Genomic DNA, 139,242 nt, shown 5'->3' on the forward strand with positions numbered 1-139,242 from the left:
CTTAGCATAGAATACAAAGTAGTAGAGTTAAGAGTATAAGAGATTCCTAGAGGTGTGATGATGATAGAAAAAAATAGCAAAAACAAAAAGGATTAACCAATTTTTTTTTTTTTTTATTAAGAGATGTATGAAAATGGTAGAAAGAAAATGACAAAAGCAAAAAGGTTAATAAAATAAAATAAATAAAAATTTAAAAACCCTAATGATCGCGAGTAGTAAGTCAGAAAATATTAAAGAATTCAGTACAAGAAAATCACTTACTTGATACTATGTTAAAAATGAAAAAAAATTATTATAATACTATTTTATTGTAAGACTGAATATTTGGATATGTCTTATAATTAATCGGTTAGATACACGTGATATTATTATATTTATTTAAATATATATTTATTACTAATAAAAACTTAATTTATCTTTAATATTTATACTAGATTAATGAATCTAAAAGTTCATTTAGATTTCAGTATGCAACTAACCATCATTTTGTAAGTTGGTGATTTATTAGTTCAATACATTCTATTATTATTATTATTATTATTATTATTAATTGTGATAAAATTCACTTTCTATGATTTGGAAAACTTATCATATAAGTGTATACAAAGAGATATTTTGTAAAATATTTAAGTACTCGTCACTACTCTAATGGATTGATCCAATTTTGGGAGTAAAATTCCGGAAATAGAAAAAATAAAAGTTGAGATCCTGAAACATAAGAAAACTACACTTTTAGAAGCCCTAAATTAACAGCGTTCTCAATTTCAAAATTCAAATCGTGAAGCAAGTAACGGCGTGTAATGCGATGACAGAGGGAACACCGACGAGACGCCCTTAAAAACAAGAGTATAAAATAAACCAGTAACAGAAACAAACACAGCTCCACAAGACAAACAGAAAGCGAAGAACAAATAGCAGAAAAAACAACAACAAACACACATAGAAGAAACCTTGGTGTTGTTTCCATATTCTTACTTAACAGATCGGGCTCAAAACCGTGAGTTATTTACGAAACTTGCCACTTTCTGATTCAATCTCTCTCTCTCTCTTAATTGCATGCATGTAATGCAGGTTCTAATTCATTATTGGATTTTTGCTTCTTCGATCTTTTCGGTGTCGTTTTGCTTGCTCCTTTAGTTCTTATCATCTCTTCGATCTATCTTTGATTTTAGTTTTGGTTTTTTGGATTTTTACCGGAGAATCTACTTTTTTTTTTCTTTTTAGTTTGCAAAACAAATCTGATTCTATGTTTGTTTGGTTATTGAGAAAATGCAGCAAAGGAAACTGACAGAAAATTAAAGCTTCATTGTTCTAAATACAGTGGAGTTATTCTTAGAGAGTGAAAGAGATAATGTCCAGTTATTTCCTTATAGTGGTAATTTTTGTGTTTCCTTGAGATTTACGTGATGCTTATCGTCTATTAAGCCTCCTTGTTTTCCCATCTCTCCAAAATGAGTGCTATTGCTGTTATATTTACCAATTTCCATTTTTAATGGAATAATTTGCTCAGCTAAAAAGAAAATCGCTTAATTGGAAAATGGGTTTAATTCTTTGTTGAGTCTGCGTACCTGGGTTTATTGTCATAATTACGGATTGGGCATACCCATTTTGTTAACTTCTTATTCTCTGATTGGAGGGGACTGAAGCGGATGTAGCAAAGTTTTTCCATGGACACGGAAATGGATGAAAATATGAGTATTAATGTGATTTTGATTCTTGTATTTCTTGATCCAGTGAAATGGGCATAGAAGTTACTGACGTCTGCATGGACAAGGAGCCAAATTGTGTCATCGTTTATTCAAATGGTGTCTCCCATGATCCAACTCATGAAACTGTTCCTGACGACCATGGTGTTCTGGAATCCTATGAACCTATCAATGGTGTTCCAGAGCTCCATAGCTCAGAGGAGAGTACTGAAGCGAAGGAATATGTGGTGAAGGAATGTACCACTGAAGTCTCAGTTGAGGTTACTGAACTTTCCCATGCTGAAAAAAGCAAGGAAGATCAGACTGTAGTATGCTCAAATTTTGAGGATGGCTTGAAAGTGGAAAAGGTCAAAGCACTAAACCGGAAATCTAAGGATATCGGTCAGAAAAAATCGTCTACAAAGCATGCATCAAAACCTGCTCCTGCTGGACTTGCTCGAACAAAACACACTGTTCCGCAGCCATTTGCCTTAGCAACTGAAAAGCGTGCTTCATTGGGAATGCGTCCTTCTGGCGAACCTGATATCACCAATGGTCTAAACAAATCATTCAAGGCAAACAATGCGCTACGTCCAAACCCTATAAAGCAGAATCAGGTATCTGCTGCAACCAGGCATAAGTATTTAATAATTGTTAATTTAGCCATGTGTCTGTTCTATAATAATAATAATAATAATAATAATAATAATAATATTGTTTCAGCATGTGAAGTTGAGCTTTGATATATTGGGAAATCATGTTTTAATTTAATCAAGTGATTGGAAAACTGTACTCCTAGTTAATCCTGGAACTCTTGTTTGCTTAACTGCAGCCACTTTCTGTGTCAAGGAAGCCATTGCAACCAAATAATAAGAAGCATCCAGATGAGGAAGATAATTGTTCTGTCACTTCCTCGTATCCTGTTTCTAGCATATTAAGTTTGAACCAGTTTTCTTTTGTGCATTTCTTAAACTTCTGTCACCTCTGTAGCTCGATTTCTTTTTTATATTTCATACCTTGACTCTGCATAGTACCACAGCATCTGCACGGCCTGCTAAGTCCAAGCCAGCTGCTGTGGCAGCCCCTGTATTTAGATGCAATGAACGTGCTGAAAAGCGGAAGGAGGTACTGCCTTTATCTCTTTGTTTCATTCAGAGTTGAAGTTCTGTTTTCTTTCTTTCTTTTTTTAATGCAAGTTCTTCGGTTGAAACATACCTGAAGGTGAAGACTCAACGGTTTTATTATGTTTAAATCTTGTAGTTCTATTCAAAGTTAGAGGAAAAACATCTAGCATTGGAGGCTGAGAAAACCCAAAGTGAAGCAAGGACCAAGGTAAAGTATTTCAAGAAGCTTGATAGCAAAGTGTAGTTAAAGTCTCTCTCACACATCGACTTTAGCTGTTGACATTTCGTCGTCAAAGCAAATGATCCTGATGTATTTCTTGATTTGTTGTCATTCGATATCAAATTTCAAGGAAGAGAAGGAGGCAGCCATCAAGCAACTGAGGAAGAGTTTGATGTTTAAGGCTAGCCCAATGCCAAGTTTCTACCATGAAGGACCACCGCCTAAGGTTGAACTAAAAAAGGTACTGCAGGCAGACTCATACCCCTTTCCTGCCATTGTTGTAAAGATTTACAGTACAGGTTTCCTGGGATGTTATTTTTTAACTACTTAAATCATCGAAGTACTTGGCAGAGGTTGATGACAGAAGATTATGCACGGAAGCCAGTTTCCTAGGATAACAAATTTATTATGATTAGAAACTTGACTAATCTGCTTTCATCTGACTGTCAGCTGCCACCAACACGTGCAAAATCACCAAAATTGGGCCGAAGGAAGAGCTGCAGTAATGGAGTGAATTCATCTCAGCCAGACAGAGTGAAAGGAGCTTGTGGTGATGGAAATAACCAAAGTCAGGGTATTTTCAGAGAAGATACCAGCAACCCTGTTTCTCAGCACAGTATCCCGAAAGGCCATGTCATTTGCAAATTTGAAGATGAAACTAGGCAAATGGAAGGGATAGATGAGTTGATTCCACTTGAGGTAAGTGGACAGAGTTTTGCAGGCATTGGCCTTCAGTCTTAATATGGTGTTGAGTTCTTAATTCTTAATTTATGAGAAACAAAATGTCCCAATTTTTCTCCTTCTGCGACTGCTTGAAGAATATGAATGTTGTTCCCTTTTAAGTTGCAAGGACTTGTTGCAGTGTTTATGTAATGTATCAAGTGTAAATTTCCTGTAACTTATGCTATCTATGTAAAGCATTCCCTTTTTTCTGTAAACGGCTTGCATTTTGCACTTTTGTTGAGTAGTCTTCTTACTGCTGGGGGTCTATTTTGCTTTCTTTCTGTTTGAAGCACATGATTAGGAAAATGTGAAACAAGCTGCTGGTGTTCCAGTTTTTCTATCCCTGTTTTAATCGAATCTTTTTATATTAATCTGACAATAGGGTTGTTAAAAGAAGAAGAAGAAGAACAGTGGACGTTGTAGAAAAACAGGAAATCTGAAGAACTGTACGTGGTGGGTACTGATTTTCATATAAAAATAAAAGTGAATTGATTGCATTTAGTGAAGATTGTGTACTTGGGTGAATTTGTATGATGATGTGAATGATGTTTTCTAAAATAATCCCGATTTATTTCTTGGGTTGGGCGTCTTCGGTAATCAAGCAAGAGATATATTCGAAACACAAGCATTAGTAGCGGTGGCATGTGAGTTATAAGATAAAAATGACTATCATCACAATTCAGAAGCAAGGTATATACTTTTATAATTTGATTCTTAATTATTGACTCAAATAATTGTTATAAATAGCATTTGATTTAAATAAAAAAAAACTTATTATAAAATTGAGTCAAAATATTCAACCAAAAGTTATTAATGAAATTGAGACAAAATAATATTTGAAAAGTTTTAAAATATTATTTTAAAATATTTTAAAAAATAACTTATATCACGTCAACAAACATCTCTTAAAAACAATTCAATGGGGCCGAACTGTCCAGCCTCTCAGTAAAGAAGAAGCCATTAGGTTATTAATCTCAATTCAGTCCGAAATGAAATTCTCGAATAGGGATCCCATTTATCCCCAGTTTCCATTTTGGGTTGTTAAAATTATTTATCTATTTTTTATTTTTTATGGGTTTTTTAAAATATAAAATAACATATCCTAAAGTTGCCAGAAAATTGAAAAAGGGAACGCATCTGCTCTTCCTTATCTTCCCATCATTACTATTGGATAGAGAGCAGAGACAGAGATTTCGATGGAGAGAATGCGAACATAAACAAATTTAACAATCTTATAAAGGAAGTTTGAGGGATCAGGCCTCACCTAATAATACTTATTAAGGTGAGTTAAAAAATCTTACATTTTCTCTTAATCTCCGCTTTTAGTTTCATAAACAATCTTGATTCGAACCTGTTTATGACCTGTCTTAGCTTAAGCCTGAACTGGGGCTGTCGCTAAGTCCATCTTTTTTTAAGAATTTATTTGTTTGTCTGTATAAGGGAATGGGTTTTTCTCTTGAATTTAGAGAATAGATTTGATGAATAAATGAACCAAACTCTCTATAGTAAAGGAATGGCTCAAAATGTTTTTTTTTTTTTTGTACTTTTAGTCATCTCTTCCTGTAGTGTTTGTTACTGTGCAATTTCATTTTCTTTGCAATATAGCTTTGTTCAGATGTTTTAGCTGACAACGCAGGTGAAAGGGTGAAGACATGAATGCATTCAATGCTTTCAAAGCCCAAGTTTTATATAACCTTGGTAAGGGGCATTCCAGGAACTAGGAGACTTCACAGGCGTGCCGTAGAGGCATCGCGTCTTGGCAAGTGCAACCAGACTTTCATGCGGTGGAATACTCCCACAGTCAGGGATGATCCAGCAGGTATAGTATCAACTCGCAATGATTCATAGAATTTAGTTTATTATAAGGAAAAGATTTGTTCAAATATTTGCAGTTTCTTCTACTTTTAGGGCATTGTGTTCTAATACATTATTTAATTTTCCATCGGGTGAAGAGGTTAGTTGTGGTTGAAATGGAAGAGATGTACAAGGCCCATAAACAAAAATGAGGTAAACCACCAAGCTGTTCTCTCCCCATTGGTCGTGGACCACTTGCCTGCCTCTGCAAGCGCTTCCTCTTAGAGCTGGCGTTCTTCTAATGCAAATCTTTTGAGGTCAGCTCTGTTTCTTAAAATGTGCATTTGTTGCTCAAGCTATCTGTTTTCAAGCAGTGAATTTACTAGAAGTATAGTTGATTTAGTAAACTGGAATTGCAGCTTTCCTTGGCCTATCTAGTGGGGCAGCGGATTATAGATCTCTTTTATGTGGTGTTTACCAAGGAACAAGAATTTCCAACGCAGCAATGTCATTCACGTTTTTTGAAACTTTGTAACTTGACAGTTGGTTTTGAATGGTTTAATCAGACATTGATGCCCAGTCTTAATTTGGCGGTGAAATCTTAATTTATAAGAGGCAAATCGTCTCAATATCTCTTGTTTTTGGTGACTGCTCTGAAGAATGTGAATGCCACCCCCTTTATAAGTTGCAAGGGCTTGTTGCAATGTTTATTTAATGCATGAAGGGTAAATTTTCTGCAACTTGTGATTTCTATATAAACCATTCCCAATTTTCTTCAAACAACTTGGTCTTGAACTTTCTGTTTGGAACACAGGGAAAGTGTGGCACAAGCTGCTGGTCTTCCAGTATTCGATTCTTATTTTACATGCTTCAATTATCTGACTTCACTATTCTATTAATCTGAGAATTGAAAACAAAAGTAGAAATTGTGCATCTGATAGAAAAATTGGAAAGCTATGTAGTGTGGGACTGAGACTTGCAATGTTAATATACAGTGGTATGAATATAATGAATTTGTGTGTACCTAATAGTCGTTTGTTGGATTGTGTTCTTAAATGGTTTGTCACACACGCACAAAGAGGATGTAAAGTTAAGGAGGCAAGTATGGGGGTCCCCTAATGCTGGTATGTGCTTTGTTAGAGTGGAAATTTGTGCTTTTGCTAAATCTTTGTTTTGCATTATTATAATAAGCGTCATCATGAAAAGCTCTTAAAGCAAAAGGAAAAAAGATGCCCATGGAGCGTAAAGCACCTTGTGTTTAAGTGTTTTTGGTAACCAAACAGCAAAAGGAGACCTTTTTGTGGTGAAAAAAAAGTTGCTGGTCAAAAGGACTTGCATTAAAATTGGGTCTACTTTCAGCTCTTGAATTCCAGTGCATCTGTCAATTTTCTGTCCCAGATATTGTTGCATCAAGAGAGTTTCTGATTTTTGTGCATCCGCAAACTAGGCTACTCAATAAATGAGAATTCACAAATCTGAGAGCTCAAATAATGTTGTTTTGATTCATCAGATTATTCAATTCTTGTTCAATACTTGGCTGCTGTGAATGATTCCAGATTTTTGTGGTAGATGCTGGAATTAGGTCATTCTTTTAGTTGACGTTCTTGTTCACTTGTGTTCGTAATACATGTTCTTTGCTGTTTGTAATGCTCTTGTTGTAGGGTTATCTCTTCTACCTGGTAGCTTTGATAATGAAAACTTCATATACATATAAACCATCTCGATAAGGTTAGGTAAGACCCATACTTTATACCGGAATCGTTTTACTTCCAATTTCAGTTCTTTTTGGCAAGTCAAACCGAAATATAGTTTAATGTATAAAATATTGCTAGAGAAAAAAAGAGTCGGATTATGCAGAAAATATAGTTAATTCAAGGTTAAAAAAAAATTGACATGGTTTTTAATTAATAATATAATTCTTTTGTCTTGGTAATGAATGCTAGTAATGTTTGAGAGTGAGTTTCAACATGTTTTTTGTTAAAATATTTTTTTTTTGTTTCAAATTAATATTTTTTAGTGTTTTTAGATTGTTTTTACGTGGTAATGTTAAAAATGAATTTTAAAAAATAAAAAAAATATTATTTTCATGCTTTTCCGAGTAAAAAAACATTTTAAAAAACAACCGCTATCATTTTAAAAGCCTTGGGACTTGTGGCAGTTGGAACATAATGGTTTGAGAAGTAAATTGCTAGTATTTTCCCAATTTGTTCTTGTGAGAACTAAGAAGTGGGTATTATTATGCAGCAGTATTGCAATCTGATACTACTTTTTTTGTTTTTTCAGATTTCTCCGATGGAGTATTGTTAGATGAGAAGGCAATTACTACTTCAATAGCATACTATCTTTCATGCACCTGATATGGTATTTGATCCCAACTATGCATTCTACAGTCCAGCTTCAGTGCCCGTGCCCTCCAAGGCCTAAGCAGAGGACTCCAGAGCTGTTTTTCAGAGCAATGGCATGTTTCTTTAATGTCATTTTCCCATTATTTTTTCCATCTGTACCAGCTACCAAGCCAGTTGATTGATTATTGAGCTTTTAGTAAGAGATGGATTATTAGGATTTTGAAAAATTGCAAGTAGTTGATTAACTTTCACAAACATGGTAGTAGTCAAGCTATACAGTGTGCATCACTTCATGAGCTCCTTTTCCCCCTACTTTTTTTTGGTTCCCATGCCCACTCCTCCGCTCTTCTTTATGGCTCTGTTCAAAGCTTTAACAGGCCAACCTGTATTTCTTTCCATTTAAGCTTGGAATCGAACTGTGTATGGCAAACATTGATGAAGCTTCTCTCACCTCCTATCTTCCCCTTTTCCTCCAGTGGGAAACCAAAAGAAATATCCTTTAAACACCCTTGTCAAGATCATCGTGCATCAACAAGTCCCGAATTTATTTATTTTTTATTCATTTCATTTTTAAGTGCTCCAAGACGAGTATCAAGTAGTTCCTTCCTTGAGCAATGATTAATAACGGCAATTTTTAATAGATTTCTTTTATTAACAAACGAGCATTCGACGCCATATATCTCCCATTGTATAATTTGCATATCATTAGAAGTCTTACTATTAAGAGATGAGAAAGTTTCAGAATAATATAAATTAGATTTTATCTAATAATTTATATTATTTCTAGAAACATGAAGGTATTTTAAGCTTGAAATTTATATAAATCTTTGAATAATGATTATACAATGATACTATGTCACAAGCCAATTCAACCCAATAGACAGGCGGGTGGGAGATAGCTTTTGGTATGCTTTCTGTTATTAGATGGATACCGACGCTAGAAACTGACAAAAAGCTCTTGTTTTGACCTCAATTTTGTACTAAACGCTGTAACGGGAGCCCGGTTATTATTATCAATCATTGACGAGTAGCCTCCATTTTCTCTACCAAACTACTTGTTTTTATTATTAATTCTCAATCCTTGACATATACACTCGAAATCCCTGTACTAATTTACAAAGGCGTTTCGAAATCCCTGCACTAATTTTGGGCTTGTTTGGTTGTGATGCAAGAACACGGCTGAAATGTTAAAAGCTGTACAGTTCAATCCCTGGACCTATAGGCAGTGAGGATTACAATTTGCGTGCAAGAAGCAAAGTGAATATTTGGGCACTCAAAGCAAACAAAGCCAAAGTTTCTTCTCCAACACTGTGTGAAAAGCATGATTAGAAGGGTGGGGGGGCAGCTGTAGAAATTGGGATTCCATGTCAATATATGACCCACAAAAAGATATAGTCTAGCTAACTCGTCCTCTGTTCTCACGTATATAAGGGCCCATGAATGCATGGCCAAATGTCAAACAGTCTCCTCTCTTTGATTGCTACACAGTTGAGGGGAATGCTGTCTGATTCGAGACCATTCACTTTAAGCACACATTCATCTTTCGAATGATCTCGGACCAGGCTTCATTCCCCCCAACTCAAAATCACGCGCTAATTAACCCTCAATCTCCCAACTTTAATCAATGGTTTGGTGTCCGAGCCGGCTCCACTGCAGTTCTCTCTCTCACAAGATTTGGCAATCTTGCATTATGTTTAGCATTTCAGTTTATGTCTCTTTTTCATTGTATTTGCAGCTCGCAAGAAAACCCTGGTGAAGATCAAGAAAGCACGTACATACATGAACAAAAAGATGCTTATTAAGGGATCGGATGTGATCAGCTAGAATCAAGATATCCAAACAGGTATGCCTGCCATGTTACTTATTTTATACTGCAACTTTTCCGGTGATGACTATATGTAGCTTCCATTGTGATTTTATCATTATTGATTGTAAAACTTGCTTGGAAATTGCAACCAAAAGGACATGATCTGATGCAGAGGCCAATCCTAGTTTAAAGCATGATAGATTAATCAAGGAAGTTGATCTACTGGTACTGCAATGGTGTGTCAGTACTTTGTGTTGAACCATGCAACTTGCCAAAATTATGTAGGGGTGCTGTGAATATGCAGTAACTAGCTAGTTAATTAAGAAAATCATGTCGACAAAGATAAATAATGTATCTCTCAGAAGAAATTTGAGGTGTGGAAAAATACCGTTGAAAATTTATGTTTTCTTGGAGTTCGGTTCCAGATGCCACCTCCTCTAGCCTGCACTACCTTTCTTTGTTTTTTTACAAATTCGTTGAAAAACAGAATCGGGTGTTTAGTGTGAAAATCTGACTGAAAAAGAGGGTTAAAAAAAATACTACAAACAAAGTCGTGTTTCATCTTTTCGAGGTTGAAATTTTGGCAATTTGGCTTTGCTTGTAGAGAGCTGCAAAGAATATTGAAGCTTGATGTAGCTTTTCACTTTATTTGTTGCATGAGAGGAGTGAGTGTCTAGTATCAATATGCTTTGAACTTGCTCCTTTTCCACATTAAGACTGTCATCATAACCCAGCTCCTTACTCATTAGCCCATCCCTTCCTTTTTGATGCCAAGTGGGTCAGTCAAGTGCTATCCCACCATGTGGATCTGTTTCTCCTCATCCTGTTCTTAGCCCATAATCTGATACACGTACGCCATTAAACTACTTCGTGGCTCATATTCCATGCGGGTTTGCTCTGCATGAGAATTGAGCAAAGTAGCAAAGCCACCATGTGAATGAATTTAGGTCCTTGGCAAGTAGTCCTTGTTCATTACCATATGCTCTGTTGAACACTTGAACCAGTAATAATCTGTGAACTGCTAACCCTTTTGTCTCATATATAGTGAGATCTGACCATGAGAATCAACTATCTACTTCACATGTTTGATTTTCTGACTCGAAGAGGTAATGGAGAATCCATATAAAATAGAGGCCAGCTGATGAAATTGATTGCATAAATGGGTGAAGGGACAAAACAAAGAATTGCATTGGATAGGGGATACGCTGTAAGAGTCACTATCAAGATGATTCATTCATCAAGAACATAGACTGGAGGGAATGGAAATATAATCTCTGCTAGTCCTTAATTTACTACATGAGATCACGATATCTTCTTTGCAAGTATTTTGAAGCCATGGCAGAGAAGAGTATCATTTTCGTACTCATATTTTCATTACATATATATGGTCGTCCGGTATCAGAATCTGGCAAAATTAACAGGCCATCTTCGGTGGAGGAAAATGTATACAAATCCATTCCAGAAATGATCCATGGCTGTTATGAAGTTATGCTTGACAGTCTGGCTACACTTGTTGCTGGCAGCATTAGATTTTGGGAAAATTCTTCAATACAAGATTATTATACAAATCAACACCCAGACAAATTAATCTGGGTTTCCCTTTCATGGGATCTTGAAACAACCCAGGATTCATCCGTTACAGTATCGTAAATGACATCATTTTGTTGGCAAGAGAATCGTAGGAAATGACATCATTTTTGTACGATCCAATGGATATGGGTGGCCCTTTGTCCTTTACAAGCCAAAGATAGAGGAGTCAAAAGAGAACGAGAGACATCTTGAGTGGGTATGGCAAGGAAAAAAAAAAAAAAAGGGTATTCCCTATGCTCGATAAAGTCCATATTCGATACTTTTTACTGCTTTTATTTTTCTGTGACTTGACGACATGAAATTTGTTAAAAAAGCATTCAACAGCTAATTTGAAAAACACTTGAAAAAAGGCTGTTTGAAAAGAGAGAAAGTGAGATTTTGTTGGGCATAGGACTCACCAGATATTGTGCCCAAATATATTTTTCTTTTCCTTTTGAGATTAAAAATATATTATTTTAACATTTTAATATTAAAAATATATCAATAAAAATCATGACCTCACAATCTTTTTTACTTGCAAGATTATCGATGTGATGATGTATTCTATGAGTGAGAAAAAACTTGAAAAACCGATTAAACCAAGAAAATCAGAAAAAAAATAATCGAAAAAATCAAATCGTAAAAAAACCCGATTAATCCGATTAAAATTTTAAAAAAACCGACCGGTTCGTTTCGGTTTTATAAGCCTGAAACCAAACCGAACCGAAAAAACAAAAAAAAAACCGAGCCAAACCAGTTTGAATCGGTTTTTTTCCAAAAAACTGAACCGAAACCAGTCGGTTTGAACCGGTTTCGGTTTTTTTTTTTAAATTCGGTTTGGTTGCTTTTTTTTGATAAAAACCGAACCAAACCGAAAATGATCATCCCTCCTGTATTCTATAAGTATATGTAGAGTATGATATATATTATTTTAAAAAAATATTATTTTATTTAAAAATATATTAAAATAATTTTTATTTTATTTTTTTAATTTTATTTTTAAAATCATCACACCTAAATAATTTAAAATCAAATTAAAAACTAAAATAAATTCTAAAAAAATTAAAAATATGATTAAAAACACCACCTTGAACTGGGTGCCTGGGGCCTTTCCTTTTCTAATTCTATATTACACCCTTTTGAAGAGTGAATTAAATGAGTGAAGTACCCTAGATAATAGATATGATGTATAAAATCAAAAGAAAATAATCTCAACAAATAATAAATTTCTAATTCTTATTTTTATAACGAGTGAAGAGAGTGTAAGAGAAAATTTCATTGAATAAACAAATTACAAGTAAATAATTTAATTGTGTAGATCGTCTTGTGATCGAGAGTATGTGAGAAAACTTTATTCGGTGAATTATAAGTTACTTCCTATAATTTAAAAAATAATAAATTAATTCTTATGATTTTAGAAATTATATATTTAATTTCTATGTTTTTATATCTTTCGTGTCGTATTTTATTTTTCTTTTAAAAAACAAGAAACGGGACAAGGAAAAGAGAAGTAGGTAATAGGCAGAATTTTGACCGGAATTTCCAAAAACTTTGGGCGGGCAATGCTTTCAAAATAAATTAAGGGCCAGTCGCCCGGGCCTGCCACGACAGACCAACACACAAGCCCTGAAAAAATAGGGTAAGCGGATTGGCATGGCTTACTGAGCTTAATAGCACTTGATTTGTTTTTATTTTTTTTAATTTATGACTTTTTATATTTTTTCAATGTTTTACTTTATTTATATTTATATTAATATCACTTATTTTTTTTTTAAAGAGTCTCTTAAATGATGATTTTATTTAATTTTTTAAAAGAGTCTCTTAAATGATGATTTAAGGTTTTTCTTATTCATCTATATTTTTTATCTCTTGTATAGATAAAATTTATTCTGGATTTGCAGATAATATTTCTAATATGTAGATGCTTGCATAATTTTTTTTTTATTTCAATTAATTAATGTGTTTTTATTTATATTATCGTTTGATTGAATAAAAAAATTATTTTAATAAATAAATGTAGCAAACACAGCTGAATAAATATCTCATTTTGCGAAATTAAATATCTTAATTTACATTTATCTCTTGATTTTTTTATTGTTATTTTTAATTATTATTTATTGTTTTTTTTTTCATTTATTAACACACATAATGCTCGATTTATTTGATTATATATATATGAATAAATTTTTTAATTTGCACTTAGAACTTTTTTAACTATTAAAACATGATGAAAAATCTATGTATATAATTTTTTTTTTGAAAAAAGGATATCTAACTCGTGGGGATGCGTGGGTCAAATATCTAGTATAAATCAAAATGGTCAACATCCATCAAGAGACTATTTAATTGTTTTTTATCTTATAAGGACTACTTAATTAATCGTGGTAGATTAGGGGGACTGAGTTATAATTAACTCAACTAGTTTACTGGAGAGAAAATTTGAACTCTAACAGTCTTAGCGACCCAACATGGTGGCAATTACATTAAAAAAAAAAAAAAAAGAAGAAGCAAGGAAGCGCGGTCAATTAAATTAGAGAGGGCAGATCCAAGATCGCAGCTTGTATATTATTTTTATTTTTAAAATAATTTATTTTATTTTAAATTTTAATATATTAAAATAATTTAAAAATATTAAAAAAATTAATTTTAAACTATTTTTTTTTAAATTTTAAACAAACAATATTTCAATTACAGTGTGAAACATCATATCTAATCAAAGCCGTTTTGTTGTTATGTCCACAGAGGAGGATTCCGAGTTTTGTACATTATGGATAGAAGGAACAGCTAAGTTGATGTTTGTTTTTATATTTTAAAAATATTTTTAAAATTTTGAAATTTTTTTATATTTTTTAAATTAATTTTTTTTTATATTTTTAGATCATTTTGATATGCTGATGTTAAAAATAATTTTTAAAAATAAAAAAAATTATTTTAATGCATTTTTAAATGAAAAATACTTTGAAAAGTAACTACAATCACACTCCCAAACAAGCTCACCGAGCATCCAATAAAATATTCAACTAATAAATTTAAATTTTTTATTTATAATAAATTTTAAAATTTTAAAATTTATTTAATCTGAGTTAGTCGGAATAGGTGGCTTCCTCAACTTGTTTAATTTTTTTTAGAAAATATTTTAAGCATGCGTGTGAAGGGTGGTATAAAAATATTAATTGATTATAAATCTATTTATATTGATTTAAAGATTTTCAAACATTAAATTTGGATAAATAATGATTTAACTTCTACTCCGATTTTAAATTTTCAAACAAACCGAAAAAAGAAGTATTTTTTTCCATAATTGAGTTGAAAACTTTTAAATAGAAATCGAAATATAATTTTTCGAAGAATATTAGAAAACAAGCAGTAAAAGTAATGGTTACAAATATGGAGTTAATTTAATAAAATGTTAGGATGTCCTTTTCTTTAATACGTCGGCCTAAAAACAAAATGTTAGGATGTCCTCCCGCCCCAAAACCAAACCCCCCATCGACGGTTCAACCAATGCCACGTCATGTGACCGCAACAACGAAATCAACTGCCCCCTCCCTCATTCCTACCCTTCTCTCTCCCCTTAGAAGTTAGAACTACCAAAATCCAGAGACAGATGAAAGCAGAGAAAATATCAAGAATCGACAGACAATTAATTCATCCATGTAGATCGTCAACCCTCTCAATCTCATAAAAAAAACTCTACTTTTGTCGCAATGGACGAGACATTCTTCGATCTAATGGAGTTTTTAAAGAAACCTTCAATAACTGAAACATTCGTCGACATTTTGCTTTGTGCAGTACCGATATGGCTAGCCGTTATGATCGGCCTCGTTATTGGCTGGTCTTGGCGGCCTAGGTGGACCGGATTGGTCTTTCTTGGCTTGAGGGGCAAGTTTAGGTTCCTTTGGGCGCCTCCTGGATTCGGAGCTCGGCGTCTCTGGCTCGCTTTTACGGCTCTATCTGCTCTCTCTGTTTGCCGCACCATTTGGTCCAATTTTAAGGGTAAAGATGGAAAATCAGTACCCGCCGCTGCGGCTTCATCTTCGGGAGCGAATTCGGGGGAGAGACGTGACGGTTCTGTTAGGTTAGTGGCTTTTTTTTTCTTGCTATATTTTTCTTGTTGATTTTAAATAATATTTTTGCAGTGGCCTTTTTCTGATTAATTGCAAGTTTGAGTTTTGAAATGAAATTAATTGGTGTTTATTTGGAAACCCTATATGCGCCGCTCTAAAATCCTGAAAAGTTGAGGTACATTAGCAATAATGCATATTTATTAGCAGGTCGCATACAACGATGGGATGTGCTAGTTTGAGATCATTGAGGCCTATCGATTACAGTTGTGTAGTTGCGTAACAAGTTTTAAGGAATATGAGTGCTTTTAGCTACTTTTTTAAATTTGATAGGGAAATGTCATGTGATGGGGTAGAACAAGGTTGACTCAATAAACGGGTGTTAAACATGTATTTTGTGTATCCATTTCTTAAAGAGGTAATATCATAAATGATGAGTGTCTAAGTTCAGTTTCTAGTCCAGAAATTCAGTAGCGTCCAATATCCAGGGGCTTGAGACTTTGTACATTTCTTAGTTGTAATTACACCTACGTGCTAGATATATTCATGCCTTGTTTGGGAAACCAGTTATAGGGGTATGAAATGCCAGGTCCTGGTTATATTAACTGATTTCAAGTCACTGTTTTGAAGACTTAGAGCATCCGTCACTACCATTTTTTGATTGTTGAAGTTTTTAGTAGTAACTGGCGGTGTCTTGTGTTATAAGCATGGTGAATAATTAAACAGCATTTGTAATGCCAATGCTGTTTGGTTGCTTAAATGTTTTTATTGGGCACTGTCCTTTATTCCTTGCATGGTCAAAAAGTAGATTTTATAGGTTCTAGTGAAATGCCATGTATATCAGAAGAAAAACACAGGGATTTTGTGCTTCAAGAAAGATTCTGTATTCCTGCCATAGGTAATACATAGTGTATCATCCATCCACTGTGAATTATTTCATGAGAATGACTGTGTGCTTTAATTGAAAAGCAATAACATGCAGGTTCCAATGTACAAGAAGTTGATCCAAACATTCTCCGTGAATGAAAATATCCATTTTATTAGTGGAGTTTGTCGCTCTTTCAGATAATGGATGTTTGGAGTTCTTTCCGACCTCTCTGGATATTATGATATATGATAATTGCAGCTTTATCGCAAAAACAAAAATAGTCTTTCTGTTTGCCATTTTAAACTCTCAGGATCTTGTGATACATGTGACTTGTGCCTTCATCTCCAAAAAAGAAGGGGAAAAAAAACAAAGCCTCTCTTATGATATATGATAATTGTAGCTATTTTCTAGAGATGATCTCAGACTCTTTATTGAAACAGTAACTTCTGAGGTGTTGACAGACTCTCTCTCTCTCGCTCTCTCTCTCACACACACACACACACACACACACAAGATATGAATGGTTTGATTGGATTATTGTAGGGTGATAATAATTGATTTTTAGCTCGTCCCTGTTTGAGTTGTTTCCATATTAGATACCTTTGCTATCATTAATATGTTGTTTTGGAAATGGTGTACTGCTGGTTCACGTAGATGACTTGCTTTGTGGTATGCTACTTTCATGCAGCTCCACTGGTGAGCTGGAGGACAGGGAGGACATTGTGACAGAGAAAGACTTAGAACACCTATTGCATCTGCTGGAGGGGAAGGATGGACGGAAGGAGTGGCAATGTATGATGGAAAGGTCAACCTCGAACATGAGATACCAAGCCTGGCGCCATGAGCCTCAGGTAGATTCAAACTGTGTTTCACTGCTGAAACTGTCTGAGAGAAATAATTTTGTGGTTTTTATTCAACAACCATACTGTAACTACATATTTTTTGAGTATCATTGCTGTATGCTGGAATTGCTCATTATGGAGCTTATGGATATTGCAACTTAGTTCCCTTGGCATTTTCTGGATTTGGTTAGTTCCTGGCATTTTCTGGATTTGGTCTTGAGGTGTGTGTATGTTATTACATTTGTCACGTATTCAAATGGCTGGTTGTTTGGCCAAAATGCCTTGTGCTGCATGCCTAGCATGCATTTTCTAATATGTTTGTGTAACCCTTTAGTCTATGTTTGATAATGTTCCTTTTTGGCCTTAAATCTCTTCAAATTATGTGGCAAATAGCAATGCTAGATAATGATTTTGAGAGTAACACATTTGTACCTGGTGGTGAGTTTTTCTATCAGGAAGGCCCCACTGTTTACCGAAGTAGAACTGTCTTTGAGGATGCAACTCCAGAGTTGGTTAGAGATTTCTTCTGGGATGATGAGTTTCGACCTAAATGGGATCCGATGCTTGCTTACTTTAAAATACTTGAAGAGTGCCCTCATACTGGTAGAATGATTGTGCACTGGATAAAAAAGGTTTGTTGTATAAATTATGCACAAAGTTTTATTTATTGATATCCTGTTTCCACTTTCTTGTTCGAACATGTTTCATTGATTGAGAAGAGGTTTGCTTCTCCAATCTGCAGTTCCCATTTTTCTGTAGTGATCGAGAATATATCATTGGTCGAAGAATATGGGATGCTAGGAAGGCATCTTATTGTGTGACCAAGGTACTGATGGAGATATATCGTAATTGTTGTTTGCTGTTGCCTTTGTCCTCGTTTGTTTCTTTTTTATGCATTTCAAGAATAGGCCCCTGTCTGTTTATTAGGGAGGAAGAGTTTGATTGGAATTTTATGGTTAATTGAAGGATGAAATAAAGGCGTTTGGTAGCATAGTGGACTTCCTGATGATATATGAAAACTTAACGTGTTCTTTGTTGCCCCTGTCAATTCAATCATTACTGTACATGGTGGTTTATTGGCAATTAGATTGATATATCCCTTTTTAACCTGGATCTGAAACTTTTCTTCTTTGTTAATGACTTAATGTAGTTATCACGACTTGAATTCCGGGTCTGTGACCGGCAACGCTAGAGCGGTGCTGTGAGGACACTCCACCTACGCTAAACCACAAAACATACATATCATAAAACAAATTATACAAAATTCACAGTGTTTCGTAAACTTTCAAAATGCTCTTCAAAAACAATAAAAACCAATAGGAAAATCCAAACTTCAAATAAAACAGTGTAATAGTGGAGTGTCTAAAATATCAAATAAAAAATATAAGAAGAAAAGCCTTGCGAAAGCAAGCAAGGCATACCAATCAAAAGCAAAAAAGCAGTAACTCTTGATAGAGTCAACATGCTAATAGAAACTAAGAACCTAAAAAAATATATAATGAGGGGTGAGTTCAAACAATTCAGTAAAGGAATAACATTTAATATACATTTTAGATATTATAAATTTTAAGTCGTATATATATTGATATAAACATATATACATACTAAGCATATTAGCATATGGTAGTAGAATACATGTTAGATGAGATAACATATGAAACTCTAAGGTTTCCAGAACATAGCACTGTGGGATGATCAATTGTCTCTCTGACTAGCTAGGTATATAGATATGATGTGCGCAATGGTTAACTACTTTCTGATAGTATGGTATGGAGTTTTTGACAAATCCGATATCAAGATATAATAGATATTCGTTTAATTATCAAAGCGATTGGATGTGATATCGAATAGAATTTAATTCAATAGAATGTGAATACATATTTAAAAAATTGATGAGTGCTAAAAAATAAACATATATAAATATTCAAGAAATAACCAGTTGTGCTCATCTTCTAATCAATATATTCATATTTATATTACATGCATATTAAAGGTTATTTCACTCAACTGGAAAACAAAAGCAAAAGATAAACAAACATAGAACTGGAGATTACTGAAGTTTGTTAGGAGAAACGTCAACAGAACCTGTAATGAATACATAAAATACTTAAAAACGATTCAAAACTTGTAACATAAAAGATTCCAACTCTAATAGTAGAGACTGAAGCGTAATTATAAAACCAAAACAAATCCACCCGATCGATCTCGAACATGTCCTAAATTGACCGCACTTAAAAGAACCGATTGAACCCCATCGCTCGGTCGACCGCCACCACATGCCAACTGGTCGGCCAGTTCAGACCAACCGGTCGATCGGCACCATCAAGCCAACCGGTCAGCCGGTTCAACCAACTGGTTGATCGGGATTCTAGAATCTCGATTTGTCAGTCTTCCCCTCAAAACTCAAAATTTTAGTCCACAATCAGTTCAATTTAAGCCAAACTAATACCCTAAATATCTATTAAACATCTTAAATAATTCAAATTTTAAAATCAAACTTAACCAGCATATTCAAGCATAAAAAGAACATCAATATCTCACCTTAGAAGCCCTTAACTCTAAAATCAAACTTTCACTTCTTCTTCCCTTTCTTCATCCTTTTTCCATCTTCCCCTCTTCATCTTTCAGTTCTCTCTCTCTACAAATCTGATTCTCTCTCTCTCTCTCTCTCTCTCTCTTTTCTCTTGACCATATATATATATTTATCACATCATATGAATTGTCTAATTTGCCCATCAATCATTAATACCCATAACAATGTACACAAGGGCACTCGTTAACTTTTCAATCCATTTTATTTTATTTTATTTTTATTTGGGGCATTACAGTAGAATTACTATATCTAGCATTGGTTGTTACTATCGCAATCTTAGTTGACATTCAAATCTACAACATCGCAGGGGGTGCCTTATCCAGGCCTGCACAAGCGTGACAAGCCAAGGCGTGTTGACCTTTATTTCTCAAGTTGGGTGATTAGGGCTGGTAAGCATTGTTGTTGGTTGCACAATCTCTTTTTTCACAGTTTCACAGACTTTTTCTTGAAAAAGCAATGGCGCATTTTTTCTTGTGTCTTTGTTGCATGCATACAGTGGAATCTCGTAGAGGAGATGGACAGATGTCTGCATGTGAGGTTACCCTTTTACATTATGAGGACATGGGGATCCCCAAAGACGTCGCAAAGTTGGGGGTTCGACATGGGATGTGGGGAGCTGTCAAGAAGCTGCATTCTGGTATGAGAGCATACCAGAATGCAAGGAAATCAGAGGCTTCACTGTCCAGAAGCGCGCTAATGGCTAGAATTACAACAAAAATTTCTTTTGATGAAGGCATGGATTCTTCAGAACCAGTTACTGGTGGTGAAGAGGATAAAAGTCAAGCTGTAGATATCCAAAGACACAATGATCACGGAATTGATTGGAAATGGATAGCTATAGGTGGAACGGTAACACTGGTTTGCTGTCTTCACTCCGGTGCAATTGGGAAGGCATTGTTACTTGGAGCAGGCCAAAGAATTGCACGGAGGTGAGAATTTTCAGATCAACGATATCATGTACCTACCCAACCGTTTCAAGGATCTGTGAAATTTTAAACACTTGTTGAGTTTTTCAAGGATTTGTGAAATTTTATCCACTTGTTGAGTTATGGGCCAATATTTATCAAAGATCAATGATCAATATTTTTTTTCATGTTGTCTCTCTTTGTTAAGAATCGGGCGCCATTCCCCTCTAAACTTTCATATTGGATCATCACTAAGGTCATGTTTGTTTCCCGGAATTCACTTTCCAGAAAACCACTTTCCAAACTTTCCTGTGTTTGTTTGTCATTAAGAAAGTTGGTCAACGGAAAACACTTTCCGGTCAACGGAAATACTTTCCGGTCAGAAAAATTTGGTTAGGTTTCCAGGAAAATTTTTTCCCTTTTGGCTGTGTTTGTTTTCCGGAAAGTGGTTTCCGGGAAACCACTTTCCAAACTTTCCTGTGTTTGTTTGCCATTAGAAAAGTTGGTCAATGGAAAACACTTTCCAGTCAAAGGAAAATTTGGCTTGGTTTTCAAGAAAGTGTTTTCCTGGAAAATTTGGGCGGAAAATACTTTCCGGAAGTTGTGAAAAATTTAGAAATGTCATTATTTGCTGATTATATCAAATTTAATCCTCAAACTTTTGATTGCTATATATAATTTGTTTTGAATATTTATTTTTCAATTCCATCTCTTAAAATTTAATTTTTATATTAATTTTGGTCCTTATTTTTATAATTGTTATTTGTTTTTTTCTTATCATTTTTTTATTGAAATTTTTTATCTATCAAATTTGGTCCTCATTTTTTTTATTGTTACTTATTTTATTTAAAATAATTTATGAAATGTTAATTATTATTATTATTTTAATTTATTCACCTTTTATTTTTTTTTTAATTTTTTAGATTTGATCTCTATTATTTTGATTATTATTTATTTTATTTGAGATAATTTATGAAATTATATTTTTTTTCAATTTCATTCTCATTCAACTTTTTAATTTGTAAGATTTGTTCCTCATTATTTTAATAAACTTGAGAAAAATAAAACATTAATAAGTTATTTTCCAGCTCATTTTACATTACATAACCAAATACTGGAAAGTGTTTTCCAACTTATTTTCCATTACACTACCAAACATTGGAAAATACTTTCTCAGAATTCATTTTTTCCGGAATTCATTTTCCAAAAACAAACTATTTTCCAGTAAAAATACAAAGATACTTGTGAATTATGCAATTTCTTTTCTCCTGATAAGAGAGCGAGTATGGCCCTAGCGGGGGGTCGAATTTTCACAAAAGCTACCAAACTCTAACAGTGAGGACTGAGGACCTAAGCGAGGATTTTGATTAGGAGGCCAATGCAAGTCGATAGGCTTCTTGACCCAGACATGTTTTCAAGCATTTGGAGCTTAAGATAGCTTGAGGGAGGGTTGGGATGAATTATCGGCTCCAATCCATAATTTTTTTGGGTTTTCTAATTATTTAATTCAGTTTTTTTTTTTAATTTGGTTTTTTCAATTAATTTTTTATGGTTTTTTTGTTTAATTATTTTTCTTGATATTTTTCTCACCGCTGAACTCAACCTCCATTACATTGATTAAAATTATATATCCTTGTAACTTAGCTGACTAAAAGTTAATTGTAGTTTTTAAAATGGACGGTACTTTATTTACATCCGTATTTGTCTTCAATGAGTCATTTCTTAATAAAAAAATTTAGATCTTCAATATAGTAATAGTAGCACATTATGAAGGAGGAGCAGCGCATTAAAGAAGCAATAAAATATTCAATTCAAATACTGTAGCATGCATATCATTTATAGCAATGGAGAACACACACACACACGTGTGTGTGTATGTGTGTATGTGTGTGTGTGTGTATCATTACCCATAAAAAAAAAAAAAAAGTCTTACTTTATATATAATTTTGCTATATAAGATATTTTAATTTGTCACTGGCGTTTAAAACTATATTTTACTTTTGCTATATCGTACCAAACCCGAGCCAGCTGCAACCATGGATGACAATGGGAAGCTGCAATTGGATTTTTTAATATTTATATTTTATTTATTATTTATAAAATAAAAAAATTAAATATTTATAAACTATTTATTAAGTTTTGGTTATTTAATGAATATCTATTATTTATTAATTAATAATAATTAGTATATATTTAAAGTATATATTAAATTATAAAATATAAAATATTATTTATATATAAATGTTTTATGTTAATATATATATATATATATATATATATATATTATTGTATTAAAAAAATTAAATATTTTATAAATATATTTATATAAAAAAAAACACTATACCTGCAGCAAATAGTGACAGCAGTCAGTATCGCAACGGGCAACAGCAACGGCAGCGTTAACAGACGCCGGCAAGCTAGCCACGTTCCCTATCTCCGATCTCCCTCATCGGCTGGAGGAGAGCATCTCCGACGAGTATAAGAGATTTAGAAGGCCTCGACCCGGCTGTCCAAGTCCCATTTTCACCGACGTGTGAATCCACGCGACACTGCTCGAGCTACCCCACTCCAATTGGTTTGTTGTTTCTTGAACTGGGTTTTTATTATTTTTCAATTTCTACTGGACTAAAGTCTCTTGAATGATGGTTTTATCCTATACTGGGTGAGGATTGGAACTGTTGCAGTTAGGTTTCTTTTTGTGTTTATCGTAGAAAACAAGGATGATTACCATCAGATGCTGCTTTGAAGTTTGAACTTTCTCTCTGTAAATATGCTCAAAACAACATATGTATAGTATAATTCTCTATAATCTGAAGAAGAAGAAAAATAACCAATGCGGTCAAGAAATTTATCTAGTGGACACTGATCTTAACTTTTCTTTCAGATAGTAGGTTATATCAACTTGTAGATTACTAAGAAGAATTTTAAAGGTCTTGCTTCCATTTCGTGTTGAAGGTGAAAGTTCTTGTTCCCAGCAGCTAGTTGTGTATAGGGACTTAGAGGGTGACTGGGACTTGCTTAAGGTAAAATACATTCTTGCATAGAAGATTATTTGATTTGATTTTGGATAAAATAGTTTTAATCTCTTCGTTGTATCCAAATGTGGTTCTGCCATTCCTTAAGAGCTTAATGGTTTTGAGTTTATAATGCCAATACCATGTGAAACTTTCCAAAAGATTTTTAGAAAATGCATATTTCTATGGTATGCATCTTTCTTGAAAGGATATAGATTGCAATGTACAAATTGAGAGTCACTCACGTTTATTATGAGCAAGTATGTGATCTTTGATAAGTTTGTAATGCTCCATCATAAAAAGATGCTGTCAGAGACTAGTACAAAGTCAATATATATGCTTTCTTTCAGAAATTGTTTTTCATTGGAAAAATAAAATAAAAAGTAGGGGAATTAGATATGGTAAATAAGAGAAATTGTAAAAAAATTAACAATTTTTTACAAAATAAAAAAAAGTAAATAACCATTTGCTGTAAGTGAAAGCTATGAGCTTTATTGATATCAAATATATTGAGATTTCATTACAAAATTGTAGCTACACATTTGATGTAATTTTGTTCCTTTCCGGTTATGATGTGTTTTGTGGGTTTTGTTTAATGGGTTTTTGTTGGTCCTTGTACATAAATAAATGGATTCTCTAAAATGTCTATTATGTTTGTGCAGGAAGGAAATTTGAGGTCCAATTAATTATTGTTAAGGATGTCCAGGTTTAGATCACTCTGGCAAGCTTCTTTGGATGCTACCAAGAAAGGCACTTCCTTTGAATTTTTTTTTTCTATTGCTTGATAATGGTTTCTTTATGCTATACTGCAAAGTTATAGTTATGTTCACAACTCACAGAATTTTTCATGTTTATAGCTCTCACATGGAATGTGGAAGACTTGATGCCTCCAACTGAGAGGCTCATTTTTAATTTCAATTCTAGGGAAGAGCTAAAGAAGTGGCATCTTTATTCTGATTCTGAGTACGGAGGTAAAAAACAATTATTTTTATTTTCATTTTCTGAGGGTTTTTTTTATAGTATGCTTTCATCATCCATTTATTGGTTAAGTGAGCTCAATTGCTAGAAATTACTGTTGTTTCCATGTCTTTAAAAGACAATTCCACTAGGAAAATATGGTACTGTCTAGTATATATGAAAGTTTAAGGAAGTATATGGGTGAATATCATTTCTTGAATCCCTCTATTAGTACCATACTTTTGAATGATTGTGGCTGGGAAAGTCTTGGGCATGCAGTAAATCACTATAGACTGATCAAGCCCAACAATTTTACTGATCAAAGTTTTAGTTGTTTGTTTATTAAGGTTCGTCCTCAGCGTCGTTGGAGTTCATGGATGAGGGAAATGGACTAAAAGGTATTAGCCTGTTCCTGTTATTTCTTCACATGTTACATTACGATTTTCGCAGAAGTGATGGATTCCATGGCCCTCCAACCCGTGTGTTTATTACTTTGCTATTTCAACTTCAGTATTCATTTAATATTGTGCTTAAAAGTCTGATGCAACGGTGGGTGAAAATCTCAAACGGGAAGTAGTATGTGGTTCTTGAAATCAATTACTAACAAAGAAATTTAGATTTGGAATTCCCAACCTTTGGCAACATGACATAGAAGGTCCATCCTCTTCTACAACAGGGATCTCAAGCCCTTCATGTGTCGAATGTAACTTGACAAGTGTACTCCTTCATAGTGTTCATTTTTTATGGACCCAAAACTTATATTGGGTTTCTGTTAATTTTCATGTCTAGGGACGGTTCTTATTCATACAGCTTTGAAGGAATAACTTCATTTTCCAAATTAGCTTTGGTTAATGTAGGAAATGTTTTAGGGCAACTGTTGGTGTGATTTTTATTTCGATGTGACGTGCATGTCATAAATCAAGCCAACTATGTTTTGTGCTGAAGTATGCAGTTTTTCTCTCCAATTTTATGGATAATCAAGTAAGTGGGGAGTTATTTTTTATTGGTTGATGTTCCAGTTTGCCTGTAGCGAAGAATTAATAGGATTTTATCTGTGCAGTTCACAAATAACTAATAGACTAAAGCTCTTCAACCTGGGATTGCCTTTACTTCATTCTGAATGTTGTTTCTTGCTGTTTTCTTTACTCTGCGTGAATTTTAAATCTCTTATTAATTGTACTTCAAATGCAATTGCTGCTTTCAGATTTCTTCTGCTTGTGATTATTTCATTGCCTTACATGTTACATATTTGACTTGTAACAACAGATCAGTCCGGAGTTAATCTATTAGATCATGAAGCTTCTAGCTATTTGATAACTTGGTTTTAATTGTAATTGGCTATCTTATGCAGTTGGATTTTTTTGTTTTTTTTTTTTGGCCATGCATCATGTACATTCATGCCACTTGATGAAAACTGATGCTTTCTGTTAGAAAAATGCTGCATGCCTGCCAGTGGCAACTCTGCAAATTAGAGCTTGTGAATCCGACGCTGTTTTAACTTCACCTCTTCCATTATAGCACCACTTCTTGTCAATTTTCATGCCTTTCACTTGTGATTCCTGATAACTTAAATTTATCTGATAGGAGTCTTCTCTGGTAACCTGTCATTGGATGTAGCTGAGGGTTCAAAGTGGAATATTAGTCGGAGTGGTTTCTGTGGAATGCGGTCCAAGAAGGTGAATAGTGAATAATATTTTCAATTATGTTTTCACCTCAAGTGCTGCATATATAGTGTGTAATGCATTTCTTTCACATTAAATAATGGGTTCTCAGATGTCAAATGTATGACTCTCAAAACTAATTGAAAACATTATCTGACTTCAGGACCATGTGGTCTCTCTCTCTCTCTCTCTCTCTCTCACTATCTATTTATGTTTCCTAGTTACTAAACTAAGCATGACTGAATGCCTAATGCATTAAAGACCTTTATTTCAATTCACAGATCCTAGATTAAGGTTATTCTTTATCCATGTTACCTAAGTCATGGGGGGTTGGTAATAGTTTCATCTTGTTGTCATGAGCACATTTTTTGAGTAAGAGAATGTTTTTTCTTAATGAACACTCGTTTGTAGTTTTCTCACTTCTGGACAGTTGTAATGCTTCAAATTAAATATAGAACAAAATTGTGTGGTGTTTTCATTTGCATTCTTCCCATCCTTCCATTCTCTTAATATCACATTAGACACTGCTGTACAACATTTATCTGTTTTAATCATTTGCAGTTTGATGGTTTCATTGATCTAGACGCATATGATACAATAGCTCTAAAGCTTAAAGGTGATGGAAGAAGCTACATATCCACAGTGAGTTTGTTCTTTCTTTGCTGATGTAATAGTATAGAGTAAGAAAACTGCTGTAGCCTTTTTCGTTAGCTGCTTAATGGTCACTGCATGTTTTATACCATCTCTTTATTTGATTCTAATGCAGATTTATACTGAGAATTGGGTGAATTCACCCGGACAAATGGAAGATAATTCATGGCAAGCTTTTGTTTTTGTACCCAAAGACAACTGGTATATTGCAAGGGTAGGTCCCTCTTTCTCTTGCTTATTTGCCAAGGCATGATATCAAATTTGGCTGTTGTAGGTAGCATGCTGTTTACAGGAATCAATTATAATGAATAAGAACCATCATAATCAAAAAAATTGGCTGTTGTAGGTAGCATGCTGTTGTGGATCTAAATTAATCTGTCCATGATGAATTAGAGATTCTCTGTTATGAAGCCCCTGTTTGGGGAACATGGCATCCCTGTTTACAATCTATAGATGCACAAGAAACAATGAAATTATCACATCATAACCTTTTTCATTTGTCTTGCCGTTAACCCCTGATATAGAAAATTTATTCCCAAAAAAACATTCAAGGGTCACTTTATTATTATTCGTTACCATTGCCAGGGGCAGAATTTTTGCAATTGGAACATGGTACGTTGAAGTTTTGAAGTTGGCATGCTGTCCCTATACTAATGGAATAACCTAACATACAAGATTAATCAATTTTGGTCATTCTTAAGTGTGTAGGGCAAATTTATAGTTGCTGTGCTCAAAAGAAATCACTGATCAGTGGCCTAGCCTCTTATGGTATCTGATTTTGTCAAATAGATTATTTTGCGGGCATGACGGAATCCCATCGGAAGGAGTATTTTATGTTTTCTTGATCTTGGTTTTTCTCTACTAATAAATTAAGAATTGAGTGTTGTTAATGTGACATATGCACAAGAGTATGTTGCTTGTGCACATGTAAAGGTTTATGTAGAGTAAATACATTAAGCCTTTTGGTTTGCACTTTTTTTTCAGATACCTCTCGCTCGATATTTGCCAACATGGAGAGGAAACGTTATAGATGCAAGCATGGAAATGAATCAATCGCGCATTCTCGGCATGTCTCTATCCGTCAATGCAGGTGGTGGGATCCCCGGTGCTAGATCCGGACCAGGTGATTTCAAAGTTGAACTTGATTGGATAAAAGCCTTTAGGACACAGTGACTTGCTGTCAACTGTTGCTCAGAATTGTGGAAATGGCTGTTTCAAAGCCTATGTTTTGTTTTGGTGCAAAAATAGCAAAACACTCATTCCAGGCCCCAATAATGTAGTCTCGTCCTGTTTGGTTCACATGCATGCCAAATTAACAATGGCATCCAGCCTCGTCAATTATCTTGTTCGGATGGTCATTCATCAGCTACCTTATAAAAAAAATCTAGGATACCGGCCGAAAGAGCTGGGATAATGTCTTGTTTTGTAAGCGACAGTTTTCTGTGGGGTGTTTTATCGTTTTAGGTGCCTACTATTCTTCCCTCTCAATCAAACCCAAAGAACTTAAACGAGTGAAGGGCATATTATCATATTTGAAAATCCAATCCGTCCACTACATCTATATGCTTGATAATCATGATGTGAGAGATTTGAGATGTAACATCACCAAGGTTTTTGCATTTTTGAAATTTTTTTATTTTTTTATTTGTTTTAAATTAATATTTTTTTATGTTTTTATATCTTTTTGATGTGCTGATATAAAAAATAATTTAAAAAAAATAAATTATTTTGATGTATTTTCGAGTAAAAAATATTTTAAAAAATAATCGCTACCAAACTCTCAAATACCAGTATTTACAGTTTGTTATGATCAAGAAGGCATGGTCACAGTTCCTTCTTATAAAAAAAAAAAGAAGAAGAAGAGTGCATCAAAGGCTCCGATCACTGGTGTTAATTGAGGTATAAGCTCATTGTTGTTAAGAGTGTGTTTGGTATTGCGGTAGCTGTTGTGGTTGTGATTTGAGAAAAGTTATTTTAAAAAAAGTACTTTTAGTTGTGGTTGGTTTGAAAAAATAGGTGTTTGGTTAAAACTGTGGTTGAAATTGAGGTTGAATAAAAAGTAATTTAATGTGTTTGGTTAAGAATGATTTTGAAATTAAGGTTATAAAATAATTTTAAAAAATATATATTAATATTGATGGTTTTAAATTTAAATATTGTAGAATTAATTACTCCTATTACATCATGAAATAAATAATACTTTATATAAAATATTTTTTATTATTCCATTAAACTATTTATAATTCCATTACGTACAAAATTTATCCGATAAGAACTACAGTTTTCATAATATTTTGAGCGTGTAATAAAATTAGATAAAATATTACCAGGTATAAAATTGATATTATAGTGCGAGTGAATTTAATTCACTATATACTAGTTTTTCAGGAAAAAAAATATTGTTCACATCATTGTGCGAATGAATTTAATTTACTCTAAAACTAATTTTTTTTTAAATGTAAAAAAAAAAAAAAGTGTGTGAACAGTGCAATTCACTCTTGAACAGTGTGTGCTACACTGTTCATGCTAATTAAATTTAGCGTGAACAGTGTCCACAAAGCAGCAAAATGCTGCTTCTTCCTTTCCTGCGTCTCGGACGCGAAAAAACGTGGGGCTCATACACAGTAAAATGTGTTTTTTTGTTACCAAACGGGTTGCATTTGTGTTTTAAACAAAACGCAGACGTAACCTCGTTACCAAACGGGTTCTAAGTCCAAGATCATGTTCAGTTTGCAAGGATTGCTTGTATGGTGTATCAACCACGTGTAATGAATACAGACACCCCCTATACCAGTCCAGTGCGAGAGTTGAAATTTCACCAAAGAGACCAAGCAAGACTGGCTGCCTCCCAATCCTTTCAATTTGAAAATTATCAAGAACACTGAATCTCTGTCAGAAATAATGGCTGGGCAATCCATGGAGTTTAAACACATTTTCCATAAAAGATTTATAGCCACGGTACTAGCAGAATAAGGGTGTGCCAAATTAATTAATAAAATGTGTATATTCAGTTCATCGATGATCTGCTACACCAGAAATCACTGATTTAACCTGAGATAAAGGCAAAACACCAGTGAAATCCATCCACAGTAATATCAGAAAAGATAGCTCGAGGAACAGGCAAAGGATTCGATGAACCTGGTCCTGAAGCCACATTTCCATAGCTGGATTGCTGACAAGTTGAGCATATTCTCTCACATCCCTAGCTAACCCTTGCCATTACAGTAAAGCTGATGTCCTCTTCGTAGTAGTCCCACTGTCAGAATGACCCCCACAGCTGAATCATGCAACGGTTAAATTAACTGCTGTCTTAAAGACAATAATTTAGTTATTTTACTATGCTAAATTTTTTTTAAAATCAAGCTGTTCCTATTAAATATGATAATAACTAATAAACAGAGGAAAGTTATAGTTTTACTGTTTCAATCCAAGATGTAAATGAGTGTACAGCTATAATATTTATTGCTATACTGTTTTCTATCTCTTTTAATTTCTTTTAATTTAATTAATTAACAAGCAACGCAGATAATTCTACTCCAGATAAAACTCTTGTCAAGTCAAACCATAATTATCACTAAAATTAAAAAAAAAAAATACTGTTAAAACATAGAAATGTCATATATATATTTTTTTCGGTATAAACCACGCGGTGTCCTGAACGTTGGTCCAGACTAATCCACGCTCGTACCAGGTCGGCCCACAGAGGAGTAAAGTGCTTCCCAAAAAAGGTTCTCCATACACAAGAAAGGATCGAAACCCAGATCCTGTTTAAGAAATGAGAGTGCCGAACCACTCACACCGTGTCCTCTTATGTAAATGTCATATATATATTTATTTTAATAAGTTTTGAAAACAAATGTTACTAAAAAGCTAATTTTGTTGCAGTGAATCGTCAACGACAGTCGGTTGAATCCGCTTTCAAAAAGATTATTAATATTATAAACGTCAAGAAAGAAGGATACTTTTTCCTTCGTTGAACGGTTATAATTGGCTATTGATAATCTTTCAACTTTTTACCCGGTTGTCCTTCCAGAGGTTTTTATTTTTTAAATTACTTTATATAAAAAAAATTAATTTTTTTAAATATATTTATACAAAATATAAAAATAAAACATAAAAGATTAATTTAATATATTTTCTATTAAAAAATATCTTGTTTCACTTTACTCGACATAAAGTTAAATTCCCGTCCATAGGTCCAGGATTGGGACTTGAGTTTGAATTTTTTTAATTAAAGTTTCCTCACTTTAACTGTGAGGAATGGATGCTGTAAGCAATACCAATCATGGATTTGGATGCCAAAAGGAGCACATGAACCTGCATAGAATAACAAAGCATATAATACTAAAATATTTTATTTTTGGTTTGATATCTCTGTGGATGAGGTTAAAACCTCCGAACCTACTAAAAATATATTATTATGAGATATGCTGCATCCGCTTCAGTGCTGCTGGTTAAATATTTTTTTTATATAAAAAAAGTGATAGAGCAAAAGAAATCCAAGTTCCAAATTATTGATTAAAGTAGCAATTTAAATAATACAAAAAAATCAACAAATAAACTGAAAAAAAAACAACAAATAAAAAGAATCTCATCCGAGTATATTCAGATTATCAAACAACTCAATATTAACCTAGTTAAAGGAAAAACATGAAGAAAGATTCAAACCTAAAAAAAAAAAAAAAAAAACATTAGCATAAAAAAAGGGAAAAAACAAGTAAACTCGGGCGAACCACCTAAACTTAATATAATGTAAAAACTTGTAACTTATTAAATCATGGACTTGAGTTCAATCAAGAAACTTAAATGTTATCCAATTTAGTTTTGAAGGATAAAATCGATGAAAAAATTATTAATAAAAAACCTTACAAAAAAAAATGAACAGCAAAAAAAAATGAGACTAAAATATGATAGGAAAAAATCCATAGAGTATGAAATTTGAAAAAAAAAGTATCCCAAACAAAAAAAAATTGCAATTAAAACAATTAGGACCAAACTTGAAAGATTAAAAAATCATAGGGGGTGAAATTAAAAATTATTTGTAATATGATAGACTATTTATAAATTAAGAAATGGTAGGGAATGAAATATATAAAAAAAAATTAAGGGATAATCTAATAGAATCTAACTGAAAAAGTTAAAAAATAAAAGGATAAAAAATAAAAATAAAACATCAATTTAGAAAAAAGAGAACAAAAAAAGGGCAAACCCGAAATTTTTTTGACCCAGATTCAATCAACAAACATAATTCTCAATCAATTTAATTTTAAAAGATGAAATTGATAGAAAAAAAAAACATGCAAAAGCAACAAATAAAATGAAGATAAAATATGATATAAAAAATTCAAAGATGATGCAATTTAATGAAAAAATAAAATAAATAATCTCAAATAAAGTAAATAGCAATTAAAAAAATGATGAACAAATTAAAAAAAAATCATAGGGGAAGAAATTGAAAACATCTGTAAAAACCAAGAAAATTTGAACAAACACCCTAAACATGGTCAAATATTAAAAAGCTCACAACATATGAAATCCTAGATCCGGGTCCTATTAATAAGTCTATTATAAGCCAATTTGAAAAATATAAATTTTAAAAACTTGTCAAAGCAAAAAAAAAATAACAAGAAAAGCTTCGAAGCAAACCTGGCATCCAACTCGAGTCAACAAATTAAACATATGATCTAAGACGTGAAATTGAGATGACCCTATAAATAGAAAAGCAAAAAAAATATTTGGCGAAAAAATGCTTTAAAAAATACGGAAGTCAACTTGAACTAATTTTTCATATCTATGACCCGGATCATGAAACCGGGATGATCTCATTAAATGCAAACTTGAAAAAACAAAAAAGTAAGATTTTTAATCAAACAAATATCGATGGATGAAATTGAAAAAAATCAATAAAAACAATGCAAAACAAAAAAATAATAATTAAAAAAAATATAACTAAATTTAACATAAAAATTAAATATTTAAAGAAAAATAAAATGATTCAAAACAAAACATATAATAATTATATATAAAAAAAATAATCTAAGGATAAAACTAAAAAAAAAGAGAAAAAAAAAGAAAAAAAGAAATTTTCTTGGTCCCGATCATTTTATTTTTTTGCATTAGCTTAACTGGATATTATTGGCGTACAATGTCACCACGTGGCATTCCCTGAACCTCATGCTTTAGAATCCAGAAAAAGGCAGTGTCTGTGCTTCATGTTACTTCTGTAGCAGGACGACCACTTTGTAATTTTTTGTACAGCATTGTCATTTGGATACCAAATCCTGTACTCCCTCTCTCCCTCTCTAAAAGTGAAGTCCATACGTACTCAAACCGTCTAGCCTTGTTTAGAAAGTGCATATATAGCACTACTTGTGCTTCATAGGATCATCAGTACTCGAAAGATTACTTGTTTTAGCGATTTAAGGGACTGTCAGGTATGAGGGTCTCCAAGATTCAATCCAAAGTTTCTTCTTCTTTTTTTCCATTTTCGGTTCTCTTAACTGTCATTAATTATTTTAGCTGTAAGTAGAGTTTGTTTGAATTTTGATGGTCTTTTCATGCAAGCCTCTCCCAATTATATATGTTCATTCATGCATTAAATACTAGAGACTTCTTGTTTTGAGATGATGATTGTGTGATTTTAAATTCCTCTTTTGTTGATGCATTTATCTAATCTTGCAGATGAAATATATATCATTCGGTTCTTTATTATAATATTCCTTCGTTTTTTTTTATTATTATTATTTTGGAACAAATGTTAAAGTCCTTTTGTTTTCCGAGATTCAATCATATGGTGTATGTTCTTTGTATGCCAAGCAATGCTGGATTCATCCTATTAGGGATCTCTTAAGAGTAAGTGCAGAAGTATTAGTCTGTATTGATCATAACGACCATATTACACTTGCCACTCTTTGGGGTGAGAGGGATTACGGGAGGAAGAATGAGTTATCTCTGCCGGTAGAGTAAGCTACTCCACTGAACACCTTGTGAAATTACCCTGCCTAGTGCCTACAATGCTGGTTACCCTCTGTTGAGTAAGCTCGCCATTGCACAAAAAAAAGATATGCTTTGGTTTTGATTCGAATCCTACTTAATCCATTTAATTTTATTTGACTTGGGAGTTGAATAATTTTATTAATATACAAAGTGAACTGATAATTTCTGATCCTGTACGTGATAGGACAAATGCTTCGAAGCACCAAGGCAGTCTTCTTGGGATCTGGTTGTATCCATAGTGATTTTGATACAAACATATCTCTATGCCATCTATTAGGTAGCATGCACTCCAGATTAGCACCAATTTGAAATTGCCGATATCAGTAAGGATGTTTCTCATTTTATAGGAGCAGTACTGCGGTTTATGTGACAGTTGATGAGTATAACTGGATTTCATTTGGTTGTATACAGTTTTGTTTCCCTAGAGAGGGGGGAGAACATATATTGAAGCATCTTTTTCATAAATGGCGTGAATTTTATTGACTCCGTAAAAAAACCGCCTACTCTTCATATTCTTTTTGACTTATCATTAATGAGTACTTAGCCCTTCAAGAATCTTCTAAATTCATATTTCATTTTGAAACAATATTATTTCACTAACTTTTCCAGAAAATTTTATCTTATGCTTCATCTTGTGATTGTTGCCTCTCCAAGGCCCGCAGTAACATATATTTGCTTCGTTGTTTTGTGTGGACAGTTTTGCACCATGGAGAAGTCTGACCTGGACCTGATTGGCATTTCAGGATTGCCCACTGAAGAGTTCATCCAACAAAGATGAATGCAGATGATAAAAACATAGAACCTGTGACTGATCAGTGCTTTCAGAGAAGAGTGAAGAATGATTCAGGTGCAGGTGCAAATGCAGGCTCAAGTGTAGACAAGACATTTGCGGCCACCAATGCCCTGTCTGAACTAGTTTGGTCTCCACAGAAAGGTTTGTGTCTTAAATGCGCTGATGGAAGCTTCTCCTACAAAAATCCCTCTCTGTTATGGGGTGCAGGCCCAAGTAATATGGTAAGTGGATCAAGTACTGACAAACCTATCAGTAAAGAATATTTCTGGACAGCTCTAGGTGCATCTGATGTGAACAGTGAAGTTGCTGGAAGAGACAATTCCACTAAATTTGTTACCAGTGATACAAGCATGTTTCCGTCAAGTGAATCTAGACATGAAATCAAAATAGGTAACTATGAATTCCTTGCTGATATAATGTATTATGTATTGGTGAATGTCGACCTATAAAAATTCCTGTCTAGTACATGATGAAACCTGTCTAGAATTACTGAAACTTTTATTTTATCATCTTTTTTTGTTTCTTTTTGGTGTGTGAAGAACTGCTTTCTCGTGCTTCCATTTTCTCATTCCTGACAGGACAATGATTTTCTTTATTTTTCAATTTAAACAGCTGGACCGAACCTGGATGTGGCAAAGAATGATCCGACTTCCGAGGAACCTATTGTCAGAATTAGAGATGTTGGTGACGGGATTCACACATTACAGACAGAAAATGTTTCGGCCTCACAACTTTGCTCAGTGAAAGAATGTGAATCTTATGACATTAAAATGCAAGCACCATCCTCAGGAAGAGAAAATTTTGAATCACCTTCATGCATGGAAAAGGAGAGAGAAAATAAGGTGGAGACTGGTCCCTACATCTGTCCTCTGGAAAAACTGGAGTCAACTGCAGAGAATGATATAAGAACTCCACATGGTGAAAATGTCTATGATGCGGCAACTAAGATTGTAGGATCAGCATCTGCCCAAGAAGTCCAAAATAGCTCTCAGCAGGGTGATGTGCTTTCTAGAGACAATAATCGTGGGATTAAACAGTCTCCCACAAACAGCAGAACCCAGAGGTATCAGATGAAAGGCAAGGCCAAGTTTCCCACAAACAGCAGAACCCAAGGGTATCAGATGACAGGCAGGGATAAGGCTTTATCTTATGGAGATCTAGATGAAAGAGTGCATATGGAGGATGACAGTCATGAAAGTGTTGAAAGTTGCAACAGTGCTGGGTTATTTTCATCTGGCAAAAAGCGATGGAACCTTGATCCACAGTTGTGTGCTGGGAGCAAAAGTGTCAAAACAAAAATTCATAAAAGTCCCGGCTCCTCTTCATTTGTTAAACAAGATAGTTCATTCATGAATTGGATCTCAAACATGATGAAGAGGTCCGGAAAATCAAAAGAAGATAAGGCACCTTCACTTGCACTTACCCTTGCTAATCATAATCATGGACATGAGAATCCTGACAAGAATCTCGTTTCATGTAATAGAAACCAGGATAAAGGGTGCAAAACTACGGGGTTTCATTCTATTTTTCAGTCATTGTATTGTCCAAAGACAAAGACTCAAGAAATTGTCTCTTCGCACGCCAATAATCAAGCCGAAGAATCTAAAGAACTTGAGCTGGACAACAAGATCTGTGACACTAATGCTACTCCATTATCCTGTCGTATGGTAACTGGCAATGTGTACAAACGGTTTCTTCAATCAAATGACAAGTTAAATGAGTCGACATCTGGCAATGGTGCAGCTCCAGCGGCCCTGACCCAACTTTTTTCCACCGGTACTGCTTCTGCTCAGGTGATCAACAGGAACAACTATGCAGAGAACAGAAATTTATACAACTTAGCAACTGATAAGGAGAAAAACGGGACAAGCTCCAATTCCTCTCTGTGTAAACGTGAGAGAAACAGTGCCAAGAACATAGATACTGAACTGCCATCTGAAGGCAAGCCTGCTAACAATTCTAGGTACAAAAGTGACCCACTCACAAGCTTGTGGATCACTCGGTTTACTCCAAAAAATTCTGGTCCCTTGTCAAACACGGATTCTTGCAACAGAAGTGCTGGAGAAGCTCTTGACAGCTCCACTGATAGCAGGAGGCTGAATGCTCAATGGCAGAACAATCATACTTCTTTCCATCATAAAATTGTGATGGCTAGGGAGGAGGAGCACTCCAATGAGGACCCGGTATACATGCAAAATTGTGCTACGAGTACTGAAGTTTCATTTGGCATAAATAAGGTAAATGGACAAGATGATGAGAAGTCCATATGTAAACTGAATCCTATCTTGCCTTTTTCAAGATTCAGAAATTCAGAGGCCATGGCTTCTGTCTTTGCAAGGAGATTGGATGCCCTCAAGCACATCATGCCGTCGTATGATACGGATGATTCTGTTCATGGAAACCTGGCATGTTTCTTTTGTGGCATAAAAGGTCACCATGTGCGAGATTGTCCAGAGATACCAGATAGTGAGCTTGAAGGTCTTCTAAGAAATGTTAATTTGTATAACGGAGCAAAAGAATTGCCTTGTGTGTGCATAAGATGTTTCCAGTCAAATCATTGGGCTTTTGCATGTCCCAATGCCTCTTCAAGCACAAGATATCAAGCAGAATATGGCGCTTCTTTTGTCCATGAATGCAGCCCCGGTAAAATTCTGCTTAATCCAAGAAATGAAGACGATGCAAAGCAGTCAGATGGCAAGTATGGTCAATTGCCAACTGCTGATGCGCCTACAGTTTGCAATGAGAAATTGAATGAAGCTGTTTCCTCTGGGAAAATGAATTTGAATATGAAACTGTTTGGAAAAGACACTGTTTTCCAAACAGTTTCGAGCTCTGGGAAAAAGAAGTTGAAAGAAAACCAGGCCATGCCTTTGAGTAATTTTGTTGATAGCCAGATATCAGACGGACCCAAGGGAATTTTTGATGCAGTGAAAATGCTTCGTTTATCTCGAGCAGTTATTCTCAAGTAAGTAGATCATACCAACTAACCTGTCATTTTCGCTGTTATTTTTGCAAGATCTTTCCTACATGCAATAACTAGAGACATTTTAGCACTTGGTATCTGAATCCCTCCTTCGATTGTTTGAGACAACTTGAAGGTTGTTTTAACCATTGATTGAGCTTTTTTTTAGTTCACTTTGAAAGTATGCCTTGTTTAGACCTGTAAGCAGTGTTTGTTCATCACAGCATCTTGTTTACTGTTGGAGCTGGGAAGACATGCCTCTCTGGTTTCCAGCATCCGACTTATTTTATCAATAAGAAAAACTAAGTCTGAGGCGGAAGTTTGCATGCCTGTCAATTTATGCAGAAAATCTAGTAACTGCTGGTAAGGACAATAAAGCCTCATTTGCCTAAAGATGAACTGATTTTGACAGATTTAAACAACAAAATTCGTGAGTTGCTAATTTTGAAATGCATTGGCTTGGCATCTCTCTTATTGGTCTGTCCATGTTAATTCTATCTACTCTTCTTCTACTTTCTCGTCATGTTACTTTGGCGGATGATTTTAGCATTTGCACTCCCACCTCCAAATCTGTTTTTCTCAATTTTTCCCTTGCATATCTTTAAAGCTTGTTTCTGCAACATTGTTTTATGGTAGAGAGTCTGACCCTGTAGCAAGATGATGGCATTTAGATAACTGTTTTACCTTCTGCTGCTAATCAAACTGTTTAACCCCGTGTGTTTGGTATTGCGGTAGTTGTTGTGGTTGTGATTTGAAAAAAATTATTTTATAAAAAGTACTTTTAGTTGAGGTTGGTTTGGAAAAATATATATTTGGTTAAAACTTTGGTTGAAATTGAGGTTGAACATAAAGTAGTTTAATATGTTTGGTTAAAAATGTTTTTGAAATTGAGGTTATAAAATAATTTTAAAAAATATATATTAATATTTATGGTTTTTAATTTAAATATTGTAGATTTAACTATTAATATTACATCATGAAATAAATCATACTTTTATAAAATATTTTTTATTGTTCCATTAAACTATCTACAATTCCATCACATGTGAAATACATCTGATAAGGACTACAGTTTTTACAAATTTCTTAAGAGCGCAACAACATCATGTAAAATATAATCATGAATAAAATTAGGATTGCGATCAAATTCTGCAAATGCTACGTTATCAAGCGATCTCCGTCTAATTTATGTAGTGTCATTGAATAATGTTTAACACTAGTTTTTCGAATAAAACACAATTAAAAATAAAAAATAATTTTTTATTTTTATTTTGCCGGGTCGGACCCGGTTCAATGCATTTTTAGCTTTGAACCGAACCCAGTCCGGCCAGAACAGTGGAGAATGTCTCCACTGTTCAGTGATTCCACCCCCACGAGAATTAGTAAAATTATGCTTTTACAAAACCTGCGGCACAACCATATTTTTGATGGTTTCTACCATGAATGCACCTGTATTTTTTCCTTAATCAAACGGTAATATCTATGGCTGCGGGAAAACCTCACCCACATCCACACTACCAAACGACCTCGTGTAATCTGTTTGTAGTGTTGGTCAGGACCATTGAAGAATGACCTCTTTCTTCTTCTCGTTAACTTCCGCAATTTTTGAACTTAAACAAAATTTGAGTGACCTTCTTGGAAAATTAATTCCAAGGAACAGTTAGCGAGGAGCTCAGGATAGTGACTATAAGAATCCTATTGGTAGAAGTTTTATGAGGTAACATACTTTAGAACTTATGCAATAAAGTTAAAACCAAGAAGTTGATGTATTAGATATTGCATTGGTGAAGCACAGGGAAGAAAAAAGGAGAAATGATTATGGCTGAGGAAGAGAGTGTCAGGAGCAAAAGAAGAGTTCCTAGACATAGAATGAGAGTACCAGCCTGCTTAAGTTATGATAGTTCTACTACAGGACTGTCCTTCATAGTTCTACTACAGTACTGTCCTTCATATCTTGAATTGCTCAGATAGCCTTCTGCCTATGCTACAGCTCCCTGCATGGTCAATATCACCGGGGAGTAAATTTAGTAGCCTTTTATTCCTCTTCTGTCGGTATCCCTCCATGTAAAATGTTGGTTGAATAAAGTGGATTGATTGTGTGATCCCAAATATGTTTGTGCCTCGTTATGATAACAAATTATGTAGACTTTTTGTTCTTGAACCAAACCTTAGTTATCTTTCTGCACGTTTTAAGGTAATTGATAATCATTCTGGAAAACTCAGTTGCGAGATGATTATAAATGTAGTCCCGCTTCTCATTTATGCCTGTTTCCCTTAAGAGAACGACTTATCAGTGCTAATATGACAGAAAACTCAATGCTGACTTTCAAGAAATAAACTGGGCTTAGCAAGATGTTTTTATCTTCAATATTCATCAGAGGCTTGAACTTTTATTTTAGTGTGAATTGTTTGCTTTAAATCTGTTTATTGATGTTTTCTGTGTTGCTTGCACGGGCACCAGATTGATGGATTCTCACGCGGCACCCTCACGACTTGATGGCTTTTTTCTGCGCTTGCGACTTGGGAAGTGGGAACAGGGACTAGGGGGAACTGGATATTATGTAGCCTGCATAACTGGTAAGCCAAAATTGTTTGCCCTTTCACCAGTCTATGGTAGGTAGATGAGTTGCATATTTGTCATTGATTAGCTTCCTTTTTCTGGTGTCAACTCACCCTCTTTTCCTTCTTTATTTCTTCTGATCATACAGGGGTTGAGAGTGAGAGTTCAACACAGAAGTCCAAAAATTCTATTGCTGTCAATGTAGGTGGGATCAAATATTTGGTTGAGAGTCAATGCATCTCCAACCACGATTTCACTGAGGTAACAGTGTGACCCGGGAAACGAGTTTGCGCGTAATGTAATCTAGCGATTTCAATTCCACCTTTGATGTATAAATGAAGATCATGTAGCATTGAAGTGGTCTCCTTCATTGATGATTTATATGATTGAATCTGCAATTGCTTGATGGAATCTCCTCATGAAGACAGTTTGAGTCTTTGATGTTAAGTCACTGCATTCTCACCCAACATGGTTCAGATCATTTACGAGCCCTTCAAATACAGAAAACCTGTTGTTTGTTAGTAGAAGAAGTAATACTATCATAGTATCATTAATATAATGGCTATTTAAGTATGGACCTTCAGATTCCGCTTTCATGTTTTCGATTGAGCTCACATTCCTACCCCTATCAGTTGTGCAAATCATACCAAAGACTCCTACGTTGCTTTGCATCTTTCTACTTTTGTAAGCGGTGGCTCAACCTGTCTGGTGCATTTTGCAGGATGAGCTAATGGCATGGTGGCGGGCAACATTGAAGGGTGGTGGCAACATACCTTCTGAAGAAGATTTGAGAATGAAAGCTAAAGAGATGAAAATGTTAGGAGTTTAGACAGATACAAGTTCAGGTATTGCTTGCTAAAAATGCAAAAAGTGAGAACTGGGGCTGAAGTGAGCTGTGTTCCCTTTGCAGACAATCACAGGTTGGTGGCAGCATCCCTTCCATATATGTCTTCTTTTTCCTCATCATTGCTGTCTTTCACGGTGGGGGTTAAGAGATTCGAAATATATACTCTGTTTGCGAGCTAGGGTTTGTTTTAGATGAATTACATTGTAAATACCACTCTCCCTATAGAATGTTTCAGCTGTAACTTAAATTTTTGAACAATAGTTTTATGGAAGATGTAGTGATCTTCTTAGGATGTAAAGCTTCTAAAAAATCTTAATTTTTTTTAATGAATTAATTTTGTGTTTTTTTTTTTTGGATGGTTTTGAATTTTATATGTTTTAATATAAAAGATAAATCTTAAAAAATAAAAAATAGTATTTTAATATATTTCTAAGAAAAAATCATAGAATGTGTGATCAAAGCAAATTTCATTCAAACCGAGATACCTTTAATTAATCAACTGATTTCGTAAAACAACTGGAAGATTAAAGCAAATTTCATTCAAACAGGAATTGAATTGCACCGAAATTGTTTCTCCTGAAAACCTGACTATTCTATACCCAAAGCGACCCTTACTAAACCCTAAATTTACAATCCTGCCATTCCATCCAAACAAACTAACTACTTTCACTTCGCCGCTTTCTTAACGGCCTTCTTCGCCGGTGACTTAATACTCTTTGGCTTCTTAACAACCTTCTTCACCGGAGTCTTCTTCTTAACCGCAACAACAGCCTTCTTCGCTGGCGACTTAACAGCCTCGGTCTTCGCCGCCTTCTTCGGGCTCGGCTTAGCCACAACCTTGCGTTTCACTGGTGCACTCTTCGGCTTAGATTCAGCCTTGGGCTTGGGCTTGGTAGGAGCCGCTTTCTTAATAGCAGCTGCACCAGTAGCGGGAGATTTAGGAGGGAGCTTGAAGGAGTTCTTGACCTTAACAAGCTTGCCATTAGCAACAAGTTTCTTCAATTGAACAAGCAGCAGTTTCTTGAAATTTGCCGGGAGGCTAGACTTCTGCTTCTCCTCGATGAACTTAGCAATCGCGATCTGGCTCGATCCAGTTCTCTCCTTCAAAGCCACAAGTGCCTCCTTGACCATCTGCAAACACCAAGAACACAAATACATCATCAGCACTTCACAATTGTACTGTGATTAGCGAATAAGTTGTTGTTTATGATTGATCAATCGATTACCTCGTGATAAGTAGGATAGGCTCTAGGCTTCTTGGCACCAGCAGCAGATGCTGCTGGTGGTGGAGGTTTCTTCGATTTTGAAGGATTGGCTTTGGCCTTCGACGGAGCTTTAACGGCGGCAGAGGGCATGATTGATTACAGAGAATTAATAAATCAAGAGACTGAGATCTAGTTGTGTCGAAATGATGCTTTTTGTTGGAAAAAAAAGAGGTGGGGATATATAGGAGAGGGGAAATGAGAAAGGGGAGCTGTGATTGGTGGGAATCGGTTCGACGCGGATCGCTCTGCGCGGGTGTTGGGTGATTTAATTAAGACCGCTGGATTGGATGTTATCTACGGTGAGTGACGCAATTTTAAAGTGGAAAGAGAATTCGATGAGGTGGGCTGTGATTGCTGGAAAGAGGTTTGACGAGGATTGTGCTATTTGAAGGGGTTTGTATGGAAGGTGAGCCGTTGGATCGGGAGTCATCGGCGCACGGTAAATAATGATATGTGGGTGTAATTTTTCAAAATATCACTTCCCAGTAAAGAGAAATGGAAAACCAAGTATATCACTAAACAGTTTTATACGCTATTGTAGATAATCGTAATTTTGAAATTGCGTTTTTCAAGGAAAAATGAAAAATAATAAACTAGTTGTGATATAGATAACAACAAAACACGTGTAATTTTTTAAAAAAAAAAAACTCCACGTGACAAAATATGAACTAGAGATTTAAAACTTGTTGAGGATACATCTATAAACAAGATAAATGAGGCAAAACCTAAACATGTAATTTCACATAATCAATCGTAATTTTATATTTAATAATTGAATTGAGTTAAAATTTTGTCAAATAATCTTGCATGCTGGATTCTGTAAAATGGTCAGCTTGTTATAATGAATTAATATCTGAAAATACTCTTAAATTAAACCTAGAAAATATTAATTTAGTTATTTAAATTATTTTTCTAGTCAATTTCAAATTTTCATTGCCTTTACTGTCCTCGAAGAAGAAAAAAAAAGTAGAGCGGCCACATTCAAGAGATAAAAAAAAATCCAATTAAAAAAAGTAATTACACTAAAAATACATGAAAAAGAAAGAGACAAGTTGATTGGAAACTCCTTCTTGTGTTATTCTCAACACCACAGTCTATATATTTAAACTTTAAAGAAAGAAATTCTTAGTAGTGTTGTTGGAGACACTGTAGACTATTCGGTCAAATTATTCCCAGTAACGGAATATGAATAATGCACATTATCATAATAAGTTAATTCGATTCCATAATTTATTTTTATTTTTTTGTTGGATCTTAAATGGGTCTTAATTAATTATTGAATCGAAAAAAATAAAAAAAATTAAAGATAAATTTTAAAAATATATCATATTACATTGACTATTGTCAACTTAAATTAAAAGATAAAATTTACAATCTAGATCATGAACATGATCTCAATTAGACATATTTTTTAAACTAAATGTATTTTTTTAAGTTAAATAAAAAAATTAAAGTCAACAAAGAGTTAAAATGAATTTTTTAAAAAAAATAAGGGGAAAACGTACTAAACAAATGAAAAAAAAATGATCTAGATATTTTGTCTTGACCTGTCAAACTTTAAATTGGAGCAGAAACCAAATTGGATCTAATAATTTTTTAAAAAATTTATTATGCATCATAACAAAGAATATCAAAAATTGCAAAAAAAACCCGAGCATGTTTATTTGGGCCTTTTATATTTTCTTTTTCTTTTTCTTTTTAAAGGATGGATGATTTTACATCCACTCCTATTTTTTAAAATAAAATGATTAGATGACATATCATCTATTTGTCCAGATCTTGGTCACTATAGTGGTGGCTAGAAAATCAAGGCATTCTCATTTTCCCCTTAAAAACCCATTAAACAAAAAAAAAATATCTAGAAGTTGTGTCTTAACTCCTCCAAGCTTTGATTTGCGTCAAGGATTAAGTTGGGTCTAATATTTGTTTTCTTAAATTTATCATGCACAAAAAAAAAATTTAAAAAAAGTCCTAGAAAAAAGCCAAGGCAGACGGACCTAGTGGCCCAGCGCATTCAGACCACTAAAAAAAAGAGGTCAGGCGTGCACACCTGGGCCTTATATTTTTTTTGTTTTGTTTTTTTAAAGAGCAAATAACAAGTTGTCTGCCATTATTATTTTAGAAAAAAAATAATTAGACGACACGTTGTTTGCTGAAGCTACGACAAGTCGTTTGTCTGCCTAGATCCTGATCATCAAAGTGGTGGCTAGAAAATCGAAGCAAATCCATTTCCCCCTTAAAAACCCAATACACAAAAAAAACAAAAAACAAAAAAGGGTTTGGATGTTGTGTCTTAACTCATCCAAACTTTGATCTACGCTAAGGATTGAATCGGGTCTAATATTTTTCTTCTTAAATTTATTATGCACCTGGTAGCTTAGCGCGTCTAGGCCACTAGAAAAAAGAGCTCAGGCGTGCACACATGGGCCTTGTGTTTTTTTGTTAAGAGTAAATGACAAGTCGTCCGTTATTATTGTTTTGAAAAAAAATAATTAAACAACACGTCGCTTACTAAAGCAGACATCTCGTTTGTTTGTCCATATTCTGGACACCACATTGGTTGCTGGGAAATCAGGGCAAACCTGTCCCCCCCAGTTTCGTAACCCATTTTAACCCAAAAACAATATCTCATTGACACCCTTAAAGCACCTATAAATCAATTTATCAATATAAGAAACCCTAAAAATAGTCCTAAAACACAAAATAAAACTAAGTTAGGTTTTCTTTTTCGACTTCAATCTATTTTTTTATATACTGTTGAGATTTTAAAAATCACCATCGAGCTACCCCTTCAAATGAAACATATGGACACCAAGATAAACCATTTTGGTGGCTGTAATATATGAAAACGATGTCTTTATCTCTATAAAAAAAGGTGACAACATAAAATATTTGTTTAAATTACCACCTTGAACTCGACCAATTTCTTGTTGAAAAAGGCACCAAAGTTGTTAACACAATGAATTCGACTTTATTATTTTTATAGATTTGAACGTATGAAAATAAAGTAATTTTATGTTCAAAAATTGTATCTTGAACATATTAAACAACACGTAATATAACGTGTGTAGTTAAATTATGAGTACAAGAGCACTTTGCAAAGCTTGAGATAAAAAGTTAAAAGTTGAAGTTGTTGTAATGAAAAAAATTATATTCAACAAATTCCTAGATTTTAGTATGGTATAGTCAAGGATTGTATCGAGTCAAGGTCACCTTACTTGATACTTATGCTGATTAAAAGTGAACCTTTATTGGTCGATGTAATTATTGAAAAACCATCCCCATCTTAAAAAGAATTCAAAAATTATCTTAAATATAAAAATAAGAAAATTATAGTTGAATAGCTAAGATAAGACTAGAAAATAATAATAAGTTACAAGAAAAAATAGTTATTTCTTCTGATGTAGTTCATAAAAAAAACTTGTTATGAAAAGAAAATGTATTATTAATATTTTTTTATTAAAAAATATATTAAAATAATATATATCTTTTAAATTATTTTAATCTTAGCACAACACAATAATATAAAAACATAAAAAAATAATTCTAAACAAAAAATAAAAAAATAAAATTTGACCAACCTACACAACAATGCACAAGAAAGTAATGAAGTAACTGAGAGGCGTGGTGACAACAGAATAAACATAACATTAGCACATTTATCCTGCAGTACACACACATTCTCTTGTTTCTGAACCTGGACAAGGAAGAATAAACATAACGTTCATAACTTGAAGAATGACCAAAGCTTCCCTTTCATACCATCACCTGGCAGGCATATGCTGTTGTAGTCAACATTACCACTTATTTCAGTAAAAAGAATGTCAAAATACATCAGCTTAATTTTGATGTATTTTTTTTTTACGTTTTAAAAATATTTTAAAAAAATTTAAATTTAAATTTTATTTTTTTTACTTCAAATTAATATTTTTTTATTGTTTCCAGATCATTTTGATGGGCTGATATCAAAAATAATTTTTAAAAAATTAAAAAAATATTATTTTGTTAGATTTATGAGTGAAAAACACTTTGAAAAGCAACTACAACCACACTCCCAAATACTCGAGCTTGTTTGGAAATGCAGTTCAAATCGCGTTCCCTCAAAATTTAATTTTTTTTTGATTAAAATTATTTTTTTTTATATTTTTAGATTATTTTGATGTGCTGATGTCAAAAATAATTTTTTTAAAATAAAAAATTTTAATTTTAAAATATTTTAAATAAAAAAAACTTTAAATTACAATCCCTACCGTATTTTTAAATAAACCCTAACAATGAAGGTTCGTGGTACACAAAATTGCGAAGCACAAAGGTCATTTTAGCAAATCAAAATAATCCAGAAATCAGAGGACTAACAAGGTCAATCAACCCTCCAAGAAGTAGAGCATTACAGGCTGTAGAATTAACAGGCCTCTATTACAAACCTTCTTGACGTTTGGGTCAAACACTAAACAGATAAAGCCCAAATCGTGGCCTAATAAGACATTAAAATACCAACTAGGGCTTCACAACACAACACGCGGTCCTCCTTTTATCTTGAAAACACCAGCGGCCACGGATCCACCACCTCCCTCCCTCGGTTAGTGTCTTCTCTTCCAAACACCAAGGAGCAACCATGGTAAGGCCTAAAATCTATCTTCCATGCTTTCTAGCTTCTCGTTTTGTTTGGTGTATGAATGCCGCGGTTTCTCTGTTTTAACATGGTTGTTTCGTGTGGATATAGGCAGATGTGGATACAGAGGTGGCTGCAGCAGGACAGCCAAAGAAGAGAACGTTTAAGAAGTTTAGCTTCAGGGGTGTTGACTTGGATGCTCTCCTTGACATGTCCACTGATGAGCTTGTCAAGCTCTTCAATGCCCGTGCTCGCAGAAGGTATTTCTTTTGTCAACACTTGCATTTGTCTTTCCATGTTTATATATTAAGCACGTATTTACTATGTTTGTGAACGTGCGTTTTAGGTTCCAGAGGGGTCTGAAGAGGAAGCCCATGGCTCTCATTAAGAAGCTCCGCACGGCGGTAATTATTCATATACCTTTGACCTGGCTTAATTATCAGAGTCTGATTTTTTTAGATCCTGGTGTATAGGATTGTTTGGTCAGCTAAGCTCTTAACTGGATTGATGGGTTTGTTTGATAATATTCGATTATTTCTGATATAAATTATAATGTAGTTTCTTTGTTGATGTCTGGAGCAGAAAAGGGAGGCTCCTGCTGGTGAGAAGCCTGAACCAGTCCGAACACACTTGCGTAACATGATCATTGTGCCTGAAATGATTGGAAGCATCATTGGAGTGTACAATGGCAAGACATTCAATCAGGTTGAGATCAAGCCTGAAATGATTGGGCATTATCTTGCTGAGTTCTCAATCTCATACAAGCCTGTTAAGCATGGTAGGCCCGGTATTGGTGCTACTCATTCATCTAGGTTCATTCCTCTTAAATGAGATGTTTTGCAGAGGCTTGGATACCCTAGTTCGTACCTATCTTTTGAAGACATCTGTGTTGATCAAATTTTTGCCCATTTAGTTCATTGATGTTGTCATTTTGTGCTCGATTTATATAATTTTCGAGAATCTCTCTTTCCCATGGGTTTGAAAGATGACTCAGGATGGCTAATTTTTATATTTTATGGTAGCTTAAACCTTTTTTTTTGGATTCTCTGGTTGCACTTACTATATTGTTTTACTGATGTCTGGTATGCGGTATGATTTCATTTTAGTTTTTCATGACCTCTCAATTTCATGGATGGATAAACCGAAAGTACAGATACGGGCCTTCTAGTTTCTGTAAGCTTCTGAGATTGGAATGTGCTTTTGCGGGCTGTTTGACTTCATCGTAACATGGCATTTCCATCCTTGAAATGGGGCTTGTTTATCAGACGGAGTCCAAGCTTATTTTATTTTCTTACGGCCCCACTGGTGTGGCTGCTGCTACCACCATTGTTTGTTTGAGCCCTGAGCCCTGGTTGTCAGCCAGATGTTTGTTTTTCAAAGTTTTTTCCGCCTACACTACACCAAAGGGCCCTGGTTCATGGTATCAGGAATTCTAAGTGCCTGCATCGCTCTCGGTGGATAGTCTGTTCCCCCCCGTCTGGCGCAAACGATTATTGTATCAATTTAGTGGTTGAATGTTGTGCTATAATACCATTTTTAAATAGAAATGTCTTGATAATAAACAACATAGCTATAGGATGGACAAATCTTTGAACTTCAATGTAATGTTGAACCTCATGCCAGTCCGTTGATTGAGAGGTTGTTCATAATGTAAATTTTACGGCTGACTACTACTTCCGACTTCATGGCCTTTCCTGTTGCTTGTTGGTTTGTTCTTAACTCACAAGTCGCAATCCATCAGGCAAAGGATTCGAGGGTGGTGACAGAATGATTACAAGACTTTTATTAAAGAGTCGAAACAAGAAAGAGTTGTGTAAATCTTGCCTAAGCTTAAGTTTGCGGCTTGCGGGGTGGTCTGAGCTTCTGGCACCGAGCCGTCAATGAAAGATACTCTTATCTCCAGGCCAAATTATTTATTTTTCCAATCATGTCACTCATTGTTTCGATAATCGTATAATTACAAGCTTTTAGTCAATCAAAATTCAAACATAGACAATTGAACCATCGAGAAGCTGACCAGGCAGTGATCTTCCACGTTGTTAACCTTAATTACTAAACAATTTGCTGAAACTGTACAGTCAAGCTGACTTGTATTACTATCACTTTTTTTTGGCTTCTAGCTTCAAAATATTGGATCAACCTCCCCAATTTTCTCCTGTCTAACCTTCCAGGAAACGGCGTGGAAGTTACTTGTCAATATCTTGCCAGTGTTCGTTTCACGGCGTTTTCTATCTCAGCAGCTTCAATCTAGCAACATTCGAAACACACAATCAGCATCAATAAAATGTGATTAAAATACTAGACCAGTGCACGTTTTATCAAGCACTTGTTTTTAAATTCACAAGGCCAGCATCAGCAAGTGGAGAAAGTCAAGATTGACCCTTCCATTCCATGGATGAGAAAATTGAGCAGTTTGTGGCCAAAGACGACCCACTCGTGTGTTTTTTGGCTAGCCAGAAACAGATACAACGAAGTAAATTATTGATGGACCATGAAAAATGGTGTCTTTGTTTCCTACTCTCTCTACCAAGAGGTTAACCATAACTGCCGGAATTGACAATAACAAGCACAGTGATACCATGCATGATATGCTGCATCAAATCTTGCCTGAAGAAAAAGACCGTTGTTGGAAAGCAAGGGAGAGGAGGGGATTACCTCAGTTTCAATGTCCATTACCGCTACAAGTTGCTGATCAGAAATCTGAGATTGAATGCTTCTGGTTTTTGCTCCCAAGCTCTTCAAGCACTTGAGAACGTCTACCATAGGATCCACCCCAGATGTTGGATTGGCCACTTCAATTCTAATCTTTGTACTCTCCACATTTACAATTCCACTTCCTGCCAGTTTCTCTTCAATTTCACCATTTCTCCTCTCCAAAATCCTCTTGTATGTCTCCAGCTCTTGAATTCTCTTTGCTGCCATCTGCATAATCGAGTTCTTATCCTTCTGCAAATCAAGATCACACAAGAAAAAACATGGGTAAACTAACCATTTTAAATAATAACTAAAACTAATTACCATCTATATTTGCAACGCACAAGAAAAGAAACACTAGTGATTAGTTAGTACTGTACTTCATTATTGAACACTAACCTTGGTGCCAAGTGGCAACAAAGAATGCAGAGCCAAGTAACCATGCCTCTCCCTCTCTCTCCTCAATCTCTCACTCATCATATGACGATTACAGCGTTCGCTACCAGGCTCTTGAGCTCCAATATTTACTGGAAAACTTCTCCTCATGAATTCTACCATTCTTTTGTTCATGTTAGTAGGATGTGCCCCCATAGAAGAGCTCTCACTTCCAGCCCCAGCTCTGCGTATATACGGCACAAAAGCACCTTGATTCACTGGACCAATCTCATTCCAGAAGCCATCACCTTGCCACTCGTCTTGAAAGAAACCATCCATCTTCTGTCCTGTCCCTTGTCTTCCAGCCGGGAAGCTCAAATCTCAGGTTCCAACGGTTATAACTAACGGTTGTCTTAAACTGGATTTCGGGTTTTATATACAGGGGGAATTGCAATAGAGACACATTTAGCATGTGGTCAAATTTGTTGTTCATGTCCAGGCGACTTCTCTCGAGTCAATTAGAAACAGACTGTCGAAGGGGTGGTTGGCTCAGTCTCTTTTAGGAGTCATCTTTGTATCGCATGAAAAGTCAAATCAAGAAAATATGGATGGAGGCGATATCCAGACCGTTGATTATCAAAGCCAGTTTTTTTTTCTTGTGCAAAATTTTAACAAGACACGCGGCTTCATCCAAGCCCCACGAATTGGAAAGTGAGAAGCGCACATAAGATTTTTGAATTTCTTGATTAAATTTAATCCCGATTTAATGATTGTGTCTAAAATTATTAATGTTTTCGTCAAACTGTGCATTTGAAACATCTGAGCTTTGCTTTTGTCCATCTTATCTATGAACAGTTTGAATTCAAGGTTAGGGCTCGGATTTAAGATTGAATTAGGGTTGATCCAATTAAATTAAATTCAAGATTACAGCCTAATTTTTCATTTAATCGTTGTTTCTAATAGAGCAATCTATTATGTGGCATTGTTCTCAACCGCGCAACGCATAAATATTTTTCGGGCAGTGCTAGCTTATGAAATAGTTTTTTGACACGTGTTAGTTTAAAATAAAGAGAAAACTCAGTCCAGGAGTAAAATAAGCCAAAAAAGAGAGAAATGTTGCCGACTTGCTGGGAATAATTTTTGTAATCAACCATTACAGTTCACTCACTTTGACCAGTTATGCACGGATGGGCGACCATTCAAATTTCAAAACAGCGTTGACTTTTCCCATCCACGCGGCAGCTAGTTTCCCTACCATGATAAGCACGAAAGATTTTATGGTTTTTAGAAAGTAATTAATTTTTAGATTTATTTTTTAAAAAATAGATATAATTTAGAAAAAATAAATTATAGGTGGAGATATTCTTATTATTTTTTTATGATTCATGAGTTTTATTTATTTTTATTTGTTTTTTTTAAATGAACCTAAAAAAATATCTAATTTGATGTTTCAAGTTTCTTTTCGAGCACCATAATTATTTTTTTTGAAGATTTACAGACAAATCATATTATTATTAAAAAAAACTAAAAGTCATGTAGCTTTATTATTATACATAGATTCATTAGTATTATGGATTGAAATAATTAAATGATGATTTTGACCAATTAAATAGCACAAATAGTCTTTGCTTAGTCTTGGAAGCATGGTATAATAGTTTTTTTTTTGGTTGTTTTTTGCATAGTAAAATAATTGATATACAGACAAAAATTAAAGCACTCGTGTGCAAGGTTATTTTTTATTTAAAATATATAGTAAAATAATAAAAATACGTTGAATTAAAATTTTATTTGCATTGGGTCAAGGGTTTTGTTTTTTGTCTTTTTTTTTTATAATTGTCAAGTAGTAATTTAATATTTAGGTATATATAAAATATTAATTAATTTAAAAAATCAGTTGCACGTGGGAGAACCCCCACTCTTTAAACTGCATGTACAACATCGTATGGCTGCCAAACTCTAACTTCAACAATGACATTTTAATTCAACAATCTAGGTGATGATCCAGTGGTAAGAGCTTGGGATCAAGAGGTTTGTTCCTTTTGTGGTCTCATGTTCGAGCCATGTGATTGCTCATATGATGGCTGCTGGAGGCTTACATGGTCATTAACTTCAGGACCCGTGGGATTAGTTGAGATGCGCGCAAGCTGGCCTGGACACCCACGTTAAACTAAAAAAATACAATAACATTTTAATCCTCGTGATGTTGTTTCTATTTCTGGATGTCGTTTCTATTTCTGGGTGGCGCTTCTGGCGAGAAAAAATATCAGATTTTACACCAGTGGCCATGTCTTTTCTTCCTTCTTTCCTCTTCGGATTCAAAACCTTCCGCTGCAAATTTGCAAAACAGCCCTTTGAAATTTTGTTACCTGGTTCCCAATTTTAATCATTCTTGTCAAGAAACAACTCTTCAATTTCATCTCCTAGGACATAATTGGCTAATGACTAGCAAGTCTCGAGCTTCCATCTGTGACTTGTTCCATATACTGATGAAATTTAATCTGCCACGTGAAAAATGGTAATTCAGCGGTAACAAAGTATAGTTCTTTTTTATTTTTTGCTGTTGACAAAATACAACAAAAGCTGAAGACACCAATTTACAGGCCAACAGACCGCAAATCCATCCATGGATGAGCGTGTAGAAATGTTTTGTACACAGTGAGGTGCAGGTGGTCTGAGATCTTATAGCTATAAGGTAGCATTTTTCGAGCTAAGATGATGTTTATTTTCATTGGTAAATAAATATAAATCATCATCTTCTTCTCCTCCTCTCGCTGTTTAGCCGCTGACACACAAAATTTGCCATGCTCATGCATGTCCATCACAAACCTCGAGTCCTTTCCTAGACAGTTGGTTTTGGACATCACATGGAAAATTTGTACGGAGATTCTGAATCAAGGTTATTAACTGTTTCAGAATCATCACCACCATCGTCGCTTTCACTGTCATACGTCCCAAGATATACCTCATCTCCGTAGTAGTCCTATTAAAGGGATAAAAAGACAAAAGGAAAGGTGTTAGAACAAATTGGATTTAGCAGCCCAAACAACAGAAGAAATGGATGACACAAAAGTAAAGCTGTAAAAATAGACCTCAGGTTCTGTTTCAGACTCTTGTATCTGAACATTGTTAAGAAGATTCGTATCCAGATGGGCATTGTGAACTGTGCTGTCAGTTTCATCATCATAATCAACATCATTTTCACTGTTGTATGTCTCAAGATACGCTTCATCTCCTTCATCCTATAAAAGGCGATGAGAAAGAAGAGTGTTAAACAGCAAATTTAACAGACAAAAGATGCAGACATAGAAGATCAAATAAGCATATACCTCTGTATCATCCGCATCATCATCTGTCAGATAAGCAGAATCTAATCTGTCATACAACTCCTCATCTCCTTTGTCTTTGACAAAGCCCATTTGCTCCTATAAATGTCAGATACGCAACAAATACAAATAAGATTCGACTGAAGAGGTGGAAGTAAAAGAGCAAGAGCTAAAACATAAAAGAAGCCTTACGATTTCAGATCTTATTTTCTCCACTTTAATTTCCAGAGCTGAAACATGATTTTGGAGAGCCTGTTCAACAGTATAATCAGAACTGTCAGCCAAGGTGATTGATGTTTGCAAATACCTCAGCTACTGAAATTTAAGATTTTGTATCCAAGAAGGGGATTGTTCATCATGGGAAGAATCAAGAAGGTAACCCGAATTTACTCCCCCCATGTCCAACCCATTTTTTCATTTGAAGCATAGATGTGCAGGGTAAAGTTCCCCAAAATAACCACCCATATGCAGCAAGTATGGTGGCCTCATGGTACCAGGTTCAAGTCCTTATAAATGCATGTAGCCGCTGTTTGAAACCCATTGGTTGCTTATATACAAGCTCCTATTATCAATTGAAGGGGGGAGGCCACGCTGGGCATAGTCTTGGAAACCACGCTAACTGTAGACCAGTCTTTTAATGAGCCTGATAACATGTATAGCTCAAAATGACTCGTTAAAGGTTAAAGGTTTCAGGTTTGGGTTTCCAAAACATTGATGCATTCACAATTGTATGTAGGTGAGTGGTCTGCTCACTGCTGGGAGGCCAGCGGAGCCATTAGGTAAGGTCCTCACATTACAACGAGAGAGAATTTCAACCTAAGGTGCTCAAAACTCAAAAGCAAGTTGCCCCTAGACAGGAGGTAAATGCGAGATACCACCTGCCATAGCATGGAGCACCTGAACCACTGCCAGGCAAATGGCTTTTGCAGGTTTAACTTCAAAGTTTTCATGGAATGGAACCTCACTAAAAAATGCAAAGCAAATGCAAGGGTTTTTGACAAAAAATATAATAATAATAATAATAAAATACATAAATGATACCTCACTCCTTTGAATTTCTATTGAGCGGGCCAGAGCTTTCCTCTTTGTCAAGAGATTCTTTGGCCTCAACATGGAAGGGCGTTGATAATCCTTTCCTCGGTATACAATTATAGCATATCCTTTGGAGATTTTATCCACTGAAACCAAGACCCCCCCACTCTCAGCTTCAAGAGCCAGAGCAATTTTTTTAACCTGTTCAAAACTTTTAGCTTTCAGAATGATCTTAACCAATTCACGGTACTTCCAGTGCAAGTGCATGTTTTCCACTGTACCATCAAAAACTCCACGCCTACCTGAAGCAAGAGTTTTACTAACTTGTGAGTTGCACTCAATCAAAATCCATGATGGATTTATTACAAAGATAGTTTTGTTTTTACCCAAAAGTAAGAAAGCTTTCATCCTCAAACCAAGCTTGCGAAACATAAATCTCTCCTCATCAGTTATGCTTTCTGGGTCTGCCTGCCTTTCTGATGGCTTTAAAAACCCTTCCACCTTATTCAAGGTTCGTTCGGCTCTTCTTAACTTTCTTTGAGCCTGACAAACAAAACACCATTGAGTTCAAGCTGTGGAGATTTAGAACAAAACATGTGACACCATGTGCTTGTAAGGCAATTATACTATGTAGTGCATCATCTACATTTAACTAAATTACATACATAATATTTAAGGGAAAGCAATTTATATTTAGTTCATCAACGTGTTCAGATTTTAGTCACTGTATTTGTAAAACCAACATGGTAGTCCTCAAGATGCAAATTTTAGTGGGAGAGCAAGTGTCGTTGGTTTTAGAAAAACAAGGACTGGAGTTTAATCACACTAGAACTTTAGGAGACTTAATACGTTACTGTTTCATAAATTAGCAAGGGAACCTAGCAAATCTCAAGCAAGAATTGCATGCAATACAAATTCATATAAAGAATATACTAAGGTAACAGAAAAATATTTCATGGGACATAGCAAGAAAATACCAAGTTTCAAGGAACTCACGAAAGCAAGCTTCTTCTCAAGCCTTCTGACAATGCTAGCATGCCTTACTATTTCAGCTTCTCTTATAATTTTTTCCTTATGACAATCATCTAACCTCTTTCCCCACTTTGCATCTGCATCCAAAGTTTCCTCAAGGCTGCCAGCAATTCCAGATTCCTCCATTATTTCATCACTCGGTATAACCAAGGCAGATGCTCTTAACCGTGCCTGTTCCTCTTCATCTTGTAGGGACTTCGCCAATCTCTCCCTTTCCAGCAATGCTTCACTGACCTCTGGTGACAAAAAATCCTTTCCCCTATAGAACACCAAGAAATCCTTATTTCTAGATAGCAGCAGGCCCCCTGTCAATTTCTGTGCCAGCAACAACAATTACAAAGTCAACTATTCAATATGGCTAATCAAAAACTTAAGTGCAAATGAGCAATCATTTTTCATCAATGTTTACAGTACCGTGCAATTGATGTTTTACTTGCAATATTTGATATGCTAGTTCAGGAACTAAAACAACAGTTTTCATTTTCATAATACTCAGATTATTGCACTAAGAATACTATGCATAGATTCCAATACAAAACAATAACAATGCAAATGAGGCAAGAATGACAATTATTCTATAGTCTATACAAATTGAGTTCTATTACACAATTGCTAGCTAATGGATGAAATTTGTGAGAAAAGTTCATGAGATCTGTTGCACTACCTTAATATCTTCAGCCATTCTTTCACTAGTAGTCAGCTGTACACCACGTTTAAGTGCAACCTTCACAATTGAACTCTTTTCCCATAATTTAATCATGGCCACAGCCAAGCCTTGGAGCTGCCTGCTTCTGCCTGGTTCAGGAAAATTGACACACAATCACTACAGGTTTTGAAGCTATAAACAGTATTTCTAATGAAAAATAACCTACCTACTGCAAAATGAGGAGGAAGGACCCTGGCAAGCCTTCGTAAGGATGTTGAATCTTGTCGTCCAAGAGTAGGTCTTACTCCATAAGGAAGTATCCTGAATGGAGGTTGGTAACCTGGAATAACCCCAGGAAGCATATCTGCATCTACAGGTAGTGGATCAAGTCCTGGCCAATCTGTGTACCTGGGGCCCAGACCATCCAACAACTTGTCTACTTCATCTTCATATTTTACATCCGTCTGTGTTTTTGTCTCCTTTTGATTTGCAGCCTCCACATTAATTTCTGTTTTTGGTCGAGGAGCATGTATTTCATTATCAGGAGAATTTTTGGATTGACTTCCAATAGTTATGCTAGTAGCTGCTGGTAAAGAATTAGAAGATGTTTCTTTCTTCTTGAATATCCTTTTTTTCCATTTCAATGCAGGATCCTCATAGCTCACACCTCTATATAAAGATACAGTAGCTCCTGACCTCCAAATCACCAAGCCCCCAGTTTTGTTCTGCACATATTATGATTTAAAGGAAATGAAAAGGAGAAAGAATAACAAAGAGTAGCATTCTTAAACCATGGATGAAATAATTATTCATCAAGATACACCAGTAACAAATATCCATACATGTCATTATTGTCTAATGAATATTGCATTCTGTTTCTTGAACTATGTAAGGTAAGGTTGACAGCACATCATTGCATGACAAGTAAAGCAAAAGAGCGAATACATTGAAAAAACAAGATGCAGAGAATAGTTATGAAAAAGATGAAAACAGTTCTAAATACTACGCAACACCCTTTCCAAGGGACAATTGACTACTTCACTTGTGGTTGATTTCAAATCTAAGAAAATCTCAAGGGACAATCTGATTAAACAGTAATCATTCTCCGGCTAATGGGTGCCAGGGAATAATATATCCTCTCATAATCACCAGCCTGTCTCCTAAGTATTGTGGCTAGATACAGCAAGTACCTGGCTTCTTATTTGCTAAATGAGAACCTCGGGTCAAAGATTCCCTTCAAAACGATCAGCTATCATCTAAAATCAATGATTCACAAGTCCCGACTATGTTATATACAGACTTCATATATCTTGTTAATAATTCCCACTCTATTTGCTTCTAGCAAACCAGTGAACTGGGTGACCATTGCTGTCTCTTTTCTTGCCCATATGCGAGATTTAGAGCCAATGCACAAGAAAGGATGGCCTTATGCTCGTCGGTAGCCAGGCTCTAGCTAGTATCTTGTTTTGTTTTTCACATTTATCAAATACAATTGCATTCCAATAATCTTTTCTTTTTATGAGCAATAATTTAATTCCAATTTAGCAACCAAGAACACTTATAATCCCAATTTAACAACCAAGAATACTTAAAATTTCTATAAGCATGGTTTCTTTTGCTTGTGGTGTGTTGATTTACTTTACTTTTTTTTCCTTCAATTAACATCCCATCACCAATGCAATAAGCATACAAAATAAAGGAGTTCGCTAACCACCTAGAATAGCAAACATAGCAAAGAATTCACATTCACACAGGTAAAAATAGACAACCAAATTCAGAGGCAACATACCTCCAATATCTCGTGCATCCTCTTCATATTAAGTGCCGGTGCACCCTCAACTTTCACTCTCGCAATCTCTGAAGTCTTCCACTTGTCATGAATAGCATCAACTACTTCCTGAGTAACCCCCCTGCCCCCAACCCTAGTCTTGCTCTTCGTTCCATATGTCAAGTTCCTCAACCTCCTCAATTCAGATTCTGGCAATGTCAGCTCTGCTAATGATGTCCTACTCTTACTCCTCGCCGTCCACTTCCCCTCATCCTCCTCCTTCTTTGGCTTCTCCCATGGAAACCTCACCTCCCCGTCACTCCTAAACACATCCTCTACTCCTAAAGGTGATTCCTTGGAAAACCCACCTCGTGCATTCGGCAGCATTCCTTCTTCCACATAAAATATATCCTCAACACTCCCTTTCTCTATCACTCTTTCTTGCATTCTCTCTTTATTCTCATTAACATCACCATCCATGTAACCATGTTTCTTCAATTTTTCCACTATTTTCTCCATTGTACTACCACTACCACTACTGTTACTGTTATTGCTTCGATAATCAAACACAGCTTGAGGGGTTCTTGGTAGGTTTTGCTTGTTGGGTTTATTCCAATTAAAAAACCAACTGCTGCCAGTAGATAAATTTAAGGTCTTGGATTTATCAGTGGGAAATGAGGTGGATTTCGTAGATGGGTTTTTGTCAGTGATTGAACATGCATAACCAGAGTGTGATCTGAGAGGAAAAGATGAACTGTACCTGAAGAATTGGAGAGGAGTGCCATGGAATTTCGAGAAGGAGCTTTGAAAAGAATCAATGTATAATTGACGACTAGGCACTAAAGCCATTGTTATTATTATTACAGTGCATACGTGAATAAAGTGTGGAGGCAACAGGCAAGTGAGCTAATTTATAAGCCCAAATGAAGAAATTGTATGATTTTTTGTGGGGTTTAACGGCCACAGACTGCAAATGGATGCTGCCTGTCTTGGATTGTTTTGTTATCCATCCATGGCGGGTTAATAATATCTGCGGTCAGTTTGGTTACATAAAGAATTGATGCTCCAATTCCGGCTAGGAGTTTCGCTATACCAGCTATGGATTTCCTCATCCATATTAACCTTCTTTTCTTTTCTTTTTTTAGTTTAAAGGTTTGTTTTTTAGTTTCCTTTGAAAGTAGAACTTTAACTCATAACATTTTGTTCTTTAATGATTACAACAAGATTTTTCTTGATGAGACGAAAATTCATTGGGTTTTATTTTTCCTTCTGTTAAAGATTAAAGGTTATTGCTCTTAATTGAAAAAAAACTTTTTTAGATTATTAAAAGAAATCATTGCTAAAAAAATATTAATGATATTTAATTTATTTTTAATGGGTAATTTGATTTTGATAATTCTCTAATAAGTTGTTTGAAACTAATTCTTTACTGTAATTAAATTTAATTATAGTATTTAATTTAAATTCAATTGATAAATAAGTTAAATTTATTGAATTTTATTTAAATTTTAAATTTTAACACTTAATTAAAATACCACCAGCCATTGAATAAAAAACATAAAACCAAAATATAGGTTACATTGCTAAGTTTAAAAAGTTGATCTTGCTTTATTTTTTTAATTTTACGAGTTTAAAATTCCAGGTCAGCAATCAATGGGAAAGGGTGTCTTGTTTGGATTTATTTCTTAAAAGTTTTTTTTGATTAATACATAAATCTCCTCTTTTATCCATTTTAATTGTGTAAATATTTTTAAAAAATATTGTTTTGTTTAAAAATATATTAAAATATATTTTTATTTTTTATTTTTAATATTATCATATTAAAATCATCAAAAAATACTAAAAAAATAAATTAATACTTTTTAAAAACAAATATATTTTTAAAAAATATTCAAAAATAAAAGTTACCCAAATCCAAACAGGGTAGTCATGAGGAGAATAACCTTACTGTCAAATAAAAAAGAAAAGAAAAAAAAGTCGAGTGTTAACTCTGAGCAGGAGATCCCTTGCCCCAAACAGCCCCGTGTTGGATTGCATAGACAGTATGACACTTGCCAAACGGACCCCCTCACAAAGCTTGCATTTTTATCTACTGCACAATTCACACGCAGTTTTATTAACAATAAGCAGAGAGACAGGGATACAAGAGAAGCAGAAGCTAAATACTACTCCATAGCGTAGCGTTTTCGAAATTCAAAAGGCCAAAGCTCAGGTTCCTTCGCTTACTTCACTTCAATTTGTTTTTTTCTGCATTAAATTCCTGTTTTTCGTGACTCTCTTTTCTTAGCCTGATCTGATCTGATCTGGGTTAAATTTGGAATCGGGTTTTCTTTCTGTACTAATAACGGCGAGTTATTAACAACTGATAAATGGTGGGATTTTTACTTATGAGTTGGTGGGATTTTATTTTGCAAGAAAACCAAGTAGGCTGTTTTCATGTCGGTTTAGTTAAAGGCCTGCGAAAATTTACATTACTCATTGTGGTAAGAATCTGTATAGCATCACCTTATTTGGTGAATATATTTACTGCCCTTGTAATTATCCTTGGTGATAAAGGATTTTTTTCCCTCTAAATTTGCGTGATAGATGAACAAGTTTTGGTTTGAACTCTGTTTCAAATTCAAATCACTGCAACATTTTCAGTTAATTTCTTACTGTTGTTAGGCTGTTGATTAAGATAGGCGTGTGCGGATTCGTAGGCATATTTGAATCTTGTTGGGTCACAAGTCAAGGTGTAACTGGAGATGGAGGGTTAGGTCATTTGGAAGAAGGGTTTTATTTGATTTTACTTGCATGTAGACAAACTAAGATCATGTGCTTCAATGATGTATAAACAACTGTGGAAACTCAAAGTGTGCTATGATGACTAATAATAAGATCTGCTTTTCTTGGTGAATATGTTGATAATTATTTGAGAACAGTTAGAATTAGCAGACCCTATTAATGCAGGGGAAGACTAGAATTCGATGCTCAAAGCATCAGCATATTGCCAATGGCCATTAGGGTCAATGGATTTGAATAAAACAGCAAAATGGGACTCACTTGATTCAAATCCAGTGGGCTCATGTCCACCTGCATTATATTGATGCTCAAAGCATCAGCATTGTAGCAACCCCCATCACTGTAAGCTGAAACCTGACCCAGTTTATTCTTCCATGTTTTCCAAGTTCCAACCAGTGATGACCTAATAGTTGGCTGTAGCTATGTTGTCCTATGGTTACTCTCTTTTTTGTCGAATAAAAGTAGCTATGTACTTATAGTTTAGCAATCACTTCTTGAATCATATTATAGTTTTAAACTTCCTAATCTCACTCATTAGATTATTTGGATCAGGTTTTGTTTTGAAAACTTGGCTCACTGTTATTCTCTGTTTAACTACTTGATGCATTTCCAGAGTAAGCTGGTTGTTCGATTGTTCAAGGACTTCCTTGTTATTCTGTTTATTGGAGTTATTTTGGAGTAGATCACTGGTATGTTTGGTGAAGTGGAAGTCTGCAGTACTGTCAGAATCATTGCTGAAAACTTGGACAGAAATGGATTGGTTCCACAGAGGTCTATAGTAACACACCTGTTGAAGGACTTATTGAGCATGAAGGCCAGCAAGGATCACGGTTACTTTCTTGCAGTAACTAATTTGAAGAGCATAGGCAAAGGGGAAGTGGTGAACAAGTCTGGCGATGTGTTGTTCCATGTAGAGTTTAAATGTCGAACCTTCATGCCTATGAAAGGAGAAATTTTGCAGGGGGTTGTTCATCGCACATTTAGACATGGAGTCCTATTGAGATGCGGACCTGTCAAGTATATCTTCCTCTCAGCTAGGAAAATGCCAAATTACCAATATACTTCCGAGGAAAATCCAGTCTTCTTGAACGATGAGCTTGCGAGGATAGAGAATAATGTGCTAGTCCGTTTCTCTGTGCTTGACGTGAGATGGATAGAGAAAATGTGGGATATGAGAAGGGATTTCATGATGCTTGCAAGTTTAGTAGGTGATTCCCTCGGACCAATTTCATTATGTGGATCTGATGAGTTAGACTTATAGATGTTTAGATCAGCATTACTGTTCTGCTTGTGCAAAAAATTTGGACTGCTTGTCTGCGCTGTGAGCATGAATTTTAAAGTGTAAACTGTCTTTTAACATCGTGGAAAATTTATGAAGCATTTTACTTGAGTAGATGGCATGCAGGCGCTACAAGGATCAATCTTGGATGACATGGATGTCAAAGTCTTGGAATCAGTTGTGGTATTAAGGTGCAAACATGGACATGTTATTTCAAAAGAATACTCGAAGATCAACCCATTCCCCTTATCAAAATTCAATGTTGTTTGGCGGTAGAAATCTCGCACGTTCATGTGAAATAAAAAGATTGTAAGATAATTTTAATATTTTAAGCATATAAACACAGTGGAAAATTAATAGCATATATATCTTCTGTAGTATTGAAATAATTATCTAGAGATTTATGTGCTCTTAAGAATAAAAAAATCTTATAATTTATGCTAAAACTTTTGAGTTATTTTATAAAATACAGACTTTTCATTAACTTCTCTTTAGCTAGACTAGGAACTGGGGTGAGTAAAAAAACCAAAAAACTGAGAAAATCAGAAAAAAAAAATAACCGAAAAAACCAAATTGTGAAAAAAAACCAATTAAACCGATAAAATTTTGAAAAGACCGACCGGTTCGGTTTCAGTTTTGGTTTTATAAGCCTAAAACTGAAAAAACTAAATCGAATCCAAACCGAAAAAAACAGAAAAAAACCGAGCCAAACTGGTTTGAACTGGTTTTTGTCCTAAAAAACCGAACCGAACCGAAACCGGTCGGTTTGAACCGGTTTCGGTTTTTTTTTTTAAATAATAAATATAAAATTATTTTTGATATCTTTTGAATCCCAAGGTAATAAAAGCTGGTCATTATTTTTTGTTCTAAATATAAAATTAAATGACTTTGGGGCATATGATAAATTTGGGAGAATATACTGATAAAAATAAACTAATAAATTAAAGTTTCAAACCATTATGCCTTCTTTTACACTTAATTAACTCAACATCTTCTGAATTAACTTTTAGAAAAAATATTCAAGTTATCCAAATTTAAAATAAAATAAAATAAAAAAACACCTCAGATCACAGGCTGCTGATGGTGTAAAAGGTTTATTCTCATCCTTAGATTTTTCAAACTTTATATGTAAGGGATTTTATTTATTTAAATCATTAAGCCAAAGTGAAAATGAAAAAAAAAAAAAAAAACTCAAAACAAGAATGCAAACTTAAGTTTCATTTTCAAGGCGCACTGCCCTCTCCCTTGTATAGTCCTGACCTTACCCTCGGAGGCATCCATCTCAGCTATGGCCTGACTCGTAAGCGTTCTGAAATTATATGCTAAAGACACGACCCTGGCCCAACCTTAGTCCTGGTCCTTGCTCGATCCCTAGATGTCTCAGGCTAGACAATCCACAGACTTGACCATCGAAAGTCCGGACTCAATCCTTAGGTGTCCTATCCTCCACCCCTACACCTAGACTCGATCCCGACCCGAGCCCCTGCATCTCAAACTCGACCTTAGGTGCTCCGAACCCAGCCTAGGCCCGATGTTGGGCATCTTCGGTTAGGTGATGCATGTCCATTCCCTAACATCACCAACCCGACCTAACTCACGGGTTGTAAAAATTAATTCTAAAATTTTTAAAAATCATTTTTTAAAAAAACAACTTGATGCCAGTTTATATTTTTATATAAAAAAATAATTTTTCACATGTTTTTTCTTCTTCTAATTTTAAAAAATAAAAACACAGAACATAGAAAGAAAATATGATCTCAAACAGCACCTAATCATATTTACTGTGATTTTTGTTTTGATAAATGTGTCGTTTTAATAATTACTCTACCTCAAAAACTTACTTTATTATTTGCTAATAGTAAAATCATCGTCACCAAAATGCGATAAAGAGCTTCGCAGGTTGACGTGGCCTGAAGCAACTGGTTGCAAATTCTCCGTCACCATAACTACATAAGAGACGTTTTTGTATAGGACCCAGACAGTCGCTGCGCAAAACAAAAAAACATGGTCAGTCACACATCTACCAGGGCACGCACCAGTGCCAACTGAGGCCTTGTGAACTGGGAAGAGAAAGAACCGAGGAGGAGAACGCGTCACAACTCGGTGAGTCCACAACAACAAGGGCTCTCTTTTATCATCTAGGACGAGTTCAGGTTCTTCATTATTGAAACCCTTTTGATGTTCGTCTATTTTGATGCACTCATTACGCGAAAGTTAGTGTTTTTTCTATTTTCCCGCTTCTAACTAATTTAGTAAAGGTTTTGTCTTTGTTTCATATGGGAGCATGCTATTTTTCAATTCTGTAAAGTTTTTCTTTGTTGTCAGTAGTTACTTTTTTTCATAAGGATTTTTGGTTAAAGCCAGGTTTATGGGTATGTTTTGTTTTTGTCATATCTGTTTTTCTTCAACACGAGAGAAGTCAAGAAGGCAAGAAATGTTAAGAGCTTATTATTTTGGACTTTTTTAACTATGAAAATGTTGTATTGAAGTGAATAAAGTGAATGAAGATGAGTTAAGAGGCTATTAATCAAATTTCTGTGCTTTCTTATGTAAAATGCTATGTTATTGTCTGGTTGAAAGGGACTGATGAGTGCATTGAATTAGTTAATTATGCTTTACCTGGAAGAGGAGAGGACTCTAAATACCTGTTGTTATGTAAATGCGTAAATGAATGGAGTTATTTGGTTTCAGGAATACGTATAATTTTCTTTTGATATGATACAATTCTGGGCCCTTGTAAATCAGAAAATAGGAATGTGTGTCTATAAAACTTAATTAACATGTGGTTCATCATTGTGCATTTTGTTTGGACACTGCAAAAACACAAGTTACAGACCTAATTTGGGTTTAGATTGAAAGTATAGATTTAAAATGGAGTCACACATAAGGCTATGCCAGGGTTACCATGTGTAAATGATTTTGAAACCCTTCACCAGTTTTTGGGGGTCCTAGCAAAGACTCTTGCACATAAACAATAACCATAATACCTGTATGAAACAATTGAAACATATGATGATTCAACCATTACTTTGAAGTACTTTTAGTTGAGTGATAGAAAGTTTAGCTCTTATGGGAGCTAAGACATGGTTGAGTTGAGTTGTATAGAAGAACTGCAAATACCTTTGCTGACTAGGTAGAGGCAATTGACGCTCTAGTCTGATGTAGGAGAACTTGCTGTAGTTAAGACTTATAATTTTCTGCAAGACTACTAGACAACCATCTATATTTTCTGGTCCTTTGATTGGTGCAGTGGTTTCTTCTTGTTGTTGTTTCATACTCCAGGCATATGCATACTTGAAAAACAAAAACTTAAAATAAGCTTAGGGTTATTGCAATATGTTGATCCCTCTCTACTCTTTCGAACTTTATCCTTACTTTCAGTGCTTTCTCTCCTTTGTTTTACTTTTACCGTAAAATAAAGGAGTTGAAATTTATTCTCCTCTTCACTCCAAGGCAATATAGTTGACATGGATGGAAAACTTCCCCTCTGAAACCTTGGGGATGTTTGATCATGTGAGCAAAGGATGAGATAGCTAATGGCTGCATGGTTTAAAATCTGCCTATGGGCTCTGTGGGCTAAAATGTTGTTTAATTCAACCTCATTCACTGCATGCCTTTCTGGATGTTGAGCGCAAGAGGGCCCCAAGTTCCAACTGCATTTTTAAGTTTTGGGCTTAACAATTCTGCTGCTGTCTTTTGCGGTTTCTGTTCTGGTTCATATTTTCTTCCAAGTCGGCTGACTAGTAACATGTGTATAGAATTCTTTAAAAATTTCTTTTAGTTAATAATAGTATCTGTGCAAACCCTGGGGGACCAAAATAATGCATGGGGCTACCTAGTTAATTCAAGAGGTAGTGTGTTTGGCTTTGTGGTTTGGTTTGCAATAGTCTGTCTGCTAGGAGTCTCTTCATAAAGCTATGCTCTCGGTTTCTTCTTTCCATTATTGTTTATTAGCATATCTAAAGCATTTTAGGTGGTGCCACTTAAGTTTGGTAAGACATGACAAATTATCCTCAAATAGTGGTAGTTGACTAACTGGTCCTTAATGTATTCTCGGTAATTTGCACCTCAGGAGTCTTTTCTGTATAGCTGATTATTCTCGGTAAAGCTCCGAAACCGGAACTGAGATTGATTTATTTCTTACCTTTTGGTTTATGACAGGTGAAAAAAGTGGAAAAAGGAAAAAAAATGTTTCTCAAAGTGCAGTTGCCCTGGAATGTCATAATACCAGCTGAGAACCTGGATGCCAAAGGACTAATGCTCCAAAGGTCAATTGTTGTCTGCCTTTTAGCTGACTTTGCTAAAAAACGGGCCACCAAAGATCTCGGATACTATCTTGCTGTCTCAACTTTGGAGAGCATAGGGGAGGGAAAAGTCAGGCAGCACACAGGGGATGTTCTATTTCCTGTTGTTTTCAGTGGTATCACCTTCAAGATTTTCAAGGGGGAGATCTTAGAGGGGGTTGTTCACAAGGTGCTCAAGCATGGGGTTCTCTTGAGATGTGGGCCAATTGAGAATATCTATCTCTCTAGTATGAAAATGCTAGATTACCGCTATGTGCCCGGAGAAAATCCAGTTTTCTTGAATGACAAGACGTCAAAGATTGAAAAAGATGTGGTGGTTCGTTTTGTTGTGCTTGGAACAAAATGGTTAGAGGCAGAAAGGGAATTCCAGGCTCTGGTCAGTTTAGAGGGTGATTATCTTGGACCGGTGTCTTAAAGTTCTACCTTGCACTCAGCTGGAGTATCATATCTTCTGAAGTTTTCTAATCAAATTAGTTTAACTGCCAGCTTGTTGGTTGTTTCTGTAGTATTGTATATCCTTGTGCCACTCTACTCCTTTTTGTGATTGTTGTCTTGGAGTTCTTGCAACTTCAGTGATTGCTAGACTATATGTTTAGCAACTTGATGTTTCCTTTTGTATGCAGATGTTGACAAATAGTATAATTGATTCGAGGACATCTCATCTTTTGTTGATGTGTTTGTGTACCAATTCTCTTAGCTTTTATATTGTTTTGAACTCATGTTTTGCGAGGGAAAGTTGAGAACCGAAACTCAGTAGTTGGTGATGCGCAGGTGGTCAATGATATTCTATACTTTTGTGAAGTTTAAAACCTAGCCTCAGCTATATTGGCTTAGTTTCCCTTCAATCTACTTCTCTCAAATATTTTCTGAGCTTACTCCAGTCACAACCAGAGAAAGCAAATATTTGTCCGGGAGTCTTCCTGCCCAATGAACACAATTGGGTAGCGCGTGCACATTCAAATGCAACCGCGTTGCCGCAGAGCTCTCATGTTACAATGCGGAGTAGAATTTCTAACATGACCCACAAATGTGGAATCATGCCGCAGCTGATTGCCCTCTTGCTGCAAGGTGCAACTTCTTTGATTGACTATACTTTAAAGTTGTTTGGTTGAGTATTTCATTATAGTGTTGGAGCCTGGTTTATGGTTCCACAACTTGGAAACTTTGCCAGTAAAATTTGGCAATGAATCTTCAAGGGTAATCTAGTTTCAACAAGAACAATTCATTCAAAAGACGGGAAAAGAGTATTCAGGACATGATCAAAATAAAAAACCTCAAAGTTGATGTATATTGTATGTATTTATGAATCTTTCTTCTGACCTGCAGATTTACACGCTTCATAGCCTCATTATTGCAAGCAAAGCAGAAACCGATAACTTTTCCCATCACTGCACACGCCACAAGCATCCCCCATTTGATACCTTGAAAAACAATTAATCAGGTTACTTCAGAATCTATATCAAATTTGTCTGGGGCTAACCCCAGATCCTGCTTCAGAAAGAAGTGCCGTCCTACTCATCATGAGAACTCCACATTGTTTTTCCACACCGGTGTCAAAATTTTGGTGTACCCTGTTCCTGTTAACCAAACAACAATGCAGCAGCCGCTAAATCTAAAACAAGGGAAATTCATAGGGAGGCGAATTTGTGGAAAAGAGCTGGGTAAAGGGTGGCTACATATAAATTAACTAAAAATTATCATCATTATAAATCAGCAAATAGAGTATAACATCATTAAGGTAAATTTGGAGCATACATTAAATGTAGACCATTAAGTGAAAAAAAGGAATTCATTACGAGAATTCATGAAGAGGATAAGGATCTTCCTACAGACGAGTCAAATAATGATCCCTCCAGATTATTCCAAAAACCCTCTCAAAAGCTCCAATCTCATAAATACAGCTCATGGTCTTGTATTTGTAAAACCATCGTAGAAATAACTGATATCTAAACAAGGAATAGATCAAGCGTACCTTTACATTCATAACCATTCTACACAATACATATCCTTTATAAAGTACCACTTCAAACATATTATTCCTTTCTTTAGTTCTATAATCCAAACATAATCATACAGCTTAATTATCCAAAGGGGAAAAAAACAACAATGCAAAATAAAAAAGTTCACAATATATCATTGCTCTATTATTTTGCAACTGAATAAAGCACCCTCTCGAACAGGTAAATGGAAGATAAAAGCAAAACTTTATTTCTAAGTGTCAAGTGTTTGTGTAACGCAGAAGTTGCAACTAAGAGCCATTGTTCCAAGTGCTCACAATAACCATTAAGATGACACTTTTTGCTTGAAAGAAAACAGTATAACAAGAACATGACATGCTTTGATGAAAATCCAACACATAAACACATAAGCAGCTCCACTGCTAGACTATCTACCTCTCCTCCTCGCCTACAATAGTTCAAAGAATGAAACGTGATCCATGTAAGAGGGAATGAGGTATAACAACCCTTGGTTCAAAATAAACAAACGGACAGGTTACATTGCTCTACTAAAAACCTTATTCTACTCAAAATGAAGTACTAATCATTTTCAAAAAACGTTCAAGAAAGTTCTGACCACTAAATGAAGAAAAGAAAAGAAAAAAAGTAATGGAATTAAGCAGCAACAGAAGCTTTCTTCTTCCCTTTCTTGTTTTCATGTGACTTATCATCTCCCTTTATCATTCTTGAGAGTATATCAGCCTGCTTTGTGTTTCCCTCCTGGTTAAGACTCTTAATCAAATCCTCATAGCTCCTCCAACTAGTGACTCCTCCTTTCTCCATAATTTTACACAAAATTGAATATGCATTGAGAGTCTTCCCTGCTGCTAAGAGAGCATCCAACACTTTATCATAGCTTTTAAAGTCTATGTCACAGTCCCTCTGCAATCCAAAATCTAACAACTTAAGAGCAGCAATGGTCTTGCCCTTTTCAGAAAGAATGGACAGAAGACTATCAAAATTGACATTACACTGACTACTCATGAGGAGATCAATGCGTCCAAGGGCTTCCTCTTCATGACCTCTCATGAGAAGAGCTTCCAAAATCTTAGCAACCAAGTCCATGTTCTCTTTCACCCCCTTCTCCACCATACTTTTCATCACACGACTAGCAGTTTGAACCCTACCATCTTCATACAAACTCTCCATCACTGACCTGAATACTGATGAATCTGGAAGGTGTCCATCTTCAATCATACTATCCAAAGCTGTTTTAGCATCAGCTGGCTCACCTTTCCTCAAGTAGCTCTCGATAAGCAACCTGTAAGCATCAGCATCTCGGGGGATTCCTTTCCTACCCATGATCTTTAGAATTTCAAAAGCAGAATCAGGAGTTCCTTCTTTTGCATGCCCACAGATCAAATTATTAAAGGCAAGAGGATCCTCAACACCCTTTTTCAACAGCTGCCGGAATAAGATTTCTGCTTTTCCAGTCTGTCCATGGCTGCACAAATACTGAATAACTGGGTTATAAGCACCAGACTCCATTTCCAAAGTACTCTGTGGCCTTAAAATAATATCATTCTCAATGAGCTTATCCACAAACTTCACTGCCTGATCGTACTCCTCAGCCTTGCAGAAATTCTCTATCAAGACACCATAATGTCCAGCTTCTGATGGAATGCTCAACTTAATCATTCCATCAAGCACATCCACAGCCGCTTTCAAATCCCCAGCCTTGCACTGACTGTTCAACAACTTCAGGAAGATCGAATTATCCTTGGGTGCAATGCGTCTCCTCACCATTTCCTTCAAAATATCCTTAGCCTCAGTCATTTTCCCAGCATCACAAAGATCTGGCAACAAAGTCGTATACGTCACATTATTAGGCTTAATACCAACCGACTTCATCTCTTCAAGCAACCTCAACCCATCATTAATTCTATCCACTGCAAAATACCCTTTAATCATGGTCGTATAACTTATCACAGTAGGTGCAATATCCTTTGCCTTCATCTCAGCAAACAACTTCTCAGCCTCCTCCATCCTCTTATGCCTATAATATCCATTAATCATCGTATTATAAGTAACCACATCCGGAGATATCCCTCTAACCTTCATATCTTCATAAAACCTGACTGCAGTTCGCAACCTCATTGACAAAAAGAAGCCCCATATCAACACATTATAAGTATGCCTAGTCGGCCCAATCCCTTCATCTAGCATCTTATTAAAAAACCTTTTGGCCATCATATACCTCCCTTTCCTCACAATAACCTTAAACAAAGCATTATAACTCTTAACACTCCTCTCCACACCCAATTCTTTCATTTTAGAAAACATCTTAACAGATTCTTGAACTATCCCAGCCTTACCATAACTATCGATTAACAAAACAAACATATCCTCATCTAATTCAAAACCCTTCTTAGGCATATCTTCTAAAACAATACAACGGGCGTGATTAAGCATAGAATATCTACCCAAAATCTGGATAATCTTCATGTGGGTTTCGCGGTCGTGTTGAATTAAACCCGCCCGTTCAACCCACCTGAAGAATTGGAGCGCGTGATCGGGCTTTCGAGCTCCGTGCAAAACATTATAAACTAAAGAATGATCGAATTCGGGCACTAGAGCTCGAATCGAATTCTGCAACCGGGTCGTCCAGTCCCGATTAGCCATCATTCTACAAATTATATCCTCTAGTTTTTCAGGGCTTCGATGCTGCTGCTTAGCTCTCGGGATTCGCTGGTATTGTTTCTCTTGAGCCACATTTGGGGTTTCGGTTTTTGGGTCAGGTTTCGGGCCTGGAGATGCGGTTGTTTCTGGGTTAGGGGAGATAGGATCTTCACCTGGAGCTGGAATTGAAGTGCAGAAATGGAGGTAGGGTGTGAGTGAGATTTGACAAACCCTAGGTTTTAACTGAAATGGTTTAGAAAAAGCGATATGGTACCCCATTTTTCTTGTGAGAAATGGTGAAATACAGAAAGAGGTCTAAACAACTACTTTATGTTCTTTCCTGGGAGCTGTTAGAGTAAGAGAAGCGGGAGGGTTACAGGGATGCTACGCTGACACTAGGGTTTAAGGGAGGTGAAGCAATAGTTTGTGGGTTTATTCAAATTAATCCCTCAAGTTTAAGTTCTTTCACAACCAACTCCTTAATCTTTTGCTCCCTCAAGTTTAAATGATTTCACAACCAACTCCTTAATCTTTTGTTTTCCCATTAATCTCCTCATAGCAGTGCCCCCTTCCAAGTTCCACCAAAATCTATTAATTTTTCTTGGGGTGAACAATAGAGGCAAGGCTCTAAAATAAGCTTTGACTTGAATGATAAATGGATTGTTTTCGGGAATACTCCGAAGATAATTTTTTTTTTTATAAAGGCATTACTTTGGGTGAAAATATCTTTTTCTATGAGAGCCTAGAAAAAAGATATAGTCTAATTATGTTATAAAGCAATTTTTAAAATCTTAATTAAATGATGACGAGAGCTCTATCGGGAATATTATTCAGTAATTTCATGGTGAATGATTTTTATAATATGATTTTTATAAATTTAATTTTTATAAATTATATTAGGGGTGATTATTTTCGATTCGGTTCAGTTTTTATCAAAAAAAAGTAACAAAAAACCAAAATCGGTTCAAACCGACTAGTTTCGGTTAGGTTATTTTGGGAAAAAACCGGTTTAAACCGGTTTGACTCGGTTTTTTCCTGTTTAGCTTGGTTTTTTTCCAGTTTGGGTTCGGTTCAGTGTTTTTGGTTTCAGACTTATAAAATTGAACCGAACCGGTCGTTTTTAAAAAATTCTAATCTGTCATCATTTCACCATTTACTTTCTTGTCACCATCCTTCTTGCTGTAATGTCCTTCATCTATTTCTTTTCCATGGCTATAATTGAGGTTGGTGTTGATGGTTTCCTCTTCCTTCTCAGCATGTCCATCCAGGTTGATAACCTTTTGCAAACTTGACCCAAGACCGGCCCTGTTGAATAATCCCTATCTGCAGGACAGCATATGAACTTTAAGCGCAGCAAAAGAAATTGAAAAACAATTGTAGTTCAGTATTCTTGTTGAAATGTCTAGTAATCTGCGCCCGGTAAGTTACGCAGGCTTCCCTTGGCATTTAGTAAATTACTATCATTTGCTCCAACAATATCCTGGACGTTCAGATTTTCCTTCTTGATTGCCATTTTATCCACCCTACTGTTCTCTAACAAAGTTGTATCTTCACACAGGGATGCAGCAAGGCAATGGAGAGGTGTGTTCCCCTAGTATCCTTCTGATTTAAAAGGGTGCTGAGCCATAGATTTTTATGGAGATACTCCTCTGCTTCCGGCTCTCCACGGCAAAGTGAAGGACATTCCAACTTTTCTGGTCAACCAGTTCACAACAATCTGGGCAGCGTGATATGAGCTCTCTCATCACGAGTACATGGACTCGGCCTGCTGTAGTGTGGAGAGCTGTCCTTTTCCCTTCTTGTCACCGATGTAAGCAGCAAATTTATCGCATTCCACTAACAATTTCAAGTACTCTTTTGAGTTCTTCAAAAAACATATGATATTAATGTGCTTTTATCTTAAACAAGTGTCACAATATAATCTTGATTGAACAACAGCTTCTTCTGGATTCACTATACAAAATAATGCCCCTATTAATTAGCCAAAGACAACGGAAAAATACACCACCTTAATCATTGTAATACACTGCTGCACGCAAAGCTGTTCTGCCATCGGGGCCCTGATAAATGGCTGCTGTGCAAGTTCCTAATATTTGAGCCACCATGTTTTTGAATCCCCTCTCTAAAGCCATGTAGAGTGGAGTCTCACCAGCATCATTTTCAGCATACACAAAATCAGGGTCATCTTTGGTCGATTTGCTCACCACTGCAATATGATCATGCCGCTCTGCCCCGTACAAGGCTGTGTCGTTCTGGTAGTCATTCTTAGCATCTGTCTTGCTTCTCCGTACTCCTTTCAAAGTCTTCGATTAGCTTTTGCACTTGCAACAAGGAATTGTACTATTGTATGGTGCCCATATCTAGCTGTAATGTGCTAAGGAGTTTCGCCGTTGGAATTTGTCTGCAATAACAGGGACGGACACTTCTCAAGAATAACCATGAGAAATTGGGATGACTTTGTTTTGGCAGATGGGGGAGGGACATTGCTAACTCCTCGCTGCAGCTTTTGTGGTACTGATGAAAACCATGCTTTACTGATCTCGGGGACTCTATTGATTGGTTCATATATCTTCTCAGATAAGGCTGTGATGTAAATATGGAGAACTGTGTTTCTGTTTGGGGTCACTAGGCATTGGAGTTGATTTGTATATTCCAGAAAGGTTTCAGTTTCACCCTCTGCAGCCGCCTTATATAGTTCAGAGTCGATGCATGTAAAAACATGAGTTTGGTCTGCTTTGCTTGTTTCACCACGAATGGAGCATACATTTTCCTCCATCTGGATCAGTTTAGGATCCACCTGCACTTCCTATCTTTGGTTAGGTTGTTGTTACTACTTTCCCCAGATGCTGCAATCTGAATTTAAGTAGACATGTATAATTGCTCTCTCAGCTCTTTCATATATCATATACGAAGCACTCTTTCCACATACGAAGTCATTGGCATGGTACTGTGATAGAAATTAATACTGAAATCACGCGCTTGGAATAGCCTTAGCAAAACATATCAGTGGTGTTCTTTTCAATTGAATTATTGATGATGTCGTCATAGAGGAAGACAGCCATTATGATTTACCTCATGGATAATCCTCTCGAGTATTTTACTTATTACCATGCTAGTGATGCCATCCATATCGTATTGCAGTTAAACTAATTAAATCTTTCCATAATCACTATCAATTAATTGCAGATTTCTTTGCATGTTGGACTTTATCAATGCAAAAAATTAGCACGTCATTTGAAGCATTTTAGCTTTTGAACCCTCATGGCTGAGAGAAAGCATAAAATGACACATTAATTAGTTTGAGATGTTTTCAGGGTCTGGATTGAAGGCAGCTATACTAGCGCTTTAGAGTTAAAAAATTCTTAAATGCAATAATTTCCCCCCCTCATGTTTGCAGCTCAATTGCTCTGTTTGTTCTCAGGTGTGTGAAGCTATCGTTTCCAAGTTCAGAATATACTAGTTTATCTATTACCTGCAAATTGAATCTAGCATTTTGCCTGAACAGCTTCTGCTAATGTGCTGCATCGTATATGTGCAGGTTTTGGCAGGGTGACTGTGTTTTTTTGAGATTGTCATATGAAGGCCCTTAACTTGTATTTACTGCGTGCCGTGTTCTTGTCATTTTTTTTATATTTTTCTTTTCCTGCTAGAAGAAACGCTTAAAACATCAAAACCGTTAGGGCAAAAACAAAGAGGGAGTCAACTTCATGCTCTACTACCAAAGTGGAGGGCCCAAGAATAAAGGAGAGGTGCTTGAAGATGAGAATCGTATGATCTTGCTTCGACTTCCAAAGAAAGTGGGGTGCTAAATAACAAGAAATTAAAAGAAACAATGCTACGAAATTAGAAAGGTGGTCTGTTGGTGATTGATAAAAGCGATGGTTGTTCTGAAGAAGAGAATCGAATTTCTTGAAATTCACATGATGACAGAAGATGGTGGGAGAAGAGCGAGATTGATCGAAGTGTTGGTTTTCGATCTAATGATAGGATCGATATCACGTCATGGATTTAATGAGTTCATTATGCTGTTTAGCTCCACTGGTTCTACTTAATGAATACATTATGCAGAATGTTGGAACTCAGGGTCTTCTTCATCCAGCAACATTACCACATCAAGTTGATTGTATCGTGCAGCTTCATGCAAGCAGTGTTGTGCTTATTATTTGCCATCCTCATCGATGATCTGGCAGCTCCCCTTCCCATTTCCACATCATGGTAAGTGGTTTTCATTTTCTCTATCAGAACCCGAACAACATTAGAATGTCCTCTCTTGCTGCTATGTGAAGAGCTGATGCAAAAGCAACGAACTCGAGTCAAGGATTATCTCCACTCATTCTAACATACCAAACTGCATGCAATGTGGAGGAATGTATTCTTGGTTTCGTAGCTTGAATGTAGAATTGGTCTGGCTTTTTCCGGAGTGGATCAGCTTTTCCATCCATGGCAGCTCGGTACAGGTGAGGTTCCATGTATCTGTCACACCTATCTGGCTACCATACCTGGCAATGCCACCAGCAGAATGGTTGAAACTTACAACTTCACTTAGTTTTGGGAATCCAACTTCATTCCCAGGTGTTGGAACTGCCTGTGTGTTTGTGAAGATTGATTCATAGGAAGGCAGCTTTCCATGTACTTAATTTCCTTAAGCAAACAAGCTAGCTCACACACACTAGCTAGGTTGATGAAACAAAACAGTGTGAGAAAATAATGAAGCGATATTGAATCTCTTGTTCTCTCTCACACACTTAAAAGGGATTCTGTTCCGAGAGAAAGATGCTCTCTTCAAGCTTAAGCTGTTAATTTTGGGTTAGGAAACGAGACACTGAAGACGATGAAGCCTGGAAGACCTGCCTTACTCGTGCAGTTAACTAGTCTCCTTTCCTCGAAAATGGGCTGGGATGGGTTGGGCCTCGCATCAATTTTAGTCTGTACACCAAGCCCATAATATTACAAAAGGAGAGTCAGTCAAAGTCATCGTCTACCTAGTTAAAGAAGGTGTTGCTGGTGCCTGCCTGCCTTGAAAGGCTAAAAAAAAATTAACAAGAAGCCTCCTTCCGCACCCTGATTTTTCCTCCTCTCAATCAAACGAAACTCCTCTGATTTCAGAATAAAATTCAAAAAACTTCATCAGCAGCAGAGCAACAATGTCCCAATTCGTGTCTAGCTTCTTCAAAGAAACCACAAAACCCTTAACATCAGGTCGACGTCCATGGTCCGTTTTCCTAGACCTCACCTTACTGAACCTCCCCTCTTCAATCCACGACACTACCACAAGGATAACCCAAAACGTCCTTCATTTCTTGGTTAATTACTCCATAATCCTCTTGATTATCCTCTCCTTATCCCTCTTAAACCATCCCCTGGTGCTAATCGCCTTGTTCATTACTCTAATTGCCTGGCTCTCTCTTTATTTCTCTCGCGAGGAGCCGCTTTGGTTTTTGGGCTATCAAGTGAGTGACTGGGTGGTGTTGGTTGTGCTCTTTGTGGTTGACTTTTTGGTTGTGATTTGGGGTGGGGTTTTTCAGAATGTTGTCGTTGGTGGTGGGATCGCTGTCGTTTTGATGCTTCTGCATGCTGCGTTGAGGAGTACGGATGATCTTGTTGCTGATGATATTGAAACCTCGCCGTATGCCAACTTGCTCTCTGATGATGATGGTGACTATAATGCTCCTCCAACTGGTGGCTTGTAGTTTTGCCTAATTGGATTGAAAAGAAAAGAAAAGGGAATTGTTTGGTTTTAGCTTAATTAATGTCATCTTGACTGTAATTATGGCATTGCATGCTTCTCTGTTATGGTGATTTGATGATTTAATTGTTGCTTAGAATGAGTTACATACCCAGTTATCAACTTATTATGCTTGTTTTGGTCTGTGTCTAAATTACAGTGCTTGGGAATACTGGGACTAACACCTTTAACCAAAAGTTGTACTTCACATTTACATTTAGGTAATCACTCACAATTTTTTACCTATGTCAAATGGATTTTGATGCAGATTTTTTGTTTTCACTACTTGTGTTGGTGATGCTGTTGTGTTGAGTTGCCATGGCTTAGTCTTTGCATTATGTGGAGATTAGCAGGAACCTTCTCTCTATCCCATCCCGTGGGAATGATCTTTGTTGATTGATGTTTCTCTGTTGCTTCATACCTGTATCAAAGCACAGGAGCAAACCTGAAAACTTAGGACGTCAAGGTCAAGTTAATGATGATGTTATCTGTTATTGTAGGACATGGAACCGAGATCATGCTCCGACTTGAAATCTGGGAACAAGTTGATCCCTGCTATAGATTACTTTTATGTATTCATTTCCTCGCTTTATGGCTAAAAGTAAATCTCAAATATATCTGCTTTGCATCTTGTTTACCGGCTTCCTTTTAAGCAGCTGCTGCGGATACAGAGAGGTTGCAATTGTTCTCTTGAGATTTGCTTTTAGCCAGACCCTGAATATTTACAATTTTTTCCAGATATCAGAGGACGTAAAATCAACATCCTGCATAGTAAACAGTAACAGCTTCTTCTTCTTTTAACAGCCCCTTTCTTGATGATTTACGTGCCTTGATTCCTTGGCTTTGGATAAGCTAGAATCTACAATTGATTATCATTGTTTTTTATTGTGGTGAAGAGGCAGAATGTTGCTGGCTTTGAATTTTGAAATTATCACACAAAGCTTCTTTATCATTTTGAGGTCTGAAATCTTGCTGTCAAGAATAACAATGTGTGTATGCTTCTTTGTCATGAACCGAACAAGAGGGATTAAAAGGGGGAAAGGCAAAAGGAGTCTATGCCAGTTGCACATCCTGACTGGGAGGGTTTCAAAGTTGCTCTTATCTTGGACTGGGATTTCATAGGGTTTTTTTTTTTAATCTTCACTCCTCAGCATTAACCTAATTTATTCCATGTAAAATGGTGGCCAATTGGCCATTCTAGCCCAACACAACCAGATGATTCTAAGGTCATACCCAACCTGGAAAGGCTTCGGCTAGTAGCACGAGTCCTCATTGAGCTGTTCTAAATTTAATCCATGGATTCAGGCATTAGTCCAGAATCCCCAAATCTGCTATTAATAAAATAAACAATCCATATTCGTCTACAACTTGTGTATGGTTTCTACTATGTCTGCTCTCCTTGCAAGAAAAGTTGAAAAAGAGAGAAAGCAGAGTGGTTTTAGCAAATTCATCCGCTGTGCATTCACGATGATGCAAAACACACTGTTGTCTCCGACCACCTTGACCAAGATCACTGTTGCAAGAGATGACATTTCGCCGCTGAAGCAAAGATGTTTACGGAGGATGAGCTTTACGACCATACGAGAGAACCATCACAAAATCTTTAGCTGAACTGCCCACAGTTGTCCGTATTCTTTCAGATGCTGAAGCTGTCTGCAACCACCAGTCTACCAAGTTATGCAGCTGCAACGTTGAAACCACTGGCTGACCACGCATTGAGATCTCCACCTGTGGAAACTTGAGCATTACTCGTGGTGTTTTAAAATTTCCTTAATTCCTTAGGCAGTAGTCTTCAGATAATTTAGGAGTACACTTCACCGGCATTTATTTTTTACATGGATGGTAGGTAGTAAACAGTTCCATCATCACAAAAACTGTTGCAGGTCTTGTTAAAGGACAATATCAAAAACAAAGAGAGTAGCAAGACTTTTTCCTGTCATACATCATGGAAGATGAAATATAGGAACCACAGAAAGTAATTTGGACATTCAAGTTCAAAGGAAAGAAATCTACGAATGAAGAAAAAGAAATGCTGTCCACTTCCATTTACAATAGGAAAAGAAGAGGGATTGAAAGAAATAAGATTTTTTAGTTTTGTATGCACAAATTGATTAACATGATAAACGAACAAAGATGAAGTTACCTCAGCTTCCCTAACAAGACCCAGCTTCTGGGCAAGATACTTCTTTATGTATGAAACAGGCAAACTACCATCCCTACAATAAAATTGCAACAACTGATCAACAAAATAGTTGTTGGTATATTTGTTAAAAAAAATAGAAAAAGAAAAGGGTTCTTGGTATAAAGCAAACTTCAGGTGAGAACACAATATAAACAAAAACAACCACAGGAAGGGAAAAGATAGAGACTAAAATATGCTCTATATATTAACATTCGCAGATGACCTGAAATCAGACAGTTGAGTTCTATTTTTGCAATGGAGCAGAACAGAAGCAGAATTTTGGAGCAAATCTACAACTTTAAAGTCACAGATACTTCAGAATAATCATTATTAAGATTCTAAATGAAATTCCGGCCTAGAAAAAGAAATTCAACATCAGGCATGATGTGCAGAGTTCATGTAATCAATTAAAATACTTCATGATAATATGATGATTGGCTTCATTTTCACAGGACAACACCAATATGTTTTTTATGCTATGTGCCCCTATTTTGATTGTGACCGCCAGTGTGCAATCACAGACTTAAACATAACTAAGCATGCAAAACCTCACAGACAAAATTGTAGTTGCAACTGCCCATTGAAGCAATGAAGTGAAACTCCCTATTTTCTGAGGCTTCTAACATTCAAAATTTTAAAAACATGGTTTCAGGTGTTGCTGATATTTGAAAAGAGTGTTTGCTCCTGGACTTTCAACAACATCATTCTCTCAATCTATTTTCTTCACAGAATTTCATAGTTATGTAGAGTGAAAGAAATTGGGGGAATAGCTACGAAAGAGCACAGGAGTCATAAATATAGTTTACTTCTAGGCTGTGATTAGTTTTGTTTTGCTGGAGTGTACCTGGAAGTACATGTTCATCGAAACCATAAATTGTAAATGGAAATGGACATCATGCTATTATGATGAAACAAAAGGGTATAAAAGCTTACAACATAAGCAACGGGAAATTCTATGTAACCAAAACAAATAGAAGGGAAATCAAAGTGCGCATAGAAAACATCAGATAAGATACAGTGTCATTGTCGCTAAGAAAATATATCTACAAAACTTAGCATAGATGCAATTACAATTTCACATAAATGAAAACCACGGAATTTGTTTTACAAAACTGAAGAAAGGTGGCGATAAAACACATCGTTTAACCAGAGCCTATGTCAAAACTCAAGAGCAAAATGGACACTGACAAGCAAACCAACATTATGAATAAAAACCAGGTAGTGGGGTTAATGAAACTCACTTAACCCTCAAGTAGCACGAAGATATCTGTGGCAAGGGCGCACTTCCACCCCTGAAATTATGCCAAAAAGAAACAATATTTAACAACATGACATGGCGTGCTTGACCAATCATCAATGAATCTTTAGTAATGGTAAAGAAACAAAATCTCACTGCTCATGATCAGAAGCAACTAATGAGAACCATATTGGACTCAATCTTGTATCACATTTACTGTTTGCATCGACAATAGTCTGTGCTGGAATATTCAACCCCTCAGAGGGAGCTGCTCTTTTTTGTTGCATGCCTTGCAGCCGTCTAGATTTCACGGAAACTGAAGGCCATGAAGTCGAGTTGGATTCTTCACCATTAACTTTCGATTTATCACCGTGCTCCTTAACACTGGTTTTGAGTGATTGAGCTTTCTCCTGGGCATCAAGCTTCTTTATTTGGACAAGAATTTCCTGTAGTTCTGACTTATTAGACTTTGTTTTGCTTGAACCTTCAACCGAGCAATTTAAGGGTTTCCAAAAATCAGCTTTCCCTTTACATGGTTTAACACCATCCTCTGAAACTTTATTAGGTTTGTGTTGTTTGGGTGACTCGGCAGTAGAAGAATTCTACACCATGAAAATAATTACACAGGAAATTACTACGCATCAAAGGAAAGGCACGTCATTTTCAAAGGACCCAAAACAAAAAGGTGAGAAAAGTTTTAGCAAGAAAACTTGAAGTTTAACGACTTCTACCTGCCTTTTAGTTTGTGCAATTTTGCTTAAAGTCTCGGGTGAGCTTAAACTCTCATAGTAATCGTCCACTTTCTTAACCAGCTCCTTAATGAGAACAGGAGATTCTCGTTTTCTGGCAATAGGTTTTGATCTTTTTCCTGTCAGAAAAGACTTGACGGATATCTTAGGTGTGCTGACTACCAATGAAGAGAGAGATCTCTCCTTTCTTCTACCTATCAATGGAACTGAGTGATCAGCTTCTTGGACTGGCATGGCTTCTGGGACTGCTGGCGCAGTTTCTGGGACCGAGGGCACGTCTTCTGGGACCAAGGACACTGTTTCAGGTTCCTTGGCCTTCTTTCTATTGGAAAGGAAGATTTTGGCCCTTAAATCTTGCCAGCTGTGGTCTGCCCTGTTGATTAACATAAAGAAAGAAAGTTAAAACAGACCAAGACCATGCTGCTGTAGTGAAATCCATGACCAGTTTCTCAATTTTGGTTGTCTTCCAAGTTGAAAATGGACTTCTAATTGTTCTGTGCCATATAAACACGTTGAGGCACAGGTTCAATCATAATATTTCAAGATTCTATATCAGAGAATCCTAATAAATAAATTATGCATCCCACATGAGTGGCAGGGCAGGGATGCTGCCCAGGAACATGCAGCATGATAATTGATTTCCTAGTGTCACATTGCATGTCTACAGTTTGCAGCATATACTTACTGTTTGGTGTAAATGTCTAAAAAATTGACTCGGAAATTTGATATCTTCCTTCCAAGTGCATTAATTAGTAGTGTCAAGGATTGGTTCTGCAGTTGGAAAAGACAGAGAATGTCTAGAAAATCGTTTCAGTGATTATATAGCGTCCTCCTTGGTCAATCATTCTGACACCCTAAGATAATTTCACTTGCACTGCATGGAGACTACTCAAACAGCATTCGAATACGTCCTACATATGTGTAATACGATAGTCCAACTATATCAGAAACAGCTATGTATTGTTTTGCCACGGCATGCACTTAAGATGCTTTATTAAAAATTGCTGTGGCATAAACTTGGAAATCATAAGAGAATGAGATGATCAAATACCTGAGCTTTTCAAGCGGAGAACAACCTAATTCAGTATCACAAACTGGACAACTGTCCAACTCCTCATCAGTTATCTTCTTGTATATGCATTTTCTGCAAACTGTTTCAAAAATTAAAATGAAGAAGCAGGCATCAGATATATGCCCGATGAGAGAATATGTATATAACAAGACACACTTAAAACATACTGATTAAATGATAGAACACTAAGAAACTGTTTCTAAAGGAAAATAAAAATGCAAAACCTTTATTCATCATCCCCCAAACACAGTACTGTTCTCACTTGACACGGCATGAACTTATCAAGGACCTGACAATTTTGATGGACTTGAAGAGCACAGCGACCATGCAAAAGCTTCGAACAACCCCAAGTTAAAATTTTACTATTTCAGCAAACAAATTTACTGTAAGCTCACATCATACGTTGCTCAAACACAAAAGAAAAGGCTATATTTACCAATCAAATTTCAATCTTTTCCTTAATTTCAAAATCAAACTCCCAATCCATTGAGCAAAGAAAGACCAGGAAAACAAAATGAAGAAAAAACAAGATCATAAAACCGCATTTCACTCCTCTCCATATCACAAAAATAACCAATTAAAACAATAAACCAAGCTCAACTCCGAAAAATAAAAGATGATACACAGATTACGTGAACTAACAATTAAGCGCCCACAACAAGAAACAAAACAAAACAAAGAAACCACATCGAATATCACAAAATAGAAGAAGATGAGCACACACAGAAGTGAGTGAGAGAGAGAGAGAGAGACTCACAAGTATGGAGGCACTCAGAGATAGTAGTGGCGTCTCTGAAGAGCTTGTTGCAAAGAGGACAAGTCATGCATGCCGCTATTTCCTCTCTTTGAACCTTCACCACCTGGCCTAACATCATCTTCGCTAACACCCCCACCTGCCTTTGGGTTCTCACTAAGCCACTAACACTCTCCCTTGTTTCACGTACCCGACACGGTGCATGTAATCAAGACCCCACAAATCACGAGAGTTATTTATTCTTTTCCAAGAAAAAACCACGACAATCACAAGCAAGAATCGGCGAGAAGAAAGGGTGGTAGTTGGGCTGGGTTGGTGATTAACGATTCTAGACAAATTCTTTTGGCAGTGGCTTTGTGCTTGGTGGGCGAGAAAACGGAATTTAAGAGAGCGATATTATCAATAAAAACAAAAAAATGGAGAGAGTGAAATCTTGGAGTATTAGAAGAGAGGGCTGGCCTTGTTCGATTTGGACAATGGTAATGGCCTTGATATGATTTGTTCGAGGCTCTCAATGTTTTCGAATATAATCGCACAGCCTCCTCCTACATGACAAAACTAATACAATCTCTAAGCCTTGCTGTTGATTTATACTTGCGAAAAATTTAATTTTTTTTAGTTTTAAATTAATTTTTATTTTATATTTTTAGACGTGTTAATATCAAATTGGATTTTAAAAAATAAATAAATAAAAATATTTTAATATATTAAAAAAAAAACACTTTAATTTACTACGTTAACCACGCCTGTTTTTATTTTTATTTTTTCCCCAGAGGAAGCGACTAAACTTTTTTGGAGAAACCTCGAACAAGTCCTTCATTATATAGGAAATTTAGATTGAGTTTCCAAACATTCTTTATCCTAATTAATTAAATCTTTAAAAATCCCTAATTGAGTTACTTACCTTTTCCAGGCTTGGAGCAGTTAATTATGTCTCGATTTGTTAATGGATTCTGTTTAAATACTAAACTTTTTCCAAAAAAAAAAAACTTGATGTTTTATGCTAAAATAGACGGTCATTAATGGGCAAGTAATGCTGAAACCTTTCATTTATTTTTGAATATTTAAATAATTTATTAATTAATGATGGATACTGGAATTATTTAAGTTCCTCCTCTACTATTAATCTCTGGTTAATTAAGTGAGTATTTGAAAACACGGTTATACCCGTGCTTTTTAAAAAATTAATTTTATTTTGTTAAAAATTAATATTTTTTTATATATTTTAAATTGTTTTGATGCGCTGATTTCAAAAATTATTTTTAAAAAATAAAAAAAATAATCATTTTGATGCATTTTAGCATGAAAAACACTTTAAAAAATAACCACAACCACGCTCCCAAACAAACTTTAATTTCACGTTCTATATATCAATATCAATGTCTCTACAAATATAGAATTGTACATGATTTTATGTTTTCTCCGAACTTCATAACCTCATTTCAATGGCGTTATTTAGTAATGTCCTTTCGATTTGTGTGGAGTTTTCTAACTTTATATATATATATATATATATATATATATAGAGGTTGGTTATTTGTGAACAAACAAGTTTATTTCTTACAATATTAATATTTGTACAATGATTTTGTCAAAACACTTTGATGACAGCAAAAGATAATAACTAGTTAGAGAGAATTGCTTAGAGTCTATAGTTTAGATTAAGGAACTATTATCGAGAATTAGTGTAATTATTTTTTTTCTTCTTTAAAAAAACCAAAGGTCTTGATTTTCGAGGGTATTTTAATCTTTTTATATAATCCAGTGATCATTGCTAGATTGATTGGATGTGGGATTATTTTTTTTTATTTTTTTAAGTATATTACAATGATTTAATTACTTTTTAAATTAAAATATTTAAAATTAGCATTTAGAGGCATTTTTTTCTTTTTATTTTTTTAAGCATACTCAATCACTCACTTAAGCTTAAAAGCAATTTTTAAAAATTGTATCCAAACCTTTTTTTATCTGGAGAATGTGTCACGTAGACTCTGGATTTGTGTTAGATAAATTAACAAACAAGGATGATGATCATCGAAAATGATCACCAGAAAGATGCTCCAATTATGGTGGCGGCCGGTGGGCTCATTGTCATTGGCGGCCGGTCGACCGTGAAAGAAACAAAAAGAAAAGGAGTTAATTGTTCTTAGTGATTTAACAAAACTAATTGATTGATCTTTATGATTTCAAAGATTATATATTTAATTCTTATATTCTTAAACCCAATAACTTATTTTTTTTATCCGTTTTATATTTTTTTCAATTTATTTTATTTCTTTGTTTTGAGAATTAGAACAAAATAAGCAAATAACAAGTAGATAAGATGTCAAAGATTGAAGAGAAAAGTTTTTGGAATAACAAGCTGATTCATCAATATATAGTCATTAAAATAGAGATAATATTATAACTGATATTAATTATGTATTATAGCTGATATTAATTATTGTGCCTTTATTGATATTAAAAACACGTTGACAATTATTGATATTTTTATTGTTAATAATTCTAAAAATCAAAGCTCATTAGCCTCTCACTAATTAGGATAATTAATTCTTATTAGTATGTTAGAGAAAATGTAACAAAATACGCTTTAAACATACATTAATTTATTAAATATATATAAAAAAAAGCAAAAAATAAAATGCTGATTTGTATTTCAAGAAATTAAGATTCACTATCGTGGGAAAAAAAATTAAAAAAGTATATCTAAAAATCTGCATGCTGTTTTACAATTTCCTCGTCGGATGCCTGAGCCCGGTTTGAACAAGGATTTGACAAATTATAAGAATCTACCATGATGACCTGCAGACTGAACTGCATGCTTTACCAAGAGGGAGGGAGCATATATATGCCATTAGAACTAGGAATCTCGAATTATACCTACAGAGAACATGGGACCTTTCAAGATCCAACCAGGCCCTTGTAGCGAGCATATGTCATTAGAACTAGGAACAGAGATGCACAGAATGCTCCTGTGACAATTACCACCTGGCAATGTAAAAAAAAAACACATGATTCCCCGTATAAAAGCAATTTATAATCAGGAGCTAAATTCCCCAGTAAAAGTATTTTGCTTACCCATTTAAACATGTAACCATGATTGTCAGTCCATGTGTATGGGATGTTCACGCCAAATATTCCAGCCACCAAGGAATATATGGTTAAACAAACAGTCCCAGAACTCAGATAGAGCTCTAACTGCGGCAAACAGTGGAAAGACATAGCATGAATAACAGATCAAAACATACACGCAATTTGTGCGCGTGCTTGCTTGCTTGTGAGTGAATTGGCCCCAACACAATTCATGAAGAGAAAATCATAAAGCACCTGAATCAGCTGATTTCGATGATTGTCAAGCTGAAGAAAAAGGATGCATAAATTTAATGTAAGAAAAAACGCATAAACAAGGAAACAAACTTCAGCGTTCGATTCAACATTGCCTACCTGAATATTAATGTAATCCTCTGTGTCATCAATGTACTCTCGCAACTGCATGTTTCAAATTTATGCAATTTAAAAAGGATGAAATTGCTTTGCAATTCTTACCATAATGTGTGTGCCTTGTGTAGAATAAAAGGAAAAGTAAATAAAAAGTACACACCGTGGTCAATTTGTTCAAAGTGCTATCAATCTGCATGAAGTAAGCCTGCAAGAACATCATCACCCAATTTCAAGAATAATTTCTTCTTAGTCCCATTTCAAATAAGAATTGAAAATGAGGAAGGTAAAACACAGTTAGAAACTCTACCTCCAGTAACATTTCAAGCTCCTCAACATCATTCTCAACATCATTCTCGTCTCCGCGAACTGTTGCCAAACTTACTCTACTTGCTCTAGAAATTTTTGAACCAATTGTAGGGGAAGCAGGAAACCAATTCGCACCACCGGAGCCACTGACTGGTGAAGACGCACCAGCCAGCTTTCGTGATAGGTAAAGGTCAGCCATATCATCATCATCATCAAGTAACTGTTCAAGTTCATCTCTCACCTAAAATAAATTGATGAGAATATCATTGCCTGTCTAATTCACAGAAAATTGAAGGGGACAGTTAAGCACATTATTTTTCATTAGTGTTAGATCAGCTAGGTATTTTTCAAGTCTCTTCTGCAATTATCCCCCAAGCAGACCTGACTTATTTTCTGTATAGCAGATTTCTTCCATGCTGGATGTTGATTAATCCCTGAATGTGTAACATCCTTAGCTACATATTCTTCTTGGAAAGAACCATGAACTGTATATGAATCGATTGAAAATGCTTTTATCAGAAAATGCAAGTAACTGTTGGAGATGCTAAACTGTCAGTCAACATTTTCTGAGACAGAAGACTGAATCCAGTAGAATTCGCCAAAAGCGAGTGCAACATCAGAGGACACTGAATCTTTCCCAACTATTATAATATAAAGCAACTAAAGATCCTATTCTTTATTGGTTACATTCAAATACATCATTACCCAGAACATATAATCCAAGACCAAAGATGCAATCATAAATGTTGAAAGCAATTTATAATGCAATTTTTCACAAACACCACCAACATTATACACCTACCTTTTGTACCCGAGCAGTCAACCTCGTCATTGCACTCTTCAATTTACGAACTCTATCCAAATTTCTGCTACTAACCTGCCCATTCAAGAAGGGAAAATGAGAGAGTCAAAATAGTGACAAACAATACATGCAGGATTCTGCATACAAGGTAAAATTAACTTTATCCAGCATAAATTTTGTCTTGCAGGAGGAGAGAAAAACCTCAAGAGTAATGGATCCAAAACATGCAGGGTTCTGCTTATGCAGTAATTTATTGAGTTCAAATTGTTGAATGCACAGGATATTTACACAACTGCAAAATAAATTTGAAACTGGAAGGTGGCCGCATAAAGAATAGCACCACTGACTGAAATAAGCAAAATTCCAACCACTGGAAGCTCCAAATCAACTCAAAGAAAGTAATGCTGAGTATAAGAAAAGGAAGAATTGAAAGATAAGATACCACCATAAAGAGAACAGAGCAAATGTCCACAATCTCAATGCCACCATACATCAGGATCCTCCAAAACCTTGTCAACCTTTAATTTGTTTTTGGGTAAAAATTTCATCCGACCCAGCATTATAAAAGAGTAGAAGGAGCAACACCATTCATAGTAACACTTGGAAAAATAAACGAGACTCAACCGAACATTAAAACAAAATAAATAGTACAGCCCACTCAACTTAACCAAATAAAACACCTACAATTGAATTCAGGAAGAAGATCGATCTTCCAATAATCCTCCTAAGGGCTTCACAAAGAACACAAATACAAATAACGCTTATTTGAAACGCTTGGCACAATCTCAAAGATGTTCTTCCGACCAGATAAAATATTCATTACACAAAGCTATTGGATTCCTACAAAATGTCAAGACACGGTAAACAGCTAATATGCCACACTCCCATGATTAAAAAAGGAGGGAAAACCACCACAGCATTCCAAAAAGAGATATGGCACCATGGAAAACAAATAATGTTAACTGGTAAACACACAATCATGCAACACTCACCACAGATATCCATCTCCCAACAAAGTATTTTTCGTGAATTTACATTATCTGTCGCAAACTTTTATCCAGTTCCTTAACCAAGGTGTGATGGACATTTTTCCCTCTATGAAAAAATAATCAACAGAAACACCAGGAGAAGATTATTATTTGATAAAAGAAATATCAACTACATGGAGAACAACAAATATTTACTTTGGAGGTAAGCTCATCTAAAGCAGGATATGCAGCAGTCTCCAGCTCTGTTGTACGTGCAGCTAGAAAACTACAAATGGCTTCCAGCGCTACCTCCAAGGCACGGAATTCAAATGGTGACTCTGTATCATACAACCCGGATTACTCAACAGACAAGAATTTTCTAGATGAACCAACCATAATGTAAAGAAAACATGTTTGCAGTACCAGAACAAAAAGCCTCTACTCTTAAATGTCAATGCAAGAATGAAAAAATCAATGAGGCATACCATCCTCTTCACCAGCTTCAACATCAAGTTGTCCACCAGTGTGGTCTTTCCCATCTCCTTGACTTTGACGAAAGACATTTGCAGGAGGCAATCGCCTTTTAAGTTCCTCAACAACAGGAATAACATCTTCATCCAAAGGGTCTCGAAGCAAAACCTGTTCCATATTTAAAAGAAACAACCAAAAGCTACAAGCACGATTTTTATTATTATTTTTTGCCCCAAAGGAAGGGGGAAGTATGAATTCAAACATGAGCAAATAGTATCAAACACAACTGATCACTAATTTATACCTACCATAAAATAATATCTCCTAAACCCAAAACCCAAAAATCCATTCATTCAGCAATCAAAAGATTTAATTTCCAAAATCACAAAATTTAAAAAGCAAAGAAAAAGAAAGAAAACAGAAGCCGCGAACCTCCTCGGAAGTAATTATTGCCTTGATGTGCTGCAACCATTAAAAAACCACAAATAAGCGCCAAAACAGAGAGAAAAATATAAAGGAAATACTACTTAATAGTAACAATAAAAATCGAAACCTCCAAGTTCAGAACGATGGCCCCCTCACGACCGAGAATGGTGGAGGGATAAGACAAGAGAGGGTCTAAAATCCTGAGATCGCGCGCGTGAATCTGAACGCGGTTCATGATAGCATGTTTGTCTGCATCGAGAATGGTGCCTTGTCCCGTAGCGTCGACGAGAATCCAACTCCTGGCAGGCTGCGTCTTCTTCTTGACGGAAGTCACCGCCGGAGGGTCCGCCGGCACCACGTAACCATCCCTTTCCATCTCTCATTACCGTATCACATCACATCTCCTCTCCTTCAATTAATATTAATATTTTTATTTTTATTATTGCTATTTGTCTGTCTGTTTGCTTATTTGGGGATTGGGGAAAGGGGGCAATTGGATTCCTTAAGCAACCAAAGTCTTCTTTCATTGAGTTAGGTTTCAATTCGAAAGATATATGAGATGGAGCCTTGAGGGACGAAGATCAAACCTTAAAATCTCAGAGGGTGTGGGGGCGGTTATATCCATCTATTATAAACTACTACTATGCTTATGCTATACGCACGGGTGTTCGGGTGTGATTAAGGTGATCATCGATGCTGGTTTGGCACGTTATCGACGTTGTTTTACTCATTCACCTAACCCACAAAATGGGCTTTCCGGGGGTGGGATTTCAAGAATCCAAAAAAAAAAAAAAAAAAGTTATCGACGTTGTCTCTCTCATCCTACTAAGTAAAAGAATAATAACTGTACTAGGAGGAGTTTCTCCTTTTTCTTATGCAGATGTTTTAATTTTTTAATCGATGGATGGAGGTGTTTTCGTAGTTTTTCTGATACGAGACGGTGGAATTATTGAAGCTGCTTTATGCTCTACATGACAATTGCCAAACACATCAGCCATCCACGCTGCATTATAATATCCGATCGTCCATTCAAGATGCTTCCTTTTTTGCATTTCAACGGGAGGGCAACATCCATGGCCCCAATTTATGGAATCTCACTGTTCATACAAGTAGAGTTTGTTGGCTCAGGATTTGCCAACCCTTGTCTTTTCCATGGAGTAAATTTACCAACTTTCATATATAAATCAAACAAACCTGCTTCAAATATTATTTCCACTTGGACTCTTCAACGCAAGTACCAAACAGGTCCCATTCCTCCTGTCCCCTCTCCTCGCCTCCCCTCCAAGTTTCACAACCAAACAAGTACGAAGGGGTTGCCCTTGTGCAGCTCAATCTATGGCGAGACGAGCCGATGCGAGTGCTTCTGTATTAGAAATTGACCCTCCTTGCTTGTTATGTGTTTTGTAATTTGGAGATGATGCCGCCGGTTTTTCTTACTCAAACTCGTGTACTGCAATTTTAGAACAATGAATGCACCTTGCTGGATTACTTACGGGTAGGGGTGTTTAAAAAAACCGATTAACCGAAAGAACCGAGAGAACCGATAAAAAATTAACTGAGAAAACCGAACCGAGATAGAAAACCGATTAAACCGATTTTTAAAACCATAAAATCTTTCTGGTTCGATTTCGGTTTGACCACTTAAACCGGTGAACCGAACCGGTAGTATAAATAACACAGCAAACCACTAAGCTTAACCCTAATTGACATTATCTGAAGCCGCCGCCCACACCAAAGAGCAAAGATGATTTATCGCCTTCTCCCTTCTGCATCTGTCTTGCCCCATTGCCCCTGCATCTGTCTTGACTCTTACCCTTCAATTTTCATTCTCTTTGCGTCTTACCCCCTGCATCTGTCTCTTCTCTAACCGAACAATAAGTCAACAACCCACATCTCCACATCCATTTAGTCTACTTGCAGCCGAACAAAAACCCGAACAAAACCCCTTGGCTTCTCTCTTCACTTGCAGCAGAAAGAGAGGGCTCCTCTATTAGAGAAAAGGCGGCAAGGTAAAGTTTATCTTCATGTGCTTGTAAGTTCAACTTTTTGTTTCAAACTTTGATGCTTCTCTGACCTCTGCTTGTCATTTTTCTATCCTCTCGCAGCTAGGGTTTCTGCATCTTTCTTCAGGTTCGCCCCTCTTTCCCCGCCCTCTCTCCTTTCTGTTGATTTATGTTGCCTATTACAACATTTCTTTGATCTGTATTATCAATTATGCTTATCGGGTGTTATGTTAGCTTCAATAATAAGTTCAATCTGTTTTTTCATGGTTGTCGAGTGAATCTATTTTTTCATGGTCGTCGGGTGAATCTATTTTTTCATGCCTATACTACTTAAACCTGCACACTACTGTTCTTAATCCTGTGGAGAAGAAACACTGTTAGTTTTGTTGACTTTTTCTGGTCATCAAGATATTTACAAGTGTTTGAGTTCATTCTGGTAATATATTTGCTTCATATTTCTAGTAACCCAAAAGGGGTAACTGTTCATTCTGTTTTTTCATGGTTGTCGGGTGAATCTGTTTTATCAAAATGGATTTGAACAGTGTTCATAGCTTTATTCAATCTAGTTACAGTATTTCTGCAATGAATTGATATTCAATATGTTTTTTGCCTAGTCCATTACAATGTATATGGTATTGGTTAATATGGTTATTGGTTAACATGGAAAATCAGTATATGGTTACAATATTTCTGCAATGAATTGATTCTCAATCTGTTTTTTGCCTAGTCCATTACAGTGTATATTGCATTGGTTAATATGGTTATTGGTTAACATGGAAAATCAGTATATGGTTACAGTATTTCTGCAATGAATTGATTCTCAATCTGTTTTTTGCCTAGTCCATTACAATATTTCTGCTTGATTCTCAATTAGTCAATTGTAGTCAGATGTTGATTCATGTTGTTGTTTTTTTAATTTCTGATGGATAATCGGGAAGATCCTACACCAATTGAATCAAATCCTTCAAGTTCGAAACCCAATTCTTTGCCTATTCCGGTTCCAGTTCCAGTTGCTACTTCTAGTATAAATAGCAACACTGAAAGTGAAGGTAATCCAGCTTTTAGATCTAATAAAAGAAAAACATCTCAAATTTGGGATCACTTTAAAAAACTAAATGGTAATGTTAAGGCTCCTAGGGCTGCATGTATGTATTGTGGAAAAGACTATGCATGTCATATTATACTTAATGGGACTAGTAACATGTGGAGCCATCTAGGTGCACGTAAAAAAATTCCTTTTGTAATTGACCGAATACAAAAAAATTTAGTCTTAGAACCTAGGCCTATAATAAAAGGGGGTAATAATGAAGAGAAAAATCTAGTGACTATTAAGGCAGTGGGTTATAGTTATGAAGAGTGTAGGAAAACCCTAGGAAAAATGATTATACTTGATGATCTACCTTTTAACTTTGTTGAAAACCAAGGATTTAAATCATTTTGTCAAGCAATGCAACCTAGATTTGATGTTCCTTCTCGTTTGATGATTTGGAGAGATTGTTTGAAAATTTATGTTGTTGAGAAGGAAAAATTAAAAAAAGCTCTTAAGGATCAACGTGTATGTTTAACAACCGATACTTGGACATCAATCCAAAATATTAATTATATGTGTTTGATTGCCCATTGGATTGATGAAGGTTGGAACTTGAATAAAAGAATTCTAAACTTTTGTCAAGTTTCTAATCATAAAAATGAAACAATTGGCCAAGCAATTGAGGGTTGTTTGTTGGAATAGGGAATTGATAACATTTTAATAGTTACGGTAGACAATGCAAGTTCAAATAATTTGACAATAAAATATTTGAAGAGAGTAACAAGTAATTGGGCAAGTAATATAATGTCAAATGACTTCATGCATGTTAGATGTTGTGCACATATTGTTAATCTTATTGTATGTGCGGGATTGAAAGATATTGATGATTCAGTTGTTAAGATTAGGAATGCAGTGAGGTTTGTTAGATCTTCTCCTTCTAGACAACTTGTTTTTAACCAATGTACGAAGAGGTTGAAAATTGGGATTAAAAAATCTGTTTGCTTGGATGTTGTAACTAGATGGAACTCTACATATATGATGCTAGATGCGACTGATAAATTTGATGTGGTTTTTATGAGGTTAGAAGAAACCGATCCTAGGTATTTGAGTTACTTTGAGGTAGATTAAAAAGGAAAACAAAAAAACTTAGGTCCTCCTGCTTTAGAAGATTGAGAAAAGGCTAGATCTTTTGTCAAGGTCTTGAAACTATTTTACACGGTTACATTGAAATTTTCTGGCTCGTTGTATGTGACATCTAATTCTTTCTTCCATGAATTGATTTCCATGCACACAAGCATATCTCAACTTTGTAGAAGTGAAGATGTTTATGTAAGTAAAATCGCCAAGAATATGATGGCAAAGTATAAAAAACATTGGGGGGGATCAAGATACACAAAACTTTTTGTTGTATGTGGCTGTTGTGTTAGATCCACGTTTCAAATTGAAGTATGTGAGATTTTGTTTTGGAAGATTGTATAATATTGAAGAGGCTGAAAATTTTACAATTAAGGTTAAAGATACTTTGCTAAGGTTGTTTGAGCATTATATGAATGTTGATGAGAATGTGAGGTTGTTAATAGTGTTGGAACTAGTATAAATGAAAATGTTAATGTTGATTTAATGGTGGTAAATGATGATATGTTGGATGACTTAGCTTCTCAATTCAAAAAACATTTAGAGGAAGAAGGTGGTGTCCAAAAAAAATTAAGGTTGAGAGGTATTTGGGTGATGATTGTGAGGATCCTAATGATTTTAAATTAGATATTTTGGGTTGGTGGAGGTGTAATGCTACAAAATACAAGATTCTTTCTAAGGTGGCACAACACGTGTTAGCTATTCCGATATCTACAGTTGTTTCTGAAGCAGCTTTCAGTACTGGTCGTCGTATTTTAGATCCATTTCGAAGCTCTTTATCTCCATCGACAGTGCAAGCACCGGTTTGTTGTCAGAATTGGTTGAGTTTAGCATCAATTCCAATCAACATTAGAAACTTCATGGATTATATTGAAAATTCTGAGATGATTAAGTCAAGTAATTTCTTTTACAAATTTAAATGTAGTTATTTTATAATATCATTTATTTACATATGTTCAATCTAACATTTTAATTTATGTTTTGGTAGAATTTGGTGAAAGTTTAAAAATCTCAACTGATTGTTTGTAAGTTGTAATGATGATGTTGGTGCAATCCTGAAATATAATTGTTTTGGGTAATTAATTTACTTAACCTTATTAATTCCTTTTAAAATTTTGCATTGCTAAATTTTTTAATAGTCGAACTGTAATATGTTGCTAATTTGTTAGTGTTTCTTTACAGCATTATCCTTGCTGGATCTTTTGGCTTTTGCTGTTGCTGGAAGTTTTGGATGCTACTGTAGTGCTGGTGTCAGATTTTTTTTTCTTTAAATTATGACGGATGTTTATGATAATTTATTACTGGTTGTTATTTGCTAATGTAAACTTTTTTAGTGTGAACATCTCTTTTAATTTGAAGTGCTCAAATTTGATCATGCATCTTGCATATTGCATTGATCTGAACTTTCATAGCTTATTTTTTTGCATATTAAAGATAGTAAGATAGAACATTTCAAATTTATTGTGACTATAAGCATTTCAAAAAAAAAATCAATATTTTAATTTCATTGAAAAAGCTTATAACAAAATTAATCAAATTAGAATATTTTAAAGAATTTTAAAAAGCTTATAAACTTAGTATAACAAAAAAATTTAGCAGCCCAATTTAATCTAAGCCCATTAAAAAAAAGTCAAAAAAACCCATTAATTTAAAGATTAGGTTTCCCGGTTTTTTAGCTACAAAACCGGATTCAACCGAACCGAACCGGTTCGATTTGAACCGGAATTTGGTTCGGTTTGAATTTTTAAAAATATGAGTTACTTGGTTCAGTTAGTTTTTATGGTTCAAATCAAACCAAACCGAACCATGAACAGGCCTACTTAGTGGTCTTGTCACCCCACGTTGAAGAAGCTTTCACATCCTAACAGAGTGTAACAAAGGAGGAAAACAGGATAAAAATATGTAAAAGCATCCTCATTTGGCAAAATCATCAAAACCTATTGACCATCCGCTCAAACTGAATTAACATTGAACAAAGCCGGCAAGAGAAAATAATAGCTCTACTTGCAAAGCACAAACAAAAAATATATACCACACCCAACACAAGGGTGCTCCTATTCTAAAAAGAAGACAACCCTTGTCTCACAGAATTTACATATTCACAGATCGTAAATGAAGTTTAATGGATGAAACAGAAACATGGGTAAAAACTATGTACACGATACTAATCTTTGTTAACCCCTCACAGCCAGGGCTTGCAAATGATCTATAAAATCTTGCAAGCTCAAATCATCAGTAAGTATAATTTCTGACCCATCTGCATATGCTGAATTCTGCGTCACAGATGGGTTCAACTTCGCAAGAAGAAACCTAGCCTGACTACCATGTTGATCACACTTAATTAGCTTGGGTGCCGGAACTCGTTCCACCACCAATTGCTCTGCATCAAGTTCAGGAGCTTCCAAAAGCTTTCTCAGATTCTCATGGTTTGGATCTTTGTGGTAACCAAGCTTCCTCCATTGAGCAATCTTGGACCCGTAATGAATCACCACATGGAAATAAGAATCAAAGAGCAAAATAACATCAGCAGAAATTGAGCGAACATCTAGGAGCACAGGAACAGGAGGCCCATCAAAAGAATATTGAAAAAGTGTCGGTTGTATCATGATAAGGGAACCCACTACCCCTTCACGGTTCAGCATCAGGCGGAAGAATGCAGTTTCATCAGGGGTACAGTTGAAAACATCGATGAACTGAGACCTCCTCAAGTAATACATGAACTGGGGGTAAAGAGAAAAGTTTGATGACAAGCGGAAGGAAGATGGATCTTCCTGGATGTAGTCTCCAAACTTGGAAGCAAAGCTGATAAGGTTATCATCCAGCCAACTTATAACATCTCGAGCAAGACATCTCTCTGCTCGGTGGATGGCTAGCCTGGCCATGACCGAAGCTGCTGCTTCCTGATCAAAACCGGCATTGATTTCTGGTGACTTGCTTTCAACCCATCTTCTTGCAGCAGTCGTAACCCTTTTCCGGACTCCCATGTTCCCATTTCTGTAGCGTGTTATAAACTGTACAAAAAATGCAGACCCAGGTTCGGCCTTGTGTTCATCACATACTTCAAAGAAGAAAGCTACGCATGTTTTATTATTTAGTGTACCAAGCTTCCACATATAAGTGCCGCCCTCCCCAATCTCACGGTCACTAACTACATTGTTCTTTTTCCGAAGAGAAACGCATGGTCCAAGGGCTCCACAGATTTTTACATCTTTAGTAGTCACCACTTCAATTGTTGCATCAAAATACATCTTCAAGTGTCCCTCTTCGTCACGACTAAAAATGTACCGTAAGCACTTTCTGAATTGATCAGACTCAAACAACTCCCCAAACATCATGAACCCACCAGAACTCTCAACAGGGCATTTTAATTCTGCTGCACCTACTTGATCAAGAGAACAAGCAAAAAGATCCAGAACGACAGATGCATCAGATAATCTCTGTGATAGTTGATTGTAAAAGCTGCAGGATTTCATATAGTGCGGTGCATGACCATTAATGAGGTCTCTATGAGTTCTGATGGAATTACTAAGATCTGAGTTCACAACAATCCCTGGCCCCAAAGTTGCAGGTCCAGATGTGAAAATCATGATCCGGGATCCTGTATTCCCTGAGCATCCTTCAAGAAGTCCAAGTGCAACCGATATTGCTGCTCCTGTGCACCTTTGAGGGCGATGCCCTGGCATCACTACAGCTAGAGAACAGATTTCTTCAATTGCAGTGGTGATATTGAACTCACATTCAGATACAGGTAGCAAAAATCCCTGCTTTTGGATAACTGGTGTCTTTCCAAGTTGCTGTCGCTGCCACTTGGTGCTGTATATGCCCAGAAATTGTTGGGTCTGCATGTTCAAAGGGATAAGCAAAACATTGATTTTAAGTAAACACAGACATTTGTTTTCCAACATATAATATATATATCAAAAACCTTTAGACACATTAGAGTATAACATCTATTTGCAAATATCACCCTATAACATTATGACGCACATGGCAAAACATTGATGATTTATGGTATAGATGCAAAGTAATAATACTCCCTAATTTATCTGATATCTAGGAAAAATGGCAAGTACGGATCAAGCTAGAGGCGAAGTGAGCAAATAATGCAAATGCAAGCAATATGATCAAATCCCATTCAGCTTTCAAGCAACGCAAGTATGCCCATAAAAAGCATCAAGCTTGAGCCATCTAATCACAAGATAAAATCTCCAGCAAAAGTGACAACACAAATCACAACAGCGAACTGCGACATAGTTTGGCTTTTCTAATCAGAAAATTATATTAGTCATTTCGGAAAGCAATAAACCTTAATCCCCTCCCGGTTAAAGCACACTTAATGAAAATTAACACAGTTGAAGTATCCAATAAATATGCACATAACCATCTAAAACATACAATTGCACATGGAAACTAATTTGACTTCATAGTTTAAGCTTCAAACGATTAGAAACACCAATTTAATAAACGCTCAAATAATTCTACAATTGAATGTTTAATCCAAGTACCTGCTCTGACGAAACCTCACGTCCGCCATGAAACACAACAACCCTTGAGCACTCTGAAAACCCCAAATCATAAACCCTAACCATTGCATCAAAAGTAAGTAACCCAACCAGGGCATTTTCCGGCAACTGCTCAACAACCAACAACAACTCATTCTTCACGGCCCTCAACTCCTCCTCAACCATACAAGCATCCACTACAAACACAAACGCCGGAACAGGCCCCACCAATCCCCTGACTTCCCCACCAGCACAACCACCAATGCTCCTCGGAGTGCCCGCATAAAGCATAGACGACAACGACACATTGGACGACGAAAACCCATTAGACCAACCATAACCCAAATGCGAATTAGACCGAAATTTAGGATCAACCTTGTCAATTTTGTATTCTACAGTACTGTAAGTAGGAAAAAGTTCAGCAGGAAGATTGGTTTCACCGATACCTAAATAAGAAATAGGGAAATGATTTCTGTTGTAGCAGAAAGGACAGACCCAAATGCGAGACTGATAATCTACACGAGCATAAGGGTTCAAAACAGCAGCACAGCGAGTGCAGATTAGGGGATCGTAGGGTAGAATTGGAAGCTCAGTTGATTGCATCAGTGGAGTGCACATGATGCTAAGTGGGATTATAAGAGTAGAAACTTGGTTTTTGGTTGTTGGCCATGCGTTCCATGACCAACGTAAGCCTTCGATCGCCTCTAATTCGATGAAGTCCATTCTGGGGTGGTCAGATTTTAGATGTTTTCAGTTTTCCAAGGGTGATTTCATGGCATGTTGTGTTTTTACATGGGAGTTTTGTGTTTTCAAAAGTTTATAAATTTAGGATGGAAGAGAATCTCGGATGTTGTGTCGTGGAAGTAGTGTTTGGTTGCTGAGAAACCCCATGGTTTGAATTTTGGAAATGTTTGGTTTTGACCTGGGATTTCAAAAGTGACCGGCTGATCATACCATTCGGTTACTGTAACGGGGATAAAAGAGATAGAATCAATGGAAATAAAAAGAGACAAGACAGAAAAGAATAAAGATATAGAATTATGTTTGATAAAGGATGAAATGAATGTTTTTGTATTGTATTTGGTTAAATTATTAAGATAAAATAAAATATAAAAAAATTATTTTATAGTTTACTTGGGGAAAAAAATTAAAGTTCGAAAAGCAAAAGAGGTTTCTCATGTACCTAAGCTATCTACGTTCATAATCCATTAATTATTATCTGAAGTGTTAGTGTTAATGTCATAGAAAATACTTATTTGAATAAAATTAAAAATCAAATACTACTTCTAAAAATTAAATAAGTTTAGACGCTCAAAATCACGTTATCCCTTCTTTAATAATTACAGTTATTAAATTATAAATTACAATATATATATATATATGCCCTCACACTCACTCGTCATTGGTCAAGAGGGGCAGTGAATTCCTCTTGAAGGAAGACTTGTTGGACTTAGAAATAGCCCAAATAAAGCCCATAAACTCTTAAATGAAAAACACTTAAAACTTGGAATAAAATTGAAATGCATGGGCTGAAATTAAGAGAAGAAAACGATTGGGCTTCGATCTCTTAAACTTTCCTTACAAGATTTTTAAATTTGGGCCAAAACCCTCCCAAGCTATATACACTGCCTTGCTCTCTATCAAATAGTGAGGAAAGATTTGGAGGCCAGAAGCAGCCCAAACAAATTCGGGCCGGGAGACTATGGGTGGCCTTTCCAAAACTTCTAGCGGCGTTTTTTTTTTTAATCGCATGGCCCTGTTTGGTGGAGAAATTGTGGAAGCAACATTTTGTCCACAATTTAAAATTGTGATAATGATTATTTTTTAAGTATTTTATTTTAAATATATTAAAATAATATTTTTTATTTTTAAAAAATTATTTTTAACATTGACATATTAAAATGATCTAAAAACATAAAAAAATATATTAATTTAAAATAAAAAAAAATTCAAAATTTTTTAAAAAGCATTTTCCAACTGCATTGCCACACATTGCCGCCAATGATCCCATCAAATTCAATTCCAATCATAAAATAACAATGCGGAAACATGAATAACCTGATTGTTTTTATGCTTTAAAAAGATTTTTAAAGAAAATTAAAAAAAATTATTTTAAATTATTTTTTTATATTTTTAGATCGATTTGATGTATTGATATTAAAAATAAATTTTTAAAAAATAAAAAATATATTATTTTAATATATTTCAAAAAAAAAAAAAACCTCCTTATAAATACATATAAATGCACGACAGCTTCAAAATGAAGATGCCGCTAACCACCATCCCGCATTATAGAATTCCAGCCACAATCAGCAGCTCAGCAGCCTACAAGATTCATCAATGAAACACATATTTGCCTATCCGAAACTCATAAAAAATAAATGGAGCATAAACTAATTAATGGTCATAATTGAATGCCTCCATCAACATGCACATGGCCTTGCTCCCTACCCTCACCTGGGTCATGAATTTAATAGCTCTCCTGCTCCAAAATAATTATTAATGAATAAAGAAAAAGCATATATATGAGATAAGGAATCTGTTTTCTAGGAGAAAAGGAATTGTAGCATTAAACTGAAGGAATAAAACACTCAACAGCTATGACAGCCAAGACAACAACTAACAATAGGTGATTATTACACGAGCCAGCCAATCGGGGGTTAAGTTTTTTGCTTCTTGTCCATTACAAATGTCTAGATCTTTGATATCTATATACGATCAAATGAAAATACAGACACATTTCTTAAGAAATAACAGCAGCAATATTAATAAAAAAAAAAAAAAGAGTAAAGACATGCACATCCAAAGAAACACCACTACTGATCCATCCATGTTGCGCAAGTGCCTTGTCTGCTAGTCTTCATATATGGAAGCAAGGCTAAAAAGAGGGAATCCAGCAGGGAACCTGAATACATTGAGTACATAAGATTCAGGTTCTGCTCTTGCATTTCTCCATTGCTCTTGGTGCTGAAACTTGGACATAAATTTAAGTTAATTACTCGTTGCAGACTATCGCAAAATCAACATATAATTACAGAAGCAAGCTGTTGTTAATTATATTCAGAAACTTTAACAATAAATTATTATAAATGGTTATATATGATGAGATAACTAGATGCATACCAAGTCCAATGGCTTCAGATCCTTTCATTATGCGCAGGCGCTTGCATGAATCAACAAACATCCTGCACAAGACCAGTATATGCATCTATGTAACTTGTAAGTGATAAAATTTCATTTCTTACGTTTTTCGCTGATATTTGGACTTTCATCACTTTGCTAAATTTTTTCTTCATTATTTGATTAACTATTTACATGCTTTTAGAGCCTTTAGGATATGAAGAGCTTACTCCCATGGAACATCACCCACAAGCATCCAATCACCATCCTTGTCTTCATAGGATGGCACATACTCGGAACTGTTAAGTAGATCCATCAGCTTGCTTTCATTCATAAAGTCTATCATTCCTTGGGCTCCATAATTACCTTCAAAATGTTTATATCATATAATAATTTAGCAAAATCATTAACATTAATCCTAGAATAATCTAGATCTATTAAAAATATAGAAACACGAGGAAGTTTCTTAAAGTAATTCCATGACTTGATCTCGTGTGAGCTTGTTAATGGGTTTTTTTTTATCCTTTTCTTTTTCTCATTTTTGTCCACAACAGATCAAAGTACATCCACTATAAAAAATAAAAGAAAATGGAAAAAACAATGATAAAAGTACATCTAGTTAAATATTTAACCTAGCTTAAATCCTTAATTAATGCATCATGTTTTACTATGGTAGAACATTTTCTTAAAAGCATGGCCAACATTTGGTCCTGATACGAACCAAACTATGTATAACTAGTACTTTTACAATGTTTATTGGTCTGTAATATTAATGTACTTTAATTTTTTTCTCTTAACTTATCATGAGATATATAACCAAAAAATATATACTCACCCATGGTGAAGGAACTGAACATTTTGGCCAAGGCATCAGATAATTCTTGGTAGCTCTTGTACATCTTCAAGTCCACCTTGCGAAGATAGGGTGCACCATCCATGCAAACCTTCACAAATGCTGCACTGCTTCCGCCAGTGCTTGCCTTATCACCTTCCTCACTGGCGTTCTTCTGAGTCAAAACGTTCTTCCTGTAAGATCTAAGTGGTGGCCAACCTACAACTTGTGCCCTGAAACCTTCCTCACTGGCGTTCTTCTGAGCCAAAACGTTCTTCCTGTAAGATCTAACTGGTGGCCAACCTACAACTTGTGCCCTGAAATACAACATCACACGTGTTAATGTTACACCTCTAATTTCCAAATAGAAAGCAGAAAAAAAAAAAGAAGAAAAAGAAGTTAGTACTGCACACAAGGAGGGGCACCAGTAAAGAAAAATCCCTATAATTAAGGATAAAAAAGAACCAAAAGATTTTGCGTGGAGATAATTTTGCCAAAAGTTTTCAAAAGCATGGAAGAGGATTATTTTGTTGTTTGTGATAAAACAACAACAACAATACAATTCCTATCCTGTAATTGTTGATCTCCAACGAACTTATATCACGAGATAGAAGCAAGAAAAGAAAAAAGAAGAAGAAGGGAAGAATCACGGGAAAGAAAAACTTACTTGGCTGGTGGCTTAGCAGGGTCCTTGATGGTATCAGCAGGAAGGTGGTTCTTGTCCTTTGAAGCAATATTCTTGATATTCTCATTCAGATCCATGACACCTTCTTTAGCCTGAAGATTAAGCTTCAAATCAACAGTCTCAGCAAACCCTCTTTTCCCAGTAGCCTTATTAGGTGTCTCAACTTCATTTTTGACACCAACAGCACCAGGCAATCCTAGACACAGCTCAGTCTCTTTGTAGTTCAAATCTGCCATCTCGGTACCTAACACGGTAGCTGTTGCCATTTCTCTCTGCCACGCGCGCGCCAATGAATGGTTTTAGTGGAAGATCTGATATGTTTTGTATTATTGCTTGTTGCTTTTGGTGTTGCTGATAGCTAGCTTTTGCTCGTTTCTTTGTTTCTTATTTCTTGTGTCCTCTTCTATGTTTTGCAAGCTAGCTAGAGAGAGAGAGAGAGAGAGAGAGACCTCAATAATATAAGTTGGGCTTCGAAGGGTGAGGAAGAGAGTGTGTCTGTATGTATACTTGCATGTAAATGTCATATCAACTTGTTCATCCATGATTGTGGACACGTGGACTGTGGGTTTGTGACGTTGATCTACAACATCTAACCAATTTGATCATCAGCTATGCTTTCCTTCGATTTCACTTGTTTATACATTTTCTTTTCCTACAGGGTCAACCATATGCAAAAGTAGTAAAAGTGGAGGGTTTTTTATTTTTTTTAATCTAAATCAAATTGTTACCCTCAAATTAATTAATAATCCTTTTCTGATCTTGTAATGAATTTGAACTTACCAATATCAAATGACTGCTTCATTCAAACACACACACACTAGTTATTTGTTACACACTACATCGCGGGTCATAATTTTTTTTAATAAAAACAGCTGGGTATAAAAGCTATTTCAATATATTTTTTATATTAAAAAAATTCAAAATATAAATTGAAAAATTTATTCAAACATCTAATCAAATAAATTGATGATCATCTATGTAAATAAATGAAAACAAAATCGTTAATAATAACTAAAAGAGAAACTGGAAAATTAAGAGATGGATGTAGATCAAGATATTTAATCTTGTAAAATGAGATATTTATTCGTTTGTGCCTACTGAATTTGTTTATTAAAATCAACAAAGAATATAGAAATAGAAATACATATGAAGTTGAGTGAATAAAATAAAAGGAAAAAAATATTATGTAAGGTCGGACATAATATAAATATTATTTCAAAATAACTAATTTTTTTTATAAAATAAAGCTTATCTGTATAAAATTAAAAACAATTCTTCAAAAATTAATTACAAAAATTTTTTTAAAAAAAAAACTCTATAAAAAAAAGCCTACAAAACCCATAGCCTAGGTCATGTAAAAAAGATAAACAAATAAAAAATTTTGAAGATAATCACAAAACTAATTTTTTTTATAAAAAACAATAATGTAGAATGATAAAATCATTAAGAAAAATGAGGAAAAAAGGATCCATAATTGTATTAACTCTTAAAACTCGTGATCTATGTCATTAAATCAAAATAATAATAAATAGAAAAACCACAAAGCCTAATCCCAAACAAATCAGACGTCAAAAAATGAAATAGAAAAAAAACTCAATCACATAAAAAATGGTAGTTAAAAGAATGAGGATGAAAATCAAAATAAGAAATAAATTAGAGGGATTAAATAAATTGAAATTTGAGGGTTAAATTGAAAAGAAAAAACTTTAACAAATAAAAAAAGAATCAAAAGAATGAGCGCTAAATTGGAAAAAAATAAAATAACATAAACTTTGATTGAAAGATGAAATTAAAAAACAATAAAACTTTAATAAAAGAGCAAAGAAAAAATAATCAGAAATCAAAGAATAAGAAACAAATTTGAAAAAAATATTATAATGACTAAATTGAAAACACAAAAAACTTTTCTAAAAGGGCCAAGGATGAAAATAAATAATAAATAATACAAGGACTGAAATTAAAAAAAAAAGACAAACAAGCACTTTCTCTGGAAGAGAGAGAAAATAAGGAGGAAGAAAAAAAAATCATCGGTGACAAACCGCTCATCATCCATTGTCACATGTCACACTAGGAGGAAAAGGATGCAATAGCACTTCCAAAGACATAGTGAAAGGCCATGTTTAACCACCAGATGGTGTCGTCGCACACGCCACTTAAAGGTTATGATCGTCATCCACGTGCTGACGCGTAATGAACATGCACTCTTGCAGTTTTTCAAAATTAAATATTAAAAATTCAAAAAAAAATATCAAAACACCTCTCATAACCTTGAAAATTACAAATAAACTTGTGAAAGGGCTAAAACACCTCTAAATACGTACCTTATTATTATTATTTTTTTACCTTGGGAATAAAAAAATATATTTACTATACTAAATCCTGTGAAAAGATGAAAAAGTTCAACAACTCTAAACTTTACTGACTTGTAGAGGAAAAATATAATTTCACTAAGAAAAAAAAGAAAGGGTCTTGATTAATATTATTATTATTCTATAGATGAGTTCGACACATGATAGTAAATAATATTATTTCAAAGACTTTTAAATTTTTTTTATGAGAATCAAGTGTTGTTTCTTCTTAATAATTATAAAAGGGAATTGGGCTCACAAATTATTTTGATAGTGGAGAATCTTTTAATATGTAATGGTCCATAAAAAATATTGGAGCATAATGATATATAATCATCTTTCTCCCATCAATCTCAGCACAATGACTATTATTTTCGCATCATTTTCTATAGTCGTTTTCAAATTAAATTCTTCTCATTTTCTCCGTAGAGGTAGCCGTGTTGCCATAGAACAAGATTTTACAGCAATCCAAAAAGAAACAAGAAAAAATTAATGACAGTAATTAATATCTGTACCTGATTAATAAAGCAGAGTATATACTGAATTCAATTCATCTCACCTTCAAATTTTTTTTTTTTAGTTTAATGTGGGTGTCCGGGCCAGTTTGCGCGCACCTTGACTAATCACACGGGCCCTGAAATTAACGACCATATAAGCCTCCAGTGGCCATCATATGAGCAACTACAGGGCTCGAACCTGAGACAACAGAGCGAGCAAATCTCTTGATACCAAACTCTTACAATTGGATCACCACCTATCTTTAAATTTTTCATTTGGTGTGTGTGTATATATATTAATCTCTCTAGTTAAGTACTTCCCTTTACATTCAATTTTTTTATTTGAATTTCACAATTTTATTTTCTTTTCTACTTGATAATAATCTTTTCCATCGATCTATCCGTGGGGTAGCATACAATGCACGACTCACTCATATGCCATTATATCATTCAATGCACGCTCTTACTTTATGGTGATATTCTTCTAGGAACCTTCCAATATGAATGTTAGCACATGAACCAATAATTCGTACAATGCAAGGGCAAATCTATCAATCTATTCATCTATATTAATTGCATTTTTACAGCTGTTGTTCAACAAATTAATTAACCATGCTTTGTTCTTTTCTGTGATTGATATGTTTCTTGATAAGTTAAAACAGAATAGCAAATTGCAAGGACAATAATATTGAAATATCAATTTTCCAAAGATTAACAGAACATGAAATATCAATTTTTCAAAAAATTGAGTTAGAAAACCAAAAAGAAATATATATATTATTTAATTTACTGGACAGTTTAGACTCTAGAAAAAGAAGATCTAGAGTTCAAAGAAGAAACACTAAATTCAAGTTAAGGATTAAAGATAAAAGAAATGAAGTGTAATCTAAGATCAAAATCATCTCAAGATGTAAGAGAATAAAAATTAAAGGGTTCTAAATGAAGGGAAAAAAACTAAAATTAAAAAATTCAAATTATCATAAGAAAACTAATTGATATAAATATAGATAATATATTAAAGTCTCTTCAGTTGCAAATTAACTTCTAATTTGAGAAACAAATCAGTTAATAATGGGTTGTTTGATTGGGGGAATAAGTGTTATATACAAAAAAAATTGACCAAAAAGTTATGAAGTTTAAATCAGGAAAAACATGAAGGAACATGTCAAACTTGATTGCAAAAACCAGACTTGAATATGAATGGTGAATGAAAGATATAAAGAGTTTACATGATACAAGATCTTTAAAACAACAAATGAGTGTGTAGTTACATTGAATAGAACGAATAGGTAGTTACCAAAAATTACGTAAATAAAGTGAGTAGGCATTTACTAGAAGTTATGTTGAACTTCTCTATTTAAAAAATAAAACAAGGCAACCAAAAGGAGAGCAACAATGAACAACAATTCAAATTCATATCAATGCATTGCATTTTTTATCAAGTTCTCATGGCTTTTCAAACCTGAAACTAGTAGGTGATAATTCATAGGCAATAGAATAACATACGATAACTTTGTAGGCAATATTAAGGCTCCTTTGTAATTAGTAAACTTGCAATTTCAATTCTATAAATTAAAAAATACCAAAAAGATGTTTTGTTTTCAAGGAGTTATAATTCATGGATGTAATTAGAGTATGAATCACTTTATGAATATAAGTATTTACTTTCTAAGTTATTAAGTTTATTTTATATTCAAGATATTTTAATTATTTGGTTACTAATTATTCAGTTGAAGTACTATTTATATGAAGTATATTTAATAATATTGATACGCACGTAATTTTGTAATGCAAATTTAGAATCACTTGAGTAATTCTATGATAAAATTTAAGATTCAAACCGATTAACTTTGCATTTCAATATTAAATTATAATTAAAAAACAACCTATATATATATATATATATATATATATATATATATATATATATATATATATATATATATATACCCCCCCTTCTAATTTCCAACTGCGAGGCCACTCATTTTAGATGTGTTGACGAGAAAAATATTATTATTATTATTATAAAATATAAACTCATGAAAGCAACAGTAACATATTTCCAAACACTTATGGAATATATGAAAGCTGAACTATATATCAAGATTTGTATCTTCAGTAATGACAATTTGTTGTCATACGTACGTACTTGGTCCAATTGCACTTTTAGTTTCTTGTAAAACAAATCAGTAGTATGATTTTATTCTAATTGATACCAATCGGCAAAACTAACAAGAAAAATGGGATTTATAAAAATAAAATAAAACTTGCAAGCATGACATGCAAAACCACAGATTATTCGGGTTCGGGGGGTTATTTACTGAATATATATAGAGAACATCTTATGCATATGATTTGGAATTTATATATGGAGTATTCTCTAAAATGAAATCAAAAGGATTCCTTGTTTAATTTTATTATTTAACAACCCAATATTATTTATTTTTTATTTTGTTTTCTTATTTTTTTATTTTCATTTTACTATTTAACAACCCAATATTATTTATTTATTTATTTTGTTTTCTTACTTTATCCTTCGTTACTAGAATATTAGGTTATTTTAAAAATTATGTTTCATTTTTTTGTGTTAATTAGGTTATATATTAGTTTCATAGATTTAGTTTCTTTTCTTGATTACAATCTTCTACATTAAATCTATTTGAAGTGAGATTTTTTAATTTTTTTATTTCTTTATATGAATTTATCATTTTCTCATGAGATAGGTTGCAGGTTTAATTATAGGTTAATCTATGTTGAATCATGTAGTTTTTTTTGCTGATTTTTCTAATTGTTTTTTTTATTTGATCCTTCAACATTTGGTTGATTAAAAATTAGACTTCATAGTTTTTTTTTTTCTATAGAGTTATCTCGATCTCATGACCCGAATCGCAAGTTTGACATGTTGACCAAAGTTGATGCTGGTCAATTTTTAAGTCCTTTTTAAATTAATTTTTTTTATTGGGCTTCATATTTTTTCGATCTGCTTTCTAAAGGTTTATCCTGATCTCATAACATTATTCGCGGGTTAAGCAGGTCGACCCAATTTTTTTTTTTTTAATTGAATAGTTTTTTAAATTTTCTTTCTACAGGTTATCCCAATCTCATGATCCAAATTATTTGTTGTCATTTTTTTTAATTTAATATATTTTTCTCAATTACATCCTTTTACTTTGGATTGATTATGAATTGATATTTATAATTTATTTTGATTTATTTTTTATAAGATTATCTCGGTCTTATAACTGAGGTCATAGGTTTGATAAATTAACCAGGATTAATATAATATATCATCGTCTCAATATTATTTTTAAAACATATCATTTCAAATATCATCGTGTCAATAATATTTTTATTAAAAAACACATTAATAAGTATTCTTAAATTTTTTTATATGAAAAAAATCGCGGTAAATCTATTAACGCCTGTGACTTGTGCAAATATTACGGTCCCATTCATTAAAAAAATATTTATAAAAAAAGATTGTGCCATATATTTCCAGTAAGGTGATCTGGATGTTAGCACAAGGAAAATAGGTACAAAATTAGGGTCGCTCATAGCGCAAGAATTCCCCTGCAAGAACACTTGAACATCTACCACTAGCAGCTCTCACGTACTCTTCAACATCACAAATTCTAAAGCCTATGAAGATGGCGCGGTGGTGAGTTGCAGACAGGTCACATCCCCACGAGAAGGAAACATCCCTAACCCTTGCTGTGTCCAAGTGCCCCATCAACATCTCCCAACCCCATTCTTGATCGTTTTCTTTCTAACCCTTCTCTCTTTATAATTATCCCCGTCTTAGCCACTCCCAGCCACGTCTTCCCTAAACACTCTCTAACTAAGAAACATACGCCTTTTATCTTTTGATCGTCGGCTTGAGTCAAGATCATATTAGAATACAAGAAACGAGCGCGCAGTCCTTGTTTTCTTGATTTTTAAAGCCCCAAACAACTCCTCATCTAGTCAAGAAAGTGACTCCCACTGGAGATAATCTTGAATGTAAGAAAAACACTCCAATTCACAATGCAGTACTGGCCTAAGTTGCTAGCTAGCTAGTGTATTTTTAAGGTGGTCCTGACACACGCCACGACCTAACCAAGTGAAAACATCATGTATCTAACTAAGTGGTCCGGTGGTCATTTCTTGGCCACAATATTCCAGATACAGCCACGGGGAACAATAAGATATTTGGTTTTTTGCTTAAAATATCTCTGTACCTGCCCAAATTCCCTTACATGCCTTTTTTACTTGGTAAAGTTGTTAAATCACGAGTCTTCTTCTCGCGGGCTTAGATGACAGGTATGCCTTGATACCAGACTGTTTGGAAATGCATGGCAGTTTGTGTTTTTTAAAAATTTAAATTTTTTATTAAAAATTAAATTTTTTTTAATGTTTTGAATCTTTTTAATTCTTTAATTTTAAAAATAATTTTTAAAAATAAAAAAATATTATTTTAATACATTTCAACATGAAAAACACTTTAAAAAACAACCGCAACCACACTTTCAAATATACTCTATATATTACTTATCCATATGACATAGACTCTGTGTTACTCCATAATATAACATTAAAAGTAGTATCAAATTAAGGTTGATCGATAATTTAACATGGAATAAAAATTAAGTCACTGCCTCATCATTTTGAAATTAAGCTACTAACTACCTGTCTCAAAAGAGTTCCTGTGTGCAGTATTGGTCAAAGGGTGCGTGTCTACTAACCTGGCGGCATTTGTTTTAGGGTTCCACATGTTCTTAGAAAAAGGTCTTCGAAATGATTAATTAACATTTTGATATAGCTTTGCGAGACACATATCATATTATACTAATAGTGCATATGTAAATAACTTGATCAGACGAATTATGATCATGCATTAATCTAGTTTTTGTTCATCATTTCAATATGGTCTGGCCCTACTGATGCAATATATGAGGATCTTCCCTCGCAATAATAATATTCCAGATGTTGGCGAACCTGAGACATTGAATACCATGGTGGGGGCTGACCGGTTCTCTTTGCTTGGAATGTTCAGTTAAAAATTAGCCTGGCCAGCCTGCCAGACCATTTCCTTGATTATCTTTTTCTCTGGCCTAACCAACGCGGTTTTATGCCAGTGATCGATAGCTAACACTTTTCTAAATAAACAATCTGATATAATTGATTACAGGAAAATAATCAAGTCAGCAAAAGCTGTAGTGTTTTTTTCTTTTCTTTTCTTTTCTATGCACAGCTTGAGGTAACTGGTGATGATATGTTTACAGTCCCGGAATGATTACAGAGATAGGACAAGATAAACGAATTCCATCCTGTTAAGTGAACGGAAATCGAGAAGAGGATACCAAATCCACTTGCGGTTGACAAAAAGGATCACAGAGCTTTTTTAAAGGAGATAAAGCGAATCAATTTCTTGGTTACAGAACTTTTACGCTACCTAAATGGATCCTTTTTTCTTATTCTATTCAACATGTTCTTACTTATTTTACATTATTTTTATTTTGCTTCATCATGGCTCAATGCCACCTTGCAGACATGCGGTTTCTCTGAAGATTTGAATATACACGGGATCGATCTTTAATACACAAATGTCAGCTTTTACTTGTTCAGCTACCATTTTACAGACTGTATTTCTTATATTGAAATGGGTTTTAATTAGGTTATCATCACTGGCTTAAGTGATACCACAATATTGCATAGTTACAACAATAATATATAGCAGAAAATCAAGGAAGTCCATCATATACGTTCTTCCAAGGGACGAACTTCCAGCATCAGCTGTTAGATCAGTATTTGCATGCATGCAGACCCAACATCAAAGATAAGAGGGATCATCTCACCAGCTCAAAGAGACAATTAGATAAAATATATAAAAAAATATTTTCCTTTTAATATATATATATATATATATATATATATATATATATATATAAAGAGCAAAAGTGACATATACCTTGATAATGTACGGAGCCCAAATTTGGACCATGAACTAATGGTGAATAATGGTTCGAAGGCCCTGCCCAAGGGACCCATGTTGCCCATCATATTTCTCGCAATAAATCCAATATCTGGAAACTAAATATTCTGCTGCTAATCTAGTTTTTATATGCTGCTAATTTACCTTTTCATTTTTCCTTAATCAATCACTATATATAGCCGACAACCCTGACATGACCAGACCAGAGTTTCATAGGGTCAGCACTGTTGTGCCAGTGATTATCCTGTCCGTGCCATCCGTGCCAACTCAGTAACTTTTGTTTTTATAATTCGTATTGTAAACAAGCTACTATTTCTTCTTTCTCCTATTTTTTATTTATTTATTTATTATCTAAACCCTGAAGGCTAGTAAGTTACTTCTGTTCTTGTTCACTGATTGAGCTGACACTCCTTCTCTACCTAACATTACTCGAAATAAGTAGCTGTTCCCATTCACTGCTTATTAGTGATTTTGATTGCCTTTCGCTTTCATTGTTTTCTAAAGTTATCAACAACAGTCAGACTTTTCATTTCATGTCTGTCAAATATTTGATCGAATAATGACTCGAAATTGAATCCTTCAACCTTTTTTATCGTACATGGTAAGATCAATTACGAGCCCCGTAGTGGCATTTAAGCCCACTTGTATAATTCCGAAGCCCATTGAAACCCTCCTGGTTAAACCTTTGATGTTTTTTTAGTTTTTTATTCAGTTAAATAGGTTGTTTCTACTCCAAATAATATTTTGGGCAATTCCAGATGAGAGCTTCGAGATCATTCATTATTCATTCTGTTTTTATTGAAGTCTGAAAATAGGAATAGAATTAAAAGAAAACATAAGATTTTATCTGCACTGCTAAAACAGATTAAGATTTTATCTGCACTGCTAAAACAGATTCCTAAACTCCATTGTTTTTTTTTTTTTTGTGGTATATATATTTTTCATTGTTACCGATAAAAGGGTTTCGATATCAAACTCAGAGAAGACAAATGAAGAGCAAAATAGGTCCAATACATGGACGATCATTCATATTTCATGGTGTTGTTGCTTGGCAGCTTCATTTGGGTCCTACTGTCTCCGGCCATTGTTTACAAGGGAAGCCATCCTATGAATGGTCTTTGATAGACAGACGTGGCTTCTCCTGCTACAAGCATTCCTGGTCTATCTTCGAAGTAGGAAACGCAGACAGATAACTTCGACGGGCTAGCAAGATCATCTAATTTTCTGTCAATTGATCAGACCTGACAACCAGGCAAGCCTACCTCCTCCTCCTCCTCTTATTCTGATTCTGATTCTGATCATCTGATCCATCCCACCAGACATAAGCACACGTGTACCTGCTTATTAGGCTTCCTATCAACTTTACTCGGTGCTTGAAATCTTCTTGTCTGAAACTTGCCTTAATGTCACGTTGGGAATTTTGGATTCTAACTTCCCATTCCCGACCACAAGGTCACGTTGCGAAGATCATCCAAAGAAAATCATTTATCTCGATTATTGTATATATAGAGGAGCTAGGTTGATGTACGTACATTTATCAAAATACGATAAGTGTATGTATCTTTGTCCAACTTTTGTGTATAAAAACTAAATTCCTCTCTACTCGAATATTTTTAAGTAAGATGAGTTGGTTAGATTTGAGTATCACCTTTGTCAAAATCAACTTTGATAAATTTGTATCACAATTATCAAAACAATAATCGAATTTAAAATTACGATGACACCTGATTTATTAATAAAATACTAAATAATATATATGGCTAAAACATTCCAACTACACCAATAAAATACTATTAATTAAAATTGTGTTTTGTGTTTTTTTTTTTAAATTTTACCCTTCAATAACTCAATTTTTTTTTTAATTTTATCATTCAATATTAGATTGTTTTAAAAATTATGCTTAATAATTTGTTTCAATTTATTTTTTATAGAGTTATTCTGATCTTTTTGCGCGCCTTAAACATGAGTTTAGCAGGTTGATCCTATTTATTTTTTTATACTCTTTTAGTTGAATAATTTTTTAATTGGGTTTCATAATTTTTTTATTTGCTATATATGAGGTTATTCTAATCTTATGACCTGAATAGCGAGTTTGGCGAGTTTACTCGATTTATTTTTTTGATCATTTTTTAATTAAATATTTTTTTTAATTGCATCCTTCAACAACCGAATAATTATAAATTTAATAAGTTAACTCGAATTGATCTAATATATTATTATATTAATATTTAAAAAAATATCATTTAATATATTACCATATTACCGTATTAATATTTTTTTAAAATAATATTTAATAGGTATCATATTTAATTTTATAATTAAAAAAATATTAAAAACGCTTGAATGTTTTTTTTTTTAGCATGAACTAATAATCTAGTTAGGTATATATCACTCGCTTAGGTTGGATGTGTTTTTACCCACTTTGACCATAATCAAATGTAGACCAGGAAAAAAAAACCATAATGATTTGAATTGGATCGAGGTACCCCTCATTACGAGACATGTACCTGATCATTTTCTTTTATTAGTGCATATAATTATTACCGAAATTAGCGTCTAACTTTTTCTATATTACCAAAATTCACTTTGTAATTAAAAGAATGTTTCTGCCTGGGATAATATAAAAGGAAATGTTTTCTAATCCATGTCTTTGGAATTTTTTTAATAAATCACTACCATTTGTCCACGTTTTATTTATTTATTAATATTTCCATAGAAAATGAATATGAATACTTGGCTATAAAATACTTTTAACTCATATATTAGTTTTTTAAGGTGTTTTTTTTGTTAGGCACGTGAAATTGAAAGAGATGCATGTTTTGTAGTGATTATTTCAAAAATTAAGGCGGTATGTATATTATCCAAGTTAACCTTGTAAAAGGCATAGTGAACACATGCATTGATGATACAAAAATTTTGTCATTATAAAAAAAAGTGGTATTTAATTATCTTGCTGCATAAATATTATCTAATATCTTTAATTTTAAACACGTATAACTTTATTTATGATTGACTATTATCATCCCTACTCTTTTTTTATAAAAAAAAAACTTATCTCTCTTATTTCTAACAATTTACTCCAAAGAAATTGTTCGAAGTGATTGGGTTAATTTAGTTACCCTTCTATTTCATCAGTGTTTATACTATCATTCCATCAACAATAGATTTATTGACAGAAAAAAATACTAAAAAAATTATTTGTTTCATTCTGTCGGTATTTTTCTTAGAAATTTTGTCATATAAACAATAAAAATATTGTATGCAATTCGGTCGGTGATTAAACAGCGGCACAATGACATTTATAGTAATTCTTTTTCAACTCTTTAGATATACTAACAGACTTAATTTGTCGATAATACCGTCAATAATTATTAAAAATATTTAAAAAAAATCTATTTAACAGAACTAGAAAAATAGTAATACTCAATAATACTAAAAAATAAACAACAACAACAACAAATAAATAAATCAACTAAAAAATATTTTCACCTAACCTAGAAAACTTATTCTATAACCCATAATCCAACAAAAAATAAATTAATTTAATTACAATTGAACAACAAAATTTAAAAAAATCTAACTAAAATCCAACAAAATTGATCTCATATGAAAAAACAAATCTTACAACAACATTCATAAAATTATTAAGAACATACAAATTTAAAAATAAAATAACAAATATAATGCAAAAAAAAAAACACAAAAAAAGAAGAAAAAAAAATCTTACCTAAATTTAATTGTGAGTGAAGTTGAGAAGAGAAAAGGTAAAACCAATTCATAAAGTATGTTAATTAAAAAAAATTAAGAAGAGAGAAGAAAAGGAGAGGATAAGACATATATGCGCGTGGAGAAAAAAAAAAGTTGAAGAGAGAAGAGAAAGAAAGAAAGGACATTGGTTGTTTTTTACATAAGGGGAAGAGAGAAGAAGAAAAAGAAGAAAATGCATGTCTGTTATGAAATGATGGATTCTGGTCTTTTTATTAAGGTATTTTATCGATAGTTTTACTGATAAATAATTAAATATTAATTTTTTTTGTTGATATTATTTAATTTAAATTTTTAATTTAATAAAAAAAATTTAAAAACTTCCTTAAAGTTATTGATGACTTTTCAATTCATTAGTGATTTTGTTGATAGATACAGCAAGGTAATATTTTATTGGATAAAATTCACTGTATATATATTTGTCAGCGTACATCATCATCAAGGTGCCTCATGCAATTAATGTTTGATTAGAGGGCGAGGTGGGTGGGATATTGAGCAAGCCATTAAACACAAGGTTTTGGTCCAACAATGATTATGGTGAAATACACGAGTTGAGTTGGACATCCGAAATATTAAATATTTGCAAGGAAAACAAAGGTGGACCCTTTTTCCAGTGCAAATGTGGTCCTTCGGGGGTTAGAGGTGAATGTACAAGAGTTCGAAATTAATAAGAGAAAGCCCACGGATTTAATGCAGGGAAAGGTGCCTGCCCAATTTTATTTTTCTCAACTTCTCCTCCCGTCGTCGGTGGGGGACCTGTGGATGAGTTGGATGACTATTTCTATTTCCAATATGTGGTGGCTTGTTTGGGACCAGTAGTACTATACTCTAGCTAAGCTGTACTGTCGTTTTGCCGACGTTGAGTTCATGGGTGTTCTCGAAGCAAAGAAATTATTTCCACCTCTTCAAGCTTTCACTTCGTCTGGTTACTCTTGGACATTTACTACAGCCCATAATGCTTGTTAGAGTCCATACATATTCATGCTTAGATATTAATCTGTTTCGTTTTTTTCGAGGATAATTAAGCAGCACCGATTAAGCTACACTAAAAGAGCAAAGATCGTCCATCACCGACTTGCTAAGAGCTAAGAGAGCATAAAATCAAGCAATCCAGTCCATGCCATCCTGTAGCCTGGCCTGGCGTGTCTGTTTCATTGTAACCACAAGATATTATTCTACGAATCAAGTTTTTTATGTGCATGCATGCAGTATTATTCTTTTTCATTTAGCCTAGGTACAAGGAAGTTTCACTGGGTATGATTATAACATATAAGCCCAGGTCCCAGGCACGCAATCTGCTTTGATTGATTTGGAAATTTTGTTTTTAAGAAGTTGCAAGTTCTAATCCTCGGATTTTACTTGCATCGTCGACACAGTATCGGAGAGTTATGTTTCCATAAAAGAAAAATGCACAGAAAACGTTTAGCAGATCAAAATTATTGGTTTTGGCTGGTATAAATGATCGTGTTTGATCACTGGTTGCTGCAATGAATTTTTGTATGTATTTCACAGAAATTTCTCATTTTTCAATGATATTGTATAGTAGCCAAGTGGAAACCCGAGAAAGTCTTAAAGGCTGCACCTACATTATAATAAACACAGTGTTTGTTTAGCGGAAGAGACTATATATTTTATGAAATTTGAAGGGGGAAAGTCTTGTCTTAAGGAGGAGGAATCTATTGTTGTCATGTTCAATGCATCTATGCTAATGCAACAAGCAGCAGTACCAGTAAAATCATCTTGTCCGGTCCGCAGTAGGCTCGTATACAGCAAACTCATGTGTTGTGTTTCTTTAATAATAAAAAAAAAAACAAATTAAACATGCAGCCAGAAAAAACGCTAATTTTAAATTTTTCAGGATTCTTAAATAGTTTAGGGTTATATGGGGTTTAAACGAAAATTACTTAAAAAGTAATACTTTTTCCAGATTTTGAAAAACTCTTCAAAATTAAATTGTTATGAATCATAAACCGTTAAATTATCCAGGTATCAATTTTTTCTTCTAGCTTTCGATTACTTCTTTAATATTGAGTTGTCGCAAATTACAAGTTATCTAATTGTTCAGCTTCTAATGATATTCTACACAAATTGTCAGGTTAAAAATCTCCTAAACTTTTTTTTATAAGAGAGGGATTGTTATGCATTAATTACATCTTAATCCTCAATTTCTAAAACTCATTTGTAATCAGGTTGTAAATATTAACCACTCCACTTTAATTTCTTACCAATAATTCTTAATATGTGTGATCCATTAAATTCATAATAAGTTGGTCTAAATACAAAGCATAATCCTAATTAAAATAAGATTAAATAAATTAAATAATTTAAGTTCTTTTCAATTCTATGAATTAATTGATTTATATTTAAATATTAAGTGTGATGTCTAGAAAGATATCACAATTTCTCAAGTATTAGAAAAGTCATATTTAATTTAACTTAACCTTTTAGTAACTAGTTTTTCAATATAACTATTATTATTTTATCTAAAATGTTTTAATTTAGAAATTTAAGCATGAGGTGCATTTGCTCTATTAGATCATATTTGTTCTCAACATAATAATTATAGATTATTTGAACAGGATTGAAAATTTTTTTAAAATCTCATTCCACATTACACAAGAATTTTATAATTAATATTATTTAAGAACATATGAAATATTTATTTTCTAATTTACATAGGCAATGAATTGTCTCTTGATTATTAAAATATCTTCATATGATTTATATTATATCCAACATTTTCATATTCATTACCCTCAATTAAAGCAACAAGTAATCAAAAAAACATAGTATTTTCTATATAATATAATTTAGTGATATCAAGTTAAATGATCACTTACATAATTGATATGCGAGTCTTTCAACATATATATATATAATCTCTATATATGGAATCATTAGATGAGTTAGTTCAATGTACTCATTATTTAATAAGTATTCATACCTTATTGTATGAAAACAACTAATTTTATTTATAAATAAAAAAACATAATATGCAATGGTATAATTAATATCTAATTTTAATAGAGTATTAACTATGAATATTTAAAAACAATATTTTATTATAATAAAAATGTTTATAATTATAATTTTTTTACAAAATACTTTTATTAAAGAGACTTTATCTCTACTTGTGAACTTGTTAATCATTAAAGATAAAAAGTACATTTATAAAATTATAAATAAAATATATTTATCACTCAAATAAAGTCAAAGTCAAGTATAACTGTTTGTAGCATGGACACTAACAACATACGAGTTCGGTACAAATTCAATCATGCCTAACTTGAGAAGTTCAAAATGGTGATGATCACGAATCTCGTGTAAAAAGTGAAAGATGTTTTTTTCTTTCTTGTTAAAAATCGCTCTCTAAGCAACTGCACCGGGGTCCAAGACCATGACGTGTAATAAAGCTGAAGGCTAAAGGATAGGTATGAACAAAATAAAAAAAAAACACTGACCAAACAATTACAATGCTAGTAGGTTTATTTAGGAGTATAGTTATAGTTATTTTTTAAAATAATTTTTATTTAGAAATATATTAAAATTAATTTTTTAGTTTTTTAAAAAAATATTTGATATCAACACATCAAAATGATATAAAAATATTAAAATATATTAATTTAAAATAAATAAAAATATTTTTAAAATACAAAAATATACTGTAGTAAATCTCGATACCGATCACTGCCACTCGTCTATTTTCGTACAACCAGACATGAATCAGAATCCGGGTGCACCACCATTGTTGTAAGGGTCCATGTCATAAGTACTCAGTCAAAGTTTGCCGGCCTGGGGCCCTTTTCCATTTCATTGATAAGTCATATCATACACGTGTCCAACCTCGAAAAATTGTGTGGATTAAATACTTCAAAATAGACGCGAACTAGTTTATTTAGCGACCGGGCCGAACTATATTTTAAAAAACATAAAAGAAATCATTAAGCCTAGGTAGAAAGATAAATTGTTAAATTTTTTATTTTAAATCTTCATGTAGCATAAATTTCCAATAAAATATATAAAAACTAACCTAATATGAATTGATTTATTTAATAAATTTAAATAAAATATAAATAATTATTTTTATTTTAAAAAACTAATATTGAAGTATAAAATAAAAAAATAATTATAAAAATGATATTAATAGTAGTAATAATAATAATATTATAGTAATATTATTATTAAATGATGTTTTACTTTTAAGAACAACAAAGTCATTTTACTTTGCATAAATATGATAGAAAAATAATAAAGTTCCTGAAAAACTATCAAATAATAAATTAACCGAGGAAAAATATAATTTTACTTCAAAAAAACAATATTTAAAAAGTTTTTTCAAGAATAAAATAATTATTGTACTGTTACAGTCTATAAAAATATATGATTCTTCTGTTGGGCATTGCCATGTAGGCAGTTACTCCTGTTGATTGTCCACGTGCCGAGCACAAAGTCGATCTGGTAGCTATCAAACAGCTATCATATTTATTTGGTCAATGGTCCTGCACCACAGAATTTAGCGAATTTTGTACAGATTACATTGATGTTGCTGTCCAAATCAAGACAGAAGACACTTTCCAGCTCAAACATTTGTACTGGCTTATTAATGATTCCTGAATATAATAAGATCTTTCGAGGTTTGAAAATGTTTTTGGGATAATTACTAAAAAAAAAAAATTATCTTTTTTTTTTTTATGATCGATCCAGGTCCATTTCTCAATCCACGTGGTAGACCATATTGAGGAACTTTGGATATATTTCAATTGTTTTTTTAATATATATATATATAGGAAACTTTTTTATTTTTTTTTCCATTTCGATATCTTTATCTTTATTTTTACTGCTCTTGAATTCAAATAAAATAATTTTGTTAAATTCCATCATATATATTACAAAGTGACATGCTAACTTGTTTGGTCATTTATGTGTGAACGTTTTGTTTTGTTTTTAATTAATTGTTTGTACTTTTATTTTTGCTATTTGAATATATATCTATTTTAATTGTTTCTATGTGAGTGCTGAATCCTAAAACATTTATTAATCAAGTGCTTTTGGAATCAATTAGTTAATTGTTGATGTTTTCATTCTGTATCCACTTGGCACCAATGCGTGGACTATAGTTTTTTTTAAAAAAACTATAGTTTACTTGTGTCCAAAGATAGTAATAATCTTATAAAAATAAATAAAAAAACATATTTAAATTTTATTTTTAATATCTAAAATTGAAAATTAAAATTTAAAATAAAATTTAAAAAATAAAATGAAAACTCAAATAAACTCAGGTTGACTTATTAAATATGAATTATAAGATTGTGGTAATTTTATAAAAAGCAAACATAAACAAATTATAAAGTTTAATATTCAATCAATTCAAATGTTAAATGATAAAATTAGAAAAAAAATCAATAATAAAAAAACTTAAATCAATTGAGTTAACCTGAAAGTAAATCAAAATAAATTATGAAACTAATTATTATTAAATTTAATGTTAAAAAAACAAATAAAACCAATATTAAAAAAATAATAAAAATTATTATTCATGGGAACATACTTTACGAGGAGGTAGACAATTATTTTCTCTCTCCAAATAATTTTTGTTAATAATAAGGATGTAAAGTAGACATTTTGTATCAGTTAATTACAATTAGAAGCAATTAATTCACAAATTTATAAAAACATATACTCAAATAATAAAAATAAAAATGCATACATTTATATCAAATAATAAAAATAGCAATAACAATAATAATAAAACATTTATGCACATATGCCCAAATACATCAACATACTACATGTCAATATATAATAAAAATTAAATACCTTAAAGTTGCAATGTTTATAGTCAAACTAGTTATTTGACGTGCATTTCACAACGGATAGAATAATATTTTTTAAAAAAATATATATGAAAAATTTTTAAATGTTTTTTTTTACAATAAAAATTCAAATTAAAAATTAAAAAAGCTTATGCATGAATTTAATTAAATAAATTCAGAACCATCTCTATTAATAAAAGCAAAAAAAAAAGGTGTTAATGCATCTATTTAACTCGCATGGCTGCAGATCGAATAATTGTTTTCTCCTAACAAAAATGAATTAACGTGTAGGTGTTATTATCATGTTTTTTTTTATAGAAAGTAAAAAATATAACTGTGAATCAAAAAATCAATGCTTATATATAATGAAATATAGTGAAAATCATATATGTTAATAAAGACATGTAAGATTTCAAACTTATTTTTAACATAGTAAAAAAAAAAGGACAATATTGCAATTACTGCATTGAAACATTATTTCTTTAATCTTTGTATAAGGATTTTTTGAAAAACAAAAGGTGTAAAAAAAATAAAAAAAAAACAAATTACAAAAAAATAAAGACAAGAACAAAAAGAATTGTATAAAATGGCTAAGTGTAAAGTGATAAATATTCAAAGTGTAAAGAATAAAAATAATATTTTTTACAAAAAAAGAGGAAAAACTAAAAAAATATTACAAAAAATGAAGATAAGAAAAAAAAAAGGGTGATGAATAGAGCAATTGTAAAATGATAAAAATATCAAGTATAAATAGAAAATAAATATAAGAAAAGGTACTTGTTTTCTAAAAAAAAAGAAAGTTACAGATTTTCCACCACTATAGTACCCTTTACAATGAAAAATTTGGAGAAAATAAGCACATATAAATCAAATCAAAATAAATTAAGAAACTTAATTTCCAACAAACCTAATATTAAAGGAAGGATATGAAAAAAAATTTTAAAAAAACAAAAAACAATAACCCAAGTCAACTTGGATTAACCAACCAAACTCACACCTCGAGTTATGAAACCAAGATAACCCAATAGAAAAAAAAACTGAAACAAATTATAAAGTTTAATTCTCAATCAACCCAATATTAAAAGATAAAATTGTTAAAAAAAATGATAAAAAAAAGATACAAGAAATGACTCGAGTCAACCATGTTCAACTCGTCAAACCGGCTCATGACCTAAGTCATGAGATAGAGATAACCTCATAATAAGTATACCAAAACAAATCACGAAGCCTAATTTCTAATCAACCCAATATTGAAAGATGAAATTGAGAAGGAAAAAAAACATCAATTAGAAAAAGGAAAAAATATCGAGTTAATAGAGTTAACTTGTTAAACCCATAAATTAGGTTATAAGTCCGGAATAACCTCATAAAATATTATTTCAAAAAGTTTATCCTACATTGAAAAGATATCATCTTTTTTTTTTAAGTTGAAGTATTTAAACAAAAAAAGTTCTTTTTATCCCACATTGAAAAATCACAACTTTCTTTTTGTGAATATAAAGTATATATACTAATAAACTTTCAATCCCACATTAAAAAAATAAAAAATTCTTTTAGTATTTATATAGTGAATATTGATATTGATATGAGCTAATAACCAACAAATAAAGAGTAACAAGCTTGTGCATATAAGGTTGGGCCGAGTAAGAAAAAAACATTTAATTCCCTTCCCTGGTACCCACGAGGCAACGTTTACCTTTCATCTTCTATAGTAATTTGTTTTTTTACCATAAAATTAAAACCACATTCTTTTAGATGCTTTGTTCCAGGGAGCACCCACCCCAAAAAAAAAAAAAAAATATGTGAGGCTAGATGCTAGGTATTTGTACATTAATTTCTTGGTTTGGTATAACAACTAAATAGGTTTTTTAAAATTGATTTTTTTGTTAATTAAAAAAAATATCAACTCCTTAGAATTTTGATTTTTTTTACTTATATATATATATTAATGTTTTTAAATTATTTTAATATACTGATGTTAAAAATAAATTTAAAAAAATAAAAAAGTATTATTAGATGTATTTCTATATGAAAAGCTCTTTAAAAAATAATTATTATCATATTATCAAACACGCTCTTACCATTTGTAAAGCATATATTAATATATTTTTTAATTAACCTGGTTATACGAAACTTTAATGCTATGTTTTTTTCAACAATTGTCTCTAGGCTTTGAAGGCAAACCTATATTAAACCACATTACTTGCAATACGTGTCCATTACAACAATAAATTACGTATGTCGAAGGATCTTCTGTAGCGTAGCCACTTAATTGTGAGCACTTCGTTTCTTGACATTGAACAAATAAAGAGCTTATCTATGTATATAGCATGGTCTAATTAATTAGCAAACACACACACAAAAATACTTGAACTTTATATCTATATAAAAAAAAGAGCATAAAAAATTGCTTTCACTTGTAATTCAAATTTCGAGGAACAAAGAAAAAATTGGAAGAAGACAATGACGTGTAAAATGTTTCAAATAGGAACAAGAGTATTCCATGATGTTTCATCGAATATAAGCTGTGTAAAATGTTTCATAAAAAATCAAGATGGCAATTATTGAACAACATTTTAAGGCGCACGGGTGGTGCAGCAGCAGGAATGGACCCTGATGTTGGTAATCTGCAGAGCTGCACAGCTTGGAAATGATCATCCTACGCACAGATTCAGACCAGTGGACCGAGTGGGACTCACCCCTCTGAGCCCAAACGGGGAAGGTGCTATTATGCTGCACCCTGGAATTCTACACTCTTTAATTTGCTTTATTGGCAAACCATCACTTTTTATTAACTGTGAAATCCATGAGTTAACCAGAACACATACCACAGAATTATTCTGTGGGGGCATTGAAAAGCACTTCACAACTTCATCTTATGCTTCTTCTTTTTTTTTAATTATTTTTAAAAATGCTTTTAGCTTTTTAAAAGAATTAAATTGATGTTTATTTTAGTGCTAATAAATAATTTTAATATAGGGATGTCAAAAATATATAAAAATATATTTTAAAATAAAAAATTTATTTTAAAAAGTATCATAAAACGCAATTCTAAACTGCCCGTTAACTGCATTTCAAATTAAAACATCCCAAGAAATCATGATGCTGTTTGTTGAGAAAAGATTAGCTAATAATTACACCATGGTATGGTCATCATGGTGGTAATGTGGAAGGTTTATATTAAAAGAATGAGCTGCTTTGGACTTTGAGATATTTAAGCTAATTATAATTAGACCCGTTTGAATTCACTTAATTACTCAAGGTTCTCTTATTCTTTTAGCTAATGACACAAATTAATCAATCATTACAAAAGACATATACTACTAATTTTTTTATTGGGCATTAATAAGAGGATGGCTGACCATGTCCACACGATATCCTACATGTCATGTAGGCCACTACACATCAAATTCCAGCCCCCACATGGCCATACCATGTCCACACCGACCTACCATGCGGACCCCATCGCCCATATGGAGCTGTTTCCTCATCTTTTCCGTTCTAAGGAGCCAACGTTCCTGATTTTCCTCCCACAACCCCAGTAACTCACCTTGACCGTTCCCGCTTAAAATTTGCTCTCAAAAGTCTTCCATATGGGCGGCCGTGCTTGTCCCACTCTTGTCCCCTGAATACATGGACAGGTTGCCTCAAAGGTGCTGCTATTGCTACCGACAGGCTTAGCTTGCCTTTGTCCATAATTCATGCATTTGAAGAGAGAATAACAAGGCATTTCTCTCAACCTCTTCCTTTTGTATATAAAATACACTTGTTTCCATTCACACCTGCATCCCCTCACAGAAAAACTAGCTACCATTTCTCTCAAGAATCATTACCAAAGGAAATCACAAGAGCAACTTCCAAGTCTTGTATACATCATCTCTTAGCAGTTCCTGTTTTTGAACAAAGATTGTTGGAAAATATGGAAGGTGGTGTTGCATATGAGAATGATCTAAACCTCAAGGCAACTGAGCTTAGACTGGGGTTGCCAGGGACGAGCTGTACTAATGAAGAACAAGCAGTTTCTGGTGCTAGAAACAACAAACGACCATTGCCAGAGACCAGAGAGGAGCGTGGAGCAAAAGGCAAATCTGATCCTCGACATGATGACCAAGAAACTGCCCCTGCTCCCAAGTAAGTCAGAAGTTTTCTTGTTTTTGGTTCAGGGTCTTTCGTTTTTTTTAAGATCGATTCACACTTTGTGAATTTTCTATGATGTATTGTAGCCCTCATTCATTTCATGTACATGCAACATGCAGGGCACAGATAGTGGGCTGGCCACCAATCAGATCCTACCGGAAAAACACCCTGCAGCCAAAGAAAGCTGAAGCCGAGGCTGCGGCTGGGATGTACGTTAAAGTAAGCATGGATGGAGCACCATACCTTAGAAAGATTGATCTAAAGGTTTACAAGGGATACCCTGAGCTCCTAAAGGCTTTAGAGAACATGTTCAAGCTCACCATAGGTAAGAATATTTTGATAAATATGCATGTGCAGCTTTATGTTGTTCTTATTATTCTGATGATGAAATCTGTAACTATGCCAGGTGAGTACTCTGAAAGGGAAGGCTACAAAGGATCAGAATATGCACCTACTTATGAGGACAAAGATGGTGACTGGATGCTGATTGGAGATGTTCCATGGGAGTAAGTTCTGCATGCCTCTCTCTCTCAAGATCATTTGAATCCATTTCTGTATGTTATGTGATAAATTTTCTCACAAGGTTTATTCTTATTTGCAGTATGTTCCTGTCATCCTGTAAGAAATTGAGAATCATTAAAGGATCAGAAGCAACAGGTTAATTTGGGTTGTGGTGTATGAAAAACCCACAGGCCATGTTAACCCACAGGATCAGGGAGAAGAGAAGATTCATCCCTTGAGAAAATCTTTCAGCTTGGGTTCTCCAGGAAGAAAACTCAAATCTGAATCTGGGTCTCTCTCTTGACTGGGTTTTCTACAGATGGCTGGAAGTTTTAGACAGGAAACAGGAAAAATCAGAGTGAAGTTACGGTTTCTATATATCGTAGGGTGTGGCAGCGAGATATCTGGTGGTTTGGACATCTATGGTGTCATTTTGTTGGTCCTTGTAATCTCACCAAACCAAAACTGGATACAGGAAGTTATTATTGCTTCAAATGCAATTATGTAAAATCAAAACAGAAAAGAAACATATGGAAATTAAGACAGGGTCGTCCATGTTTTTGCCATGTAATGTTCTCCATACACCGCTAAAGCTAAATACAAAAGTCTGTTTGACAGTTCTCTAACATATCCTGTTTCTGACTGTATTTTTATCTTCCTCGGCTAAAAGATGTGATTGATATGGTTCTGTGTTCTCTAGTCAGTGTGAAACAGCTTGATCAAGTCCTTGAGTGCCAATCTCTACACAAACCACCCAATTAATATGATTATAAACTCTACCACAAGCAGTGGGATCTCCATGAAATCTGATCCAAATTTTGTTTATTTGAAAGACAGCATAAAGACTCAATGCAATCAATACGAATACTTTCGAAAAAGAGAATGAGGTCTGGTCCATGGAATCTTGATTTTACTAATAATGCCAAAGAGCCGGTGTTAAATAAAGATTTTCACTGAAAGAACAAAGAGAAAACAAGAAAATAATGGGAAAAAAGAAGAAGAGAGAATCTCAACCTTAAGATGACCAGGTACCAATCGAGTTTAATTCCCCCCTTGACCAGTACAGGGAAGGAGGGAGAATAATAAAAGAAACGAAAGCTACACAAATTGTTTAGCTATTCCCAGAGGAAAGGAAAGAAACAGAAATTTTCATTTAACAAGAGCAGATATAATTTAGTTATATCTCAAATAGAAGCAATAATTTTGTCAAGGGAACTCAAAGATACTTCCTTGATGATATCTTTCCCAGTTTCCCTCAATATTTTTGGAGAAAGAAAATGGGAATTTCCAAACTAAGGGAAGACTTCTTTAAATTTCTCCCCAAACTTCTTCAACAAACCATACAAAATTGAAAAAAGTGATCACAGGTACATTATTTGCATTAAAATGGAAATTAACCAAAGATAAATTTCAAATAGCTCCAATACCAGGAGATATCAGACATCCTCTTAGTCTATTATCAATCCAATTTAATTAACATAATCCTAAACTTAACTACCAATGGGAAGTCCAAAAGGTATTCGACGTAATCCAGCTGACATCCAAAGAAAAGGTATACTGAATACAGAAAAGACATGGAGAACAGAGCGAAAAAATAATAGTATGAGGAAGCTTCAATTCATGCGCATGGCCTTGTGTGCTCATCAGCCAACACTACATGGAATTGCACTAAGAGCTTTAGGGGAGCTCTAACTAGAGGACTAGGATTTCTGGTTGTGTGTGAAAACCAATCACAATGAGAGAGTAAAGGGAAAGCAAAAGTTGCCTCAAAAGCATTACCTTTCAGCTAATAAAGATGCTCATCTTTAACACTTTCAGTTTTCTTTAGCAGAGCCAAAGACAACGAGAGCAAGTCACCTTGGGAATAGTGAAGACCAGAAATATGCACATGATACATAATTAAACACTGTGCGTGTGTGACAGAGAGAGAGAGATGGTCAACAATCAGAAGTCTGAAGTAGCAGGAAACTGTAGCTTGTCTGGGAAATTAAGCAGTTACTAATAAATTAGATTCCAATTCAAGATACTATCTTCTAAATTCAATGTGGACTAATTAATCCAAGGAGTCGGTGCAGAGTTTTTCAAAAGTGAAAATGTGGGTCTTGCAGGAACATCATTCTGTGCGCACACGCAGGTATTCAGAAGGCATCCAATCTGTGTTCGGAACAAAAGTTTTTGTGGAATTATAGCTGATCTAATGTGCATTTCTGAGAAATTACCTTCTAATATCTGGCTACCTAAAAAATCAGCAATCACTATAAATGTTACCATGTTAGTTGGCTGTGTGTTATCACTGATATATTTTGGTTAAGAAAATATTATCGAGGAAAGAGCGAATTTTTGGAACTTAGTAAAGATTATCTTGTCTAATATGCTTTTCGCAAAAGGTGATCAGCTGGGAGCCACATGCTATAAAGCAAACCTATCTCTACAATTTTCTGGCTCATAAGATAAAGAAATCTATAAATATTTCACCATATATTTATATGTCCTCCATGCAATAAATTTATGCTTTTAATACTTTATCTTTCCCAACTTTCCACTAAAAATACTATAGATACAGCATTCCATGGGATTTATTAAGTCCAGTTTCATTGCATTTGTCTTAGAATATAAGATTTACAAGGCAACTTCTTGTAGCTAAACTGTATTTGCAAGGCAAATTCTTGCAGATCCGCACCATCCATTATTAAATATCAACATTATCATTTTTCACTCTCCTCGTGTAGAGCTAACTTGACAAATAATAACTAATTAAGGATTCAAAAAACAAGATCCGACACAGTTCTTGTGATTCTTATCTCATACAATTGTCCATGTGTTGTCTAGAATCAATTGCAGCAAACCAGAAAAACAGTCTGATGTTGTTATCAAAGATCAAGGAAGCTCACTGTCGATCAAGATTCACGTACTAGAAAAACCAGTCCTCATCTTGGACACTGATATGCATCATGAACGGTTACCATTTTAGGGTAGTAGTTGCTACTGAGTGAGCCTCAAGCACGTACTTCGACAGAAGACAGCTAACTTGCGCTGCTAGAACAACTGTCAGCAACACAACGTTGTTGCTTGCCAATTAGCAACATCTTTCATATGCATTCTAATGATGTTATTTCCACCAGCTGGAACGCCTATTGCCTTTTTCTCAACTTTCACTAAAAAAAGCATTTGGCAACAAAGGTATTGGCACAGAGGGAAGAACTTAGAAGTGCCAGGGAACATAAATCCTGAACTGATACGTCTTCCTAGGATAACAAGGGATCATGTCATTATCTTAGAGAGCACAAGATCTGCACTGCTATAAATGCAGTGATGGAAGTCATAATTGGACTATAATTTTACTTCTCATCAAAAAAAGATACCTGGTTTTTTATTATATTCTTCTCTTTTCTCACTGATTTTCGGTTTAAACTTTAAACAAATATATATAATACACATCACATAGACTAATAGCACGGTTCCTCGAGGCCCAGTTTCACATCAGGGAACTTAAGCTAGCAGAGCTATCGCCTAAAGCAGTCTTGCCTTCTGCCCATGGCAAGATCGGAAGCATCTAGCCACATTAATACTTCCATCTCGATTTTTTTTTTCTTTTTTACTTCAGTTATTTGCTTTGTTCTAAATAAGCTGTCCAAGCCAAGGTGCGGTTAGCTCTTGTTAGATGGTGGTGACTGGTGAGTTCCAGACTTTGTAGGCCAAGATGGAACCAAAAGAAAAGGAAATATTCGCACACGCCTATAGATCATTATTCAGTTGTACTTGTGATGCTAAAATTCAGTATGGCCTAGATAATGTTAAAACAGTTCCTCTCACCTACCCAATTTTTTGACAGTTGGCTTTGGGGCGTGTGGAAGTGGTGTGGTAATGATTTTTTAAGAATATATTAAATAATATATTTTAAAGTGTTTTTTTTTTAAATTTATTAAATAATATTTTTTTATTTTTTAAAAAATATTTTTAATATCAACACATTAAAATAATTTAAAATAAATAAATAAATAAATAAATAATATACTTAAAAATATGTTATTTAGAATAAAATTTAAAAAATGTTTTTATCTAGAAACACATTGATCAAAAGATATAAATAATATTTGAAAATATGATAATGATTATTTTTAAAGTTTTTTTTTAAAAAAATATTAAAATAATATTTTTTTTATTTTTTAAAATTTATTTTTAACATCATCATAATTCAAAAATATTAAAAAAATTAAATTTCAATATGAAAAAAAAACATGTTAAAACTTATCTCAAACGGTATCACGAACACAGCTCATTGAAAAAACAAATCATCTTCATAAACACTTCAGTACTGAAACTGGTTACATTCACAAAGATTGCAAGCTGTCCCGCAATAAATAAAATGGATGATTTTTCCCAAATAAATATTAAATCTTACTGTTCATGTGGCGAAGTGAGATTTATCGGGGCTTGATCCTTGAACAGTCTACACACCCACCTAATCAGAGGGAAAAGGTAAAAATTAAGTCCATTTCATGAGCTACGAGCCACTTTTGTGTTGATCTACAATATTAAATGAAAGGTCATCCTTACAATTTTTTGAAGAGTAAAGAGGCCTTTTACTAGCAGGATCATTTTAAATAACCTGGTTATACGAGGAACTGTGTATATGAAGTTATGAACATGGGCAGTACTATGCTGGAAAATTCGCGTTCTTGTCTCTATTGCGCACCAAAATGCTACAGGATTACATATCAGAAGGGCACATGGTGCAGGGAGGCAATACTTTTTTGGGTTTCCATAATACTTCATGATCATGTTTTAAAAATCTAAGTAGCTTAGAAAAACGATTTTTAAATTGAATAATTAGTTAATTAATTATTCCTAACTATCTCATGCATTCTCTATAACCAAGGAGGCTGATAACTTGTATTTGGTGCTTTGTAAGTCAATATGACTTTCGCCTAGTACCTGCAAAAGATCTTTTTTGATGGAGGTGATGACTATTTGATACTTAAATAAATATTTTTTTAGAGAAAAAAATACAATAATATTCTAGAGATAAATGCTCTGAAAAAATAGATGCAGTAGAAAATAAAGATTTTGAACCTTTGTTTTGAAGGTCTCATGGTGTATTTATAACTCATGGATCTTGTCTTTTTATGAAGAAAAAGGTATGGAGTGTAATCTTACCCTGATAGCATTTAATGAGGAATAAATATCTCTTACATCTATATAAATCTATATGAATGTTTGATAGGAATATAATGGTTCCTTGGAGGACTTTCATACACCTAAAAAGTGTAAGGAGATTAGGATCTAAGACGTCAAATGTAGCTAAGTCTATGAAGGCTGAGTTCTTCCCTGAGATTAGGCCTAAGGGAGGATGGTCGTTAGTTATCTTGGATTTAGCTAATTGCCAAGTCGAAGTGCCTTGGGTCTGACATGTTTGCAAGACCCACGTTGTTTTGAACTTGGCAGACTACCAAGTCCAAGTGCCTTGAGTATTGAATGTTTACTAAACCCACATTGTCTTGGACTTGACTGACTGCGAAGTCCAAGTGCCTTGGGTATGACATGTTTGTCAGACTCACGTTACCTCATTCCATTGGTTTGTCAAGGGAGGATGATAATTTCTTTGAGCATTCCAAGAGAGGAAACACATTCTCATGGGCATGCCAGGAGCTTGGCATACTGCCAAGCCCAATCGCGGCTGGGTTTGGCTGGCATCAGACCCAGCATGTCGAAGCTTGGCATATTACTAGGCCCAATAATGGTTGGATTTAACTAGTGCCAAATCCAACGTATCGGGGTTGACACACTGCTAAGCCCAATCACAGTTAGGTCTGGCTAGCGTGAGACCTAGCGTGCTCGAGGCTTGTCACACTGCTAAGCCTTCACTCGAGGCATGCTCATTCTCTTGAACGTGCCCAAGGGAGAAGGGTCATAAAAGCTTTTTAGGCTTGTTAAAAATAGGTTTATCACATCCAAAACCTTTGGATTTGGCTAGTGTCAAACCCAACATGCCGGGGCTTGGCACACTGCAAAGCCCCTACTTGGGACATGCTCATTCCCTTAAGCGTGCCCAAAAGAGAAGGGTCATAAGGGTTTTTTACACCCGTTAAAAATAGGTTTATCACATACAAAACCTTCATATCTTTTCCGAGTAATTCTAAGATGGATTAGATGTTTTCTGGAACAAAATGAGAAGTATCTCTCATAAAAACACATGGATAACACTTCCCAACTCTATCGGCTGGAACTTCTGTTCTTTTGAACTCGGTTCTCCCTGGTCATTGCTCTCACTTTAGCAACATGATCCCAACTTCCAGCAGCTGCATTGATATCAGACAAAAGAACATGATTGCCAGAATAATCTGGCTCGATCTTGAATAATGCAGCTCCTGGAATTTCAGCCAATTGAATCTAGTGATTCCCTAAAATTAGCAAGCATAGAACCCCACACAATTGCAGTAGGTTCCACTGGTTTGCCATTAACAAGGTTAATATGCTTATTCAAGGCACCCAGCATGACTAAGAAGGTCAACAACATAGGCATGGTGCTTTTCAACCGACTGAATTCCATCTGGGTCATTTGCTTGAAAAACCTCCTCCCTCTTTCACAACTCACTAGGCCCCCGAGGTTACAAGCAGTCAGAACCACGAGAAAGCAACTATATCAAGTTTTATATTCTGTCTATAAATCTAAACCGATAAAAAAATGCTACCTTGACTCAACCCATGATTTGCAAAGGCAGTAATCGTTGTGCTGAACAAATCATTCTTAAAAGCTTTCATAGCTCTTTCTATGATTCCACTTTCTGCATACACATGCACCTAACTGGCAGCCACTGTGAAGAAGCTGGTATGATTCCCAATATAAAAGTCCCATATACCTTATTCCTAAAGCACCCATACAAGTCCAAAGCATTATGAGGCTGCCATTTTAGCATCCAGTCAAAAGACACTTCTGCCGCTTCCAATCCTCTGCTTTACATAACCCCAGAACCAACATCATGAATTAGAATAATTTCTAAAATATTCCAAGCATAAGAACCTATCGCATTCAAATACTGCGATAGGTCTTTCATAGCCACTCCCTCAAAAAGAACCCATGCTTTCACCATTATTCCAAGAAATCACTTTCCTGTCTTCCATCCATAACATATATGTTGTCCAACAGAAACTCTTCCGTTTTCCAAACCCCAAAAACCATTGAATTCTTCCAAACAATATCCCTCTCTTCCATCTCATCAAACACCTATATCACAGAAAACATTTCTCCACTCATCATTAAAAATAATCACAACCTTTGAAAAATCGAATCAAATCCAAAACCACAATTCAACAAAAACCCATATCCCACATCCCCATCTTTCACTCTCCTTAGCTCAGTTAAAAAGCCTTAAGCACCAAAGCGATAGTAAAATTCAAAAGTACGAAGGACTCTCTACATATTTTCACATCAACAGCTTTCAACAGACCCACTAATCAATGAGGTCCAAAGAAATGAGTTTGATTCAGGAATTTCATCTAACAGTACGTGAGCGTAAGGGTGACACTAAAACACAAAGGGAGAGGGACAGCAGTCGTTAAAAGTCAGGTCCGAGATGATGGTGGTAGAGCCTAGATTGCAAGATTGGCACTTGCTGAGAAAGTATGATAGAGAGAGAGAGAGAGAGAGAGATTCATCTCGGGGCGCCAAAATTAAAACATGGTGGTTTTAACGGTTGGGTAAAGTAGCTTCTGTGTTTAAGAGTGTGTTTGGTATTGCGGTAGCTGTTATGGTTGTGGTTTAAAAAATGTTGTTTTATAAAAAGTACTTTTATTTGAGGTTGGTTTGAAAAAATAGGTGTTTGGTTAAAACTGTGGTTGAAATTGAGGTTGAAGAAAAAGTAGTTTAATGTGTTTGGTTAAGAATGCTTTTGAAATTGAGATTATAAAATAATTTTTTAAAAAATATATTAATATTGATGGTTTTAAATTTAAATATTGTAAAATTAATTACTCTTATTACATCATGAAAAAAATAATACTTTATATAAAATATTTTTTATTATTTCATTAAACTATTTATAATTCTATTACGTCCAAAATTCATCCGATAAGAACTACAGTTTTTATAACTTTTTGAGCGTGTAATAAAATTAGATAAAATATTATCAGATATAAAATTAATATTACTGTGCACGTGAATTTAATTCACTCTATACTAGTTTTTCGAGAAAAAAATATTGTTCACATCGCGAATGAATTTAATTCTCTAAACTAGTTTTTTTTTTTAAAAAAATTAATACAATTAACACACTAAAAAAAAAAAAACCCTGCGAACAGTGCAATTCAATTGCACTGTTCACGTGAACAGTGCAGTGAATTGCACTGTCCGCAGGTTTTTAATCCGCTACAGTGCATGCAAAGCAGGTTTTCGTAGCTTTTCCTTTCCAGCATTTTAAACGCAAAAAAAACGTGGATCCCATGCACAGTAAAGTGTTTTTTGTTATTACCAAACGGCTGCGAACTGCGTTTTAAATAAAACACAGCCGCAGCCGCGTAGACAAACGCCCTCCTTAAGGTTTTGAAAATAGAAATGGGCTTCGATAGAATGGGCTATTGGAGAAGGTCAGGGCCTATTTGGGTCTAAATTCTCCATGGCCTAAAAAGTAGATAGACAAATTCCCTATCAGCCCACCTCGCTGGGTCGACAGAGGAGAAATGCACCGATGTCATCTGCACGGGATCGGCCCAGCTAGTCATAGTGGAGAAAAGGTGAATCGAGACCTAAGATGTCTCTTCTTCTTTCTTTGTTTTTTTTTTGAATGAATATGCATTGAACGGAGAAAAATCATGAAAATTAGTTATTGCATCATGCCAACATGGATTTGTAGTGCAGGAAATCCTGAAATACATGCGGCGAGAGAGAAGTTTAAGCAGCAGATAACCAAAAGACATATAAAGCAAGCACCGTTTAAATGAAAAATTGTAGCTTCCACGCATGTTTCCTGCGACAGTATGCGGGCAACTGCCTAGAATTAATCATAGCTGATTTTGCGTTCTTCTTCTTTTTACTCTTCTGTTCCATTGCATTATTTCTTATTAGTTTCATTTCATTGCCTCATTTAACCCACAAATTTGACTTATTAATTGAAAGATGTAATAAAGATTTGGCATCATTTGGGTTATAGTTAGGATGATTTTTGCAAATTGATTTTAGTTATTTTTAGCTTTTAACTCGGAAAAAAATCTTAGAAATAATTTTCAATTTAAATAAAAAATTTATTACAAATTGAGTCAATTTTTTTATTTAATGAAAAGTTTTAAAATGTTAATTTATAGATTCTGATTTATACCCTGATTTGAGTTATTTTTTATCAAATATATTCGAAACTTAAAATCTTTTAACTCATTTTGTATAAATCATTTATGAGAAAAAACTTTTGAATTATGATTCATTTAAGAATTATAATTCAAAGATCATCTCGAACCAACTCCCAATCCACAAAATTTGTAAATATTTGTAAGAATAGCTTGTGAGACCATAGTTCATCTCATCTTTTTATGATATGCGAAAATTCCCCTTTCCCATGCTTGCTGACCATCAACTGGACTCATTGTCTCACTTCGATTAGCAATCTTGTTAAAATACCTATCCCCTATCTCGAATTTATCCATCCTACTCGATGTGAGAGTTCCTCGTCTCAAAAAATAATAATAAAAAAAAGGGTTGACCCCGGACACGTATATCAAGCGAGCGCTACAGGAACTTTTTTTTAAAGAAAAGGATTCAAGAATGAGAGCGCCGAGTATTTATCGCTGGAAACCACTCAAATCCCTTACAAGCCATGTTCAGATCCAATTGCCTCTACCACAACATCGCCAAGATGCGGCAACATTGAAGTCATACAATCCATTATAAACAAACCAGAAAGTGAGTTTCTGTAGGAAAGAATTCTCAATAACCCTAGCACTTCACAGGCGCGGGATCAAGTAAACATTCAAAGGGCAAAAGGTACAGATTCCTGACTGTTTAGTGATAAAAAAAATTGAAAAATATTTGGTGGTTACAACAGACCTGCAAAAAATAATAATAATAGATATCTGATAAGCTACTTAAATTGATTGTAGTGCAGTTACATGTATGCTGACTCCATCCATTTCAGGCCTGCAAATAGAGGAAGAAACAAATCATGTGCCACAGCAGGTTTGATAATTAAATAAAACAGTCAAGAGAAGCATGCTACTCCATAAGATATTATTATTATTATTATTACGGTATAAACCATATACACAAACTTGCACTCCTAACAAACTCAGTTCATGAAATTATTTTCAAGATAGTAGATTTCTTTTTTAATGCAGAAGTTACAAAGAACACCAGGAATGTCTCACTCTCTCTCTTCTCCTCTTTTTCCTACACACAAACCCATATGCCTATCTAGGGCTTTGTCCATTTTTAAGGAATAAATCCTCAGAGAAAGACTGCTATTCCTAAGATACTTAGCCCAACAAATGCAAATCCGGCAAATGACAGAATCATTATAACAGAAATAAGGAGAGAAAATGCTGAAATGGACAAAATAACAGTCAAGAGTAACATACCTGTTGCCTTTTCCTCTTTGGCCTCCTCTTCCTTCGGGGTTTATGAGCATCAGAATTTGAACTTAAATTTGAACTTAGATTACTACTGTGTCCTGTCCTTGTACTTGAAGACCCCCCAGCCCTAAAGGAAGCTCTACTTCTGCTACTTGATGTATTGCTAGATGTAGAAATCTCAGCCCTCTGTTTCCATGAATTTTTACTAGATGAAGCTCCAAACTTTGATTGAGCATGCACTGAATTTGCATGCAAATTGTTTGAAGGCCGCGGAGGAGGCATTAGAGCTCTGGCAGCAGTCTGTCTTGATGGGAAAAATTGAAGTCAGAAAAAAAAAATCATTTTCAAGGGAAAAAAATAAGGAAAAATAAATCACTAGTGTATATTTTCACATGAAAATTCAATATTTGGGTTTAACAAGTGACCTGATTTCTTTCATCACTTGACATTCCAGATGCTGCTTTGCCAGAAGCACTAGAAGCTGGTTCCCTGAAAAATTATAATTTGCACCTTTTAGGGTATAACCCAATTGAAAGCATATGCAAAACTATATTATGAAGATCTAAATATAGGAACAAATGGGTGCACAGAGCTTCCAGTCCGAAGTGACAACAGAAAGCTAGCAGAATAAACAATTGTACATGCATATTTATTTATTTCTATCTTGATCCAGCATGTGACTAATAAAAACATTGAGGAAATACAAATCCAACCACAAAGATAAAATAGCCTGCCCAATTGTAAGTGTAAATCTTGAAACTAGAATCTTCACTCACAATTATGATATATACCTTGTGCTTTTATCTGTCCATTCATCATCTGCATCAGCTTCATCACTCGAGGTTCCAGTTAAAAAGAAATCATCTTCACTCAGATCCAAAAGTCCATCATCCTCACTCCCTGTCTCTGTTAACAGAAGTCCAATAAAGTACATCACCATCACAATAACAATAAGATATCATAACAAAATTACTATGATGAGAATGTATTAGCATGAATAGATATATAATCCATCCACCAATCAAAGCCCTTTTCAGTGTGGAAAGGATTAGTTGGTGGTGCCTGCTCTTTCTGCTTTTGAACCATATCATTTATTTGTAATCAAATTTATCCTTCTAATGATCTGCCCACAGCCCAATAAATGGGAAGCCAAGTCATATCTACCAGGCATAAAGGGTGGGTCCCCATCATTGGCGAGAGCACACACAAAAACCCTTTTTTCTTCATCTTGGCTATGTAAGCATTCACAAAGGATTGTGGTGCACATAATTGTAAGATAGGGTAAACCATTCTTCATATGATAACCAACAGTGTAGTCTTTATTACCACAGATACACATCTAATTGTATATTTTAGTTTGATATTTTGATTTCTTGAGGACAACATGATTTTTCTAAACACAAATGTCTACAAAATAAACTTAATCCACGGAGCAGATCCACATGCATGTAATGCTGGATAGATTTCAAGAACTATATACAAGAGTGCAATACCATGCCATGAATCCAGTAGCAAGGAAGTAACTTCTTTCATAAAACTTTATTTAGAAAGTTGCAGAGGTAAGTAAAAGAAAGAAGATACCTTCCAAATCCTTGCCGCTGGCTGCAGCAGCAATTAAGTTGGATTTAATCTGCTTGCGCAATCTATTTCTCCTATCAACAATTTCTGGATCTTCACCTCCAGTAAATAAAGCTACGTATTTCTCAGTCTTGGGGAAAAACTGCAAGTTCATAAGAAAAATAGCAATATGAAAAAAAAAATTAATAAAAAACAAGAAGCAGGACAAGCTGAGTTAATGCTATTTGTTTACAACACTTCTCCAAACTAAATACACAACAGTCAACATTTCATTCAGCTTATCTCACACTGTGCAGTAGACTGTCTCTTAAATTTTGATTACCTTAGTACAGAACTACAGTACATGCCCTTTACATATTACCGAAGAAAAGGGGAAAAGTTAGAGTGCAAAAAACGTGCAGAGCAGCTTACCCTAACATATTCAAGATCTTCTTTCAATTTAGAAAGCTGGTCAGCAAGATCAACATCTTGAGCAGCCTGGCCAGATGAAGCACGCTGCAGTTTCTCCAGACGCCGTGTTCTTCTTTCGATCTTTCTTCTCTCTAAACAAAATAGAGGACATGACTATGAGGATTCAGCATGAGACTGATTAATGAACAAATTTATTTCATTGAAAAAACTGAAGGAGTTACCAAAAAACTTAATCTTCCTATCACGCAAGAAAATTTTGCGTTCAAGAGCCAAACGAGTATGAATTTCTTGTTGCTTCTTCAATTCCTCTAACCTTTTCTCTTGAGCTTCCCTTACTTCAGGCGGAAGTTCCTTCTATTACAAAGAAAGTTAATTAATAATCAAATGGAAAATTGATAGATTGAAGACAAGAAAAACCCTAATTAAAAATGAAATTTGAAGTTGGAAGGTAGTAAGGACCTTGCGGAGCATGCGCTCGACGGAGCGAATTTGGTTCTTGAGAGAGACGGATTTGGGCTTTTGTTTAGGCTTCTTGTCTCCGCCTAATCCTTTGGAACGGCGGCCTACAGGGGGTTTGCGCTCAGCCACCCTCCGCTTGCCATAGCCACCGTGGGCCATGTTTCTCTTCGAAAGCTGGAAGATATGCCTCCCTCTTTTCTTCCCTTCTCTTGTTGCAGCCCTCTTTTTTTTTCCACTCACTCGAGACGATTTGGAATGCTCTGCTTTCGCTTTTTTCTGCCTCCCTTTTTCTCTTTTTTGCCGGAGGTTTTACGATCACTACCTTTTGGTTTTTTTTTTTTTTTTTAATATGGCTCTTTTTTTCGAGAGATTATTAAGTACTTTCTTGGTGTATAGTGTTCTACTTAGGCGGTGTTTTAAGTGTCCGTTTGAGGTATTTCGTATGGTAGTTAAATTATATATTTTTTATAAATTAAAATTTTTTATACTTTTTAATTATTTTAATTTATTAAAAATAAATTTAAAAAAATAAAAAAAATTGTTATTTTAATATGAAATTTAGGTGTCATATGAGATTTTGGCCCGAATAAAAGTTGGTTAAATTTTATTTTTTATTTTAAATTAATTTTTTTTTAGTTTTAAATCTTTTTGATATGCTGATATTAAAAATAAATTTTAAAAAATAAAAAATTTATCATTTTAATATGAGATTTAGGTATCATATGGGATTTTGGCCCGAACAAAAATTGGTTAAATTTTATTTTTTATTTTAAATTAAATTTTTTATATTTTTAAATTATTTTAATATGTTGATATTAAAAATAAATTTTTAAAAATAAAAAAAAATATTATTTTAATTTATTTTTAAGTGAAAAGTATTTTGAAAAGCAATTGATACTATATTCTCAAACACCTTGTAAAACATTAATAATAATTGATTTTCAAAGTATTTTTTGCTTAGAAAAGTTTTAAAATATTTTTATATTTTTTAAAATTTATTTTGGATGTTATCATATAAAAATAAACCAAAAGTATAAAAATTAATTTAAAAAAAAAATAAAA

General features: G+C 34.4%; 17 protein-coding genes, 3 long non-coding RNA genes and 1 pseudogene across 39 annotated transcripts; 12 read left to right on the forward strand and 9 right to left on the reverse strand.

Annotated features, from left to right (window-relative positions):
• Positions 1-632: 632 nt before the first annotated feature.
• LOC7492430 (protein WVD2-like 3) lies at positions 633-4,328 on the forward strand. Of its 3 annotated transcripts, XM_024611051.2 has the most exons (8): positions 702-997; positions 1,735-2,302; positions 2,518-2,600; positions 2,717-2,810; positions 2,946-3,017; positions 3,160-3,270; positions 3,480-3,728; positions 4,135-4,328. In XM_024611051.2, exons 2-8 carry the CDS (start codon positions 1,739-1,741, stop codon positions 4,141-4,143), a joined length of 1,182 nt encoding a protein of 393 aa, XP_024466819.1. In that variant the 5' UTR covers positions 702-997; positions 1,735-1,738; the 3' UTR covers positions 4,144-4,328. The 3 variants fall into 3 exon arrangements, with proteins under 3 accessions (XP_024466817.1, XP_024466819.1, XP_024466818.1); XM_024611049.2 differs by lacking the exon at positions 4,135-4,328 and having other exon boundaries at positions 633-997; positions 3,480-3,967; XM_024611050.2 differs by lacking the exons at positions 702-997; positions 4,135-4,328 and adding an exon at positions 1,103-1,375 and having other exon boundaries at positions 3,480-3,967.
• Positions 4,329-4,704: 376 nt separating this feature from the next.
• Positions 4,705-8,203, forward strand: LOC112329006 (uncharacterized). Its single transcript, XR_002984454.2, has 4 exons — positions 4,705-5,034; positions 5,389-5,571; positions 5,705-7,279; positions 7,830-8,203. It is a non-coding gene; the product is annotated as an uncharacterized LOC112329006 (long non-coding RNA).
• Positions 8,204-9,631: 1,428 nt separating this feature from the next.
• On the forward strand, positions 9,632-10,995 carry LOC112328928 (uncharacterized). Its single transcript, XR_008060275.1, has 2 exons — positions 9,632-9,734; positions 9,984-10,995. It is a non-coding gene; the product is annotated as an uncharacterized LOC112328928 (long non-coding RNA).
• A 3,795-nt stretch (positions 10,996-14,790) lies between these two features.
• LOC7492432 (uncharacterized) lies at positions 14,791-20,727 on the forward strand. Its single transcript, XM_024611364.2, has 6 exons — positions 14,791-15,345; positions 16,888-17,050; positions 17,497-17,673; positions 17,784-17,867; positions 19,942-20,023; positions 20,131-20,727. The coding sequence occupies exons 1-6, from the start codon at positions 14,975-14,977 to the stop codon at positions 20,565-20,567; spliced, it is 1,314 nt and encodes a 437-aa protein (XP_024467132.1). The 5' UTR covers positions 14,791-14,974; the 3' UTR covers positions 20,568-20,727.
• A 2,148-nt stretch (positions 20,728-22,875) lies between these two features.
• On the forward strand, positions 22,876-28,383 carry LOC7492433 (probable complex I intermediate-associated protein 30). Of its 3 annotated transcripts, none has more exons than XM_024609402.2 (9): positions 22,876-23,114; positions 23,424-23,562; positions 24,216-24,303; positions 24,411-24,524; positions 24,858-24,908; positions 26,095-26,186; positions 26,733-26,813; positions 26,938-27,036; positions 27,807-28,383. In XM_024609402.2, exons 3-9 carry the CDS (start codon positions 24,252-24,254, stop codon positions 27,993-27,995), a joined length of 678 nt encoding a protein of 225 aa, XP_024465170.1. In that variant the 5' UTR covers positions 22,876-23,114; positions 23,424-23,562; positions 24,216-24,251; the 3' UTR covers positions 27,996-28,383. The 3 variants fall into 3 exon arrangements, with proteins under 3 accessions (XP_024465170.1, XP_024465173.1, XP_002314650.1); XM_024609405.2 differs by having other exon boundaries at positions 23,495-23,562; XM_002314614.4 differs by lacking the exon at positions 23,424-23,562.
• A 4,647-nt stretch (positions 28,384-33,030) lies between these two features.
• LOC7498078 (uncharacterized) lies at positions 33,031-41,330 on the forward strand. Of its 6 annotated transcripts, XM_024610892.2 has the most exons (7): positions 33,586-33,893; positions 34,003-34,141; positions 34,562-35,001; positions 35,224-37,576; positions 40,035-40,150; positions 40,282-40,394; positions 40,855-41,330. In XM_024610892.2, the coding sequence occupies exons 3-7, from the start codon at positions 34,593-34,595 to the stop codon at positions 40,960-40,962; spliced, it is 3,099 nt and encodes a 1,032-aa protein (XP_024466660.2). In that variant the 5' UTR covers positions 33,586-33,893; positions 34,003-34,141; positions 34,562-34,592; the 3' UTR covers positions 40,963-41,330. The 6 variants fall into 6 exon arrangements, with proteins under 6 accessions (XP_002315771.4, XP_024466658.2, XP_024466661.2 ...); XM_024610890.2 differs by lacking the exons at positions 33,586-33,893; positions 34,003-34,141 and adding an exon at positions 33,035-33,256 and having other exon boundaries at positions 34,516-35,001; XM_024610893.2 differs by lacking the exons at positions 33,586-33,893; positions 34,003-34,141 and adding an exon at positions 33,035-33,256.
• A 115-nt stretch (positions 41,331-41,445) lies between these two features.
• On the reverse strand, positions 41,446-42,408 carry LOC7492435 (histone H1.1). Its single transcript, XM_002315691.4, has 2 exons — positions 42,207-42,408; positions 41,446-42,111 (listed from the first exon to the last, which is right to left on the reverse strand). Exons 1-2 carry the CDS (start codon positions 42,333-42,335, stop codon positions 41,647-41,649), a joined length of 594 nt encoding a protein of 197 aa, XP_002315727.2. The 5' UTR covers positions 42,336-42,408; the 3' UTR covers positions 41,446-41,646.
• A 4,315-nt stretch (positions 42,409-46,723) lies between these two features.
• Positions 46,724-47,899, forward strand: LOC7498033 (40S ribosomal protein S15-4). The gene is made up of 4 exons (XM_002314616.4): positions 46,724-46,863; positions 46,969-47,117; positions 47,204-47,261; positions 47,440-47,899. Exons 1-4 carry the CDS (start codon positions 46,861-46,863, stop codon positions 47,686-47,688), a joined length of 459 nt encoding a protein of 152 aa, XP_002314652.1. The 5' UTR covers positions 46,724-46,860; the 3' UTR covers positions 47,689-47,899.
• An 867-nt stretch (positions 47,900-48,766) lies between these two features.
• On the reverse strand, positions 48,767-50,396 carry LOC7492436 (transcription factor bHLH92). 2 transcript variants are annotated; one of them, XM_024609410.2, is made up of 3 exons: positions 49,951-50,388; positions 49,513-49,803; positions 48,767-49,104 (listed from the first exon to the last, which is right to left on the reverse strand). In XM_024609410.2, the coding sequence occupies exons 1-3, from the start codon at positions 50,263-50,265 to the stop codon at positions 49,051-49,053; spliced, it is 660 nt and encodes a 219-aa protein (XP_024465178.1). In that variant the 5' UTR covers positions 50,266-50,388; the 3' UTR covers positions 48,767-49,050. The 2 variants fall into 2 exon arrangements, with proteins under 2 accessions (XP_024465178.1, XP_024465177.1); XM_024609409.2 differs by having other exon boundaries at positions 48,767-49,803; positions 49,951-50,396.
• A 2,049-nt stretch (positions 50,397-52,445) lies between these two features.
• LOC7498034 (CRM-domain containing factor CFM3A, chloroplastic/mitochondrial) lies at positions 52,446-58,731 on the reverse strand. The gene is made up of 10 exons (XM_024611132.2): positions 57,749-58,731; positions 56,186-56,684; positions 55,978-56,108; positions 55,278-55,628; positions 54,668-54,824; positions 54,291-54,583; positions 53,442-53,501; positions 53,253-53,348; positions 53,016-53,165; positions 52,446-52,906 (listed from the first exon to the last, which is right to left on the reverse strand). The coding sequence occupies exons 1-10, from the start codon at positions 58,574-58,576 to the stop codon at positions 52,787-52,789; spliced, it is 2,685 nt and encodes an 894-aa protein (XP_024466900.2). The 5' UTR covers positions 58,577-58,731; the 3' UTR covers positions 52,446-52,786.
• A 998-nt stretch (positions 58,732-59,729) lies between these two features.
• LOC7498035 (DNA-directed RNA polymerase V subunit 7) lies at positions 59,730-61,901 on the forward strand. Its single transcript, XM_002314617.4, has 2 exons — positions 59,730-59,939; positions 61,122-61,901. The coding sequence occupies exon 2, from the start codon at positions 61,200-61,202 to the stop codon at positions 61,767-61,769; it is 570 nt and encodes a 189-aa protein (XP_002314653.1). The 5' UTR covers positions 59,730-59,939; positions 61,122-61,199; the 3' UTR covers positions 61,770-61,901.
• Positions 61,902-63,697: 1,796 nt separating this feature from the next.
• On the forward strand, positions 63,698-66,763 carry LOC18102490 (DNA-directed RNA polymerase V subunit 7). 3 transcript variants are annotated; one of them, XM_024609713.2, is made up of 2 exons: positions 63,698-63,940; positions 65,949-66,763. In XM_024609713.2, the coding sequence occupies exon 2, from the start codon at positions 65,976-65,978 to the stop codon at positions 66,504-66,506; it is 531 nt and encodes a 176-aa protein (XP_024465481.1). In that variant the 5' UTR covers positions 63,698-63,940; positions 65,949-65,975; the 3' UTR covers positions 66,507-66,763. The 3 variants fall into 3 exon arrangements, with proteins under 3 accessions (XP_024465481.1, XP_024465482.1, XP_024465483.1); XM_024609714.2 differs by having other exon boundaries at positions 63,699-63,890; XM_024609715.2 differs by lacking the exon at positions 63,698-63,940 and adding an exon at positions 63,981-64,000.
• Positions 66,764-68,333: 1,570 nt separating this feature from the next.
• LOC7473559 (pentatricopeptide repeat-containing protein At2g37230) lies at positions 68,334-71,100 on the reverse strand. The gene has a single exon (XM_002315694.4). It carries the CDS (start codon positions 70,984-70,986, stop codon positions 68,704-68,706), a length of 2,283 nt encoding a protein of 760 aa, XP_002315730.1. The 5' UTR covers positions 70,987-71,100; the 3' UTR covers positions 68,334-68,703.
• A 4,751-nt stretch (positions 71,101-75,851) lies between these two features.
• Positions 75,852-76,397, forward strand: LOC7498038 (PRA1 family protein D). Its single transcript, XM_002314619.4, has one exon. The coding sequence runs from the start codon at positions 75,852-75,854 to the stop codon at positions 76,395-76,397; it is 546 nt and encodes a 181-aa protein (XP_002314655.2).
• A 1,343-nt stretch (positions 76,398-77,740) lies between these two features.
• LOC7474161 (E3 ubiquitin protein ligase DRIP2) lies at positions 77,741-82,970 on the reverse strand. 2 transcript variants are annotated; one of them, XM_002315697.4, is made up of 7 exons: positions 82,430-82,970; positions 81,652-81,751; positions 80,583-80,973; positions 80,008-80,453; positions 79,856-79,906; positions 78,576-78,648; positions 77,741-78,160 (listed from the first exon to the last, which is right to left on the reverse strand). In XM_002315697.4, the coding sequence occupies exons 1-7, from the start codon at positions 82,545-82,547 to the stop codon at positions 77,987-77,989; spliced, it is 1,353 nt and encodes a 450-aa protein (XP_002315733.3). In that variant the 5' UTR covers positions 82,548-82,970; the 3' UTR covers positions 77,741-77,986. The 2 variants fall into 2 exon arrangements, with proteins under 2 accessions (XP_002315733.3, XP_024465003.1); XM_024609235.2 differs by lacking the exon at positions 82,430-82,970 and adding an exon at positions 81,897-82,015.
• Positions 82,971-85,010: 2,040 nt separating this feature from the next.
• Positions 85,011-89,612, reverse strand: LOC7498039 (magnesium transporter MRS2-2). The gene is made up of 11 exons (XM_002315698.3): positions 88,968-89,612; positions 88,847-88,876; positions 88,429-88,582; positions 88,160-88,281; positions 86,976-87,050; positions 86,175-86,414; positions 86,028-86,072; positions 85,871-85,915; positions 85,754-85,783; positions 85,505-85,624; positions 85,011-85,414 (listed from the first exon to the last, which is right to left on the reverse strand). Exons 1-11 carry the CDS (start codon positions 89,214-89,216, stop codon positions 85,328-85,330), a joined length of 1,197 nt encoding a protein of 398 aa, XP_002315734.1. The 5' UTR covers positions 89,217-89,612; the 3' UTR covers positions 85,011-85,327.
• A 343-nt stretch (positions 89,613-89,955) lies between these two features.
• On the forward strand, positions 89,956-94,312 carry LOC112329003 (uncharacterized). Its single transcript, XR_002984442.2, has 3 exons — positions 89,956-90,849; positions 90,946-90,970; positions 94,190-94,312. It is a non-coding gene; the product is annotated as an uncharacterized LOC112329003 (long non-coding RNA).
• A 678-nt stretch (positions 94,313-94,990) lies between these two features.
• Positions 94,991-98,541, reverse strand: LOC7498040 (protein transport protein sec23-1). The gene is made up of 2 exons (XM_024611275.2): positions 97,513-98,541; positions 94,991-96,846 (listed from the first exon to the last, which is right to left on the reverse strand). Exons 1-2 carry the CDS (start codon positions 98,230-98,232, stop codon positions 95,182-95,184), a joined length of 2,385 nt encoding a protein of 794 aa, XP_024467043.2. The 5' UTR covers positions 98,233-98,541; the 3' UTR covers positions 94,991-95,181.
• Positions 98,542-100,110: 1,569 nt separating this feature from the next.
• LOC7498041 (auxin-responsive protein IAA14) lies at positions 100,111-102,626 on the reverse strand. 6 transcript variants are annotated; one of them, XM_052456851.1, is made up of 6 exons: positions 102,129-102,626; positions 101,702-101,778; positions 101,465-101,617; positions 100,860-100,995; positions 100,633-100,694; positions 100,111-100,482 (listed from the first exon to the last, which is right to left on the reverse strand). In XM_052456851.1, exons 1-6 carry the CDS (start codon positions 102,410-102,412, stop codon positions 100,439-100,441), a joined length of 756 nt encoding a protein of 251 aa, XP_052312811.1. In that variant the 5' UTR covers positions 102,413-102,626; the 3' UTR covers positions 100,111-100,438. The 6 variants fall into 6 exon arrangements, with proteins under 6 accessions (XP_052312811.1, XP_052312810.1, XP_052312812.1 ...); XM_052456850.1 differs by lacking the exon at positions 101,702-101,778 and having other exon boundaries at positions 101,465-101,694; XM_052456852.1 differs by lacking the exon at positions 101,702-101,778 and having other exon boundaries at positions 100,111-100,476; positions 101,465-101,694; positions 102,129-102,625.
• Positions 102,627-124,175: 21,549 nt separating this feature from the next.
• LOC7498042 (auxin-induced protein 22D-like) lies at positions 124,176-125,806 on the forward strand (annotated as a pseudogene).
• A 9,266-nt stretch (positions 125,807-135,072) lies between these two features.
• On the reverse strand, positions 135,073-138,520 carry LOC7474162 (rRNA-processing protein EFG1). 2 transcript variants are annotated; one of them, XM_024609580.2, is made up of 8 exons: positions 138,181-138,520; positions 137,943-138,072; positions 137,722-137,852; positions 137,314-137,452; positions 136,524-136,638; positions 136,158-136,221; positions 135,739-136,032; positions 135,073-135,301 (listed from the first exon to the last, which is right to left on the reverse strand). In XM_024609580.2, the coding sequence occupies exons 1-8, from the start codon at positions 138,337-138,339 to the stop codon at positions 135,296-135,298; spliced, it is 1,038 nt and encodes a 345-aa protein (XP_024465348.1). In that variant the 5' UTR covers positions 138,340-138,520; the 3' UTR covers positions 135,073-135,295. The 2 variants fall into 2 exon arrangements, with proteins under 2 accessions (XP_024465348.1, XP_024465347.1); XM_024609579.2 differs by having other exon boundaries at positions 137,943-138,075; positions 138,181-138,519.
• Between the last annotated feature and the right edge of the window lie 722 nt (positions 138,521-139,242).

Source organism: Populus trichocarpa, chromosome 10 (genome assembly GCF_000002775.5).
Source record: "Populus trichocarpa isolate Nisqually-1 chromosome 10, P.trichocarpa_v4.1, whole genome shotgun sequence".
Classification (NCBI taxonomy): domain Eukaryota; kingdom Viridiplantae; phylum Streptophyta; class Magnoliopsida; order Malpighiales; family Salicaceae; genus Populus; species Populus trichocarpa.

Excerpts from the sequence above, each read along its gene's own strand:
- LOC7492435 (XM_002315691.4), bottom strand. The coding sequence starts at position 42,335 with ATGCCCTCTGCCGCCGTTAAAGCTCCGTCGAAGGCCAAAGCCAATCCT. Across the intron at positions 42,112-42,206 it reads CCTATCCTACTTATCACGAG|ATGGTCAAGGAGGCACTTGT; the intron begins GTAATCGATTGA and ends TGGTGTTTGCAG.
- LOC7492432 (XM_024611364.2), top strand. The coding sequence starts at position 14,975 with ATGGACGAGACATTCTTCGATCTAATGGAGTTTTTAAAGAAACCTTCA. Across the intron at positions 17,674-17,783 it reads TTGTGCACTGGATAAAAAAG|TTCCCATTTTTCTGTAGTGA; the intron begins GTTTGTTGTATA and ends TCCAATCTGCAG. Across the intron at positions 20,024-20,130 it reads AAGTTGGGTGATTAGGGCTG|TGGAATCTCGTAGAGGAGAT; the intron begins GTAAGCATTGTT and ends GCATGCATACAG.
- LOC7498034 (XM_024611132.2), bottom strand. The coding sequence starts at position 58,576 with ATGGCTTTAGTGCCTAGTCGTCAATTATACATTGATTCTTTTCAAAGC. Across the intron at positions 56,109-56,185 it reads TCCTCCTCATTTTGCAGTAG|GCAGAAGCAGGCAGCTCCAA; the intron begins GTAGGTTATTTT and ends TTCCTGAACCAG. Across the intron at positions 52,907-53,015 it reads AGTCTGAAACAGAACCTGAG|GACTACTACGGAGATGAGGT; the intron begins GTCTATTTTTAC and ends TCCCTTTAATAG.
- LOC7492433 (XM_024609402.2), top strand. The coding sequence starts at position 24,252 with ATGTCCAGGTTTAGATCACTCTGGCAAGCTTCTTTGGATGCTACCAAG. Across the intron at positions 24,304-24,410 it reads TTTGGATGCTACCAAGAAAG|CTCTCACATGGAATGTGGAA; the intron begins GCACTTCCTTTG and ends TCATGTTTATAG. Across the intron at positions 26,814-26,937 it reads GAAGAAGCTACATATCCACA|ATTTATACTGAGAATTGGGT; the intron begins GTGAGTTTGTTC and ends ATTCTAATGCAG.
- LOC7498039 (XM_002315698.3), bottom strand. The coding sequence starts at position 89,216 with ATGGAAAGGGATGGTTACGTGGTGCCGGCGGACCCTCCGGCGGTGACT. Across the intron at positions 86,415-86,975 it reads TGACTGCTCGGGTACAAAAG|GTGAGAGATGAACTTGAACA; the intron begins GTAGGTGTATAA and ends AATTTATTTTAG. Across the intron at positions 85,415-85,504 it reads ATGGTTACATGTTTAAATGG|GTGGTAATTGTCACAGGAGC; the intron begins GTAAGCAAAATA and ends TTACATTGCCAG.
- LOC7492436 (XM_024609409.2), bottom strand. The coding sequence starts at position 50,265 with ATGGATGGTTTCTTTCAAGACGAGTGGCAAGGTGATGGCTTCTGGAAT. Across the intron at positions 49,804-49,950 it reads TGTTGCCACTTGGCACCAAG|AAGGATAAGAACTCGATTAT; the intron begins GTTAGTGTTCAA and ends CTTGATTTGCAG.
- LOC7474161 (XM_002315697.4), bottom strand. The coding sequence starts at position 82,547 with ATGATGTTAGGCCAGGTGGTGAAGGTTCAAAGAGAGGAAATAGCGGCA. Across the intron at positions 80,974-81,651 it reads TCTCCGCTTGAAAAGCTCAG|GGCAGACCACAGCTGGCAAG; the intron begins GTATTTGATCAT and ends GTTAATCAACAG. Across the intron at positions 78,161-78,575 it reads GTCTTGTTAGGGAAGCTGAG|GTGGAGATCTCAATGCGTGG; the intron begins GTAACTTCATCT and ends AAGTTTCCACAG.
- LOC7498038 (XM_002314619.4), top strand. The coding sequence starts at position 75,852 with ATGTCCCAATTCGTGTCTAGCTTCTTCAAAGAAACCACAAAACCCTTA.
- LOC7473559 (XM_002315694.4), bottom strand. The coding sequence starts at position 70,986 with ATGGGGTACCATATCGCTTTTTCTAAACCATTTCAGTTAAAACCTAGG.
- LOC7474162 (XM_024609579.2), bottom strand. The coding sequence starts at position 138,339 with ATGGCCCACGGTGGCTATGGCAAGCGGAGGGTGGCTGAGCGCAAACCC. Across the intron at positions 136,639-137,313 it reads CAGCGGCAAGGATTTGGAAG|AGACAGGGAGTGAGGATGAT; the intron begins GTATCTTCTTTC and ends TTCTGTTAACAG. Across the intron at positions 136,222-136,523 it reads TGGACAGATAAAAGCACAAG|GGAACCAGCTTCTAGTGCTT; the intron begins GTATATATCATA and ends ATAATTTTTCAG.
- LOC7498078 (XM_024610890.2), top strand. The coding sequence starts at position 34,593 with ATGAATGCAGATGATAAAAACATAGAACCTGTGACTGATCAGTGCTTT. Across the intron at positions 35,002-35,223 it reads TAGACATGAAATCAAAATAG|CTGGACCGAACCTGGATGTG; the intron begins GTAACTATGAAT and ends CAATTTAAACAG. Across the intron at positions 37,577-40,034 it reads TCTCGAGCAGTTATTCTCAA|ATTGATGGATTCTCACGCGG; the intron begins GTAAGTAGATCA and ends CACGGGCACCAG.
- LOC7498033 (XM_002314616.4), top strand. Across the intron at positions 47,118-47,203 it reads AATGCCCGTGCTCGCAGAAG|GTTCCAGAGGGGTCTGAAGA; the intron begins GTATTTCTTTTG and ends CGTGCGTTTTAG. Across the intron at positions 47,262-47,439 it reads TTAAGAAGCTCCGCACGGCG|AAAAGGGAGGCTCCTGCTGG; the intron begins GTAATTATTCAT and ends TGTCTGGAGCAG.
- LOC7498041 (XM_052456848.1), bottom strand. The coding sequence starts at position 102,412 with ATGGCAACAGCTACCGTGTTAGGTACCGAGATGGCAGATTTGAACTAC. Across the intron at positions 101,779-102,128 it reads CCTGCTAAGCCACCAGCCAA|GGCACAAGTTGTAGGTTGGC; the intron begins GTAAGTTTTTCT and ends GTTGTATTTCAG. Across the intron at positions 100,996-101,464 it reads GTTCAGTTCCTTCACCATGG|GTAATTATGGAGCCCAAGGA; the intron begins GTGAGTATATAT and ends AACATTTTGAAG.
- LOC7498035 (XM_002314617.4), top strand. The coding sequence starts at position 61,200 with ATGTTTGGTGAAGTGGAAGTCTGCAGTACTGTCAGAATCATTGCTGAA.
- LOC18102490 (XM_024609713.2), top strand. The coding sequence starts at position 65,976 with ATGTTTCTCAAAGTGCAGTTGCCCTGGAATGTCATAATACCAGCTGAG.
- LOC7498040 (XM_024611275.2), bottom strand. The coding sequence starts at position 98,232 with ATGGACTTCATCGAATTAGAGGCGATCGAAGGCTTACGTTGGTCATGG. Across the intron at positions 96,847-97,512 it reads GTGAGGTTTCGTCAGAGCAG|ACCCAACAATTTCTGGGCAT; the intron begins GTACTTGGATTA and ends TTGAACATGCAG.
- LOC7492430 (XM_024611049.2), top strand. The coding sequence starts at position 1,739 with ATGGGCATAGAAGTTACTGACGTCTGCATGGACAAGGAGCCAAATTGT. Across the intron at positions 2,303-2,517 it reads ACCCTATAAAGCAGAATCAG|CCACTTTCTGTGTCAAGGAA; the intron begins GTATCTGCTGCA and ends GCTTAACTGCAG. Across the intron at positions 3,018-3,159 it reads AAAGTGAAGCAAGGACCAAG|GAAGAGAAGGAGGCAGCCAT; the intron begins GTAAAGTATTTC and ends TCAAATTTCAAG.